This window comes from Adiantum capillus-veneris, chromosome 19 (genome assembly GCF_014529385.1).
Source record: "Adiantum capillus-veneris isolate H3 chromosome 19, ASM1452938v2, whole genome shotgun sequence".
NCBI classification, from domain to species: domain Eukaryota; kingdom Viridiplantae; phylum Streptophyta; class Polypodiopsida; order Polypodiales; family Pteridaceae; genus Adiantum; species Adiantum capillus-veneris.
This window is the reverse complement of record NC_140949.1, coordinates 147,011,051-147,155,229: the sequence shown is the minus strand read 5'-3', so window position 1 is coordinate 147,155,229 and position 144,179 is coordinate 147,011,051.

The following is a 144,179-nucleotide window of genomic DNA, read 5'->3' as shown; positions in this document are numbered from 1 at the left end:
TTCCATGAGGCATAGGATTTCCTATGGCCTCTTCTTTTTGATGGTTCAAAAGTTGCACCATCTCTTTCTTCAGAAGATAGAAGAGGGTGACCTCTTTCTCGCCTTTTTCTTGCCTTGGTTCTCTTTGTCCGCACCATCACTAGATGGAAAAGAGGGTGACCTCTTTCTTGCCTTTTTCTTCTCTTGATTTTTGTCGTCCCTCTTTGAATTATGGTGTGGAGAAGTGTGTGATGGTCTTCTCCGTTTAGGAGGTGATGGAGAGCGTTTTTCCCACCGTCTTCGTGGAGCCATCTCCGTCGAGGTGGGTGGAGACTCACTTCTTTCGCGTTCCTTCGGTGGGGGCTCTCCTTTGTGAAGGAGATGCGTCATCAAGAAGAAAATTTTTGAGCCCTTTGTATGGATCCTCTTCTTCTTCCCGTTGGGTTCATGCTTTTTGGGGTGACCCGGTTTAGCTTGAGTATGGTTGGGCTTGATAGGACCTTTCCCTCTGTCATTAGAAGGAGGGGTTTCTTCCTGTGCCTTGGGGCCGGGTTGAGTGGGCTGTGTAGAGTGCGCAGGTGATGGAGAAGGTAGAAAAGAAGACTACGCACACACACCAACACACATCGAGACACACACACACACACACACACACACACACACACACACACACACACACACACACACACACACACACACACACACACACACACACACACACACAATCGCTACCCTGCAGCAGCCATTCAACATGCTGCTCTTCTCTCTTTATCTTTTTGAACTATTATCCAAAGTATATTTACAACATAGTTTAGTCAGTGTCCAGCCGCCCATAGCACAATGGACATATTCTTTAACATCATGTTATTTAACACTCCCCCTCAAGCTGAGAGTGAGCTTGCATATGATGGATTCCCAATGCTTCACGAAAGTAGCAAAACTTCTCCTTTCCAAGAGATTTTGTGAATATATCCTTAACTTGATCATTTGTCTTCACATACACCAAATCAATCTCATTTGCCAAAACTTTTTCTCTAATGAAGTGATAATGTACCTCAATGTGTTTAGTGCGAGCATGGTAGACTGGATTCTTTGCCAACATGATGCTACTAATATTGTCACAATATATAATGACACTATCAAGATAGTCAAAACCAAAGTCTACCATAAGTACTCTCAACCATGACTCTTCACATGCTGCCAAAGCTGCTCCATGATATTCAGCTTCTGTACTTGATAATGCTACAGTTGGTTGCTTCTTGCTACTCCAACTTATCATACCATTGCCAATGGAAAATGAATAACCACTTGTAGATCTTCTATCCATAAAATCTCCTGCCCAATTTGCATCTGTGTAACCATAAAGACAAAGCTTCCCATTCTTTTCATAAAACATTCCATAACTGACAATGGCTTTCACATATCTCATAATCCGTCTCACTGCATCAAGATGACTTTTACATGGCTTTTGCATGAATTGACTCACAACACCCACTGCATAAATCAAATCTGGCCTTGTTATTGTCAAGTAAATAAGGCTTCCAACCATCTTGCGGTACATAGTGACATCCTCAATGTAATGTCCATCATCAAACAATTTCACATTTTGATCAAGAGGTGTATCAACCGGTTTGTACGCTGTCATTCCATACTTCTCAAGCATATCCAACGCGTATTGTCTTTGTATCATCCAAATTCCTGATAATGTATTGACAATTTTAATTCCCAAGAAATATCTCAACTCACCAAGGTCCTTCATGTTGAATTCTCTCAACAAACTCTTCTTGACATGCAAAATTTTCTCATCATGACTTCCAGTGAGAATCAAGTCATCAACATAGATAACAATAACGATGATCTCTCCATCAACATGCTTCAAAAACAATGAGTGATCAGCAGTAGACTGTTTAAATCCAATCTTCTTCAAGAATCTTGTTATCTTTTCACACCAAGCTCTAGATTCTTGGTTCAAACCATACAATGCTTTCTTCAACTTACACACATAATATGAAAACTCTGGATGTTGATAACCCTTTGGATGTATCATATAAACTTCTTCTTCCAAGTCACCATTCAAGAATGCATTATCCACATCCATTTGCCGTAACTTCCAACCAAGCATACTTGCCATTGCTATCACCAATCTGACTATTGTCATCTTTGCACAATTGGACTAAATGTCTCATCATAATCAAGACCTTTTGTTTGTGCATAACCTTTAGCAACTGTTGGAATTAGGGTTGCAGAGAAACACACACAGCTTGGAGAAGACGAAGGAAGCTCAAGGCACACAATAGAGAGTGTGTTACTTAGTGTGCAATGGAAAGATAGATAGCCCTAGAGTGATGGGCGTATATACAATGCATGGGGGAAAAAACCTCCTAAAGAGGGAAAAAATGCCTCGGTGGTCCTAGTGTGTTCACACACATCACTACCACATGTGTATGGTAACAAATCCCCCCTGGAGTGATGCGGTGAACGAGAGCTGGCACATGAGTAAAGGAAAGTGCCATGCCCTGAGGACAGAATCAGTCCACAAAGGGGAGTAAGCCCAAAGCTTTGTGGAAAGCTTCAAACTTCTCACGAGACAATGCCTTTGTGAAAAGATCTTCAAGGTTGTCCTGTGTTGGCACATAAGCCAAGATGATCTCTCCTGCTGAGAGCCTCTCCCTGACATAGTGGTAATGCACCTCAATGTGCTTTGTGCGAGCATGAAAAACTGGGTTCCTCGCAACTGCCAATGCGCTCTGACTGTCAGTGTACATAGTGTTGGCAATGTCCTGTCCAACACCCAAATCAGCCATAAGGCGTCTGAGCCATACACACTCAACCGTAGCTGTGAAGACTGCCCTGTACTTAGCCTCACAACTCGAAGTGGCCACAGTAGGTTGCTTCTTGCTCAACCATGATATACATGAATTGCCAAGCATGAAACAAAAACCACTTGTGGACACTCACGTGTCAAAACAACCAACCCAATCTGAGTCTGAAAAAGCATGTAAGTCTAGCGGCAATGATCCCCCCTTGGGATAAAACAAGCCAAGATGTAAAGTGCCACTAAGGTAGCGGAAAATCCTCTTGACTGCATGCCAATGCTTAGACCCTGGGCTATGCATAAATCTGCTGACTTGTGAGATTGCAAACTGAATATCCGACCTCGTGTTGCATACATAAATGAGGCAGCCAACAGCAGTTTGGTAAAGAGTGACATTAGCAGGATCACCAGCATCATGTAGACTCAAATTCAAACCTGTTTCCATGGGAGTGGCAATAGGTTTGCAATCCTCAAGTCCAAACTTACATAGCAAAGTCTCTATGTAACTTTTCTGACACAAGGCAATACCACCATCACACTGCTTAAACTGTATACCCAAGTAATGATGCAACAATCCCAAATCTTTCATCTTGAAAGTAGCATTCAAATCAGTCTTAAATTCAGCAATATGTCTCTCATTTGGTCCAGTGATCAACAAATCATCAACATAAAGAACCACAATGAGAAGTACATCACCCTCACGCTTTACACACAATGTGCTTTCTGTTGGACTGTTACAAAAGCCTTGTTTGACCAAATGAGTGTCAGCTTTCTCATACCAAGCACGAGGAGATTGCTTCAACCCATACAAAGCCTTGTTACATTTGCACACTTTGTCCTCTTGTCCTTTTATGACAAAACCGTGAGGCTGCGTTACATAAACTTCCTCAAATATGTCACCATTCAAGAAAGCAGTAACAATGTCTGATTGATGTACATCCCAACCAAAATGAGCTGCCAATGCAGATAGAAAACGCACAGTAGTCATACGGCAAGTGGGAGCAAAAGTCTCTTCATAATCTATGCCTTTTTGCTTTGCATAACCTTTTGCAACAAGTCGAGCCTTATGGCGATCGATCTCACCATCCGGCTTGCGTTTCAACTTGTAAACCCACTTCGTACCAATGGCCTTTTTGCCATGAGGAAAATCACATAAAGTCCATGTGTCATTTTCTATAAGTGCATCATATTCTGATTGCATGGCAGCCATCCAATTTTCTGAATTCTGTGATTCATCAAAAGACAGAGGCTCCTCAACATCATGTAAACTAGACACAGCCAAAGCATAACAATCTGATGCATAAGATGCATGGCGAGAGCCTGAACGAGTATGACTAGACAAAGATGCATCCAATTTACTGTCACACAAAGTGTGCACCAGCCATTTTGGCATACCTCTAGCCTGCTCATTTTCAGCCCTTTCCTCATCAAGTACATCATGTACATCTGCATCAGTGATAGGCTGATCTAAAACATTTTCAGAAACCCCCATAGGCTGTACATTTGCCTCATTGGAACTTACATTCGTATTTCCACCACTGAAAAGAGGCAACAAAGTGTCATAAATGTCCTGTGAGCTTACATTACTGTCTCTAGTACATGACAGCAAGGGTGTTAAGGCGGTTACGCCGCTAGCGGAAGCTAAATAGCGAGAACTCAACCAACAACAGAATTTGTCAAACGAGGACGAAGCTTGACCCGCAGGCGCATGGAAACAACTAGGTGGGTGTCAAATCACCTACTCGACCTTCTAATGACAATCACTACTAAGGAAATCAAATCTAAGTTCTAAAATACGCAAGTGATTGAAATCCGTACTACGAACGAATGCTATACGAAACAGGATCTAGAATCATTGAATCGATCTCAAACTCAAGGGGAAGTCTATGCACTAGGTAAGAACAACACCCTAAACACTTGAACTGCAAAATCAACCTATAATCACTCCGTGCGGTAAACGCGTATGAAGACAGGCCGAAAAATACAGGTGACCGAAACTTGACCCCGATGGTACTAATGTGTAGCTCTACTCGTTGTGGTTCTATAGATATGCTGCACGCTCTATTCCGACACACGAGTTGGAAGAAAACTCACACCGAAGCTCGTAGGAACTTACCACACATAGAAGCCGATAGCGCGCACTCTTGGTATCAGTGCGTAGCTCTCACCATTGCTAACACAATGGCGGTGTCGCTTCTCCAATGGCGGCTCCGTAGCTCGCGTAGCAAGTAGATAAGACTCTCTCTCTCTCACTCTCTCTCAGACACAGTCACGGCGCTCAAAAACTCACTTTGATTAATAATCTGAATCCCCTTAGGTTACAAAACTTTGGCTTATATACCTCAGCCTTGGAGGTGAGAACATCTCTAACTAATTACATCAGCAAGTGAAATTACTTTGGGATTATAAGCTGGACACTCAATTGAGTCCCGTTACTTAATGAATGGCTCAATTCAAAATCAATGTCGGAAAGACATTTATTACAATCAATGGTTACAAAAATGATGAGTGTGAGCAAAAATGTGGGTGTGATCCTCTGCTGGTTCAACACTCCCCCCCTCCGCGTTCATGTCGTCCCTGACATGACCTTTATGCTTGGTCAATAAAGTCCTGTCGTCTTGAGCATCTGCAAATGTGATTCGTATCGCAGGTTGCCGATGGTCAAGGTTGGGCCGAATATTTTGCTTTCGTGGGTGAAAAAGCCGGTGTAGAAAGCTTCTTCGAATGTTTGTATGTGGAAGCTAGGCAAAAACATAATCCTCTGGTATAGGAGGTGCAACACTTTTGGAGAAGGCTGCAATGAAAGGTCATACATCATATCAGTAACTGTGTCGGCCGTCGATAGTAGACTCGAGGTCGTGGCTTTATCTGGCGCGAACACTTCAATGCAAGCTAAGAGAGTCCTGCAAATTTTCTTGAGCATCTGACACGAAAGGTCAGGAGAGCCAATAAAGAGCTTGATGGTGCCCGTTAGGGTTTTCACCATGTAGGCTTTACCTATTCTCTCTCCTGCCTTTGGTCCTGGAATCCTTGGGTAATTAAGCCAATTTGGCTTCTTTTCTGCAATCCTGCCATGCTCTTTCCAGCTTCTGACTCTTGGCACCGGGCAGAAGGTTGCATCCTCCCGAATCTCCTTTGGTGCCTCTACCAAGTAGATGAGGTAGGCTGGGTATTTGTTCAGCCAACCTTTCCTCCATTTAGGCTGCGAATCTACAATCTTCTTTGATTGTTCCTCTTTTGTGATGTCGCCTTCGTAAAGAGCGACATACTGCTCCTCCCCTATTCTCTTTTTCGTTTTTATCACTTCAAACTTCATCAAAGGGAAAGGCAGGCTGGGTTGCATCCACTCTTCATGGAGCACTTTTGTGTCTAATCCCTGAAGTCTAATGGAGATTAGGAGTCTCCTCTCCCATTCCATTTCCGCCTTGGCACTCTCCTCTGCTGACTTTTCTATTTGGTCATGGAGCCTTTGTTCTTCTTCTTCAGAGATTCCTGAAGTTGAGGTCACCTCGTGAACTGGGGCTGGATCTTCAATTGTGGTTGCCTCTCCAGTTTTGGTAGTTCTATGGCTGCTCCACCTGATTCTTCTTGTGGTGTCTCTGTCTCTCTTCTTTGTTGCTCTTGTAGATCTTGGAGCTGTTTGCGGAGGGTCTCATTCTCTGTTCTTAGTGTTTGATTTTCTAAAGTGAGCCTCTCCTCTGCTGCCAATGATCCCTCCGCAATGTGCAACCTTTGCACTTGCTCTAATCTTAGCTCTCTTTGTAAGCTTCGGACCTGGTCTTCCAGAGCTGGTACAAGAGCTCCCTCTTGTTCGGTTCCTGCTCTGCTAGCTCTAGGGGTAGTCCTGAGTCTAGTGATTGTTCTTTCTTGGAGCTCGACTCTTTCCCTTAGCTCAATGAGCTCATCTTTAGCCGCCTCCAAGTCGTCTTCCATCCGCTCCCTTGCTTCCTGTGCACTTGTTACTTCTCTTGAGGCCTCGGCTAGCTGGAGTATCAAGCCATCTCTCTCGTTTTCCGCATCGTAGAGTGATGCTTTATGACTTTCAGATTCAGTCATAGCATCCTCTAATTTCCTCTGCAACTCGGCTTCCCTTTGTTTGACTGTCTCAATCTCCACTTCCTTTGCCTTGGATCTTTCTTTGATCTTGTTGAGCAGTTCATGCACCATGTGCATGTCTTTTTCATCTTCATCTGTCAACTCTAAAGCTTTTTTGGCCACCACCTCCACTGGCTTCGGCTCTTCTAGTACGTTCTGCTCGTCCAGTTTTTCATCACTTTCTTTTGTACTCTTTGTATTTTCCTCTGTCCCTCTCCGATCATCTCGTTTTTGTAGGGTGATCCCATAAACCGCCTCAAGGGCCTCTTCTTCAGTGTACCCTATCGCTACCAGATCCTCATAATCGTTTTTCTTTTGCTGAATTGGATCTATCTCCTTTTCCTTGGTCCCGGCCTCTGGCTTTTCCATACCAGCCGTGTCCATCTCTACTGTGGTCTCTTCCACAATGATTTCCATCTTCTTCGGGCTGGGTACATCAGTAAAGGAGGGTTGATTGTCCTCAGTCATCTTGGCTTTCCCTTTGTTTGCTTGCCCGTCTTTCTCTTGAGGTTCAGTAGACTCATCTACTTTCTTCTTTCCCTTGTCGTCCTTTTGCAGCTCAGCTTTTAAAAGTTGTACTTCCTCTTCAGTGTATGGCTCGACAGGTTGCTGCTCCAGTATTGCCTCTGACTCCTCATAAGCTCTAATATATTGATCATATTGATCAACATGTGGCCTGGCTGAGCTAGTTCCGACTTTAGTGGGGTCTGGCACCCACTTTTCTTCAAAGTCCCCCTTTAGAGCTCTTTCCGCTCTAAACTGCTCCACTAGTCTTTCCATTCGTGCCGCTTTCTGACTTTTGGTTTGCTTGGGAGCAACCTTCTTCTTTGCTTTCTTCATAATCGGCTCATCCACATTCTCTTCAGGTTCTGAGACTATTTCTAGTTTCCTGCGTGCTCTTGTGGACGCCCTCTTGGATACTTCAGGCTGTTCTTCCTCCTCATCGGCTTCTCTAAGCCACTCATTCTGGGAGGGAACCTTTGGCCATTGATCTCTGGCTCCAATAGCTTCATAAGCTATTCTTGTCAGAACTTCAGCTCCTCCTATATACTCTGGCTTCTCGTTGTGCATGGCAATTACTTGCTCGTGGATGTGTTGAGCGTAATTCACCTCTTTTGGCATATTGCTCTTCAATGCCCATGTGATGGTAGTTGCAATGGCATGGGGCGGTGTCGTATACTTTTGCGGTCTTTTACTGCAAATATGGAGAAATTGGTTGTACAGTCGGCAAAGGGTTGCCGCTCTTTGGTCTGCCATATCTCCATAAGTTGCATTCTGTTTCTTGGACCCATAAACCTCTATAGCCTCCCTTCTTTCCCTGACAGAGCTCCCTTTGTTGTTCAGCTTCAATGCATCTGCAATGAGCTGTGGAGTGATCTGTACCTCTACTTTCTCCCCATCTATTGCTGTCAATGTGGCTTTCCCATCCTTCTGAATGGAGGTTGCTAACTCATACACTCTTCTTGTATCTACACCTGATGGTCTCGAGGTGAAGAATCTGTGCAAGTCTGCCCTTTCCAGGTACCTACTGATGTTCTCTGACCTGCTATAATCCACCAATTCTTGTGGGATCATCGGTATATCCACCGCTTGCCCTTGAGGATCTCTGAAAGTCCCCTGGTAGATCTTTATTCCCTCTTGTTCCAGTACTGCTTCCTCCACCCAAGTTTTGGTTGGCTTGAGGGTTTCTGCTGGAATGTCAAAGGGTTCCGCTTCTGCAAGAGCATCTTTGATTGTCGGTCTTTTTCTCTTCGTTGCCGATAACTTGGCGGAATCCATGGATCTTGTAACTCCAATTTCAGAAGTTAGCGTCTTTTTAGTACTGAAAGCCAAATGAAGCTTTTAACTATTCAAATGACTTGAAAATTGAAACATGAGCTATTCAGGGCCTAAGGATGCAGGGTAGGTGAAAAAATATGCAAACTGGGCTCAAAATCATGCTGGAGACATCATACGCGTATGATGTCTTTTGTGTCAAAATGACTTCATATTGGTTGTGCTTGTAGCTGATAGTGTATACATGAGTATCATATGCTTGGATTTGAGTTTGGATCCCATTTGGTCAAGTTTTGCCAGTTTAGTCCAGTTCAGGCTCTTGGCAAAATTTTGAAAGGGAAATGGATTTTATGATCCAAATTGGATAAAACTTGGTGGTTCACCTTCAAATGGCATGTAGATCACTTCTGTTTGGTGGTTGAAGCCCTGAGGTGCCAAAATCACATAGTGAGACATCATACGCGTATGATGTCTTTTAGTGTATTTTTGGACCAAATTTCTCTATAAGCTTGGATATGGCTTTAGATAGGCTTATTCAGTGGATTTATGAATTTTGGATAGATTTTGGGCTAAAAATGGCTCTAAAGACATCATACGCGTATGATGTCTTTTTCATCAATTTTTCATGGGATTGATTGTGTGGACTCCCCATGTACTAGTGAAGGACTGTCTCTACTCAAATCTTGGTTTGGACTTGAGTATGTTGGATTTGGGCCAAAAATAGGCTTTGGATGAAGGATTTTCCCTCATTGGGCTAATGGGGTGATCCACTTGACCAAATGGTTCCAAACTTCATATGTAGCATGTATTAGATATATATAATGGATGTATGATGACAAATGAGCAATTTTGGCTCTGTAAGTGCAAATAGACATCATACGCGTATGATGTCTTTTGTGTCAAAATGGTGCTTTTTGGTTCCAGATAGCTTGTAGATGTGTTAATCAACAATCCTACAAAGTTTCAATGAGTTTGGAGTTATTTTGACAAAATTAGGACCAAAAATCAATTTTATGGCCTACTTTGCGTCTTTTTGGTTTTCCTTGGGTTTTCTAACTCCAATTCTCATGATACTTGGTTCATAGGATGTGATTAACATGTGGAATGAGGCTATGCACTCAAATGTTGAAATGGATGTGAAAATCATGCTGTGAGACATCATACGCGTATGATGTCTTTTCTTGAAATGTTGGTCTTTTTGTGCAAAGAATGCTTTGTGCTAGTGCCCTAAGCCCTGCTAACTAGTTTTCAACTTAAAAAGTCATTAGTTTAGCTAAAAAGCCCCCTTTAGGCATTTCAGTCTCCGAAGTCGTCTTTTTGCCTTGGAGTTGAATTTCTTCAACTTTTCTTCTCGAGAGTTGCATTTCCAGCTCATTGGATATGTTGTGAAGCCACCTATTTGGTTGAACTTGACTTTGGCTCCCCGTTCTCCATCTTTCTCCATTTGGTTGCCCGAAAGCGTCTTTTTCACCATCGGTAAGTGAATCAGCTTTCTTTTGGGTTTTGCTTGCAAACATAAGTCATCCATGTATATTTGAAGCTGCTTGTGAAGTTTCATGTCATTTGGTCGTCAATTTTAGCCGTTATGCCAAAATGACGCTTTGTGTGTCCGCCGCCGAATCGGTTGTTCCGACCTACTTTTGGTGATCCAAACCCGGAGATACTCCATGGTTGCATTGCCCTCGATGTTGTTAAGCTTCCTGAGAAGTTTTGTGTCGTTTCGACAACTTTTTTTCTGTTTGCCTCTTGCAGGCTCTGTTGACCTAGGGTTTTTCAAGTCGTTCTTTCTCGAGCTTTGAGTGTTAGAAACCCATCTTCTATGTTAGGGTAACCCACCTCTAAGTTCTTGCAAGGTTTGGTTAGGCGGTTGTGCCCCTACCTAGCGTTCCTCCCCATTCCCCGTCTGCTCTTGTTTCTTGGTTTTGGTCAGTTTTCGCGACAAAAGTTAACGATAAGCATCAAAAGCTTATGGCAACGAGTCTACCTCTCATGTCTGGTGTCCTCTGAGCTCTCGTAGCAGCCGTAGAAGGCGGTAGAAGGTCGGATGCTCCTGTGTGCTCTTTGCTCTCTCCAAGAAGGTAATAGTGGAAATGAGCTTGAAAGTGATGTGAAAAATACTTAACTTCGGACTTCCCGGATCACTTGTTACCAAATTTGACATGTGCTCCTATCTCGTCGTGAAATGCACTTTAGGATTTGAAATTTCTCAATTTGGACTCCGTTTGACCTGTTTCTGAGAAATCTGTCCACTTTGCCAAAATTCTGTCATTTCGGGCTTTCCGCAACTTTTTCAGAATTGTACCCAATTTTTACCATGGGTTGCCCTTGTCATTAGGACCATCATCGTCTATTCTTTTCTTTTTTCCGATCTCATTTCACCTGCTTTTTTATTTTTATTTTACTTTTATTAAGAAAATCATAAAAAATAAAGGAAAATAGCAAATTGAAGCCAAAAATTTCCAAACATACACAATAAATAGCTGGTAACCCTGTGTATATGAATATACACTTATTTGTGATTTTTGGACTTGGATTACCACTTTTTAGCTCCAAAAACACTCTTATTTAGTGATATTTATACGTCTAGAGACCCAAATTCATCATTTGATCTCTTCTTGTTGCAAAACAAGGTATATAAGGGCATAAATATTATCAATATCCGCAATCAAACATAAAAATTGCAAAATCATGTAAGACACTGCCCTTGTAATATAATTTTTGTTTTTCTTTGTTTTCGGTGCTTGTAGCTGCTTTGTAACTCCTGTATGCCTGATGCCTGTATACCTCCCCCCCTCTTAGTCTGAGTCCTCCCGGACGACTATGAAGTGTCTGTGGGCGAAGCATTGTAGTTGTTTTGGTCATAAATTCCCAATGCAATTGCAGAGCGATGATACAACAGTCTTTCCAATAAAGATGCTCTTTGTTTGATTGAAGGATTGGTGGTCGGGTTTTGGGTTGGTGATACTTCGGTAGTAGAATCAGTAGATGGATTCATCTTTACCCTGTTGTTCTTTTGCACTATCCAAATCTGCTTCCGCTTCGCTTGTGCTTGCCACAAACTCTTTGCGACCCAAACCTGCTTTGTCCTTTGTGTTGATTTCCTCGCCTTGAAATACCTAGGAGTGTCCGTTGATTGTACTGAAGGGAGTTCCTGTTTACAAATCTTTGGGATCCAAATTTGCTTGCTATAGCTTTGTGCCGTCATGAACTTCTTTGGAATCCAGATCTGTTTCACTGTCCTTGATTGTCTGGAATCACTCTGTTGTCTGGTATTGAAGACTTGCTTTCCACCTTTGTGTTCTCTGGCACAACCTTTTTTGGTCTCCATACCAACTTTGACTTCGTTTTTTCCCAAGGTTGAGCTGTTATATTATTGCTTGTCTTCCTTATCCACTGTTGAGAATTCCTCGTCGAAGAGTAATCCGGTTGTATAGAAACTTTTGGTTGCCATTGCTTCTTCTTTTTCTCTGGTTGTTGTTTACCTTTGTTCTTGGATTCTTCCTTTGGAGTTGTCTCTGATCCTTTGGTGAACTTAACTGATTGACTTTCACCTTCGTATTTGATAAGCACTGATTTAGAACTCCAGTCAATCATTGCATTGTATTGCTTCTGCCATGGTTGTCCTAGCAATAATGGATGTTGTGTAGCTTGGTCTTCAACCACGTAAAACATATGAGGATACACATAATGGTTAATCTGTATATGTAAAACTGTGCATCCGACAGTTTTGATTGAATTCTCAGAGTAACTCTTTAACTCTTGCTTGGCAGTTTGTAGTTTAGTGTCATTTGTCAATTGTCTATACAAACTGAGTGAAAGTAGGTTAGCTTGAGCTCCTGAATCCAATAGTGCTCTGGCTTTGATTTGGTTGGTTCCTACTTTGCATTCAATGATGGGTTCTTCTTTGTCATTATCCATTTCTGTTATACTGACTGCGTTTATTCGTATTGCTCCTTCATTGCGCTGTTTCTGACGCAGTAGTCTTCTTTTCTCCATTCTTTCCTTCGCCTCGGCTTGCGCTTCCTCCTCAATCTTTTTCTTTTTCTGGACACGCAGCTTTTCTTGATGTATTTTGAGAAGCATGTCTTGGGTTAGCGGCAAAAGATACTTTTTCACTCTGCATCCACTAATCCAATTGGGCATTTCTTCTCCGTCTAATGTAGCAAGCTTGACGGCTCCACTTGGTGATAGATCTTTAATCACCAGAGGTCCCATCCCTCGCTTTTTAAGCTTCTTAGCATGCTGTTTCAGAGTGTAAACTAGGACATAGTCCCCAACCTTAAACTCTTTAGTCCGCACATGCTTATCAAAAAATTCTTTTTGTCGCCTTTTTTGAGCGTAGATAGAAGCTACTGCTTTTAGGCGAAGCTCATCTAGCTTTTCCAGGTCATCTATTCTATCAGAAAGCTCGTGCCCTGTCCACTCTAGATCCTTAGCCACCCTTAAGGTTGAAATCAAGAATTCTATTGGTAAGATAGCATTTAGCCCAAAAACCATGTTATATGGGGTCGTTCCTATTGATGTTTTATATGCTACCCTATATGCCCATAATGTTGAATGCAACTTTTGGTCCCAGTCAGTTCTCGACTCAGATACAATCTTCGCGAGGACCGTGCATATGGTTTTGTTTGTTGCTTCAGCTTGTCCGTTTGCTTGTGGATGATACAGGGCTGATTTCCTATGGATTACCATGAATTCATCTAGAAGGATCTTTATCACTTCATTTATAAAATGTGTGCCTCGATCACTCACAATTTCTATTGGCAATCCATATCGTACAAAGACGTATTCATACAAAAATTGTGTCGTGGTCCTGGCATCTGCCTTTTGAGTTGCCTTTGCTTCGACCCACTTTGTTAGATAGTCTGTAGCCACAATGACGTATTGTGCATGAGTCCGACATAATCAATCCCCCATTTTGCAAAAGCTCTTGCCCCCATCATTGGTCTAAGCGGCATATCATCTCTTTTAAGTGGTACTTTGGTCTTCTGACAGTCATCACACCGTTTAACGTATTCCTCAGCGTCCATATGTAATGTTGGCCACCATATTCTTGCGGCTAAGACAAGTTTTGCTGTCTTATCACCTGAGAAATGGCCTCCACCTACTCCTCCATGAGCTTGCTCCAGGATTATCACATACTCAGACTCTGATGCGCAAATCCTAAGCTGGTTGTCTTTACCTCTCTTATAGAGTTGATCTCCTATTAAAGCGTAATCTCTAGCTTCTGTCTCTACAGATTTCTGACGAGCTTTTGACGTTCCTTCTAGGAAAGTTCTATTTGTGAGATATTCAACAATATACTGACTCCATTCTGGAGCGATCATTATCTGATATAATGTCGAATACTCTGCTGGCGGTTTTGATGAACATACAATACATACAGTGACATATTCATGTACGCTTTCTTTCATTCCTGGCCAATAGACTCCCAATTGTAACAAATTCCTATATGTGTTCCTTCTTGAACAATGAAATGCACATTCCTGAACATGTGCTTCGCGCAGATATATATTATATTCCTCAGGATTGATGCATAGTCGTAAAACATGATCATTTCCCAATTGATACAACCTTCCTGCAACCAATTGAAGATTCTTGGATTGCTGAATAGCAATATGTTTCTGGTTGTATTCTCTTCTATCGAACTCTCCTCCATAGGTTAATAGGTTAACGACATTTTGAGACCACTTCGGTATCATTTCTATGTTGAACAAGTACGCGTCTGGCATGTCGTCATCTACTCCTATAGGGTCTTCTCCATTCGTCAATCGCGAAAGATGATCAGCTCTAAGATGTGTTTTTCCTTTCTTTACTACTACCGTGAAGTCGAATTCCAGTAAGATAATGAACCATCTCACTATTCTCCCGGTATTGCATGGTTTATTCACTAGGTAGAGCAAGGCTTGGTGATCCGTAAAAAACACAAACTTGTTGGCTAGAAGATAATGCCGAAATTTCTTCACAGCATATATCATTCCTAATCCCTCTCGCTCTGTTGTGGTGTAATTCTTCTCTGCATTGTTGAGCTGTCGACTGGCGTAACAGATAGGAAAATCCATGTTTCCTTCTTCTGGCTGAGCCAGAATGCATCCTATTGCATATGCCGAAGCATCTATATGCACATGGAATATCTTCTCCCAATCTGGTGATTTCAAGACTGGAGCAGTAATGAGTGCCTCTTTCAATTTCTTGAACGATTCCTCACACTCCTCTGTCCATTCAAAGTTCACTATTAGCCTGTAAAGTGGTTGGCCTATTATAGCGTACATGTAAATGAATCGTCTATAATATCCGCAATGTCCCATAAAGCTCTGTACTTGTTTCGCATTGGTTGGTCTAGGCATATCCACTATAACTTTTATCTTCTCTAAATCCGTGGATATTCCGTTTTGTGAGACAATATGTCCCAGAATTCTGCCCTGTCGGACCATAAACACACATTTCTCAGGATTGAGACAAATGCGATATGTCCTACATTTCTCAAATACTTTTCTTAGGTGTTCTAGATGCTCATCTCTCAGAAGAGAATGTACACACAAGTCATACATGTATATTTCTAGAAACAACCTTAAGTATTCTTTGAAAGCATGCGTCATCAGCCTCTGGAAGGTTGCGGGAGCATTGGTTAGACCAAAAGGCATAACCCGATAAGCATAAATTCCCCACTCCGTTGCAAAAGCTGTTTTATGTTGATCTTCCAGTGCTATGGCTAGCTGGTTATATCCTGAAAAACCATCAAGATAAGAGTATGCTGTTTTCCCTGATACACGCTCTAGAACATGATCATTATCGGCAGGGGATAATTGTCCCTGATTGTTGCAGCATTCACTTTCTTTAAGTTGACACACACTCGGAGTTTTCCGTTCTTCTTGGGTACTACCACAATTGGAGATACCCAATCGGTGTGTTCAATCTCGTATATGAATTCAACTGGTCTCTGTCTGCTAGGCTTTGCGTCTTGTTTCAGTGGGATTGTGTGTTGGCATATCGATGGGTCAACTCCCTTTAAGTCCTTATAAGACCATGCAAACACATCCCTATACTCTCTGAGAAGACTCAAAAGTCTCTCTTCCTCGCCTGGAGACAAATCTGTGGCTATGTACACCGGTCTAGGTGGCTCACCTGGAGCTGCTAAATCAACTTTTTTTGCATCCTCCGGTCCGTCATAAGATTCGTTCTCCTTCCTCTCTCGAATAGGTGGGGTAAATATCACCTTCCTATCCTCTATTGTGAATTTCCTATAGTGAGAGGGAACATCCATGTTTTCCTTGATTTTGGCGTTTTCGTCCTCTCCACTCTCAATTTCTGTCGTCCAAACTTCTTTCAGAGTTTTCTTGAGCTCTCTGTACTTGTTTCTACGTTCTAGCTTGGACTCCGTGTGTTCTCTGTTGCGCTTGTTCTTTTCTGATTTTTCTGTTTCTGTTTTCGTTCCATTCCTTTGAACTTGATTTCTTGAGCCTTTTTTGTCTTTTCGTAAGCTCTTTTGATCATTGCCTCTCATTCTTCCAGAAATCTTGTCCTTAACACAATCTTCCGCCTTTACTAGCATTAGGAATTGATTTTTTCCTCTTATTCTAGGCATCGGATTGGTTCTAACCCCCTTTGTTTTTCTCTTTGCTCTATAGCGTTTCTGGCGTTGTTTAGTTTGGTTCGGAAAATCATAAAATCGGACATCCGTTATAGTTTCTTCGTTTCCGCTTGAATTGTCCGTTGACTCGTTGTCTGCTTCATTTCCCCACTCAGGATGATCGGGAATGTCGTGAAACACCTCCTCTTCATCTTCCTTTTCCAGTGTATCGTTCTTTTCAGTTTCTTTTTCGAGTACAGTTCTCAACATGAAGTACGGAACCACGTCGTACCCGTCCTTGTCGCAAAATTTCGTTGTGGGACCATCCGGAATTGCACAAACATCTAGGGTTGCTAGAATGTGTGTCCATTCTAATGGTTCAAGCGTGTCCTCTGGAAAGGGTTCTCCTATATAAGTTTCGTCTTCGATAGCCCTTTCTAAAACACATTCTTCTCGTTTCAGACTTCCACATTTCGAAGCTCCACACATCCATAACTCCTTGGGTTTACCTAACCAAGCTGGAAATTCGGATCCCGCCAAAGTAGCTGAATCAAACTCCTCCACCGGTGTTCGGTTCACATCTTTGTAGCTATGGTCTTTCAGGTTCACACGTGTAGTGGTTTCCATATTTCTCAGGTATATGTGATCGTAGCCCCAATCCTGGACCATTTTCAACTGTCTCATGAATGGTCTTCCCAGTATGATATCATAGTTATTCTCCTTGCCAAAATCGACAATAGCAAAAGTATGTTCGTATTCAATGCCGCAAGAAGTCACTACAACTTTCTCTAATAACCCCATAGGTTTCTCCATGTGTCCATCTGCTAATTGGAGTTTCAACCTAGTCTTCCTTATTGCTGGTTTCCCCCATTTTTTCCAGATTTCTTTTGTAGCAATGGCTACCCCAGCTCCGCTGTCTAGTATTGCCATCGTGTTTACTCCTTGGAATTCAACTGGTAAGGTTGTATTCCCCTCTTCACCTTCGCAATACTCTCCGACCTTGTTTAAGGGTACAGGCTTAGCGTTCTTTTGTGGTTTACTCAGCTCTTGTATACCCTCTTTCAGTCTCGATGTTGGGTCTTTTATCCCGAATTTCTCCAAGCATTTTCCTACAGTGGTCCACATATGTGGTCTTAGCCTCAAAAGCTCAGCTAGAGTGATAGTGCATGTCACTGGTGTTGACAAGATCTCTATCAATCCTTGCGAGTCCATGACTTTTTCTGATGAGATTCTTCGTGAGGGAAGTGCTCTAGTCTCGGATTTTGCTTCATACTCTCCTAAGTATGAAGGTAAGGTATTCAGTGAGTGAGGTTTGCTCTCCATTGTTCTAACAGAGCCCCCATCTCCCCAGTAAGATTGCAGATCCAAGTCCACTTGAGATCCTGCCTCAAATTCCACTATGGGAGGGTTCCTGATGTCCTTTTCCCAATTTGTCTGATTAGCTTGGCAACTTAGCTCGTTTGCAAAGTTTGCCTCTCTCACTTGTTTCCAAAATTCATTGTAATCCTCATCTCTTCCGTAAGACCTCTGTATGACTGGATGAAAACTCTCTATCTCCTGATCGGTTGTGTTCAACACTATGCGGTCATCCTTGTGTGTATTTTCAGGCTTTTGTGCACTGGGAGTCTTTTCAGCTACCCGTGAAACGATAGTCTCTTGCTGAATTGGGTTTTCCTTTCCACAATTCATTGTTTCTTTTGGTGGTTCTAATAAGGCTTGTGCAGTCTCGATCATTCTCTGGCACATTTCAAGTCTCTGCTTTTCCAATTCCGCGTTTGGGTATGTCATCCACCTCTGTTCTTGTGTTTGGTTGTTCTTTAACCTAGCTTCGTAAGCTCTCATCAGTGCGTCCAATGGTTCGTGTACTTTGTCGACTAGCACTGATCCCCTGAGCTTAAGCTCGTTGTTTCTTTGATACTCTTTTGTTTCGTTCTTTCCGGGCTCATCTCTCGTTTCCCGTTTTGACTCTCAAGTTTTTCTAATCTATCTTTAGTTCGCTTTAGTTCCTCAGCTAGAATAGCGTCTTCACGTTCTTTTCTCAACTTCATGCGTGCTTTTCTAGCTTTCCATGTGTTTTTCTGACTCCGCGGTCCTGGACTAACCATTTCAGTCGCTAACTTTCCATTCTCAGGTTCTCTAGTGGTTTTCTTAGCTTGAGCTCTAGTAACAACTTGCGTTGGTATCAGAGTTTCATTTTCAGACCCACTGCTGGTAGGAATAGTTTCTAGCATATTCAATGTCGTCTTTTGCACTTTGTTTGGATTCTTTGAACAATCCTCAATGAAGTGAGTAACCCCACACTCAGTGCAATAAGCGTTAATTCTAATGATTTCCGTATGTGGGCAAACATTCATCAGATGGTCACCTCCACACTTGTAACAGGGTCCTAGTGCTGGTCCCATTTGATTCGTCCTTTGTGGATAGGATGGTCTTTGTCCTGTTAACCCTCCATGAGCTATGAACATCAATGTTCTTGCGTCCAAATTGTACCTCTCTTCATCAGAAGCACTTGTAACTGTTGGTATTCCAACATTCCCAATCATGCCCCATGGTTCTGGTTGTTTGGGTTCTTCTGGTGGGTAATACACAGTTGGAGACATGTGTGCACCAGATTCTTCATAATAGGCTTGAACAAGCACTAAGGCTTGTTCTTCCTGATTCTCTAAGGTTGGTGTATATCTAATGCCTACTGGTCTTGCTCCTGGTAAAGGTGGTTGTTGTCCCAATACCGATTGCGGTCTTTCTATCCCCATAGGTCCTGGCACATTTCCCGTTGGGTATCGAGGTACTGGATGTACTTGAGGTGGTGCTAATTGAGCAGGAGGTGCATACTGACGCTCCCTTACATACCCTTTGTTGTAATAGCACTCCTCTGTTGGATGGTTTGTCCATTTTTGTTCAATAGCACACCATTTCAGTGTTTTTGGCAATGGTTTTTGGTATGGTGCCATCCTTTTTAGAGCATCTTCTATCATTTGCTCTACATTTGGCATGGTTGTTGTTTGAACATTCTTTTTAGTGGTAGTCTCGCTCGCTACGGAGGAGGAGCTACTGGATGCAAAATCTGTATCCGCTGACACCTCTCCATAAACCGTACAGTTATCCACTAAGTACAATGCCTCTCTCGTTACTTGCTCGAAACTTGTACAAGCTTTCAAGTGCAAGTCCTTCTTGAGAGTGTCGTTTCTCAGTCCCTCAATAAAGAGAACAGATAGTCTGTCATCTTGTGGTCGTTCACGTACTGGACATCTCTCAATGTATTGTTTGAAGCGAAGTGAAGCTTCCTTCACTTTTTCGTGTTCTCTCTGTTTAAAAGCATATATTTGTGAGACCGTATTGTGCTTAATCCCTCGTTTTGAGAATTCCTCAGCAAACTCTCTTAGCAAATGGTCAATATCATGGAATCCCCCTATGTTCAGTGGTTGAAACCGTGTCAATGCCGTACCTTCTAGAGTAAGACCAAATCCCTCGTATTGTGTATGGAAATCTGTTATCTGCTCAGCTCAAGACTTGCTTAAAGAGTGACACATGTGCATACGGATCTCCTGAACCACCATACTTCTTTAGCATACACTTCGCTACTTGAGATGGTCTCATACGTCTATGGTCTGCTACCAATCTCATTGCTCTTGTGTCCCGGCTAAAGCTTTCTCTAGCATCATGGACTTCATGGGTTACCCTTGTCGGTTCCCCTACCTTGAATCTATTACTAGGAGGTAAATGTGATGGTTCCGCTTCGAACCTTGGACCTGGAGTGGTATATGTGTGGATTGGAACTGCACTACCTCGATTCATATCCATTGACTCTCTGGAATGTAATGATCCCATTGGTCCGGGCTTCGAGTACTGAGGTTGACTGAAAGAGTCAGCAGCCTGAGTTCTTTGTCCTCCTGTCGTCATTGGGTTTTGCCCCCCATTTGTTGGTGCTGGTCTTTGTGAGCTAGAAGTAACATAATACTGATGTAGTGGTCCCCCAAAGTATGTATATCCTTCTAATTCTTTCTTGCCCATTGTTGAGTATTGCCTCCCATACTTGTCGTAAGCGGCAATTTTCACTTCCGATCCCTCTGTGTAGGTAAAGACATAAAGTCTTTTTCGGTCTGTCAACTCTCCAGTGTAGGGTTCTTCACATCTATAATAGAGATCCTGCTCCCCATTATTATATTTGTATAGCCCCACATAGATGTTATCAGTGTTGATCCTTGTAGTTTCATTCTCTCTTCTTAACCTCGCATCAGGGAAGTTCATTATTGGTGCCTTCTCCTCAAGTTCTTCATCTACTTTGGCTTTGGTGCCCATCAATCCCCACTTGTCCACAATGTTAGGGTTTAGGACTACCAAGTACATGGTACCCTCGTCATCTAGATATCTATCTCCGCTATAGCTCACAGGCACTAAGTCCTTGAACTCACTAGGTCTCTCTTCTATCTTTACACAATAGCGGTCCATTCCATCTTTGTAGATCTTGGCACCTTGCTCATTGTCGTACTGGTATTTTATGAACAATAGCTTCATTGTGGCGGAAGGGTTTGATGATCCTGCTGCCATATTTTCTCTGTTGTTCAGGTTGAAGTGTTCCAAGTGTTCGGTGAAAATCTCGTAAGATCTCTCCGAAGAAGTATCAGAGACACTTCCTTCAAAGATCGGCTCTAATGGTTGCACCCAACTTTGGTTTACACTTCCGTCGGTTGATATGACACTTGCTGGTTCCCCTTGTTTTGGTTGGTTATTCTGGAGGTTCCTGCCCGATCTCAAATTCATCAATTCCCCTAAAGGACTTTAACTTTTCCGTCTCGGCAATTTGTTTTCCCCAAGTTTTTGTGGTCATAATTGATCCAAACTGATTGATACTTGGTCAATTGTTTAATCTTGTCAGTTGGACAACTTCTGTTTCATCAAGTGAGAATTTTGTTGCAGTTATGCTGAAAAAGACATTATATGCGTATGATGTCTTTTTTCACAGATTTAGACTATTTTGGTTATGCTCACTCTTAGTAGCCCCCTTATGCTCTTTCCACTCACAAAATTCAGTTTGAACTCTGTTTGAGCAAGTTATGGCTAATTTAGGCTTTTCTTGGCAATTTTCCGCTTTTGACTTGTTTTTTGGGTCAATTGTGATCCAAATGGGATGAAACTTGAAATATAACCTCTAGACAGCTATTACAATGGATCTGTGTTAGCAAAGTATCAAAATATGTCCAAAATTAGGTCAAAGACATCATACGCGTATGATGTCTTTTTCATCAATTTGGGTCAAAACTTGATATTTATGCTTCCTACAGTGCTTGTAACAATCTTGTCAGGTCAGATATCAAAAATAAGCAGTGGATGTGCCAAAAGACATTATACGCGTATGATGTCTTTTGTTCCAGATTTTGACTATTCTTGGTTTTAAGCCTTCTCCAATGTTTATAATTGAGTTTCAAGTGTTTTTGTCAGGTTTGTATGTAAAAACAAGATCTGAATCCAAAACTTCCTATTCTTTGCGTTTCTTGGACTCCGACTTGTCTTTTTGGGTTTCTTTGAGTGTTAATGCTCTTGTTTTAAGTTGAAATTAGGGTATAACCCCCCTTTTGAACACTCTGGTAAAGTCAAAATTTCTGTTTTGGTCTCTGTTTGGTCATTTAGACATCATACGCGTATGATGTCTAAAGTTGCAGATTTTCAGTTTTTTGGCACAGAATCCTTCCTAAAGCTTCCTCAAGTGCTCAGCAACTCCCAGATACACAGAAAATTTCTTGGACTTTTGTTTATTGCAAGTTTCACTACTAACTCGACGGTTTAGTGATCTAACATGCAATCAACCATATCAAGCAATTACTCCAATGATTATTAGCTCTAGATCAGGATCAAATGAAGTCCTACCTAAGCTATTCCTAATCATAAAATGGGTTTGGTAATTGTGATTTTAAAGAGATCCACTGCCACTCACGGAATAGCAAATTCTTCTTCTATCAACAACTACTCAACACCAACAAAACAACAAACAAATCTAAGCTAAACTAAATATACTGTCAACACGGAAGACCCAGGAATACCCCACTTCCTAGTATCTCTCGAGATCTTCGGAGTCCACCACTCCTAGATCTTTTCTAACTAAAGTATACAAAGTAGTTTATACGACTCACCTCGTAGGATTAGTCTAAGGTCACCTACTTAGGGCTCTCGTCCCCGGCAACGACGCCAAATGTTAAGGCGGTTACGCCGCTAGCGGAAGCTAAATAGCGAGAACTCAACCAACAACAGAATTTGTCAAATGAGGACGAAGCTTGACCCGCAGGCGCATGGAAACAACTAGGTGGGTGTCAAATCACCTACTCGACCTTCTAATGACAATCACTACTAAGGAAATCAAATCTAAGTTCTAAAATACGCAAGTGATTGAAATCCGTACTACGAACGAATGCTATACGAAACAGGATCTAGAATCATTGAATCGATCTCAAACTCAAGGGGAAGTCTATGCACTAGGTAAGAACAACACCCTAAAGACTTGAACTGCAAAATCAACCTATAATCACTCCGTGCGGTAAACGCGTATGAAGACAGGCCGAAAAATACAGGTGACCGAAACTTGACCCCGATGGTACTAATGTGTAGCTCTACTCGTTGTGGTTCTATAGATATGCTGCACGCTCTATTCCGACACACGAGTTGGAAGAAAACTCACACCGAAGCTCGTAGGAACTTACCACACATAGAAGCCGATAGCGCGCACTCTTGGTATCAGTGCGTAGCTCTCGCCGTTGCTAACACAATGGCGGTGTCGCTTCTCCAATGGCGGCTCCGTAGCTCGCGTAGCAAGTAGATAAGACTCTCTCTCTCTCTCACTCTCTCAGACACAGTCACGGCGCTCAAAAACTCACTTTGATTAATAATCTGAATCCCCTTAGGTTACAAAACTTTGGCTTATATACCTCAGCCTTGGAGGTGAGAACATCTCTAACTAATTACATCAGCAAGTGAAATTACTTCGGGATTACAAGCTGGACACTCAATTGAGTCCCGTTACTTAATGAATGGCTCAATTCAAAATCAATGTCGGAAAGACATTTATTACAATCAATGGTTACAAAAATGATGAGTGTGAGCAAAAATGTGGGTGTGATCCTCTGCTGGTTCAACAAAGGGCTGAACAAAATCTTCCACAAACACTACATCCCGAGAAACCAAAATACGTTTTGTTTGCGGAGGATACAACCTCTAACCTTTGCTTTCAGCACTATAACCAACAAAAATACATTTGACAGCCTTATCATCCAATTTTCTGCGCTGCACTTGTGGCACCAAAGCATATGCCAAACAGCCAAAAACACGCATGTGCTCAATAGAAGACTTTCTATCATGCCATGCTTCATATGGAGTAATAGACTGCAAAGCTTTTGTAGGACACCTGCTAAGTACATAAGTGGCACACATGATGGCCTCAAGCCAAAAAGAATGCTGTAAAGCTTGACTTTTGACCATACATCGTGCCATTTCTATCAGTGACCTGTTTTTCCTCTCAGCAACACCATTTTGTTGAGGTGTATATGGCACTGTACATTGGTGTTTTATCCCACGACTAGCCAGAAATGCATTAAATTCATGAGACATATACTCCCCCCCTCGATCGGAACGGAGGGTGCCCATAGTACATTTCGACACATTTTCAGCCATAGCCAGAAATTGTTTGAAGCACATAAAAACTACGGACTTTGCTTTAAGCGGAAATACCCATGCATGCCTGGAGTAATCATCAATCAAAGTCATGAAGTATAGGTAATTTCCCAAGGACGGAGTTTGCATGGGCCCACAAACATCACTATGCACAAGCTGCAACCTGCATGTGGCCCGAACTGAACCATCCTTTGGAAACTTAGAATGCTGCATCTTACCCAAAATACAGCCTTCACAAACATGTTTGATAGGTGCTTCAAGAGGTGGCAAAGAAGCAACCATATCAGATTTCTGCAAACGCAGCAAACTAGAAAAATTCAAATGACCAAAACGTGCATGCCAAAGTTTTGCATCTGAAATAGCCCTTGAATCTACAACATCATTTGCAAAAAAATTTCCACACTTGTCATACAAAGTGAGCTTATACAGCCCACGACACAAAAGTCCAGATGCAACAATTTCATCACCAAAACTGAGATCATGAACTGTACATCTGTCATCCACAAATTTGACTACAAGTCCAAGTCTAGCAAGTGCAGATACAGACAAGAGATTCTTCTTGATCACAGGTACATAAAGTGCATCAACAAGTGTGAAGGAACTGCCATTAGCAGCAGTGATCACAATCTTTCCAACTCCTTGAACTGGATAAGAGGCGTTGTTGGCACAAGTGACTGAATTCCCATGAGGGACAGACTCAAGAGAGGTAAACAATTCACGATGTGAGGTAATGTGCTTTGTAGCACCACTATCGAAATACCACACATATGAATCTGCAGCAACTGACAAGCATGCATCATGGACAACAGGATTGTAAGTGCACTCTGCGCTAAAATCCCATTCTGCATCAACATCAGCATTACAATCTCCTTTCACAGAAGACTCAACAATGGCTGCATTTGTAGTGGAACCAGCATTTGCAGTGGAACCACCCTCTTTCTTCTTAGCCTCTTTGGCCTTCAACTTAGGACACGACTTGATCAAGTGATCATTGGCTTTACAATAATGGCAACGCATCTTCTTTTTGCCCTTATCACCACAATTGCTAGACGAAGTGCTGCCAGCAGAAGCATTAGGAACATAATTTTTGCCACTCGCAGCAGAACCATAAGAAGTGGCTGCATTACTGTTACCACCCTTTCTTTGAGAAGCAATAAAAGCCTGTTCAACTGCACGCTGCCTAGTCCTGTTTTTTCTAGAAAGTGACTCTTGCAACAGCAATGTGCATAATGCATCAAACTTGACAACTTCAGGATTTCCTTGGGTCATAAGTCTCCAAGTACTAGCAAAATTCTGGTAGGAATCTGGTAAGGCATCAAGAACAGTCTGCACAAGGGAACTGTCTGAAATGAATTCACCTGCAGAAATAAGCTGCTCATTGATATCCTTGACACTAGCAAGGAAAGTGTCCATATCATCTTCCTCATGCATAATCTTCAACTCTGGCTCTTTACGCAGCAAAGCAATTTTAGCCTCATTGCGGCTTGCATAAAGACTTGCTAAAATATCCCAATCCTGTTTTGCAGATTTTGCAGAACGGATGTGAGGAACAATGGTGCGGTTCACAGACAACACAATCAATGCATGAGCCTGCGCATCCTTAACATCCCAACGAGCTTGTTTTTCCGTAGGCAAAACAACTCTAATAGCTGCAATCCTTGCAGCAAGACCTGCAACATCCTCAACATTGCCTACATCCTCAGAACCAGGACGTACATCAATGCCCTGCACGATTTTCCAGACACCCTTTGACACAAGAACATGTTGCATCATATAAGCCCACATAGGGTAGTTGTCCCCATCCAACCTGTCCTCAGCAGCAAACATCTTGAACACATCTGTGTTGTTGTTGTCAGCCATGGTAAATGCTGCACCTGATGTGAAAACTGCCCGAAAATAGGAGAAACGGAGCGGGAACAACCTGTGCTGTATAGCACAAATCGTAGAAGACTATAAGGCACCTGTTATGCAGAAAACGGCACTGACAAAAATTCTGCACAAAATGACGAAATAGCCTGTGCAGTACTGCCTGTAGTGGAAATGGAGGCCGAAATGAGCCCAAATCAAAATTCTGAGCAGACCTGCGAAATGAGCCCAAAATTTTTGTCGACCTGCGAACGCTCGCCAAAGATCACTGAAATTGGAGAAAGTGAGCAGGCGTGTGCTGGAGCAGCTCGCGACTAAGCCCGGGAGGACGTGACCTGCTCTGATACCAATTGTTGGAATTAGGGTTGCAGAGAAACACACACAGCTTGGAGAAGATGAAGGAAGCTCAAGGCACACAATAGAGAGTGTGTTACTTAGTGTGCAATGGAAAGATAGATAGCCCTAGAGTGATGGGCATATATACAATGCACGAGGGAAAAAACCTCCTAAAGAGGGAAAAAATGCCCCGGCGGTCCTAGTGTGTTCACACACATCACTACCACATGTATATGGTAACAGCAACAAGCCTCGCTTTGTATCTTTCCACACTACCATCTGACTTGCACTTGACTTTGTATTCCCATTTTGAACCAATTGCTTTCTTTCCACTTGGCAAGCGAACCAAATCCCAAGTGTCATTCTTCACAAGAGCATCCATCTCATCATCCATAGCTGACTCCCATTCTGATTTTCCAATTGCCTCTTGAAAACATGTAGGCTCTTTATGTTGCACACGTGAAACCATGTATGCATAATGTGCACGCATGTAACCATTGTATGTCAATCTATCAACTGGATAACGTACCCTCTCTGATCTTCTCAACTGTGGTGCGCTCTTCTCTTCAACTCTTACATACGGGGGTACATATTTCTCAATATGCTTACTGCCAGGTGTCCTCAAATGTGGTAAACCATGCTCTTCATCGAAGCTTTCATCTCCAGAACTGTCTTCAACCACTTTCTTCTTGCCTTTCTCGTCTTGCTTCTTATCTCGCAAACGACCACTCCATGGGTTGACACTTCATGTACTCTCCTATGCCATATGTGGTCCTGAAATAGTTCTTGTTGATGGTCCTAGCTTATCAAAAATATGATGCACATTCTCTTGCTCTTCATACTCATCTTCTATCATCACTGGCTTTGGTTTGTACCATGGTTCATGCTCACAAAATCTGACATCTCTACTGACATAAACTTGTCTTGTCGTAGGATCATAGCACTTGTAACCTTTCTTTTCAACTGCGTAGCCCAAGAATATACACTTCACTACCTTTGGCTCCATCTTCTTTCTTGCTTCATTTGGCACATGAACATAGCAAACACATCCAAAAACTTTCATGTAGGAAACTGTTGGCTTGATCCCATAAAGTCTCTCATAAGGTGAAATTTCATGAATGGTAGCTGTTGGTGTTTGATTCATAATGTGTACTGCTGTATGAACTGCTTCAGCCCAATATGTTAATGGAATATTCATCTCATTCATCATCGCTCTTGAAATCTGTGTTATGACTCTATTCTTTCTCTCAGCAACTCCATTTTGTTGTGGTGTGTATCTGCAAGTAATCTGTCTTCTTATGCCTTGTTCACGTAAGTAATCATCAAAACTGTGTGACATGTACTCTCCCCCTCCATCTGTACGTAGGCATTTAATTTGACAACCATTCTCTTTCTCAACCATAACTTTGAACTCCAAGAATACCTCAAATGCCTCTGAATTTGCCTTTAGAAAGTAAACCCATGTCATTCTGCTGTAATCATCCGTAAATGTGATAAAATATCGACAACCATTTGGTGTAGCATGATCACAAGGTCCCCAAATATCTGAATGAACAATTTCCAAAGGACTCTGGCTAATTCTCCCCCTCTTTGGAAATGGTAAACGCGATTGCTTTCCAAATTGACAAGCTTCACAAACATGATCAAAATTCAATCTGCCAAACTTTGGTAATCCACGTACAATTTGATTTGATTGCATATGCTTTAGTCTTCTAAAATTGACATGACCAATCCTCTTATGCCATAACTCTGCCCAATTATCATGAGTGGCTGATTTGTTTGCATACATACCACTATGTAAACATGGATCTCCAGCTTCCAATGAGAACAAGCGACCTTTCTTTCTTCCACGTGCCAATATCTTGCCTGGTCTGCCTTTGTGAAACTCCTCTATGAAGCAGCCATAACGATTAAAATGGACTTGAAACCCTTGATCTGTCATTTGTCCAATTGATGCTAAATTATTTGTGATTGAAGGCACATATAGAACATCTCCCAATGTGTTGTATGTCCCGTCTTTTTCTAGCAATGGAACTGAACCAACATGTGTAATCCGATGCATAGTATCATCACCTGTAGCGACAAACTCATCCTCTTCTAATTTCTCTTTTCTGTCAAACCATTCACCATGATATGTCATATGATTTGTAACACCACTATCTAAATACCAATCATCTGTATGATGTGGCTCCACCATGCTTCCAACAACATGCTCCATAGGAAATAAATGTTCACTCGATCTATTGTCATATATATTTTGATCATGAGGATTGTATCCAGCAAAGTTTCCTCCATGTCTGCCATAACCTCGGCCTCTTCCACCACGATCACGATTTTGATTTAGCCTTGTGTAACATTCTCTTTCAAAGTGACCATAAATGCCACATTTGCTACAATATCCATCTCTTTGAGGATGTACAAATCGTCCACCTCCACGTCCACTAGTTAGGGCTCTCTCCCTGCCTCTTTGGCTATAATCATTGTAACTTTGACTTTGTTGGTTTTGCCATTGACCTCTTCCAGCATTGTTTCCACGACCATATTTTTCCTCTTCCACCTCTATTGTTTCCATGACCTCTAGAGTAAAAAACCCGATCTCTGGAATTTTTATTTGATGTAGAAGGACCTGACTTGCCTAACTTCACCTCTTCTTGCAAACAAAGGTTTACTAACTCTTCAAAATCAGGCATGTGTCCTCGAACAGATATAGATGTATCCAATGACTTGTATTCCGGTCCCAAACCATTCAATGTCACTGAAACTAAGTCATCATCTGGAACTTCAACATTAATGCTCGCAAGATCTTCCGGTATTTGCTTTATCTCTGTCACATAATCTGATATGGATCTATTTCCTCACCATACACAATGTAACCTTTGCTTCAAGTGAACTTTTCGTGGTTCTGTGTTGGAGCTGTTCATTCTTGCTAGTATCTCCCATGCTTCCTTTGGAGATTGAGCCTTCTTCACATGTGGTATAAAGAAGTCACTAATGCATAGTGAAATCAATGGATCACTTTCCTTGAATTCTCGATCCACTTATTGTAAGCTTATACTCCTACTTGCCATGCTTTATGTGCTTCAACATTCTCTCTATTTGGTTCCAAACCAACCTCGGGACACTCTTGTTCACCTGTAATATAATCCCAAAACCTTTTCCCATGATAAAGTTCTCCATCCTGTAAGACCATATGCTGTAGTTCTCTCTGGTCAGCTTCTCTCCAACAATCTGTGTGACTTGAGTTGAACTTTCTGCCATCTTCACTATCTCAATTTCTTCCAAAGGATTTTTGACAAAATTTTGGCAAAGTTTCGTTTGTATTTGGACAATATCTCAAGTGACAATCTCAACCAAAGTGCTCATAAACACTGACAGAAAATCTCTCAATGCCAAGGGAAAATCCACTAACTCACTTTGCCACAGAGTGACTCAGTACTATGCATAAATACTCTAAAACAATGTCCACATGGACGTGTATGCAAATGCAATCCATACGCTGTCCTGTACCACATATCCATACATCCAACTTCTTCCCATAGTCGTAAATGACATATGAGGTCTTTCGCGGGGCCAGTCGGGGGTTCGCTCCAGTACCTAATCCACCTTTCCAAGGTACCAAAGCTCCCAAGGCAAGGCTTCAAAAAACCTCACTCGACCCTCACAAAGGCTGCAGTTTTCCAAAATACATTGACCGCATATCCATACATAACCACAAAGTACTCAATCTAACAATATAACCGCCTCAACTTCTTCCCAAAATTTTTCTTACATAGGCGACTATCCATAATGGACCCACAACAACCAAACATAATCTTCGATAACACAATATCATGATGCAAAAGCTCTATGTCGCTCTCCAAAACCTGTGTAAATGCTGAATTCTTCACCTGTAACCTGTAAATCTACTGCCAAGTACAAAACTGGACATCTCCTATGCTTGTGTGAGCTGGCTGTTTGCTACAGAAAATTGTAGATGTTGGCAAATTTGAGTATGCGAATTCGTCCGAAATGCCCAAAAACATAAAGATAGACTCCTGGATCACTGTATACCGAGTTCGGGTGAGGGAGTTATGACCAAAAAACCTCTCTTTTTTTGCTGTTTTCTAGAGCTGCGGAAATCTTTGTATTGACTGTAGCTCCTTAAACTGAGCTCTGATACCACTTTGTAGAGTGCGCATGTGATGGAGAAGGTAGAAAAGAAGACTACGCACACACACACCAATACACATCGAGACACACACACACACACAATCGCTACCCTGTAGCAGCCATTCAACATGCTTCTCTTCTCTCTTTATCTTTCTGAACTATTATCCAAAGTATATTTACAACATAGTATAGTCAGTGTCCAGCCGCCCATAGCACAATGGACATATTCTTTAACATCATGTTCTTTAACAGGCCGATGGGTTGTTTGAGAATCTTTAGGGGCAGGTTTAAGGGGGCATCCTCTCACATAATGACCTTTCTTTCCACATAAAAAACAAGTATCTGGAAGATACTTGTATTCAATAGCCTGGTTTAAGACTTCTCCATCATTTATATTAATTCCTATGAAGGAGGGAAGGCTATCTCAGTGAGAGATATTCATTTCTACCAACACCTATGGGTGCCAAGTAGGGTTGCAAAAGTCCTGCCTTGATATGCCCCCCAATACCCTACCTAGCTTACCCGCTATAGGCCCCAAGTGTTGATAGAGGTGAAGAGGTAGGTTTGGGAACTCCACCCATACTAGGCATCCTCTGGCCGCAGAGTCTTCTGGGTTAAAATCCTTGCTCCAACGGAATAGACACAGTGGGGAGTTCCTTATGACCCACTATCTTGAGCTCAAAGCTTGGAAAGCCATGGCTAGCTCTCTAAACACAAACAGAAAATGATTATGTGGCAAGCACTGTATTGACTCCACCTCTATACCTCTAGAGGCCCATTGGTGCTTAAGCAAGGTCTCCAAAGTGTCAATCGGAAGGCGAGGCCCAGCAAGCAACCCTATTAATGCCCTACTCTCCAGATCCCTTTCTACCTTTCTGACTTGTTCAGAGGGTAAGATGATCGAAGGCGTACCTTCTGGAGGTTGTCCATCGCTTGCATGAACAGTTTTCGGGCAGTGGCCTTGCTGAAAGTCGGGGACCGGGAGACAAGCTTCCTCTGGTAGCTTCTGCAGCAGCTGCAGGACCTGAGCTTGTCGCTGTTAAGACCAAGCTAGGGCCATGCCGATTCTGAGTGTGGCTGGTTATGAGTTGCTGCCGCGCTGCAATAGCTTGGAGGAGTTTTTCAGCAAGTTCAGGCTTATTCTCCTCAATGGATTTGGAGTAGATGATGATATCATCAAAGAACACTCCAGTAAACATACAATAGGGTCGAAATAATTTCTCCATCAGGAAATTGAACCTGGCTAGAGAATTTGTCAAGCCAAAAGGCATGAAAAGATATTCATAAAGACCAAATGCTGTGCAAAACATGGTCTTTATGATATCTTCGTTCACTATCCTTATTTGATGATAACCATTTTTAAGGTCAATCCGATTGCAGTAGGTCAATCCGATTGAAGTAGGTCGAGCCTTATAGCTTATCAAACAAATCTCCTACCCGTGGTATAGGAAATCTGTTTTTGATAGTGATAAGTTTAGTGCTCGATAGTCCACACACATGCGGTACGTGTCATCTTTATTTTGCACTAGAAGGACTGGTGAACAAAAGGGAGAGGAACTAGGCCTCACCATCCCTTTATCCACGAGTTCATGCACTTGCCTCATAATCTCCTCTTGTTGAGCTTGAGAAACTCTATAAGGAGGCTTATTAGGTGGTGAGCTCCTAGGTAGAAGTTCTATGTTATGGTCATCATCCCCTCATTTTGGAGGTAGCTCTCCAGGGATGTCTTTGATGAAAACATCTTGGAATCCATTTAAGAAATTAGAAAACTCTAATTCCTCTTGATTTCGATCATCTTTACCTAAAACATTAGGGTCATTAGTGGATTCTTTGACAAAAATCATGTACGCAAAAACCAAGCTTTTCATTGACTTATCAAAAGCAGTTGAATTTACAAGTGGCATAGTACAACCAGACTTATTAGCATCTATATACATTCTCTTTTCCTTGTAGGTGAAGTAGATTCTCCTTTTAGGAAAATTTATGTTGGCAGCCATGCGGTTGAACCATGGTATCCCTAGGATAACATCCTCATGTTGGAGAGGGGAGATGAAGAAATCTTCTTTGTCGGCATAGCTTTGGAAATGAAGCCTCAAGGCATGACGGAGGCTTGTTGTCTCTTGAAAGCTCCATTAGTAGAGTGACCGTATCTCCCATCTCGAGAGCTTGTATGCCCAGCTTGGTGGCCAACTCCTTTGATATAAAGTTGTGAGTAGAGCCAGGGTCAAAGAGAATAAGGGCATCATCCTCCCTCACCGTTCCCCAAGCATAGGAAAGGGATGAGCCTTTGCAATGAGTATCCTCTTTTGGAGCTTCAACCATGGAAGCTCTAGTAGTGTCATTGTGTACATTTCTTTTGGGGCAAGAACGATAATCATGTCCTTGCTCCCCACACTTAAAGCATTTATGGTCTTTACGAAAGGCCTCACTGACATGTGCCTTTTATGCTTCTTAAGAGATCATGTTTGTATTGAACACTTCAAGAACCTTAGTCATTTAAGCATTACAATATTTTATGCCTCTTGAGAGACCATGTTTGAATTGAACACTTCAAGCACCTTAGTCATTTAAGCCTGACAAACACCTCAAGCTTGGGCAAGGTTCCCACAAACACCTTAAGCGCCTTAGTCAACAAGCACAACGCTTGGGTAGGGTTCCCACCTCAAGGTCAGCCCCACCTTGCTTAAGGTCCTAGGCCTAAGGACTTTTAACACTAACCTTTGTACGTCTTTAATGAAGCTAACCCTAAGGTCTTCTAAGCTCCATTACATGCACATATCTATATTATACCTCTTGTTACCATTCACCTCCCCCATATTAAATGATCAATTCAACATGAGAGAATCTTTTTGGAATAGGTAGATATTAGATTTTATGACACCTTTCTCTATCCAGAGACCGCTAATCAAGCACATCCTTTTAGGGCGTTGAAAATCAAGAAGAGGCGGGGATCCATCCACTCACTGATAGATGAGAATGGGAATGCTACATAGGACCAAGATGGAATGGCTAGGATGATGCTTGATCATCTAAGACAAATCATTGGTCAACTAGAGCCTCTCAAGAAGTAGAGAGAAAAGAGGAATTATCAAGCCTATCCCAAAATAGGTTTGTTGCTTGCATCTTAAGCACTAGCGTCCCATAACTATGATGTTTGTGGCATACAAAATCATTGCCAAGTCAACCACCCTTAGAATTTCTCCCCTCTCTCCCCTCATCTGAGCATGGGTTTATCAAAGGAAGGTCAATATATGACAATATCTTGATAGAAATGGTGGGCATTGAGTACGCAACCATCACAAAGTAGGAGTGCATATTGATTCAACTAGACTTGGACAAGGCCTCTGATAGGATTATGTGGTCCTTCATTGAAGAGGTCATGAAATTACAGGGCTTTGGTTCTTGCCTTTGTAGACTTATACACACACTGGGTGCAAACAGTCAATCTAAGCTCTTATTCAATGATAGAATTGTGGGCTCCTTTGAATCCAAAAGATCTATCAAGAAAGGATGCTCCGAGGACCCTCTTATATTTGCTATTGGACCGCCTCCTCTAATAGTGATGCTTGAAGCTGCTGCTACAAAGGGAGAAATTCAAGGTTTAACTTTTCCTAGTAACGACCAGCTTCTAGCCAAGATGTTTGTAGACAACTCCCTCCTCTTTTTGAAAGTTTTCCCTTAGGTACTCAGGAAGGCCCTAGAGATTGTGCAGACATTTTCTATGGTTTTGGGGTCAAAGTGAGTCTTGAGAATTCTAGATTGATTTCTTTGATAAAAAACGACTCATTTGACCCATCGGTTTGGTCACGGGAGATTATATCTAAAGGAAGCATTTTTTGACATCTGGTCACCCCCTTAGGGGTGGACATTACACACAAGCAAAGGTTTCCGTTGGTCATGGAGAAGATTTTAAAAAAAAGAGAAGGTGATAGTATGTGTTGCTTCCCTTCCATAGTTGAGTCAGAGTGATCAACTATGCTTCCTTATATTACCTTCACCAACTTGCTCCTCAAAAAAGACAAATGTAACTGGAAGGAGTTTTTGAAACCTATTAAAAGATTCTTATGGAGGAGCAAAACTAAAGTCTTTTCAACGTGGCAATGGGAAAAGTGGGAAGGTATCACTCCATCGTCGGTACAAGGTGGCCTTGGAATTCTCAACCCTGCAATTCATGTTGAGGCCATGTGCGCCAAGTTTGTGGTCTCAATCAAAAAACAAGATGATTCATGGACAGTCATGACCAAGGATATGATAGACAAGGAAAAACTTTGCTTTGAAGGTGGTCAGTGGAGAGGGCTTGAGGTGCACGACAAACTATTAGGCCCGAGGTGATCTAGCCTGAGATTGGGTGGCAGCACGAGAGAGCTGGTGTGAAAGTGCAATAGAGCAATAGGGATATTGAAATGGGACGATTTAACCAGATACTTCTAGAAATCCATCTCTCACTTGTCCCCTTGGTTGTCTAAAGTTGTTGGAGGGAAACTGCAAGAAGGATCAACAATAAAGGACTCCAGTGGTTGAGCCACTTTTGGTATAGAAATAGCAAGTGCTAGAAATCCTCTAACCAAGTGGAATCCCAGTTTCAACTGAACGACACTAAGAAGTTACTTGTTAACAGAGTTGTAGAAGGTGTCAAAAAATCTAATATCTAACCAACCCAAATGATTTTCTCATATTAAACTGATCATTTAATGTGGGAGAATAAACGGGAACAAGGGTTACAATATAGCCATGTGCTTATGGATCTATGTCAACACGGGCCCAAGGTCAAAGGGGTCCAAATGAGAAATGGTCTGTCAAAGAGAAATGCTAGCTAATGGAGCTTAAAGACATTATGGTTAGCTTCATTAAAGACCTCCAAACGTTAGTGTTAAAAGTCCTTAGACCGTAGGCAAGCTAGGACTGTGCTTGAGGTGGGAACCCCGCCCAAGCTTGAGGTGCTTGTCGTGCTTGCTGACTAAGGTGCTTGAGGTTCTTAATGACTAATTTGCTAAGGTGCTCCATGACTAAGGTGCTTGAGGGTTCCCAAAGTCAAACACAACCACAATCCCTACTCATGGGCGGGGGGGGGGGGGGGGGCGAGCCCTTATTGTAGGGGCATGAGAGAGAACACACACACCCTCACACAATTCAAGCCTTGTCTAAAGAAGCAACAAGGACACATATCAAGTTCCTCTCCATGTACCCTCATAAGGTGCCTAAAGCCTATTGGTTGGCCTCTCAAGGGGTCCAATGATAATTTAGCTAATTTAATTAATTTTTTATGCATTTACCAGGTCCTCTCTCTCAAAGGGGAAAGGGGGACACTTGTTCCAAGGCTAGCATGGTTGTTTGATATACACTATGCATGTGATTGACTAGGCTTGTAGGAATCCAAACAACTTCCAACATGAGCTACAAGGGGGGGTTCACCAAAGCAAGCTGGGGGTGTGCTTGGGGGGTATACTCTGTCTCACACACACTCACAAGCTCATTCTCACTTGGGCAAAGTGCAAACACTCCATATCCTTCTCCAAGCTTGTTGAGAAGTTGAGAGCCTACACCAACACTCTTGGCTATGGAATGCAAATCCAACCAAGAGCCATACTTCAATGCTTAAGTTGTCACCTTCTTCATCATCATTTTTATGCTGTTATGATATGCTATGCAAGAAGAGTGATGATCAGTGAGGAAATATTTCATTCTTACATAAATGTTTCTTTGTGGTAACGAGAAGCCCCAAAGACATGGAAAACTCTAGGAGTTTCCATCATGAAGCAATTCCTTGCAAGCGATGCAAAGAACAAAGTGCTTATCGAATGGTGGAGTTTGAAGCTGCTCTCCAACAAGTCTATCCACAAATATTGGACAAGTTTTGGGATTTACATCTCAAGGCTTTCAAAAGATAGAATTCGAAAAGAAAAAGAAACAATTCTGTGTGGGATTACCTAAAGAAATGGCCGAGTATGTCAACTCCCAATTGCCTGGTTCTATCACCAAAGTAAATCCACCACAGTATGGTTGCTTAACACATCAATTTCCAAAAAGGGGCTAAAAGGAATGCCCAAGCCCATGGAAAACAAAGATCAAAGTGATGCAAAGGGGAAGAACAATGCCCAAAACTCTTCCCAAGGCAAAGGTAATTATAAACTCTCTCATGAAGATCTAGAAGCCTTTCGTAAAAAGGACCACAAATGCTTCAGGTGTGGGGTGGCAAGGACATGGCTACCGTTCTTGCCTTAAAAGAAATGCCCGCAATGAGACTCCTAGAGCTTCCACGATTGAAGCTCCAAAAGAGGATGCTCATTGCAAAGGATCACCTCTCTCCTATGATCGGGAAAGGTAAGGGAGCATGATGCCTTCATCTTGTTTGACCCTGGCTCTAGTCACAAATTCATATCAATGGAGTTGGCCTGGGCATTCAAGATTTTGAGATGGGAGATAATGTAACTACCGATGGATCTTTCAAGGGACAACAAGCCTCCGTTAATCCCTTGATTGGTAAGTTGAGGCTTCACGTCCAAAGCTACAACGACAAAGAAGAATTTTTCATCTCTCCTCTCCAACATGAGGATGTTATCCTAGGGGCACCATAGTTCAACCACATGGCTGCCAACATGAAGTTCCCTGAAAGGAAAATCTACTTCACCTATGGGGAAAAGAGCATGTGTATAGATGCTAATGAGTTCGATCGTATTATACCACCTATAAATTCACCTGCTTTTGATAAGTCAATGAAAAGCTCAGTTTTTGCGTACATGATTTTTGTCAATGAGTCTCTAAATGATGCTATGTTTTAATAAAACAAAATGGTAGGAATCAAGAAGAATTAGACTTGTCTAATTTTCTAAATGGATTCTAAGACGTTCTTATCGATGATATCCCTATGGACGTACCTCCAAAACAAGGCGATGATGACCATCAAATTGAACTCCTACCAAGAATCTCACAACCTAACAAGCCTCCTTATTGATTTTCCCAAGCTCAACAAGAGGAGATCATGAGGCAAGTACAAGAATCGGTAGACAAAGGGATGTTGAGGCCTAGCTCCTCTCCCTTTTGTTCTTGAGTCCTTTTAGTGCAAAATTTTTCAAGCCTTGAGGGAGAAGAAGCTTTTTATCAACCAAAAGAAGAGTGAATTTTTCCTCCAAGAGATTCAATACTTAGGTCATATTATCTCTCAAGATGGTATCTTTATGGATCCATCTAAGTTGGAGGTAATAAAAGCATGGCCTTATCCAAGGAATCTACATGAGCTACGAAGCTTTATTGGTATGTGTGCATATTATAGATGCTTCATAGCAAAATTCTCTCAAATAATAGGACCATTACATGACTTAACAAAGAAGAACGTTAAGTACTCATGGACTGCCAAAGAGAAAACTGCTTTTGACAAGCTCACAGAGAAGATTATCTCCCAACTAGTCCTTATGCTTTTGGATCTCTCAAAGCCATTTGAGGTCCAATGTGATGCTTGTGGTGATTGCCTTGGACCAGTCGTGCTTCAAGAAGGGCATGCCATAGCATATGAGAGCCAAAGGCCCAATGCCGATGAACGGGTCTTGGGTATATATAAAAAAGAGCTTTTAGCTGTTCTACATTCCCTCGACACATGGAAGCACTATCTGTTGGGGACTCCATTTATTTTGTGAATGGACCACCAAAGGCTCAATTACTTCATGACACAAACCAAGCTTTCTGACAAACAAATGAGGTGGGAAAATTTTCTTTCACAATTTTATTTTCATATTGCTCACATTGCTGGTAAGCACACTTCAAGTGGTCGATGCACTTTCATGATGACCAAGTGTCAATGCGGTGTCTATAGCAACTCACAATTATCTATCTTCTATGATAGATGAGGATGCTACTGGCCCTGACTTTAAAGACATAATGTCAACCCTTGCATTGGGGAAGAAAGAAGTATACAAGAGTATGTTTCAAAATGTGTGGTATGCCAAAAGACCAAATATGATAGAGGGAAGCAACCTGGGTTACTCCAGCCATTGCCAATCCGTAATTCACCATGGGAGAGTACATCCATGGATTTTATCTTTGGATTACCCAAGTTTATCCATGGAAACACGGGAATATGGACAATAGTTGCATTAGGAAGATAATGGGGTCTAGGAGGGCCTCTTTATTTGGTAGTTTAAGGAAATCAAACCTTTAGTACTAAGAAAGTAATCAAAGGAAAGTTTTTGAATTCAAACAGGCAAAATGGCTAGTTTATTTGAATTCAAGTTTCCCCCCAAAATAGAATTTTTAAAATCTATCGAGTAAAACCATATCATGTAGCATATCTATGGAAAGAGTTCGATGCGTAGATTCTAGATCTATGATCTCCTCTCAAATTGGAGGTCATGTGTGGGAGTTATGAAAGGCCAAAAATCATAAAATGTTCCGCCTCCTTTTTTGGGGGAAAAGTGCATTCTTTGACCACTCTTACACATCTCTTACACACCCACCATTCTTGCACACATGGTGTACACCTATTTGTCAAAATGTTAATCACCTCCATAAGCTCATGGAGTATAAAGAGGCCCTCCTAGACCCCATCCTCTTCCTAATGTGACAGGTTTAGCAAGCAAGCACACTTTATTCTTGTCAAAAAAGACTATTAAGGAACACCAAATGGAAACTCTCTTCATATCTCATATTTTCAAAACCCATGGATTGCCAACATCCATCATGTCAGATAGAGATCCTAGAATGACCAATAATTTTTGAAAAGGTCTCTTTGAAAATCTAGGTACAAGATTGAATTTCTCTTTGGCCTATCACCCACAAACGGATGGCCAAAGTGAGATAGTCAATCTTATGCTTCTCGATCTACTAAAGACTTATGTTACAGAAGTAGATAGAGGGAAGACCTAAAAATCCCTTGCTACTTAAAGTACATGGGAAAATTTTCACTACCGATGAGTATAGCCGTGACCTACAAGACTCTTTCCAAAAGGTTAGGGAGGCTATATCCATCTCTCAACAAAGGCAAAAGGCTACTGCTGATAATCACAGAAGGGCCTTAACATTCAAGAAAAATGACTGGGTCTTATTCAAGTTTCCTAAGGCTTGATTGAGGCAAACAATATACAAAAATCCTATGGGCCATCAAAAGTATTAGGGGAATCCTAAAATCTTTCTATATCAGGTCTCATTTCTAGATGGTAGAGGACAACCATAGGCCATGAGGTTCTGTGTGTGTGTGTGTGTGTACTATTGTCTTGGTTTGGTTGTTTGACAATAGAGGACACGTGGAGCCCACGAGGCTCTCTTGTGCTTCATGAGGCGATGCACATCATTAGACGTTGTCAGTCTACAAAGATAGCGATGGAAAGCAGTTAGGGTTGTGGATAATCGATGATGGTGACAAATTAATGATGTCATGATGTCATGAGTCTTTCACACATGGCGTACACCTATTCCTCAAAAAGTTAATCACCTTCATAAGCTCATGGAAGATAAAGAGGCCCTCCTACACACCGTCCTCTTCCTAATGATGAGCATAAGTAAAAAAAATCTCAAACAAAAAAGCTAAATGCACAAAGCTAGAAGCTGTAGGAGATCTCTCCTTGGTAAGATTGCTCAGATAGTATAGCTAAAGAAAGCTTAAAAATAACAAAAAAGATATTTGTGTGTAGTTTTGCGAACAAATACAACGATTAGGGTGTAAGGTTGAGCATCTATAAAGACATAGACAACTTGTGCATCATACACTTGGGGGGCCACACATAGGTATGTTGATATAGCCTGTGAGCTCAACATAAGGGGTTTTCTAATAGGCAAAATAAACAAAAATACATATATAAAAGGGGTTTTTATTTCATTCTAGTAAAAAAACGATAAGTCTCTTTAAAAAAAAGGAATTGTTTTATTGTCTTAGATCATGTAAGTATAGGGTTTCTCTTAGTACCCTTTGAACACATCTAATATAGGTGAATTCTTGTAAGTGACCCCCCCCTCCCCCCCCCCCCCCCCCCCACCTTCCCCAAACCACATCATATATTGAATACCATGAAGGAAGAAATCAAGGAGCACATATCCGTTCTAATGATACTAGCCATAAGGAAATTAGGAATGGTAAGGCACCAAGAATTCTCAAGGAGGTCCCATCAAAAGTTCCCTATATTGTGTGCATTCAAGAGCATACTAGAATATTCTCATACATGTAGTTCATTAGGGGGAATCTAAAGAGATCCTCATTTGTATGAAGAGGCAAAAGAACGGGAATTGCAAAAGGCAAGGCACAAAGTAGCTAGCAATTCTCAAAACAAACAATGCGGGCCAAGTGTGGACATAGGGGACAGGTGGCGAAGAAGGCAGGAAGGGCCATGCACCCATGTGTTGTGGAGAGCGAGTGAGAAGGGTAGAGATGTTTGCCCTTTTCAGGGTTCAATAGACAGAGCATGGCAGTGCTGGTGATAAATCTCTCTCTCTCTCTCTCTCTCTCTCTCTCTCTCTCTCTCTCTCAAGTTTATGTCATGAAGCTATGTGCTTCTAATAGAGCTGCCATGATGCAAGGCTTGCATCTTGGGGGGCTTTTCTTGCTTCTCCTACTGATGGCAATGGCTATGTGTAGCCACCTAGACCATAAAAAAGAATAAGGCTAACTTGATGCAAAGAGAGCTTGAGAGTACAGACACCATTTTGCAAGGAGGAAAAACCAGTAGCTTTTGAGGGTTTGGGTGGATAACAGAGTGATGAGAGTTGGGGAGGTGCAGAGGGGTTGTCTAAAGCAACAAAGGCAACTGAGGGAGCGGAAGAGGTAATGGAGGTAAAGGCAAAGGCAAGGATGGAGAGGTAGAATTTTTTTTTATACATTTATTGTGTAATGTATTCCCCTTTCATTAGCTTACGTGGTATTGGATGTTTTTTAATAGTGACTTCCCCAAAAGGTAAGTGCACTTGAGTGTAAAACCAAAATAAGTTGGAAACTTGTATTGAGACTCATTATGCAAGTCACATCAACATACTAAGAATTTTCTTGGTATCACCAACATGGAGGAGACTCCAACACAAATCAAAATGGCTAACCATAGAGGAGTACAACTTGTGATGTTAGTCAAGAATGTCGCTCCCCTATGAGTGCTAGCTCATGTTCATTGTTACACTTTCATGGAAGATTTGTTTCCAGACTAGGACATTGAATGATTGATGTGTGTGAACACACTTAGGATCGTTTGCATATTTTTTTTTGAAGAAAGGATGTTTGGAACAGACTAATTGGATAAGAAATATTGTATGACCAAACCATTTAGTAGTGTTTCTGTTAAAGACCCTTTACTCACCTACTATTGCTAAAACCAAGTAATGGTTGTTAACAGTCAAGCTAGACGAGCACCCTTCAGGTAGACCCCTTCTTCCATAAGCCTAAAATTTTGATATATTCCCATTCTTTTTTCGAAATCCTTGTGATTATTTTGATCATCTCTCATTAAAAGATGGACAAGCTCTGAGAAATTGAGTTCTAAAGTCTATTATGAGTCCGAGTCTTGTACGGTTGGCCACTATTTAAGAGAGCCCTAGGTATAAAACCCAAGTTGTAAAGTGGGAAAAGACATTATTATCATTATCAAGTTTTGAAGAGTCTGATGCGTACCGCTAAAAGTGACTTTTTGCCTACTTTGTAATCCTCATATCTTGAGCTCTAGTAATGACATTTCAATTTTGAAACTTGTAATGTGTTCCTTGTTCAATGCTCTTTCATTCAAGTATGATCATTGTTGATTCTATTGTGATTTTTGACTAGGCATAAGTAGGATAAATCTGTTGATTTGAGTGAATTAGTGAGTGTTTTTAAACATTCCGACTATAGGATAGTGTCCCTAGAGAGGTTCCTAGACCCTAGGGTGACCATTCTGATGTGTTATGTTGTAGTTTCTAAGATCTAAATAATGATTGATCATGATTTTGGTACTTCCTCAAAATGCAACCGAACTTGGTAGGTTAGTGTCCCTAAGTGTCCTTGACCTCCTCCTAAAGTTGTGTAGCCTTTGGAGTCCATTTGAGTACCAAAACGGGCTGATGACTGAGTGCGGTGACTTAAGACATAGATAAATTTCCAGATCTAAGAGTGAGAGATTTGCATGTGTTAGAGTTAGAGTTATTTTTTTGGTTCACTTCTCAAGTCTGACACCCTTGAAGAGTCTCCGTGCCCCATCTCAGTCGCTTCCCTAAGTATTGACATTTTGTTAGTGCCAAAAAGTTATGCTATAGATGTCCGTCGTGGCAACCTGCTAACATTGGCACTGCTGTCGGGGATAGTGATCCTTAGGTGGTGAGTGACCGAGTCATAGCTTTACTTAGAAACTTTGATTTTGATTTCCACCACATTTACACTTTGCTTGGTAGAGTCTAGGACTCGTTATATCTATTCTCAAGAGGTAAAAGGGTTGTGAGTAAGATAGCCAAAAGCATTCATTCTTCAATTTTCTCATTACTTTCAAAGTGTTGTACCGTTTTTTGTTTCAGCCATCAAATTTGGGTTGAAAGATCATGGCAAAAACTGTCCAAATTCATATTTTGATCGAAACGACCATAAACTTTGAAATATAGAAAATTTGATGGTCAAAACTCCAAAGTTGATCAAAACTCAAAAACAAGTGCAAAAAGGCATAACTAAACCATAGAGAGTGAATCTAGGAAGTTCCATGCAGATTGGTGGAGGAACATGGATCGCGATCCATGACCCCTATAACATTCTTGGCAGGAAATTGATGCCACTTGGTCCAGAGTGATTCCAAAGCTCCAGCAATACACTTTTGATGAAAACACTTGACACAAAAACTCAACCAAATCAAAGAAATTGGGCAAAAATAGAAAGAAACTTGGAAATAGACTAAAATTGGGGATTTTTGACTTTTTGGTATCCAAATTCAAAAAGAAGTGAACATCTAACTTATACATGGTCTGTATATACATTTAACAAAATTTCATGTCCAAATGCAGTGAAACATGGATCGCGATCCATGACCCCTTGAGACATCTGACATTGAGATTTGACTAGTGAGAAGCTAATACCATTTTGGAGCAACTTTTGTGAAGACCTTCATAGCAAAAAACCACCAAAAATTTACCAAAACACCCAAAAACAAGCTGTAAGTGAAAAACCACAATCATACACAATACTGAAAGAAGGCTCAAAACAAGCCAAGGACAATCAAGACTAAAATAGACTAAAACCTACAAAATAGACTGATCAAGTGAATTTTGGGGAAGCTAAAGGTCATCAAACCATCTAAAAGATAATGTGGAAACCCTATTTATCAAAATTCAAGAAGTTTTGTTGGGGTACATGGATCGCAATCCATGACCCCTTGACACAGAAAGTTCTCAGATTGATACCAGAGCTGAACCTAATTCTGGTGAGCACAATGGTCTTTTCAAAATTCAATTTGGAAATGTATTGTGTAAATTGCAAGCAAAATAGGACTTGTGTCAAAAGTTCAACAAAATTTTGAGTTTTTTAGATTTTGACTAACCCAACAGCTGTAAGGTTATAGCCACCAAGTGAATTTTGAATAGGTTCAATGGATCAGAGTTGGGGGGAGTTGTCTTTGGTCAATGGACTGAATACACCATAAAAGGTAAAAGGTCAGGGTTTTGTAAGCTTCATTATTTTGATGTATTTGCAGTCAAGAAAATTGTATCGGAATAGAAGCCCTAGCAACCCATATTTCCACCGAGGGAAGTGTCAACCAAAGGACCATACCCACCTTAGATCCAATCTTAAAAGAGAGTCTTTCTGACACTTCGTCGGAGAGATCACATCACTATATGGTTGAGGGAACCAAAACTATGAGTTTTAAAGAGGAGACCAAAATGGGAGCGGAACCATCTCATCTTGCACCAATCCACAAAAGCTTTTGTACTTGCAATATTGTTTTGAGAATGAGCAAGGTGCTCAAATCTATCAAGACAATATGGATTGATACTGTGTGAAAATTGAGGAGAGGCCAAGTGAGCTTAAGTTCGTAGTGCCAATAGATTACAATGGCGATTGATACTTCAACAAAGAGGAAAACATGTATATTTTGGTGCTTAATCCTTTCCTTGTGGACAAATTGGGTTTAATAGACAACAAAGAGAAATTTGACGCAGATCCTGAAGAGAAGCCACTAACGCTGGACATTCCAAATGCCAAGCTTAGGCAAGTATATGTGGCTACACATGTCAACACTGATAACACCCACGTGGGCTTATACAAGTATGACAATGGAGATAAAAGGCTCTACTATAGATGTGAAGAGCCCAATGTGAGGGAGTTAATTGAGCAAAAATGCTTGTACGTGTTCATATTTGAAATCAAGAGACACACAAGTTATGATGTTGGACAAGTATGGTCGGAAGTATTCTTAAGAGAGTCGTAATGAGCTCGAGGGCTATACATAGTTTGAAGGACTATTCCATCAATACTACTTCACCTCTAGTTTTCACAAACTTACTATTTCAAAAACCACAAAACTAGAAACTACGAGAGTGAGTCTCTTGAAATCTCATGTGGAAGACTCATTCAATCGACCTCACTTGTCTTCACCCAAACCAATGGGATCCTTGGGTTTTTGGGTTCCTATGTCAACACATCGAGGTACAAGAGTACAAGAGTGCCAGATATCAGAGTGAAAAGTAGAGACATAAGACATGAGGGAAGGGTGCCTGAATGAGTTCCTTCTAGAACACCTGTCAGTGGGTTATGAAATGAGAGATGCTATGGGTAGAGAACCTAGAGCGATGAGGATGGTTGCAAACAATTACATGATGTTGCCCTCTCATGTGGCTAAATGCGTACCAAAGAATACAGTCGATCAGGAGATCCATATGCGCAAATTTCCATCTTTAAGCAAGTCTTAAGAGCGGAACAAGTAGTGGATTTCCATACACAATATGAGGGATTAGGGTTAACATTGGAGGGAACTGAGCTAACTTGGTTCCAACCACTCAATAGTAGAGGTTTCCTCAACATTGATAACCTCTTACAAGAGTTTGCTGAGGAATTCTCCAAAATAGGAATCAAGCATAACACTGTCTCTCAGATCTATGCTTTCAGATAGAAAGAAAAACAAAAGGTGAAGGAAGCTTCACAACACTTCAAGAAGTACATCAAAAGATTTACACTGCAAGAGTTACCGTAGGATGGTCGCTTATTGATTCTCTTTATTGAAGGCTTGAGAAAAAAAACTCTCAAAAAGGACTTACACCTAAAAGCGTGTACCACATTTGAACAAGTCACCAAGAAAGCCTTGTACTTGGTTGACAATTTCAAGACTTATGGTGTTGAGGTAACAAAAGACGTAGAGACCAATCCTAGCACTACATCTTCTACATCTAGTTTGATTACTGTAAAGCAGAGTGCTCCTACTGCAATCACACCAATAGTGGAATAGTTAGTCAAGGAAGTGGTCTACAGGATGAACCAAAACTACATGCAAAATCCTAACCTGAGATCGGAGCAACCACAAGAAATTAATTCTCCAGAATGTTGAAGTGGTGTGCCATAGAGAAAAAATACATAAACCATGATACTAATGAGTGTTTCTTTAACCGTAACTACATGAGGGAAAGGCCGTATGGTCTGCTTGGAGTGTAGTAATTGTTGTCGCCTCCAAGGTACCATCTCGGGGTGATCACTCAGTAATTATGTGACTATCACAGGTGAGTGTAGTAGAAGGGGTTATTAAATTCCATTTTTTCTCACATTTTCAGATACAAAAGGGTACAGTAAAATGAAAGCGGACATTTTTTTTACAGATTGATAGGAAAAGGATATATTTCATATGTCAATAATTCACAGATAATGAGTTTTAGAAATAGTCCTTGAACTTACGCGATATACATAATTTATATATACAAGGAGGGAACAAACCACAACTAGTATTGGGGAAACAAACACCTTTACTAAAGGATAATTGAGTCATTGTGCGTTATGCACAGCCTGTCAAGTCATTTGTAACTCAACCAATGATGCCACCAATTTTCTATTATGAAGAACCAGTCGAAATTCATGTGAGAGAGACAGGGGAAGTAGCTTATGATCCAGAAGAAAGATCATATTGGGCTAGTGCTGAGATAACTCCTGAACCTTCGTATGTGGCTCAAAAATCTAGAAACCAATTCACAATGGATGAAAACACACTCATGTTCATAGCGAACTAGGACTACAAGCATGGATTATTTGTCTAGTGCAGGCCAGCCACGGGAGCAAGGGCTCATGCTATGAATGTGGAGGTGACCATTAGGCAAGGGGATACCCCTTTAAAGGTCAATGGAAAAAAATCTTTCGATTTTGTGATGGGTGTGGGAGAGACCATTTTATTTTGCTAAGAAATCGGACAATCTTTAGGAAGCAACTATTAATGTCATTGGGATATTACCATGCATAAGCGGATCAAAGTCTAAGCCAACAATTTCTGTCAAAGTGGTGACTAGAGCTGAAGCTGTAAAAAGTCAACCGATAGCAGATGATCTAAAACTTCAACAATGAGGCAAATTTGAGAATTGATCAATCAAAAGTGAAAGAAAATCTTGGAAAGCCAAACAAGATAAAATGAAAGCAAAGAGTATGTAGGAGAAAACTGCTTTGGAAAATGAACTAAACCAAACCAAAGAGCAACTTAAACATGAGCAAGAAAGTAAGAAAGACACAAAGGAAGCGGAAGAGTCAAATATTGACTCGGGTGGTGCGATCTTGGTGGAGAAAGTTAACGAGCACTTGGACGGAATATTGCAAGAATATGTTGCAAAGCTCAATAACAACCAAAATCTGGAGCAAAGACTGTTGACCTATTGTTAGAAGCTGGACACACTTTCTGACCTTAATGAAAAAACCTTTTGTCATTTAAAAAAAGTTTTGAAGTCTGTGAGTGAGCGTACTGTGTACGAGAGAGAGTGTGAGCTTCATCTTGACGCTACGTATGCACCGATGGTCGAAATCGAGTGTGGAGAAATGCAGCGTGTTGCCCCCAACAAGAGCTACGTGCCGATACCTACATTGCGCGTGTACGATCTGGTTTTGCGAGCTCCATCTACGAGCTTCAGCTGGTGATTCGGTGAGCATACGTTGTCCGATTTTGCATTGCAGCATATCCACGCGTTCACATTGAGTAGAGCTACACATTAGGCACTTTAGACTTTGGAACAAAGACCTGCAAATTTCGGCCAGACATCCTACGTGATTTTGCACCGGGTATTTTGGGTTGGTGTTGGTTCATAGACCTTAGGGAGAGCAACCTATTGGTGTTAGTAGGGTCTCCTTCAAGTTCTGTGGTGTTTCGAGATTGTTTGATGGGTGTTCGGCTCTAGAAAGCGTTGTAGGAAGTTTCCTCTTATGCACTCCTGAAGGTTGTGATTTAGACATTGGGTAGAGACCTCTGTAGGAATTAGTTAGGAGTCGGTTGAGTGTAGATTGAAACCCTATTCTTGCTTCCACGCGCCTGCGGGTCGAGCTTTGTCCTTAGTTGAAAAATCTTGTTAGGTGAGTTCTCGCTGTGCTGATGTCTGTCGCGGCGTATCTGTCCAACATTGGTGCCGCTGCCGGGGACGAAAACCTTAGGTAGATGACCGAGACTAGTCCTTGAGGATAGGGATTCTTTGGCTTGCCAAGAGTCTCGTTTTACATTTAGATAGGATTAGAGGGTGGAGGACTCTCTAGGTCTTAGAGGGAGTCTAGGGAGCATGTGTCTGGCCTAGATCCTTTGACTTAGGTAGATTTAGGTAGACTGAGATAGTTTTAGATATTAGTTGAGTTCTTGAGTAGGAGTTGGAGTGGTAGAAGCGGTGAGAGGAGAGCTTGAGAGTCCGGAGAGGCCAGGAAGCAACCAAAACACCATTATCACCATTTCATATGATGAGTAGGAGTAGAGCAAGTAGGACATCATGATTCAGGATCTAGAGCACTTCATGCATGTATACTTTCTTGGTAGATTCATCACAAGGTTGTTAAAGACGCAAAAGTGTGTTTGAAAGCTGAAGTGAAGACCAAAAGTTACTGTGAGTGTTTCTGATAGAGCTGCAGAGCATCAGGAGCATTTCTGTCAAGAAAAAAAATTATTTTTAAGCTAGGAGACATCCTACGCGTAGGATGTCTACAGGCTAATTTGGTGGGAATTTTGGAATTTTGAGTAGACCAGTGTGTTCAGAAGGTGGGTTTACCCTATTTCACCTAGAAAGTGGAAATTTGATCATATCTTGCCAGGATAAGGCCAGATAGACTGAAATTGCCAGACATCCTACCCAAATTGTGCCAAAGCATTATTTTAAGACCAAAACCATAGGATGGCTGCATGAGCATGATCTGCATGATATATTAAGTGATTGAGAGAGGTTTCATCTCATTTGGGTGAGAAAACTGGGTTCTAAGCAGACTTTAGCACTTTTGACTGAAAAAGGCTAGAACAGCTAAAATTGGGGACTTTTGAAATCCAAACCAAAATCTAAGCATACTATTGGGTTGCTGACATGAAGGGGAAGCTGTGGGTCATGTCTGGGGTCAAACAGGCCAAAAAGACATCCTACGCGTAGGATGTCATCTATGTGATTTTGCACTCCAAACTTAATTTAGAGCATACCAAAGTGATCACCACCTCAAGGGGAGCATGGGCTTTGAATTTGAAGCCATTCTGGGCAAAACGACATCCTACGCGTAGTATGTTTAAAGTAAGAAATTGAAGCCAGATACTGACTGTGGACATAGCAAGGTGTTGTATAGCCTGAGGCAAGCCTCCTAGTCAACTTTGGTCCAAATTGGAGTTGATTAGACTGATCAAAACCGGCAGCAGGCTATCCAAACAGATTTCTGATCCATTGACCAGCTTATAGGTGTCCAAATAAAACAGCTGTGGACTCAGCACATCAAGGGGAATCCATAGTGCAAAAATCCAGGCAAAACAGAGCAGGAGACATCCTACGCGTAGGATGTCTACTAGGGCTTAGTGAAGAGAAAATTTGAGTGGGCTTAGACAGTGAGGTTCCATTTGGCTTAAGGGTTCTAGAACTTCTTTCAGAAGTGAATTTGGACCTTATTTGTCCATTTGACAGAGCAAAGACCGAATTCAGAATTTTTTACGTAAATTGACCAGCATCCGAGGGAAGTACAATTCCAGATTAGCAGACCTAATCCAGAACATCAGCAGTGTATAAAATATAGAAGTGGTTGAGATTAACTCTCCAGTCATACCAATCATTACTAAGATAACCTCTAGCAATTAGATGCTTTGATTCGATTGCCGAAATTAAACTCTTGTGTACAAGTATATTCAGCACAAAGCAAGAAGTTGTGCGGAGACTGATCCATTGCCAGGTGAGTGGTTGGATTTGTGAAAAATTGCATTGATAAGTTTGATGAATTTAAGATCAAGAAGATACATTTTTAGAGACCAGAAGGTGGTAGGTGACCAAGGTAGCTTAGTGTCCACCAAGGAGAGTGTAACTCAGGCAAAGATAGATCCACTAGCACCGATTATTGAGGAGGGTAGTGATACTGACACTTCATCAGAAAAATCTTTCTTCATGATGGGTAGTCAACAGCCAGGAGGTTTTACCTATGACGGACCAATGCCAGGAGGAAGCACCTCCCTAAATCCATTGAATGATTCCAAGTTCACTGTGATCTTCTTAGAAGGAACAAACTCGAGGGGAGCCCTAGTTTATTCTGACTATCGAGGACGCAAGTGCATTTGTATTGAAGAAAGACCGGCTCAGAGACTGGAGATAATTCGAGTCTATGATGATGGAGATAGATTCCGAGACGAAAAGGGGAACCACAACAGATATGGAGATAACGTGGCGAAAGGGAAAATGGTTTCAGAAACTCAAGAACCACCACAAAACATTGATCGACCTGGAGCAATTTTTATGTATGATAAGAAAACAACCAGGGTTTCAACTTATAATGAGAACGTGTGAATCTACAAGCATGAGAGGGAGGGAATAGTCTCTTTCGCTACAAAGAACCATACCCAAACAAGTTAAGCAAAGACAAGGTTCTTTACTTATTCTCTTATGAAACTGCTATGGGGAAGGATATAGTTTTTGTTAATAAGTACGGGCAGGAATACCAACGTATTCTCCCAGAGGAGGTAGAAAAGGCAACAGTTCCAGGAGCATCAACATATGCCCCCGATGAAGTGCCAAGAGCCACCAACACCCCTAGCAAGTCGACAAATCCCTTTTCAGAGAAGTATGACGCGACCTCACATTCTACCCGACCGCAGATATTCAACAACCAAAACCAACCAGCAACTCAGCCATCATTGCAGGCATGGCTTCGACAGAGTGCAACATTAGAGCAAGACCAAAACCAAGATGGTTATCAAGCCGCACGAGGCCTAAGGGATTTGCAAGAACCACCACTCTATTCAAGGTATCAAGGAGAGAGTAAGCCAAAGACTCAAGGGACAACAGAGCCTGGGAGACCACCCATAGAACGAGTTCGAAGAGATGAACCATCTCTTGCAAGAACTATTAGAAATTATGGCTTAGGAGCACCACTAGGAGAGGAACCAGCCTACTACAGAAGACCAGAGGAGGTATATCGATTAGGACGTGGAGATCCAATGATGAGGTTTGTAGACCATCGTAGAATTAGACCTTCTCAAGTGCAAAAATGGGTAAACAAGAAATACACAGGAAACAAAGATCCAAGAGATCATGTAGCAGCCTTTGTGCATGTAATTAGAGCTGAAGAGGTGTTAAACTTCCCTACCCAATTTGCAGGGTTTGGACTTACCCTAGAGGATGACGCTGCTACTTGGTTTGACTCTATGGAGCGTAGAGATTTTGAGTCTATGGAGGAAGTGTTTGACGAGTTTATCGAGGAATTCTCACAAAGGGGGCTCATAATACCATCTCACAAATCCATAAATTCAAATAGAAAGACATGGAATCTGTGCGAAAGGCGGCCCTAAGAAAAAGATATGTTAAGTTCTGCCCTGTGGAAGAACTGCCAACTCAGTCCAGACTTATGCTTATATTTATCCAAGGACTAAGGAATGCAGATCTCGAGAAGGAGTTACATATGAAGAGGAGCACGACGTTGAATGAATTAACCAAGGAGTCTCTTTACCTTGTAGACAATTGTGCGGTCTACAAAGAGGGCGAGTTCAAGGATCTAGACGACGATTCATCTTCACAACAAAGTGGAATCAAGTCTTCTAAGACAACACCAAAAGGAGAAGTAGCTGTAAGTGAGGAGCAGCTTGTAGAGGAAGTGCTAAAAAAGATTAACTTGTACCCCAACAAACCCCAGGCTAAACAGCCCAAGTGGTGTGCTATTGAGCAAAAATGGACAAACCATGGGACGGAGGAATGTTATTATAACAAGGAATATGTTAGAGAGAGACCTTACGCTCCCCAAGCTCATGTAGCTTCTCCTCAAGTTCCACCGATGCCTAGGTATCAAGTAGGAAATCTACCAGGACCTGTAGGTGTAGAAAGACCACAACCAATATTGGGGCAACAACCACCCCTACCAGGATTACGACCAGTCGGCATAAGATTCACACCAACCGTAACCGAATCAGAAGAGAAGGCTTTGGTGCCTATGCATGCATATTATGAAGATCCCAATGGATATGCGGCAAAACCTGTCTATTATCCACCGGAAGAACCCTTGACACCAGAACCATGGAGCATGATAGGAAATACAGGACCACCAACAGCAGCTGCACAGGCAGCAGGAGAAGGAAGATATAGCTTAGATGAATGAACATTGTTGTTCATAGCCAACGGAGGCATGGGTGGACAGAGACATGCATACCAACAAAGAGGAGCTCAAGGAGCACCTCAACAACCCAAGGGACCCTGCTACAAATGTGGTGGAGACCATTGGCTAAGAGACTGTCCTCATGATGAAATCATTAGAGTCAATGCATATTGCACCAAGTGTGGAGTTACACATTTGATTCTTGATTGCCCTAAGAACCCGAGCAAAGGAGAAAAAACTACCTTGAACATGCTTGAAGCAGTGCCTTCAAATGGAGGGTCAGAAAATGAAAAAATCATACCTATTCAGGCGGTGACACGAGCCCAAGCTCAAAGAATGACAAACGAACCCATAATTGAAGAGCCAAAAACGGATGCCCCAAGTTCAGAAACGAAAAATCAGAGAAGCACTTGGAAAGCTAGAAAGGCGCGTATGAAAGCCAAAAAAGAACGAGAGCATGTTTTTGACCTTCTATGCAAAGAATGACATCATGGGAGCCATTACCATGGTGCAAGGGGCCCATATATCAATTTTCAACCCATTTGGATATCATTTGTCACCTGTTGTGGAGATTCTACCCAATTTGTGATCCTAAAGCCTAATTCTACCCAAAAATCCACTTTTTGATGCCCAAATCCAATTCCAAGCTATGATGTACAGGCCAAGGACCACCAGCATGTCAAGTATCACCAAAATCTGATGAAAAAGACATCCTACGTGTAGGATGTCTAAATGAAAATTTTTGGCCAGAATTGCACTGTGAGCACATGCACAGTTGCCCAAGTTCCTTTTAAGTTTTATTTTCAATTTTCAAGTCATTTGGATAGTTAAAACTCACTTTCTCAGCTGCTGCTGATATGGAAAAAATGCTAACTTCGGACTACTGAGTGCAACAGGATCTATGGCAGCCGCAAAGTCACCGGAAAAGAAGAGGAGGATGACCATAAAAGATTATTTGAAAGAAGTAGAGCCCTTCGTAATACCAGAAGGAACTCTAAAGCGAACCAGCACATGGATCCAAGAAGATCTGCTAGAGTCAAATGATCTAAAGATTTACCAAGGCGTGTTCAAAGACACCGAAGGAAATGTGATAGAGCTACCAATGCTACCGCGAGAGCTCAATGAGTTCGTTAGAAGCAAGATGGCAAAGTATATGGAGAAGATTGATCTCCACAATTATTTTGAAGCTGTGCCGGCAGGTATTGACATAAAAAGAGTATGGGAATTTGTGACGACAATTAAAGAAAATGGAGTGGCCCGAGTTACGGATCTGCAAGGTAAGCCAGGCACGGAGATTCTAATCACAGAGAGAGTAGTGGCAGCTACACTAGACCTCTCCAACAAAGGGGATAGTATAACCAAAAGAAGAGACGAAGTAAATGTGTACACAGAAAAGAAAGGCAACTATACCTTTGAAGACATTGCCAACCCCAAAGTGGCAATCATGAGTCAGTTGTACAATCAATACTTCCATATGTGTACCAAGCAGCCACAAAAGTACAGAATGCCGCCTCTTCACCTGGGCAATGCAAAAAAGCAATCCAAAGGTACTCAATTATGCAGCTTATATACATGATAATCTGGTGAAGATGGGCAACGAGAACCCCACATACATCATGCCGGGTGAGCTAATCACGAAGGTGATTTATGGGGCATTGCACGCCAAGGGAAGATGGTGCGACCCTCCATCGCAAAACGACTGGCTAAGTCTCAAGGAAGATAAGGAAGAGGAACAACCCAAAGCACCAAGGGTTGCCACTAGGTTGAAACGCCGGTTAGAAACCATGCAAGAAGAGCAGCCAAAGCTGAAGAAGGGAAAGAAGGAATCTGCGGAAGTGCCAGTAAAAGAGACGAAATCACAGAAAGCGGCATGACTAGAGCGGCTGATGGAAAGTTTCAGGGCCGAAAGAGCCCTCAAAGGAGATTTGAATGAGCTATGGAAGCCGTCTCTAGAAGCAATGTCGGGATCATCCCGAAGGGTACACAGAGATAGATTTGACGATTATATTAAGAATTTTGAGATTCTGGATGCCATAGCAGAAAATATCCCACATGTACCATTTACAGAAGCAGAAGTGGAGCAAGTCTGACGGCAAATGCTAGAGGAGCAGGAAGGCCAAGAGAGAGAGAGAGAAAGACAAAGGCGGACAGGGATCTCAAGAAAAATCCAACAACTCCACCGTCCATCCCTGAGTCAAGCCCACCGCCCTCACCACCTCCTCGTAGCCCTCCACAGACTCAAGAGGAAGAGGAGCAAGACAAACCTGAAGATCAGGAAGAGTCAAAGCAAGAACAAAGCCAAGAGCAAGAACCAAAAGAAGAGGCTAAGCCTAAAAGTGAGAAGCCAGAGCCAAATGAAGCAAGGTATAACACATTTCTAGACCTACTGGTTGCCGTATATTCAAAGGAAGAGGCTGCCATAGTCGCATTTGACTTGGAAAGCACGGGGCCCAAAGAGAAAATGTAGAGCCTGCGGTTAGTGGAGCTAAAGGAGATGGCCACTGATACAATGGACCTGCACCCACCCACCAATGATTGGGATGTGGTGATGACCAAGCTAACCGGGCTAAGAGCACAATCAATGGCCTCAAAAGTGAGATGGCAACTCTCAAAGCCACTGAAGTGCAGATAAATTGAAGTCGACACGTTACAAAAACAAAGCCAAAGGCAGATAGAGAGAGAGACAGAGCTGCAAGCCAGTCTGGCAAAGGCATTGCAAAGATGCCACGAAATGGAAAGAGAAAATCAGGAAGCAGCTCAAAGACTGCAAGGAGCCGAAGAGGAATATAGAAAACTCAACAAGTCATTGACAGATGCAGAGAGGGAAAGGGATAACCTAACCCTACAACTTGCTGAGGAGTCTAAGGAAGTTGAGGCCATGCGAAATGCCAAAGAGAAGGCAAAAATAGAGCAGGAGGCTAGCCATGATGAGGTCCTTGAGCTCAAGGACCAGCTTAAAGTTAAAGATCAAACCATCCAACGGCTACGGGCATCTCCTGCTAGAGTCAGAGCTACTAGCTCGACTCACACCACTTCAGAGATCCAGATTTTGTTACGGCATTAGCCGCACATGCGGTCCTGCGGAGGTCTGGACACTGCAGATCAGGAGTCATGCGGTATGCGACGGTCGTAGCGGTAGTTCTTCACGGGATATCATGGGACAGGAGTGTGTGCACCATTCCCGATCTGCGCTGGAGCAGCGGTTGTATATGGAGGGACATACCTGTCTTTTGATGTAACTTAACCAATCTCTATGATATTCATGGCATCTACTGTTGTAACTCTGAGTCTAGAATATACATGAATGAAGCAAGAGGTGTTCTGTGCCTGTGTACTGTGTACTTCCTTCTCTCGTCATTCTATATGTTGATGTTCATATAATGTAGTTGCGGGTAATCATTCCCATAATGCCTATTGCTCCAGTGTGGGCAATAGCCATTACATCTGGCGACCACGATGCGTGATGGACAGCCTGCGATGAATATGCATGCGCACTAGGTCGCAGGGTCCGCCTGACCCTGTGGTTCCAATTGTAGGAAGACGACGGAGGAGAGGCGGTTTAGATGAATTTGTTTTTTATTCGTCGCAGATTGAGGAATCTGTATCTCCATCACCAAGCCCGGTGCGTGGTAGGCGGTTGTGGCGAGCGAGACGTACTCCGCGCAGTCAGTCATGTCCTCATGTTGTACGTTCACCCTCACCCACACAGGTTGCTCCACCACCGTCTCCGGTAAGCAGTCCGGGGGTATCTCCGCCACTGTCTCCACCTCCTAGTGCTCGTCAGCTTTTCCCGGGAGGAGGAGGAACAGTTGGGCAAGGGGTGATGGCTCATCCTCAGATTAAGTATAGTCGATTTCGAGGTCTTTTGAGTGAAGACCCTGATGCACATTTTGCCAATTCAATAAAGCTTATGGATTGAATCATCCTGGGGTGGTGATTCCTCTCCATCAACAATCAGTGTTTGAATCTACACTCTCAGGGAAAGCTGCGAAATGTTTGTCCGAATACCTTGATGACCATTTCCAGACGTATGCCGATGGATCCATAGCATTTCTACGAAGGTTTCGAATGGAAAAGAAAGTCCCTCAACATTTGGAGAACCTTCGAACGCTCCGGCAGAAGTCATTGCCAGTGGAGGATTACGCTGCAAAATTTTGGATGCTTTTGCAGACGGTACCTCAGGCACAAAGGCCGGCAGCAGAAGTGCTGAATGATTATTTTTTTGCGGGGGCTCAACAAGGATCTTAGAACGGCTATGGCAACAGTGGATAAGGTAACTACTCCACTGGATACTGTAATTGCTAGGGCTATAGTAGCAGGAGAGGCTTTAGAGGATACGGAATATCCAAAGAAGTCAAAGAAGAAAGACAGGAAGAAATCTCATCGGAAGTCACAGGACAGTGGTAGTGATAGTTCGGAGTCGGAATCCGCAGTATCTGATTCCTCGAACTCAGGCAACAGCGATTCGGGGAAAGAATCGGAGGAGACACCGCGGAAAAAATCCCAACGTCACGGGAAAGGTGTATCATCCGGATCGACGGAATTGGCTGTAGTGGCTAAAAGTCTGAAGGAAATATGGTGTACCCAATGTCGGAATCCGGGCCATGCTGCTCAGGAATGTGCAATGAATCAAAAGTGGTGTGTGATTTGCACGACCAATACTCATAATACAGTGGAATGTTATTTCAATGGCCGCGGTCGTCGAAGTCGAGGGGACTCTTCTACCTGGCAACAACCACAGATAAGGCAGGGACAAGAGCCTGTTGTGGCAATGGCTCATGCTCATACATCGGAGATGCCTGTGAATGGTCAAGCAGGAGGACGGGGTCAAGGGGGAGGACGAGGTTGCGAAAGAGGTGGCCGAGATCCTAATCGCCCCAAAACATGCCTTTTCAGTTTGGGGGATGGACATTGGTGATCTGAGTGTACTGAAGCTATGGAATACGATCGGAAAAAGCAGGAATGCATTGCAGGGAAACAGCCTAGTGTGGCTATGGTTTAGATTGAAGGACTGGAGGAGTCTGACCCAGTGGTTTCATTAATCACGCAATCGGGTAAAAGTGTGGTTCCAACTCCCGATGTGAAAATTCCGGATTGGACGGTTCAGGAAGAAGTGTGGAAAAAGACTGTGTCCTGGTTGCCACAATCCGCACCATCAGTGAAGACAGCAGGACCATCGACATCGACTATGCCATCGACTGTGGGTCTGGAAATAAAGGAAGGGAAAGATGGAAATAAGGATGATATTAAAGAACAGGAAAGTGGAATTCCGTTTGGAAAGAGGTTCTCATGTCACCAATTCAAGTACCTTTGGGTTCATTGCTGAAATTAGTCCCGAATTATTCCCGCATGGGGAGTATTTTCTTGTACAGTAATGTGGTTTGGATTGCGGAATGCACCTTCCACTTTTCAAAGGGATATGTTCCAAATCTTTGGGCCTTATTTGACGGATTTTATGAGGATTTTTCTGGATGATCTCAGTGTTTTTGGAGCACAATTGGAGCATTTGAAACAATTACGGTTATGCTTTATGAAATGCAGAGAGGTGAAATTCAGTTTGAATCCTTTAAAATGTGCATTTGCTATCCGTTGTGGAAGGTTACTGGGGCATATCATTTCTGCCGATGGTATTTCTGTGGATCCGGATAAAATTGCCGCAATTATGGAAGCGCCTGCACCGCGGAACCAGAAGCAATGTCAGATTTTCCTGGGTCAAGCCCGATGGCATGGGAGGCATTTGCGGTTTGTCGCGCATTTGGCAATCCCGATTACTCTGGCAGCTCATGCTATAGATTTTGAATGGACACAGGAATGTGATTTGGCATTTTGGAGATTAAAACTGCAGCTATCCAAAGCTCCGATTATGCTGGCACCAAATTGGGGTGAGGATTTTCATGTGTTCGTGGATGCTTCGGATCGAGCTATTGGCAGTGTGCTGATGCAGGAACAAAGTCAAGGATGGTTCCGACCTGTCTATTATGCCAGTAGACGATTATCATCCGCAGAAAGAATTTATTCCGTAACTGAAAGGGAATGTTTAGGGATGATTTATTCAGTGAAGAAATTCCGACACTATCTGTTGGGCCGACGTTTTTTCTTCCATGTGGACCATTCGTCTCTTTTATACCTGGTAAGGCAACAGAATTTGACGGGAAGATTGGCCAGATGGGTGCTTTTGCTGCAAGAATTTGACTTTGAGGTCATACATCGGCCAGGGGCCTAGCATGCGGTGGCTGACTACCTATCTAGGTTAGATTCCAGAGAGCCGCCGACGGGTGTAGCTTATGAATTTCCGGATACGTCTCTGTTTCTAACAGGAGTAGCTGCAGAGGATAGCACAGTCCCACAACATGCAAGGGTTATTCCTAGCATTCCATGGACATGGTATGAGGAGATGTTTCACTTTCTCGATAGCAGCAAAATGCCTTCTTTCTTGTCCAGCCATTAGAGGAAATGTATGGCTATCAGAAGCCGGAATTCTGAGGTTATTATGGGGAAGCTCTATTATCGTACAGTGGCAGAGGTGGTACTCTGATGTGTGCTACCACAAGAGCAAGAAGCAGTATTAGAGGAAGTCCATACTGGTATTGTGGGAGGTCACTTTGCAACATTAATCACAGCTCGAAAGGTTCTCCAATCTGGATTATGGTGGCCCACATTTTTTCAGGATGCGAGAAATTATGTGCAACAGTGTGATGTGTGTCAGCGGTTGGGGCAACCTACCAAATGGTCCAGAATGCCTTTTCAGCCAGTTTTGCCTTTGGAGCCTTTTCAAAAGTGGGGTTTGGATTTTATTGGTCCTTTTAAACCAGTGGCAGTCAAACAGGAAATAAGTATATCTTGACAGCCACGGATTACGCTACCAAATGGGTGGAGGCATGGCCTTTGAAAGACAACAATGCAGTTTCTGTGGCGGGATGCTTATATAAGGATATCTTTTCTAGATATGGCTGCCCTATTGAGTTGGTTAGTGACAAGGGAAGTCATTTTTTGAATAAGGTGATGGAGAGAATGCTACGGTTTTATTTTGTATTACACAGGAAATCTTCTCCATATTATCCTCAGGCGAATGGGCAAGCAGAATCAACTAATAAGCAATTGATTCGGATTTTAACAAAGCTGGTGAATATGTATCGGACGGACTGGGATGTGAAACTTCCTTCCGCCTTATGGGCCTATCGGACAGCTTATAAAGTGGCAACAGGATTGACCCCTTTTAAGTTGGCATTTGGCATGGAGGCAATCACTCCGGTGGAGCATGTGATTCCGAGTATGCGGATGTTGATTGTGGATCGGCTTCTTCCGGAGGATTCTGTGATTTATCGATTGGATGTTTTGCAGGAATTGGATGAAGAGCGGTTGAATAGTTTTGCGGTGCTGCAGGATCTGCAGTCTAGGCGAAAAAAATGGCTGGATCGCCCAAAAGCACGGCAATTTGTTCGGGGACAGCTGGTCCTTGTCTTCAATTCCCGTCTCGGGAAGATGCCGGGGAAGATTAAATTACGGTGGTCAGGACCATTCTGGATTTTTCAAGCGTGCGGACCTATCTCTTTTTATTTGGTGGATTTGAGGGGGGAGGTTATTTCTGTGCCGATCAATGGTTTCAGACTGCGCCATTATGTTTCACCTACCACGATTCAGTGCCCCTTTGCTATGGTACAAGAGCCGAAAGCTGCCCTAATCATGATTGGGGATTCTTTTGCATGCAATCTTGGAAAGCGGGGAAGGATCTATGATGGTTGTGACACCGTGGATCGCCCTATTTTGGGAACTCATTGTGGAAAGGTTACTACTGCGGTTCTCTTGTTTCGTGTGTCGTGCGCTCTTAGTGCTCTACTCTCTCCTCCTTCATCTCATCGCCACCATGACAGCTTCCCTTCTGCAATGTGTCCCTTTCACCCCCATGCAGCAGCTTGCGCTTCAACGAGTGGACGCATGGCTGCAAGACTTGCGGCTGCGTGTGTTCGCCAACCTCGATTGGCAAGGGATCCCAGTTCACCTGCAGGCAGCAGGTTTGATTGAGCAACTCGCTGCTGGCGATATGGTGGTGCTGAATAATCAGCATATTTAGTTGACAGCAGAAAGGATTTTAAGGTGTTGTTGTTTGCCCAACGATGGCGTGGTGCGCGCCTCTCATGTGATCCCTGCTACAGATGTAGAACAAGAATTTGGTTTGAAGGTCAAAGGGGAGTATAAACTGTCAGTGTTGTCAGATGTAGCAACCAGGGATGCATATAGGTGGTTTCTCGAGGCCATTTTCCTGTAGGCCAAAACTTATACCATTTCGACCCGAGCAAGAAATGTGTTGCATTCAGCCAACTTTGGGCCAGTAGCTTGGGCAGCGGTGGTCAAAGAACGACTATTGGCGGAGTGCCAACGAGTGATGGCACAGTTGGGGAGGAATACCCCAACCAATACAAAGGTGGGCCAACTGCTCACATTGATTTTTCCGTTGAGAGAAGTTTTTCCTCTCGCCCTGCGTCCTCTCTGCCACTTTGAAGATGATCTCTTGATGGTCCAAGGCACTAATGCTCCGCTGTCGCAAACACAAAGCGTGGTAGTGCCGGCTGAGAGGAAAATACAGCAGCAGCAGGTGGGCGTTGGGGATTTGCCTGGTCCATCGACAACAATGGTATCCTCTGGAGCCCAAGAGATGGCCACTGCAGGTGCAGGATCAGCAAGCCATAAGTGCGGCAGGGAGGAACAGCAATTTTTGACACCACCTCCGGCAACTACATCTCTTGTTTTGGAAGATTCTGCGATGGCTTACCGGCGTCACCGAATGCAGGAGAGAGTGAGCAATGCTACTCCTTTGCGGACACGCTCTTCTCCGGTTGCGAATGTCCCCGCTCAACCAGAAACTTCGGGTACTACTAATGCGGCTGCCTCGACGGGAGGTACTCTCCCCGCAGCACTACCGTGGGAGGCTACGGCAGCAACGACCCCTGCTGACCAATTACAGGCATGCGACACATTTTTTAGCAGACTTGCAGAGTCTATTTGTGTGGCCTGGCCAGCTCTAGCCACAGAGGGACGAGTCAATGAGTTGGAAGCACAGGTTGCAACTCTGCAGACTCGCATTGCCGAGTTAACCACTCAGAATGAAGAGCTGACTGCCACAACTCGCCATCGAGCGGCAGAAATACAAATGTTAAGAGAGGCTAATGCTGAGTTTGTGGCCTCTATCCAACAGGAACTTCTTCAGTTGAGAACACAGCATAGCCTAGCCTCTTACTTAACCTCGCACCCTGGCGATGTAATGATCAACATGACTGATTTGGACGCATTGGCAGTGGAGATGCAAGAAGATCTCCGAATTTTTTTAGATAATCAATTACAAAGCTGGAGCACACGCTTGGCTGCTTAGGTGAGAGCACAGCCACCCACTCAGCAGGTTGTGGTGCACCAACCTGAGTCATCCAACACTGACAGAGGTAAGAGTGTTGTTCTCGAGGGTTTTGATGTTGCTGATTGGGCACAAGCTACAGAGGATTGTGCTGAATCCCAGGCTCATGTATCTCGTTTGCAGAAAATGATTCGTCGATTTCATAAGGAGCGGCGCAAGGTCTGTTTTTGGGTGGAGACCTTAGCTCATTCTTTTTCTCTCAGTCTACCACCTTGCCCTCCATTTTGGTCTTCTCTTAATAGATACCGTTCTCGCTATTATCCGTTACATACACCTCTTGCTCCTCTGCCACAGCCGCCTCAATCTATCTCTTTGCCAATGCAGTTTATTCCTCGGGCTGCCTGGCCGGAACAAATTGAGATAGATCCACATCTTCTGGATGAGGTCTATCGGGCACATACTGCAGATTTTAGAGGCTTTGGCTATATTGATATTTCCTCTTCACCAGAGCAGGGTGCAGAGCAACCACCGGAACCTTCCAACCAAAGGCGCTGAGTGTGGGTTCGCGCAATCCACCGTGCGTGCCAGATGTTACGGCATTAGCCGCACATGTGGTCCTACGGAGGTCTGGACACTGCGGATCAGGAGTCATGCGGTATACAGCGGCCGTAGCGGCCACGGGATATCATGGGACAGGAGTGTGTGCACCGTTCCTGATCTGCGCTGGAGCAGCGGTTGTATATGGAGGGGCATACCTGTCTTTTGATGTAACTTAACCAATCTCTATGATATTCATGGCATCTACTGTTGTAACTCTGAGTCTGGAATATACATGAATGAAGCAAGAGGTGTTATGTGCCTATGTACTGTGTACTTCCTTTTCTTGTCATTCTATATGTTGATGTTCATATAATGTAGTTGTGGGTAATGATTCCCGTAATGCCTATTGCTCCAGTGCGGGCAATAGCCATTACAGATTTATGAAGAACAAATGAAAGAGCTCCAGAAAGAGTTGACCTTAGAGAAGAAACAAAGGTTGATGATGGCAGAAGGGTCGGTGGTTATGCAAACACGCATGGAAGAAGAGCAGAAGGCAATGCAAGATGAGCTAGAAAATATCAAGAGAAAGCTCGAGGAGGCGGAGAAGATAAACGCTGATTTGAACAACCTCCTCGTGAACATGGGAGAACAAGCAGAAATCAGAGAAACGGCCAAAGAAGCTTTGGAATGGGAGCAGAGGGTTTTTAAATCCATGACCATTCAGAAGATAGACACCAGCAACCTCCGGTGTGAATGGCTACAGCCCTCTCTCCCATACCCTTTGCTAAAGTATGAAGCCACCACAATCAACAAGAGAATCAGAGAAGAGCCAATAGTGCCACTCTACACAGCAGATATCTCCAAGCCTGAAGGGGCAAAGTTGATAGTCGCCCAACCCAGGTGGAGAAAGGCATGGCTGACGAAGTATCCACAGTACCTAATCCCTTTGGTAGAGGCACCCAAAATCATCAGAGATAACCTAAGCTTCTGTCCTCTACCAAGGACGCGGACGTGGAAGGCCCAGGAGCTACTACAAAGAAGCCAACCCACTTGGCTAAACTATCCAAAGCTACCAGGCTTGAAGGAATGCGAGAGAATAAGTGTTCAATACATCATGAAAAACCTAACGGGCGCCATCAAATTGTTTCACTGGCTCGCCTGACCTTTCTTGCATTATGATGAGGAAGATTTGCAAAATCCTTTTGGCAGTCCTTCGTTCAAACCGGGCCAAGCGCGATAGACAGTATCTTCTTCTTTCAAGATACTTACAGATGTGCATACGATCTGTCTGGTCAACCTTCCAAGGAGATGATACATGCATTGTATCAAAGGATCATGTTTTTGCCATTGTATCACCTCCAGCCTTTGAAGAAGCTTTCTACACCGGCTTCTTCACCATTAACACTGATATATTCGGCCCAACACTACTGGATTTACATGCAAGATATGAGTCGCTGCTCAAGATGCAAGAAACCATAAGATGAAGAAGCATCTCAACAGCCATGTCGGGGATGACATGAGCAAGGAGGGGGGGAGTCTTAGAAGCTAGACACACCCTACGGAAAATGACGGTTCGGCAAATTATCATTTTTTGTAATTATTCATTCATTGAGAAAACCCGACATTTCACCTTGGGAATATTGGGGCTTACAGAAGTTTCCAGATTGTATCCCAGTTTTGACATTTAGATTGAGTAGATGGTTAATTTGGAACTTTAGGGTTTGAGAAGTGTAAGGTATTCATACCACTTTTTTACCTTAATGAAAAAACCTTTTGTCATTTTAAAATTTTTTTGAAGTCTGTGAGTGAGCGTATTGTGTAAGAGAGAGAATGTGAGCTTCATCTTGATGCTACGTGTGGACCGGCGGTTGTTGTAATCGAGTGCAGAGAAGTGCAGCGTGTTGCCCCCGACAAGAGCTATACGCTGATACCTACATTGCACGCGTATGGTCCGATTTTGCGAGCTCCATCTACGAGCTTCATTTGGTGATTCGGTGAGCATACGTTGTCCGATTTTGCATTGCAGCATATCCATGCGTTCACATTGAGTAAAGCTACACATTAGGCACTTTAGACTTCGAAAACAAAGACCTGTAAATTTCGGCCAGACATCCTATGTGATTTTGCACCGGGTGTTTTGGGTTGGGGATTTGGTTCATAGACCTTAGGGAGAGCGACCTATTGGTGTTAGTAGGGTCTCCTTCAAAATCTGTGGTGTTTCGAGATTGTTTGATGGGTGTTCAGCTCTAGAAAGCGTTGTAGGAAGTTTCCTCTTATGCACTCCTGAAGGCTGTGACTTAGACATTGGGTAGAGACCTCTGTAGGAATTAGTTAGGAGTCAGTCGAGTGTAGGTTGACACCCTATTCTTGCTTCCACGCGCCTGATGGTTGAGCTTCGTCCTTAGCTGAAAAATCTTGTTAGGTGATTTCTCGCTGTGCTGACGTCCGTCGCATCGTATCCGTCCAACACCTACCCGCATCTAGAAGATGAAACCAAGAGAATGTAAGTATGCAAGAGACTTGTTAATTGGGAAATGACAGAAAACAAAAAAGACAAGAGATGTAGTCCATTTGTGCGAATGGCGTGACATGAGACTAAGCCTTGAGATCATAATGAAGTGCATCATCCTTCCAATTTGGTACAACTTTGTAAGTTCGCATCCATGAAACTCCCAAAATGATCCTCTTGTTGAGATCTATAGTATTAACCATAATATGGAATCTATGTGGGCAGTGGTTTTCGTCAATGTTAATTGAGACACTGGCTTGTCCCAAACTAGCCATGGTTTCCTTGTTGGATGCTTTTAGTTCAAGATTAGTTGTTTCAATCATGGACTTGGATAGTTTGAGGCATGTCAAATATTTCATAACATTGACATGTGCTGCGGTATCCACAAGCACTCTTTTTGTCATGCCTTCAGCTAGCGTGACATTAAGTCAAACATCCATTCCACCAATCCAAGTTTGTTCGACTTGAACTACTATGATAGGAGGTGGTGGTTGCTAAGTTATTCTTTCTCTTCAAAGCTCGTAATGTTGCTTCCTCTTTTGTGCCTGATCTTTAACATCTTGAACTTTCTTCTGTCACTTCTTTGCTAAATGTATCCTTTCCAGCATGTCCGTTGTGAGAGGTTGGTGATAGTTTAATCATTTATCCAGTTAGACATCACCTCTCTCTCTAATGTTGCGAGTTGGACGGATCCACTTGGTGATATGTCATTGATAACGAAGGGGTTGTTACCCCGCTTTTCGAGTTTCTTGGAATGTTGCTTAAGGGTATAGACTAACACATAGTCACCTTTTTGAAATTCCATTGTGTTTTCGGGAAACATCCTTGTGGTTAAGAAATCAATGATCTATTGACTCCATGCAGGTGCAATGTTTACCTAAAACAATGTTGCGTGGTCCACTGGTCGTGTGGCACTACATATAGTACAATTGTTAACATAAGCATGTGTGTCCGTGTACATAGTTGGCCAATAAACCCCTAACTGTTTCAGTCTCTGGTGTGTTTTCACTGTTGAACAATGAAATGCACAATCTTGGGCATGTGCTTCTGCAAGATAACACTCGAATTCTTTCGAATTTATACATAATCGTAGAATTTGGTCCGATCCTAGATGATATAGTCTTCCTGCAATCAACTGGAAGTTTTTTTCTTGTTGAATTATTTGTTGTTTGGATCCGTCTTCTGTGCTATCAAACCTACCTCCAAACGAAAGAATGCTAACAATTTCCTGAGACCATTTGGGTATCATTTCAATATTGAAAAGATAAGCATCTGGTATGTCATCATCTACTCCTTCAGGAGCTTCCCCGTTGTGTAGCCTTGAAAGATGATCCGCCCGTAGATGGGTTTTACCCTTTTTGACCACCACTATGAAATCAAACTCTAGCAATATAATAAACCAGCGTATGATTCTCCCTGTATTACATGGTTTATTCACCAGATACAAAAGAGCTTGATGATCTGTGAAGAACACAAATTTGTTTGCAAGCAAACAATGCCGAATTTGTTTGACATTGTTTGCAAGCAAATAATGCCAAAATTTCTTTACAGCATAAATCATTCCTAACCCCTCTCTTTTGGTGGTTGTGTAGTTCTTTTCTGCACTGTTTAATTGTTGGTTGGCATAACAAACTGGAAAATCCATTGTTCCATCTCCAGGTTGAGCCAGAATACTCCCGATTGCATATGCAGAAGCATCAATGTGAACATGGAATATTTTTTCCCAATCCGGTGCTTTAAGTACAGGTGCTGATACAAGGTGTTCCTTCAGCTTTTGGAATGAAGTTTCACACTCCTCAGTCCAATCGAAATTGACTAGCAAACGATACAGAGGTTATGCGATGACTGCATACATATATATGAATCTTCGATAATTCCCACAGTGACCCATGAAGGATTACACTTGTTTCTCATTAGTAGGCGTGGGTAGGTCTACTATGACTTTGACTTTGTCTAGGTCCATGGTTATGCCATTTCTTGAGACAATGTGTCCTAAGATGCGGCCTTGCCTAACCATAAAAATACACTTTTCCGGGTTAAGACAGATTCGATATGTCCTGCATTTTTCAAATACGTTTTGCAAATGGTCAATATGTTCCTCTCGTAGAAGAGAGTGTACACAAAGATCATCCATGTATATTTCTAAGAATATTCTCAGGTATTCTTTGAACGCGTGCGTCATTAACCTTTGGAAGGTAGCTGGGGCATTAGTTAAGCCAAACGGCGTAACTCGATACGCATATATTCCCCATTCTGTGGCAAACGCTGTTTTGTGTTGATCCTCCATTGCAATTTCCAGTTGGTTGTATCCTGAAAACCCATCTAGAAAGGAATAAGCCCGTTTCCCGGCCACCCTCTCAAGTACATGTTCAGTGATCGGGAAGGGATAATTATCCCTTATGGTGCCTGCATTTACCTTTTTGAGGTTTACACACACTCGCAGTTTTTCGTTCTTTTTGGGGACTACCACATTGGGTGACACCCAATCTGTATGTTCAATTTCATAGATGAATTCAGCATCCATCAGCTTGTCAATCTCCTCTTTGATTCGTTTAGCAAATGTATCATTATATGTATACGGACGCTGTTTGCTCGGTTTTGCATCTGATTTCAAAGGAATTGTATGTTGGCATATCGATGGATCAACTCCTTTGAGGTCTTTATAGGACCATGCAAACACATCTTTATACTTCTTGAGAAGTTGTGTTAGCCGTTCTTCTTCGTCAGGCTCTAAATCTGTTGCGATATAGACTGGCTGAGGCTTCTCACTTGGTTCCACGAGGTCTATCATTTTTGCATTTTCCGGCCCATCATAAGATTCTTGGTTAGTTCTTTCCGTGACTGGTGGTGTCATTATGATTTTCCTGTCCTGTATGGTGAATTTCCGATAGTGTGATGGTACATTCATGTTTCCTTTTTCTGTCTCCCCTTTACCATCACTATCATACCTCTCGTAAAGATCGTTTCAGTTCTTGGTATTTTGTATGCGCTCCAGTTTGGTCCATTCTTGGCCTTTCGTTGTTTCTTTCTTTGATTTTTGAGATTTTTGTGATTTTGTTTTTGTTTTAGCTTTCCGTACTTGTCTTATTTCCTCTCGCGTTCCTTTCCCTCGAACTTTTGAGAATCTTCCTGATATTTGATCTTTTACACAATCCTCTGCTTTTACAAGCATCAGATAGTGAGTTTTATCTTTCATCCTGGGTATCAGATTCTCTCTCTCTCTTTGTTTCCTGCTCGTTTTCTCCTATAACGTTCCTGGCGTTTAGGGTGTTGATTAACAAAATCATAAAACTTGACATTATTTGATTTCTCTCCACACTCACTTGAGTTGTCTGAACACTCATTATCTGCATCGTTGTTTACCTCCAGTTGTTCAGAGGAGTTATAGAACTCTTCTTGTTCTGGTGGTTCTACCATCTCACCTCCTCCTGGTATAATGCTTACCATGTAATAGGGTAGCACATCATAGCCATCCTTATCACAAAATTTTGTTGTTGGACTATCTGTAATGGTACAGACATCCAATGTTGCTAGTATGTGTTCCCATTCTAGAGGTTCCAAGGCATCTTCAGGAAAAGGCTCCGGAATATACTCCTTGTCCTCAATAGCTCTTTCTAAGACACATTCCTCTCTTTTTAGGCTCCCACAATGTGAAGCTCCGCACATCCATAGCTCTTTTTGTTGCCCTAACCATGCTAGGAGTTCCGATCCTGCGACGACTGTAGCTAAATCAAACTCTTCCACTGGTGTCTGGTTCACATCCTTGTAACTATGGTCTTTCACGTGTATTTTGGTTGTTGTCTCGCCATGTCTGAGGTAAGAGCAATCCCATCTCAAAGAATTTCTTCTAACAAAGTGATGGATTCACAAGGGTTGATTGAGTTATTGTCCACCCCGGTGGCATGCACAATCACATTAGCCGAACTCCTAAGGTTACGACCAAACATATGGACCACAGTAGGCAAATGCCTAAAATTTTTTGGAGTGAAATACCCCACCTTGAAGCTTTAGGAAGGGATCAGAGAATTGGACAGGCCTCAACTAAACACTAGGCCAGTACTTTTAAACAAACTTGGAGAGTATTGTGAGGGAGAAGATGGAAACACCACGCTACCAGTAGAATTCCACGGAGTAGTTTCCAAATCCATTCTTGACAGTGGAGCAGGGGTTGCTATAGCCACCAAGGAAATCTGGAAAAATGGGAAAAACCAGTTTTAAGAGCTACCAGAATGAAATTGCAATTGGCAGATGGGTTCATGGAGAAGCCTCTAGGACTCTTAGAAAAAGTGATTGTCACTTCGTGCGGAAGCGAGTATGAGCATACATTTGCAATAGTCGATTTTGACAAAAAGAACAATTATGAGATCATCTTGGAAAGACCGTTCATGCGACAATTGAAGATGTTCCAGGATTGGGGTTATGACCACATATACCTTAGACATTGGGTAGAGACCTCTATAGGAATTAGTTAGGAGTCGTTCGAGTGTATGTTGACACCCTATGCTTGCTTCCACACGCCTACGGGTCGAGATTTGTCTTTAGCTGACAAGTCTTGTTAGGTGAGTTCTCGCTGTGCTGACGTCCGTCGTGGCGTATCTGTCCAACACCTACCCGCATCTAGAAGATGAAACCAAGAGAATGTAAGTATGCAAGAGACTTGTCAATTGGGAAATGATAGAAAACAAAAAAGACAAAAGTGCCACTCAGCTATCAACACCAATCCCTAAAATAAATATGGATCATGAAATCTATCCAAGAGATATCCAGTCATTATACGGAGACGCAAGAATGAAGGTCTCGGAAGAGAGCAAACCGACATCCATAAGAACCTTACCGCCATTCGTAGGGGAATATGATACTAAGTCCAAGATTAAGGTTGTGCCATCCAAGTGGAATTTGATTCCACAAGTGTCGGATACAAAGAGCTTGCATGATCTTTTGTCTTCTCTATCACGTACACTATCACTCTCACAAAACTGCTGAAAATCAAACCATATTTGTGGAGGCAAATACTTAGAGAAAATGGGGGTAAAAGTCTAGCCTTTCCCAATAGACAAACTCATGGAAGAAACCAAGAAAAAAACCATCCTGAAAAACCAAAAGCGAAACCTATACCGGTTAATAAGGTAGGTGATTATTGTGAAGGTGAAGACAAAAACATCACCTTACCTATGGAATATAAGGGAGTGACCACCGTTGTGATACTCAACAATGGGGCGGAAATAGCCATCACTACAAAAAGAATTTGGGAGAAATGGGAAAGTCCAGCTCTCAAAAAAACGTGCATGAAATTGCAAATAGCTTACGGTTATGTGGAGTGACCCTTGGGAATGTTGAAACAAGTGATAGTATCCTCGTGCGGAATAGCATACGAACACATCTTTGCAGTGGTAGATTTTGGAAAAGGCAATAACTTTGAAGTTATTTTGGAGCGACTGTTTATGCGTCAACTCAAAATGATTTAAGATTGGGGCTATGACCGTCTCTATTTGTGGCACAAAGGGGTCATAACCAAAGTAAACACCAAGGACCATAGTTATAGGGATGCTAACCAAACTCCAATAGAAGACTTTCGTGTAACTACGGATGACAAAACACAATTACCTGCTTGGCTAGTGAAGGATTCTCACGTTTGGATGTGTGGAGCATCAAAATGTGGGAGTCTTAAGAAGGAGAATCGTATCCTAGAGCGTGCAGTAGAAGACGAGCACTACATGAAGGAACCATTCCCAGAGGAGTTATTTAAAACACTTTTGGATGGGATCAAATATTGGTGACTCTTGATATATGCGTAAATGAGGTAACCAACACCACATTTTGCGACATATATGGTTATGATATAGGGCCACTTCTAATGGTTTTAGTGGTCCAAGAAACTAAAAGCCTTTCAAAAGCTACCAGAATAGAACTCGTAAGCGATTGTAAACAGATAGTGGACAAGGCTATACGCGACATTTCACATGATGATGAACACAAATACCATGATTCAAGGAGTAAGGAATCCGAGGGGATTCACTCTATATACAAAATGGGATGCCACCTGCTAGCGGACAACTTTGATAAACGCCCCCCTATATACGACTCATATTAGGGAATATGACCGCCTTTTCTATGCTTATACGACAATCAATGCAGAAAACTATTGTACCCCTATCTTACATATAAAATTTAGGTCAACATGATCTAATTCAGTAAAACTAGTCAAAGAGCGTGTAGTATAGTGACTAACAACGTTCAACCTACACTCTAGCTACTCGTCCTAATTACTCAAAAAACATGGTTATAAAGTTGTGTTAGGTTCTCTGTGTAAATTTGCATCTATATAAACTCTTTATAGCTTTCATCCCTCAACAAAATAACTATAATCACAAAACAAGAAATTGATACAAAGTAGTGTTAGTTCTTGCATGTATCTTTGTAGCTATTGACTCACAAGTTTGAGGGAAGACTCTTTTGGGAAGCCATAATTTTGAAACACTAAAACTTCCTCTCATTTTTCCCTTTTCTCACTTCTTCCCCCCTCCCCCATAAATATGATACCCCCTCGATTATTTTTAGGCTTGCGAGATAAATTATTGGGGGCATGCTCTATACGCTTATGTAACTTGTAAGAAAAAAACCCTCCCCTACACTTACGTGGTGCGGTAAGTTTTCCATGGTGAATCCCTCGGGCAAGGAATTAAGAAACGATGCAAAAAATGAGCTCTTAGGTGATTCTGAATACGAAATTGCAAAAAACGGGGATGAGCCAATTTTCTACGTGTTTACTAACCAAAAAACGCAGAGACAAAATAGATATTAGAGAAAACGAACGAAGAAACAACAAAACAAAATTGAGAAAAAAATGCCAAAGTCAATGACCAAATCATAATATCTTATGCTCTTTGAAGCAAATGATTGTGTTCAAGACAAAATAATGCAAAAACCATTGAAATTGATAAGTTTTTGCACAAACTAAAAAAAACAGAGCAAGAAACAACCAAAAAACAAAATCAAAAAGTCACCAAAAATGTCCAAAACAGAATGCAAGAGTGACTACCAAAATTTAAAACGAACATTGAAGGAGGTTTAGACTACAAAATGAACACTCAAGGGGACTCTAACTCAAAAAAAATTGACGCACCCTCTCATTACAAGAGATATACAATTCAAGATTAAAGAATTATGGTAGAACAATTAATGAGGGAGTCGAAAGAACCAGTGAGATCGTATGATGGACTTGAGAACGCAAAGAAGATAGATTTGGAAAAACCATGAGAAGAATCAAAACCGGCTTACATAGCTACAGATCTTACTGAGGAAGAGGAATAATTATTGTTATCTACCCTCAAACAATACAAAGATGTATTTGTCTGGTCCTACAAGGATCTTAAAGGGATAGATCCTAGTATTTTCCAGTACATGATACCTCTGAAAATCAAGGCAAAACCGCGCTGACAACATCCATACACTTATAATGAAACTTTTGCAAAGACAATTAAAGGAAGAGATAGACAAACTAAAAGAGGTAGAGTTCATCTATGAGATCAAACACACGGAGTGGGTGTCACCAATTGTCGTGGTGCCTAAAAAGAACGGTAAATTACAAGTGTGTGTAAATCTCAAGAAAGTCAACCCTACTACAATCAGAGGCAGCTATCCCCTTACCCATAACAGATCATGTGATTGAATGAGTTGCTAGAAAGGAAGCCTATAGCTTTCTAGATGGCTTTTTAGGCTATAATCAATTCACAATCAAATGAGAGTATCAACACAAAACTGCCTTTTCTATAGAGTGGGACATATTTTCATATAGAGTAATGCCATTTGGTTTGACCAATGCGCCTTCCACATTCCAAAGGCTGATCAGTCATGCATTCAAGGAATATCTAAGACAAGTCTTAGAGATTTATATGGATGACCTGTGTGTGCATTCTCTTCAAAGAAGTGAGCATGTCGAGCACCTAAGGAAAGCCTTTGAGAAATATAGAACATATCGTATCAGCCTAAACCCTAAAAAGTGTTTTTTCATGGTAAGACAAGGCAAGATTTTGGGATATATTGTGTCTAAAAATGGAATTTCTACAGATCTTGAAAAGATACAAACGATTGTTGCTCTGCCATTCCGACAAAATTTAGAGAGGTACAAGCCTTCATGGGTATTATTGCAGATTCATTTACATTTACGGGGGTTGAAGATGATTTGCCAGATTCTTATCTCTTCAACATCTAGATGTTACCAAGATGGAGCAAACAAGACATACCTTTACTCACCATATGTTCATTGCAAATTGAGAAACATCCATCAATCATTGAGAAATCTTGCGACTTGGTTATGATTACAGGACAATTACATAAACGAGGACAAGATGTCATACTCAGGTTATGTATCGAGCCGTGCAAAAAAGAGCTATATCTACAACAAGCTCATGTGCAAATTACAAACATACATAATGCCAACAAGCAAACATATCAGAAACTGATGCTACTCTGGGTATATTGGCCCAACATGTAAAAAAATGTATATGAATATGTTTGCTCATGTAATGGTTGTGCAATGAAAAATCCAATCAGGCATACTACATTGTTCAGGATAGTAATAGCACCCAAATGGGCGAAGTACCTATTGAAGTACTCTGAACAAGGAAATCTACTAAAAAGCCTGAACAAATTCAAAGTCGATCAATTCAGCATGATGCCAAAAATTATGCTATAATTTGAAACCAAATTTATTGGAGAGAGATGGATGACAACTTGAGGATTTGTGCTAAAGAAAGTGAGTACTTGCCCATACTTGAGCAAGCTCATGTTTGTCCAACAAGAGGACACTTTTCGGCTGAAAAATAGTAAAAACGATACTGGCTAGCAGGAATTTGGTTGCCTAATCTATTTATTGATGCGGAACATTATGTGAAACATTGTGACCCATGCCAACATACTGAAGTACTAGCATGAAGAGATGAAATGCCTCTAAGACCGACGATGAGAGCATGCACTTTTGCCAAGTTGGTATTAGACTTTGGAGTGCCTATCTCTCCACCAGCATGTAGAAAACATGCTTAATACATTATAGTGGCAATGAATTATCTGACCAAGTGGATCGAGGTTAAGGCAAACCAAAGGAATGATGCTCATACCACATCACAAATCTTGTAGGAGAACATTTCACGTGCTATGTGCATGAATTTATGATCATTCATTCTAAATCATCTTCATATCACCCTCAGGCTAATGGATAGGCTAAGAGTACCAACAACACTCACAAAGATTGTCAATGACTCTAGGATGTATTGGGAATTGAAGCTACATTATGCCATATGGGCATATTGAGCAGCATATAAAACATCACAAAATACAACTCCTTTCAACTTAGTGTTTGGAATAAATGCTATAATGTTGTTAGAGTTCTTGATTCCTACACTATGCGTGGCTCAAAACTTAGAGTGGACAAGACATGAGTTGTCTAGCAGATTGGAACAAGTAATCCAATTCATTAGGAAGAGAATGGGTCTAGGAGGGCCTCTTTATTTGGCAGTTTAAGGAAGTCAAACCTTTTGTATTAAGAAAGTAATCAAAGGAAAACTTTTGAATTCAAATAGGGACAACGACTAGATTATTTGAATTCAAAGTTTCCCCCCAAAATGGAACTTAAAATCTAGCAGGTAAAACTATATCAAGTAGCATATCTATGGAAGATCTTGACGCATAGATTGTAGATCTATGATCTATGCTCAAATCAAAGATTATATAAGGGAGTTATGGAAGGCCATAAATCATAAAATTGTCCACCTCCTTTTTGGAGGGAAAAGTGCATCCTTTGACCACTCTTACACATCTCTTACACACCCACCATTCTTGCACACATGGCGTATACCTATTTGTCAAAATGTTAATCACCTCCATAAGCTCATGGCACACCCCATCCTCTTCCTAATGTAGATGAGACCAGACTTCAATACGTTACATAGCTATGTATGCGCACAAATGACAATTGAAACAGTTCCATGACCAACATGTAAAAAACAAGGAATTTCAAAAAGGTGACTACATGTTAGTCTATACCCTTAAGCAACATTCCAAGAAACTCAAAAAGCGGGGTAACAACCCCTTCGTTATCAATGACATATCACCAAGTGGATCCATCCAACTCGCAACATTACAGAGAGAGGTGATGTCTAACTGGATAAATGATTAAAGTATCACCAACCTCTCACATCGGACATGTTGGAAAGGATACATTTAGCAAAGAAGTGACAGAAGAAAGTTCAAGATGTTCAAGATCACGCTAGCTGAAGTAATTACAAAAAGAGTGCTTGTGGATACCGGAGCACGTGTCAATGTTATGCAATATTTGACATGCCTCAAACTATCCAAGTCCATGATTGAAACAACCAAGCTTGAACTAAAAGCATCCAACAAGGAAACCATGGCTAGTTTGGGACAAGCCAATGTCTCAATTAACATTGATGGAAACCACTGCCCACATAGGTTCCATATTATGGTTGATACTATAGATCTCAACAAGAGGATCATTTTGGGAGTTTCATGGATGCGAACTTACAAAGTTGTTCCAAATTGGAAGGATGATGCACTTCATCATGATCTCAAGGCTTAGTCTCATGTTACGCCATTCGCACAAATGGACTACATCTGGGATGAACAAAAAAATTCAAGTGATGATGAAACAAAGCAAGAAGAACTTGCTTCTATAACAAATCTACATGCCAATAAATGCCAAGGATGGGTACGTAAAGTTTGGATCCGAAATCAGTCTTGGAATCAAAACCAGAATAGATATGGATTCCAAAAACAATGCTGGCTAAGCAATCTTTCAACATGAAGTACATAGAATTCCCAAGTGACAAAGCCAGCAAAGCTTCACCATTGGAAGCACTTCAATCAACCAATCAACACTATAGATGGACCGCTAGATTACAAATGGCTTCAAAAAGACAACATCCACGACAAAAATAGACCAAAGAATGTCACATGGGAATGGTGACCAAAATGACCAAATACACAAACCATGCCATAGTCTCCAAAATAAAAACTTAAGTGGATCCCTAAAATCCGACCAACTCAAAAAGTAAAGAGCACGCCCATAAAAAAACAACCAAACAGGCCAACCATTTTGGAATGAAAAGCTCATCTTCAACTACTATTGTTCAGACAATGTAAAAAGCAATAAACCTTGGCAGCAAAAGCCACTAAACAATTGGTTCGGAACCCATATATTGCACAACACGGTGTTTCCTAATGCATCTCTTTTCTAAGCATGGTATGGCCACATTACATGGCCATGCATAGACACAGTGTTGTCACCCATGCACATCGCACAAACCTTCATCCGGGACGACTCAAAATGGAAAGGGGGGGAGTAACAACAGTGGCTACAATAGCCGATGTAGCACATTGCTAGATAACATGCTACAAAATGATGAGAGACTATGTGTACAATATATAAAGTGTTTGATGCTTTTTTTTAACAGTTTTTAGCAAAATTTTACTCTTATTTCACAAAGTATTAGGCCATATTGACAAATTTTTACGGGTCAATTTTCTAGAGTGAAAGTGTGTATACACAAGTGCGAGGAATAATTTTGGTCGATTTTTTGGTCAGATAATCATAATTTTTGATAATTTTCTTTACTTTTTAACCTAATAATGATAAAAATTTAGTAAACAAAGCCAAGAATCTTGGAGACAAGTTTTGAAAGCAACCACCAAATCTACAAAGCAAGAGCTTTGAGCATGAAAAATATGGAAGGATTTGACACAAATCAAATTTTGGGCTAACTTCAAACTGATCAGAATTGCAAAACCGGGACCAAATGATGACCAAATGTCCAATTAATGAGCCATCAAAGTTGCAAGAGATATGACATGAAAAATGTGGACAAGTAAGGTAAGTAGGAAAATTGCATTCATGACAAATAGGGCAAGGTAAACCTCATTTCTAGCCAGACATTGCACAGAGAGAGAGAGAGAGAGAGAGAGAGAGAGAAAGAGAGAGAGATAGATAGATAGATAGATAAATAGATAGTTCTATTATCGTCCTCGGAGGTCAAATATGACCTATGGGACCAAATGAACATGTCACGTGGTGTGAGTGGAGGTCATAAGTGACTCTCGATGCTCAAAAATGGCTGAAATGAGCGTCGCAATAGAGAGTCCACATCGTGGTTGGGAGAGTAATGTATGTAGAGAGAGCTCATCGCTGAATATATGGGGAAAAGAGAACCTAATGTGGTCAAAAGCTGATCACTCAAGTAGTGTGTGGTACTCACTCTCTCGCACTTGACGAGGGCATAAGGTGCAAAGTTCATGACACTCCTCGTCAGTGCCCCAACGTCCTATCTTGCAGCGTAGAGAATGGGAGCTAAGACGAATGGAGGAAATGGTGCGGATCACACTCAACAGGATGGGCTCAAGGATGTAGGGATGGGTTCGGTTACCTCGTTCTAAGAAGAAGAGAGATTTGTAGTTTGGGGCAACGTGTGTGGTGTAATGGCTGAAGCGAGAACCTCCGGATTTCTCCCAAGCCGTGATACATTGGCGTTGTAAGAAGGCCTCATCAACTTGGGAGTCGAGCGATGCATCCTTGACCAAGTGATATGCATCCCATCTTCCAAACCATTTCTTGATGTCAAGCATCCACCTCGAACTCAGTATTTGCTCTTGCATGTCTTTTGGACCTTTTGACTTGCTTCATATGCGATTCTAGGAAGTCGATGCAAAGGGTTACGTTGTGTCTTAAGCATGTACTCCACAACCAGTTGCATGCCCAAGACCTCAATGGGAAGCGATCCGGACTCAAGAAGTAAGAGCATGTGGGGTGTTTGTGTCTTGACTTGGAGAAAGTTGGTGAAAAAACTCTTTTGGACATTCTCAAACTCTTTCCAAGTAGACTTCCCGATGCTTCCACCCCACACCTCCACCCCATAAATAAGTACCGGTATCACCAATGTGTCAAAGAGGTACTTTTTGAGAGCCCAATACTTGATCTCTCCAGCATTGCACATGTTCTCAAATGCATAATAAGCCCTCTTTCCGGCTTCCAAGCGACGCATTGCATAATCCTTCCATTTATGATTGTATGGAACCTCAAGGCCAAGATACTTGAAGTGATCTACCACCTCAAGTTGCTCATTGTTGTATACAATGCATGGATTTTTGTCATTGAGGGTCTTTACAAGCATAACCTTGGTTTTGGATCCATTCACGATCAGCCCACTATGTAGGCAAAAGCGTTTCAAGACACTCATAAGCTTTTTTGCATTTTCTAAGGTATGTGCCAAGAGCACTACATCATCGGCATAAAGCAAAAGCATGAGCACCGTATTTCCGATCTTAACCTCTTCTATGCCTTCTTGCTGCATAAAATCAAAAACCATGCATTCCAATTCATCAATGCGTAGCCCAAAGAGATTTGGGGAAAGTGGGCATCCTTGTTTGACACCGATGGTGCTTGCAAAAAATTCTAAAATTCCATCTCCCATACGTAATCGACATATGACTTTTTGGTAGATGCGAAATACTGCATGCATAAATTCTCTTGGCACTGGAAGGCTTTGCATACGTCTCCAAAGATTTCCTCGTGGTACCATGTCAAAAGATTTCTTGAAATCCACAAAGAAACAATACAACTTTTTTCCTTTCAAGTGAAACGCTTCCATAAGAACTCGAAGAGTGACAAGGTGATCAATAGTGCTATGATGCTTTCAAAAACCTGCTTGGCCAAGTGTACGTTTGCCATTCTTTTCAGCCCATTCACTTATTTTCATCTCCATGATACATCCAAATAACTTTGCCATCAAAGAACCAACCATTATGGTGCGATAGTTGTTCACATTGTTTACATCTCCTCCTTTGTGCAAAGGTTTGATCCAATTTGCACTCCAATCATGAGGCATGCTATGCTAAAGTGCAAGGTTAAACATATCGCATATCCAATATCATGTTTTCTTGCTTGTCCATTTATAATTTCAGCCTTGACACTTTGAAGGTCCTTGCCTTGCGAGTAGCAAGTTTCTCAAGCGCGCGGAATACATCTTCAATGATAAAGAAGGGAGACATAAACAAAAGGGAGCTACAACACTCTATCTTATCAACATTGGGTTGCTCATAGAGGTTCTTGCAATGCATATACATATCCTCAAGAGTCAAGTCACCAAAGCTCTCAACGCGCTTGCCTTTTAGATTTTGCCAAAACTTGCCAAATGCATGTGCTTTCTCTTGCGCTAAAAGAAGTTGTTTTTGGACTTCCCACCTTCTCCTCTTATTTTGAACAAGTGATTTGTATATGTGTGAACATTCCAAGTAAAGTTCCTTGTCTTTGCTTGCATCCAATCTTAGCAAGTGTTTTCGGGCTTGACTACATTCCATGTCAAACCATTTCTTCTTGGTGCTACCCTTCTTAGAACTTTTGCAAGACATGTGTTTCACCGAAAAGCATTCCTTCGCACAAGAGCAAATTACTTCTTTGAAAAATTTCCACTCACATTCTAATGTTGGGCTCTCTTGATGCTCTATCATGCTTAACATTTGGTCCACCATATCAGTATATATAAGTGCTCTTTTGAGATCTAGAAGTAGGTACAAATGATTCACATCATGATTGGAGGCTACATGCTCGGGCCGCTTACCACACGTGAGGTCAATACATAACATCCTATGATCCAATTCTGGACTCCATGACTTTCGAGGACAACATATAGTCAATCACGCTATCAACATTGTGCTTTCTACATGTAAAGTCATTGGTGACTTGCCATAGAGATACATTAATTGCAATGAGCATTGTGGTACTATTGCACATATGTAGAAGTGACTTTCCATAGTGATCCAGTTCTTGCGCATCATTAGAGCTTTGGTTATACATGTATGAGTCATCCATTCTTCTAATTGAGACATGCGGCATGTCGACTTGTTGTGTGTCGTGTTGTAACGTATTTGTGTGAGCATTCATGTCTCCCAAAACAATGACTTCACCTTGATCCTTGTAATGATCAATGTCTTCCTCTAGTTCAAAAAAGGACTGATTTCTATCCATATCCAAGCGAGCATAAAAGTTGGAGTCATAGTGAGGAATGTAGCAACCAGCCACAAACATGACTTGACCATTTGGTGGGCTGATTTTCAGCCATAAGTAGTGTTTATACTTATCTTTTTGACAATGGAAACATCTTTCAAACCCTTTTTGGTCATACATGCTACGCCTCCTTGGCCTCTTTGTTGCTTTGCATTTTTGGCCCACATCAAAGATTTCACATCGTATTTGTCAAATCCAAGAATTCATTGTGCATCATGCTCCCATGTTTCGACAAAAAGTATCACATCGAAGTCATTGGTAAGCTCATCAATGCCAATTCCCGCATTCCATGGATACGCATTACAATTCCAAAAGCTTATTCGCAAGCGTGAGTTGGTCTCATAGATCATGTGTCCCTATTTGTTGGGTGGACTTGCATCCTCGTCAAGTGGCTTTTCTTCTTGAGATGACACCTTAACCTTCTTGCTTCTTTCCTCATATGCTTTGCGACATACATTTTGTTGCATAAGAGTGCGATCCTCATATACATTACAAACCGTTCCTTTGAGGTAGATCCAACTATTGTCAAGGATGATCTTTCTCTTTACCTCATTAGCCATGGTACATACAATAGGTCTTTCTTTTGAGCGAGGGACTCCTTGTTTTCCAACTCGATGTGCACCATAAGCCATGATTCCTGGCATGCCAAAGTGTGTAGCAAAAAACTCTTTAGTAGCAACCGCAAGAGATTAGCGTGTTTCCATGCTTTCCTCCTTGATTCCACGAATGAAGATGTTCTTTGAGAGGGGGAGAGAGAGAGAGAGAGAGTGAGAGCTTTGTGACCTAGATCTCCCTACCGGAGTTTTGCTTGCTACAGCCACTCAAGACACTCATACTACACAGGATTTCACAGGTATGCTTCTCGTCAGTACAAGAACAATTGTGTATGATCCAAAATGCACAAAAATAATCACAAAAACAAAATCAATCAAAATCAGGTAAAAAATGGAGGCAAGTGTCAAGGGACTTTTGGAAAGTCAAATGACGTCTATATTCAATAAAGTTTTCATCCAGGGAATCCACTTAATGGGAAGATTCAAGCTATGCAATCACAATTGAAAAGAGTGGTGGAATATGGATCGTAATCCATGAGGCCCACCCCAGTTTTGCAAAAATAAGTGATGCCAAAGATTGCTAGTGAAAGTGCCTAAACGTTGCTGTGATTACAAATATTTTTTTTAAAAAAAAAAATCATGGATCACGATCCATGACCCCAACATGCCCTAAACCTAGAAATTTCAAAGCCAAAAGTTTGACCATGCCTTGGGGAGTGTACCATGCAAATTTAGGATAAAATGGTCATGGAAATCACCAAAATCCAAGCAAAATTGGGATTTCATCTCCAAAGGGTCATGTTCACCCACAATTGGGAAATTTGACCTAAATTCAATGAAAAGTAAACCATGAGCTTATGAAACATGTCAAGAAGCTAATGTAAACAGTGGTCAATGATTGTGAAATGCGACAACTTTTCAGTGTTTGGACATGTCAATTGGTTTGGTTGTTAGAATTAGTAATTTCAGAGTTTCAAGTGCAAAAATGGTGGTCTTGAACAGAGTCTTGTGGAATAATGAACTTGTTGTCACTCAAGGAATGCTAAGGAATACCAAAATCAATCAAAATTATCAAAAGGTCTGGAGGGACCACACATGCTTCAGTTCATATGAAATTCAATAGATAGATTGGATTTTAGAACTTCTTTAACCCCAAATCATCACATGGAAAAAAAATGTCAAACAGATTGATCATCCTCAGAGATCAAAGATGCCAAAGAAAAAGACTTATGGAAAAGTTGGACCAAATCAGGCCATAACTTGGGAAACTAGAGAAACAAGAGATAAACTTGTCCAAATTTGAAAAGAACTTCACCAGTGTGTTATGATAGACTATAGGAACAAATTCCCAAAGTTTCATCACATAATGCTACCCAACATGGATTGCAATCTATGACCCCTTGAAGGTTGACCAAGCACAAACCACATCACCTAATCCCATACATCAAGGATAACCTAACCCTAGAGTTTCAAGTCATTTGGATTTCAAAATCCTTGCAGAAATGCCAAAAATCTCTAAGTCTGAGAAAAATTCCAAAATTTGGCATAAAATTCCATCCAGTGATCCAAAATCCAAAAAGAAGTGAACCATAGCATCCCCAATTCATGCTCAAGCAGAGGGTATTACCAAAATTCAAAAATGTTGTTGAACATGGATCGCGATCCATGACCCCTTGAGACAGATTTTACTTGTAGCAATTTTCCCTAGTGCATGTAGCTAGCCTAGATGCACTAGTGAATTGGGCTTGTTTTGATCAAGTTATACTCATTTTTCAGTTTATGGTCAAACTTTGTGGTTTTTGAGTTTTCTTGACAACTTGTTGGCTAGCTTCTGGAGCTAATTTCTGGATTGTGTTATCACAGAATGCCTTGCAAAAGACCCAAGAAACAGTGGGAAGGCCCACCCTACCAAGTCATGGAGATTGCATCAAATGAGAATGCACACGTATCAAATGAGGAATTGGCACAAATCCCAGTAGTAATCTTCATTGGAAGGTTTGAAACTGATGATAGTACTAAGGTAAAGACAACCATATTCCCTAAGGAGCTCTAGAATATACATAGATAGCAAGAAGTGATTGAGGGATAAAGATGCCTCCAGATGGACACATTTTTCCGACTACAGCCATGGGAAACACAAGCAGGCCCATGAGCTGATGTCCTCAATCTAGTACAACGGGGAGGCAATACTGACTGACAAATATGGAGCCAAAGTCAAGGTCCAAATCACTTTGGATATGATAAATCATGCATTTCACTTGCCACCAAGAAACCATAATTTACTCCTAAAGACAAAGGCTGTTGATAATGTCAAAGATTTTGTGAAGTTGTAGGGGCACAAGTTCACCTATAAAGACCTGGTGTATTTAGAGACAGAGATGGCATTGTGGCTGATTTCTCAGCACCTCAAAGTACAGAAGCCACCAAGATACAAAGAGCCCACCAACTTGCACATTGGGCTGGTAATGGGAATAGGGCTATTAGAGCAAAGGACCATAAAGTGTGATCTAGGCACATATATTCTACAAAATATGGTAGAGGCAAATCTAAAGAACAGTGACAAGAACAAGACGTACATGAATGGTAGTCTAGTGGACAAGGATTTCCTATCAAGCATTAGGCATGATTGATGAACTACCACACCTACAGAGACGCAACTGGAGCTGATCCATAAATCCAAACGAGCAATTGAACCAGTGGAGAGAACCTCTACAGTACAACCTAGAAAGAAGAAATCAATTGGGCAAAGCTCAAGGAAAACAAAGTCCAACAACAAAGAAACTGATTCAAATGTAAAGTTGAGTGAGGATACACCTTTCAAATACAATTCGTCAGACGACAAGGAAAAGAAGGAGGAAGAGAAACAAGATTATACAATCCACAAGGTTCCACTAAAAAGAAGATAAAGTGAGCATGGAGATCCCATTCTGATCTCTCAAGCGTGAATGTCCATGAAAGAAGCTCAAGAAATAAGAGAGGAGCTCCGCAAAAAGAAAGCGGAAGAAAAGAGGGAGCTAGGAATTGATGCGTATGATGAAGGAGAAAGTGACCAAGATAAGCCGATGGATCAAAGAAAAGCAGAACCACTAGAGCAAATCAAGCAATACAAAAGACGAGTGGATAAAGCAGATTTAGAAGCTGCGGCAAAATTTGGAAAATGATTAGAGAGGAGCTCAAACATAAAGCAGAGCAAAGGGAACATCAAGTGTCCAAGCAACAACACGTTGATGATCTCAAATCATCCGACGAATCTACCAAGTCCAAAGAGGCCGACAAGACTCACACTGAAGAGAAAGAGACAAAAGAATATGGTGGTGTGCATCCTTTGGAATTCCATACCAAAAACATCCCATGAACATCCAATTGACCGACCACGCCTCCTCCTACTCAAAGAATCAACTGACCAGGAAGTTGAGAGAGAGAGAGAGAGAGAGAGAGAGAGAGAGAGAGAGAGAGAGAGAGAGAGAGAGAGAGAGAGAGAGAGAGAGAGAGAGAGAGAGAGTTGAGTAGACAACAGAGGTGCCAAAACAACAACGGAGCAAGTGTTGCCAACACCACTCAAGAATCAAGTGGCAGATGAAGCAAAATCAAAATAGAAGGAGCAAGCCCAACCGAAACCTCAAGAGCAAAGTGATAAGGACAAGGAAGCCGCGGCCAAAGAAACAGTAGAAGCCGACACCTCTAGCCAACCTCAAAGGACACAACCAAAGCCAAGGTTGCCCTGCTCATAAGCCATAATAAAAAAAGGAAGGTAGTTGATAAACTCTTTTGACATTGAAGACCATGTGGAACAAATCAAGCTACAGTTCCAATGTCAAAGAGAGCTCCACAACCTACGAGGAGGAGACCTAGAGGATACAAAGGGAGAAGTAGCTAAAGCACTTAAATTCAACCAAGAGCTACAACAAAAGATTGAAGATTTAGAAGGAAGACAACAAGAGCTTCAATCTGAGCTACAAAGGGAGCAAAAAAATGATGCTCATTTCTACCAAGAAGATCAAGCCTTTAACGAGGCTAACACAAATTTATTGGTCAAGCAACAATGCTTAGAAGAAGAATTGGAAAAACAAAGGCAAAAGAACTCAAAACTAGGGGAATCCTATGGGGTTGGCAGCAAAACATTTACAAAACTCTTAGCAATGCAAGACAGCCTAGCCCCTGCTTTTACTTCAGCAATGCCAGCCTGAGCAATACAAGAGTTTAAGGATCTCAAGGTAGCCCTAGCTCAAGAACAATATGACAGGCAAATCATGACAGCTTGGCATAAGGCCCATTCAAAAACAAAAAGAGGACGAAATTGCAATGCTACAAGGACAACTAGAAAAATTGGCAAAAGAAGAGTTGGTTGCTCAAAGCACCGCACATGCCATGGCTTTACAACAAAAATATATGGCGATTAGTGCCATAAAATCCCAGTAAACCACAAAAGAAGTTCATCAAAAAACCGAGAAAAAATTGAGGACCATGGATATTCCTTGTGTAGAACTGCCTAGCACTTCTATACAGGCAGGACTACATGAATTTGAAGATACGATGATAAAAAAGATAAAGAAGATTCTCGAGAGGAAATTCAGTGGTGGATCTCAGAAGTGCGTGATACCTCTCACAAAGAATTTATGATCACAAATGACGAAGTGGTCAAGAATCATGGGCACAATATGAGTGCGATGCCGTTGATGAGACAAGAGGCTCTCATTATAACTGCTACACAAATTCAAACAATAATCAACAAACCAACCCCTTTTGGAGAAAGAAATGGTTTGCAAAGTGTTAGCAGTAGGACACACCCTATGGAGCTCGGCGGAATATTATTTTTTTGTAATTATTCATTTATTGAGAAAAACCGACATTTCACCTTTGTAAATAGTGGGGCTTACAGAAGTTTCCGGATTGTATCCCATTTTTGACATTTAGATTGAGTAGATGGTTAAATTGGAACATTAGGGTTTGAGATTGTAAGGTACGAGTTATGTCTGTGAGTGAGTGTATTGTGTACGAGAGAGAGTGAGAGTTTCATCTTGACGCTACGCGAGCACCGGTGGTCGGAATCGAGTGCGGAGAAGTGCAACGTGTTGCCCCCAACGAGAGCTACTTGCCAATACCTACATTGCGGGCGTACGGTCTGGTTTTGCGAGCTCGACCCGCGAACTTCATCTAGTGATTCAGTGAGCATACGTTATCCGTTTTCGCATTTCAGCATATCCACGTGTTCGCATTGAGTAGAGCTACACATTAGGCACTTTAGTTTTTGGAAACGACGACTTGCAAATTTTGGCCAGACATCCTATGTGATTTTGTACCAGGTGTTTAGGGTTGGGATTTTGGTTCATGGACCTTAGGGAGAGCGACCTATTGGTGTTAGTGGGGTCTCCTTCAAGTTCTATGGCGTTTCGAGACCGTTTGATGGGTATTTGGCTCTTCGAAGCGTTGTAGGAAATCTCCTCTTATGCACTCCTAAAGGCTGTAGCTTAGACATTGGGTAGAAACCTCTGTAGGAATTAGTCGAGAGTCGGTCGAGTGTAGGTTGACACCCTATGCTTGCTTCCACACGCCTGCGGGTCGAACTTCATCCTTAGCTGACAAATCTTGTTAGGTGAGTTCTCGTTGTGCTGACGTTCATCGTGGCGTATCCGCCAACATTGGCGCCACTGCCGGGGACAAAAACCCTAGGGAGGTGACGAGACTAGTCCTTGAGGATAGGGATTCGATGGCTTGCTAGAGTCTCGTTTTACATTTAAATAGGATCAGAGGGTGGGAGACTCTCTAGGTCTTAGGAGGAGTCTAGGGAGCGTGTGTCTGGCCTAGATCCTTCGACTTAGGTAGACTTAGGTATTAGTTGAGTTGTGGTGTAGAGAGTAGGAGTTTGAGTGGTAGAAGCGGTGAAAGGAGAGCTTGAGAGTCCGGAGAGGCCAGGAAGCAACCAAGACACCAATATCACCATTTCACATGATGAGTAGGAGTAGGGTAAGTAGGACATCATGATTTATGATCTAGAGTACTTAATGCATGTTATACTTTCTTATTAGGTCCATCACAAGGTTGTAAAAGACGCAAAAGAGTGTTTGAAAGCTGAAGTGAAGTTCAAAAGTTGCTGAGAGTGTTTTTGAGAGAGCTGCAGAGCATCAGGAGCATTTCTATCAGGAAAAATTTACATTTTAAGCCAGGAGACATCCTACGCGTAGGATGTCTACGGGTTGATCTGGTGGAAATTTTGAAATTTTGAGTTGACCAGTGTGTTCAGAGGTAGGTTTTACTCTATTTTCACCTGGAAAGTGGAAGTTTGACCACATCTTGACAGGATAAGGCCACATAGACAGAAATTGCCAGACATCCTACCCAAATAGTGCCAAGGCATTATTTTAAGACCAAAACCATAGGATGGCTGCATGAGCATGATCTGCATGATTTATTGAGTGTCTGAGAAAGGTTTCATCTCAATTAGGTGAGAAAATTGGGTTCTAAGCAGACTTTAGTATTTTTTACTAAAAAAGGCTAGAACAGCTAAAATTGGGGTCTTTTGAAATCCAAATCAAAATCTAAGCATAGCACTGGGTACTGACATCAAGGGGAATCTATGGCTCAAGTCTAGGGTCAAACAGGCCAAATAGACATCCTACGCGTAGGATGTGTTCTGTGCGATTTGGCACTCCAAACCCTGATTTGAGCATACCAAAGTGATCAGCACCTTAAGAGGAGTCTGTGCTTTGCAATTGAAGCTATTTTGAGCAGTTAGACATCCTACGCATAGAATGTCTAATGCATGAAAGTGAAGCCATAAGCTGACTGTGGGCATAGTAGGGTGTTGTATAGATTGAGGCAAGCCTCCTAGTCAATTTTGGTCCAAATTGAAGTTGATTTGACTGGTCAGACCAACATCAGGCTGCTGAAACAGATTTCTCATCCATTGACCAGCTTATAGGTGTCCAAATCAAAAAGTAAAAACAGTTGTGGACTCAACACATCAAGGGGACTCTATAGTGAAAAAACCAGGCAAAACAGAGCAGGAGACATCCTACGTGTAGGATGTCTACAGAGGCTTAGTGAAGAGAAAATTTGACTGAGGACATACAGTGATGTTCCAATTGACTTAAGAGTTCCAGAACTTCTTTCAGAAGTGAATTTGGACCTTGTTTGACCTTCTGACAGAGCAAAGATGAAATTAAGACTTTTCATGTAAATTTACGAACATTCGAGGGAAGTACAGTTCTAGATTAACAGACCTAATCCAGAACATCAAAAGTGTATAAATACAGTAGTGGTTGAGGTTAACTCTCCAGTTATACCAATCATTACTAAAATCACATCTAGCAGTTAAATACTTTGATTCGAGCCGAAATTAAACGCTTGTGTACAAGTATATTCAGCGGCAAAGCAAGAAGTTGTGCAAAAAATGATCCTTTGCTAGGTGAGTGGTTGGATTTGTGTTAAGTTCATTGCTAAGTTTGATGAATTTAAGATCAGGAAGACACATTTTTAGAGACCGAAAGGTGGCAGGTGATAAGGGTAGCTTAGTGTCCACCGAGGAGAGTGTAACTCAGGCAAGGCTAGATCCACTAGCACCAATTATTGAGGAGGGTAGTGATACTGACACTTCATCAGACAAATCCTTCTTCATGATGGGTAGTCAACAACCAGGAGGGTTCTCCAATGAAGGACCAATGCTAGGAGGAAGCACCTCCCAAAATCCTTTGAACGATTCCAAGTTCACTATAATCTTCTTAGAAGGAACAAACTCGAGAGGAGCCCTAGTTTATTCTGACTATTGAGGACGCAAGTGTATTTGTATTGAAGAAAGATCCGCTCAGAGACAGGAGATAATTCAAGTCTATGATAATGGGGATAGATTCCGAGACGAAAAGGGGAACCACTATCTGATAGTTAGTAACCCTGAGGATTACAATAGATATGAAGATAACGTGGCAAAAAGAAAAATGGTTTTAGAAACTCAACAACCGCCTCCAAACATTGATCGACCTGGAGCTCTTTTTATGTATGATAAGAAAACAACCAGGGTCTCAACCTATAATGAGAATATGGGAATGTACAAGCATGAGAGCGAGGGAATAGTCTCTTACTTCCATTGCAAAGAACCCTACCCAAACGAATTAAGCAAAGACAAGGTTCTTTACTTATTCTCTTATGAAATTGCTATGGGAAAGGATATCGTTTTTTTTTATAGGTACGAGCGAGAATACAAACGTATTCTCCCAGAGGAGGTAGAAAAGGCAACAATTCCAGAAGCATCAACATATGCCCCCGAAGAAATGCCAAGAGCCACCTACACCCCTAGCAAGTCGACAAATCCATTTTCAGAAGAGTACGAGGCGACCTCACATTCTACACGACAACAGACATTCAACTACCAAAACCAACCAGCAACCCAACCATCATTGCAGGCATGGATTTGACAGAGTGCAACATTAGAACAAGACCAAAACCAAGATGGTTATCTAACCGCATGAGGGCTAAGGGATTTACAAGAACCACCACTCTATTCACGGTATCAGGTGAGAGTAAGCCAAAAACTCAAGGTTCAACAGAGCCTGGAAGACCACCCATAGAACGAGTTTGAAGAGATGAACCATCTCTTGCAAGAACCGTTAGAAATTACGGCTTAGGAGCACCACTGGGAGAGGAACCCGCCCACTACAGAAGGCCAGACGAGGTATATAGATTGGGACGAGGAAATCCAATGATGATATTTGTAGACCATCGTAGAATTAGACCTTCTCAAGTGCAAAAATGGGTAAACAAGAGATACACGGGAAACAGAGATCCTAGGGATCATGTAGCAGCCTTTGTGCATGTAATTAGAGCTAAAGAGGTGTTAGACTTCCCTACCCAATTTGCAGGGTTTGGACTAACCCTAGAGGAGGATGCTGCTACTTGGTTTGACTCTAGGGAGCGTAGAGACTTTGATTCTATGGAGGAGGTGTTTGACGAGTTTATTGAGGAATTCTCACAAAGGGGGATAGCTCATAATACAGTCTCACAAATCCATAAATTCAAACAAAAAGATGGGGAATCTATGCAAAAGGCAGCCCTACGACTAAAAAGATATGTTAAGTTCTACCCTGTGGAAGAATTGCCAACTCAATCCAGACTTATGCTTATATTTATCCAAGGACTGAGGAATGCAGATCTCTAGAAAGACTTACATATGAAAAGGAGCACGACGTTAAATGAGTTAACTAAGGAGTCTCTTTACCTTGTAGACAATTGTGCGGTCTACAAGGAGGGTGAATTCAAGGATCTTGACGACGATTCATCCTCAACAAAGTGGAAGCAAGTCCGCTAAGACGGCACCGAAAGGAGAAGTAGCTGTAAGCCAGGAGCAGCTTGTAGAGGAAGTGCTAAAAAGATTAACCTGTACGCCAAACCTCAGGCTAAACAGCCCAAGTGGTGTGCTATTGAACAAAAATGGACAAACCATGGGACGGAGGAATGTTATTAATAACAAGGGGTATGTGAGAGAACGACCTTATGCTCCCCAGGCTCAGGTAGCATCTCCTCAACTTCCACCGATGCCTAGGTATCAAGCAGGCAACCTACCAGGACCTGTAGGTGTAGAAAGACCACAACCAGTGTTGGGGCAGCAACCACCCTTCCCAGGATTACGACCAGTCGGCATAAGATACAAACCAATAGTAATCGAACAAGAAGAGAAGTCTTTGGTACCTATGCATGCATATTACGAAGATCCCAATGGATATGCTACAAATCCTACCTATTATCCACCGAAAGAACCCTCAACGCCAGAACCATGGAGCATGATAGGAAGTGTAGGACCACCAACAGCTGCACAAGCAGCAGGAGAAGGAAGATATAGCTTGGATGAACGAACATTATGTTCATAGCCAACGGAGGCATGGGAGGGCAGAGACATGCATACCAACAAACAGGAGCTCAAGGAGCACCTCAACAACCTAAGGGACCCTGCTACAAGTGTGGTGGAGACCAATGGCTAAGAGACTATCCTCATGATGAAATCATTAGAGTCAACGCATATTGCATCGAGTGTGGAATTACTCATTTAATTCTTGATTGCCCTAAGAACCCAAGCAAAGGAGCAAAAACTACCTTGAACATGCTGGAAGCAGTGCCTTCCAGTGGAGGGTCAGAAAACGAGACAATAATACCTATTCAGGCAGTGACACGAGCCCAAGCTCAAAGAATGACGAACAAACCCATGATTGAAGAGCCAAAAACCGATGCCCCAAGTTCAGAAGTAAAGAATTATAGAAGCACTTGGAAAGCTAGAAAGGCACGTATGAAAGCCAGGAGAGAACGAGAGAAAACGGCTGTATCCGAGAAGTTAAAACACATAAAGGATAGAGTAGAGCGGTTAGAGGATCTAGCTAGTCTAAGCTCACACACTGCGGCAACCATAGTACCCAAGGAAATAGCAGAACCCAGAAGTGCATGATCAGGAGGATCAGTGTTGGCAGAAAAGGTAAATGAGCAGTTAGACGCACTTTTAAAAGCCTACGAAGCCAGACTCAAAAACAACCAAACCCAAGAGCAAAGATGGATGACTTATCCATATGCCAAAATAGAAAAACAAAGGTTGGAAATGTGTCGAAAGATGATTGAAACAGCTCAATCCCTGATAGAAAACCCGCTTGGTAAATCTGTAAGTTGCCATGAAGTACCAACTCCAACCCCTATCAAACTAGCTTTAGAGAAACAAGTAGAAACGAAGGAGAGACTCACGAATGCCTCTCAGTCTAGGAGACAGCCAATCATAGTGCCAAATACAACAGAAGAGACAAGTGATGGTTTTCAACCTAAAACATTGGTAGAAATGGGTAAGGATTGTAACGGTCTAGATGATCTATGGAAGCAAATCCGTGATGCCAACGAAGCTAACCGGGTGAGTTACCAAATGAATAGCACGAGAAATGAGAAAAATGAGATCTTGCCTCCGATTGAAGAATTTGAGGCAAGATCACAAATGAACTTTGATATGCATTCACAAGGGGGAGACCAGGGATCAATTAGTTCGGGGCACAGCCAACCAGACTCGCTAAAAAATCTACCCTCTTACCTAAAAGAGTATGAAGCCAAGTCTGAGGTGAGAGAAATCCCATCTCAAAGACTTTCTTCTAACAGAGTGATGGATTCACAAGGGTTGATTGAGTTATTGTACACCCTTGTGGCATGCACAATCACATTAGCTGAACTCCTAAGGCTACGACCAAACATGTGGACCACCATAGGCAAATGCTTAGAAAAATTTGGAGTAAAAGACCCCACCTCGAAGCTTCAAGAAGGGATCAGAGAATTGGACAAGCCTCAACTAAACACTAGGCTAGTACCTTTAAACAAGGTTGGAGAATATTACGAGGGAGAAGATGAAAACACCACGCTAGCAGTAGAATTCCAAGGAGTAGTTTCCAAAGCTATTCTTGACAATGGAGCAGGAGTCGCTATTGCCACCAAGGAAATCTGGAAAAAATGGGGAAAATCGGCTTTGAGAGCTACCAGAATGAAATTGCAATTGGCAGATGGGTTCATGGAAAAGCCTATAGGACTCTTAGAAAAAGTGATTGTCACCTCGTGCGGAATCGAGTATGAGCATACGTTTGCAATAGTCGATTTCGACAAAAAGAACAATTACAAGATCACCTTGGGAAGACCATTCATGAGACAATTAAAGATGGTCCAGGATTGGGGTTACGACCACTTATACCTCAGACATTGCAAGACTACAACCAAAATACACATAAAAGACCATAGTTACAAAGATGTGAACCAAACACCAGTGGAAGAGTTTGATTCAGCTACATTGGCAGGGTCCGAACTCCCAGCATGGTTAGGGCAACAAAAAGAGCTATGGATGTGCGGAGCTTCACATTGTGGGAGCTTAAAAAGAGAGGAATGCATTTTAGAAAGAGCTATTGAGGACAAGGATTATATTCCGGAACCTTTTCCTGAAGATGCCTTGGAACCTCTGGAATGGGAGCACATACTAGCAACGTTGGATGTCTGTACCATTACAGATAGCCCAACGACAAAAGTTTGTGATAATGATGGCTATGATGTGCTACTCTATTACATGGTAAGCCTTATACGAGGAGGAGATGACATTGTAGAACCACCAGAACAAGAAGAGTTTTATAACTCCTCTGAGCATCTAGAGATAAATAACGATGCAGATAATGAGTGTTCAGACAGCTCAAGCGAGCATGGGGAGAAAACAGCAAATATCAAGTTTTATGATTTTGCCAGTTAGCACCCTAGACGCCAGGAACGCTATAAGAAAAAACGAGCAGAAAACAAAATGAGAGAGAATCCTATGCCCAGGATAAAAGATAAAACTCACTATCTGATGCTTGTCAAAGCAGAGGATTGTGTAAAAGACCAAATATCAAGAAAATTCTCAAAAGTTCAAAGGGAAAGAGCGCAAGAGGAAATAAAACAAATACGGAAAGCTAAAACAGAAACAAAATCAAAAAAATCTCAAGAATCAAAACAAGAAAAAACAAAAGACCTAGCGTGGACCAAACTGGAGCGTAAAAAGAAATACCAAGAATTGAAACGGTCATTACGAGAGGTATGGACGACTGCGGGAGAAAGTGATGGTAAGGAGGAGTCAGAAAAAGGAAACATGAATGTACCATCACACTATCGAAAATTCACCATCCAGGACAGAAAAATCATAATGACACCACCAGTCAGGGAAAGAATAAACCAGGAATCTTACGATGGGCCAAAAAATACAAAACGGATAGACCTCGCTGAACCAGGTGAAAAGCCTCAGCCGGTCTATATCACAATTGATTTAGAGCGTGAAGAAGAAGAACAGTTAGCACAACTTCTCAAGAAGTATAAAGATGTGTTTGCATGGTCCTACAAAGACCTCAAAGGAGTTGATCCATCGATATGCCAACATACAATTCCTTTGAAATCAGATGCCAAACCTAGCAAACAGCGTCCTTATACATATAATGACACATTTTCTAAATGAATCAAAGAACAGATTGACAAGCTGATGGATGTTGAATTCATCTATGAAATCAAGCATACAGATTGGGTGTCACCCATTGTGGTTGTCCCCAAAAAGAACGAAAAGCTGCGAGTGTGTGTAAACCTCAAAAAGGTAAATGCAGCCACCATAAGGGATAATTATCCCTTGCCAATCACAGAACATGTACTTGAGAGGGTGGCCGGGAAACGGTCTTATTCCTTTCTAGATGGGTTTTCAGGGTATAACCAACTGGCAATTGCAATAGAGGATCAACACAAAACAGCGTTTGCCACAGAATGGGGAATATATACGTATCGAGTTATGCCTTTTGGCTTAACTAATGCCCCAGCTACCTTTCAAAGGTTAATGAATCATGCGTTCAAAGAATACCTGAGAATATTCTTAGAAATATACATGGATGATCTTTGTGTACACTCTCTTCTACGAGAAGAACATATAGACCATTTACAAAACATATGTGAGAAATGCAAAACATATTGAATCTGTCTTAACCCGAAAAAGTTCATTTTTATGGTTAAGCAAGGCCGCATCTTAGGACATATTGTCTCACAAAATGGAATAACCACCGACCTAGATAAAATAAAAGTCATAGTAAACTTGCCTAGGCCTACTAATGCGAAACAAGTGCAATCCTTCATGGTACACTGCGGATATTATCGAAGATTCATATATATGTATGCAGTCATTGCACAACCTCTGTATCGTTTGTTAGTCAGTTTTTTCTGGACTGAGGAGTGTGAAACTTCATTCCAAAAGCTAAAGGAAAACCTTGTATCAGCACCTGTACTTAAAGCACCAGATTGGGAAAAGATATTCCATGTTCACATTGATGCTTTTGCATATACAATCGGGAGTATTCTGGCTCAACCTGGAGATGGAACAATTGATTTTCCAGTTTGTTATGCAAGCCGACAGTTAAATAGTGCAGAAAAGAACTACACAACCACCAAAAGAGAGGGGTTAGGAATGATTTATGCTGTAAAGAAATTTCGGCATTATTTGCTGGTAAACAAATTTGTGTTCTTCGCAGATCATCAAGCTCTTTTGTATCTGGTAAATAAACCATGCAATACTGGGAGAATTGTATGATGGTTTATTATATTGCTAGAGTTTGACTTCACAGTGGTGGTCAAAAAAGGTAAAACTCATCTACGGACGGATCATCTTTCAAGACTGCAAAACGGGGAAGCTCCTGAAGGAGTAGATGATGACATACCTGATGCGTATCTTTTCAATATTGAAATGATACCCAAATGGTCTCAGGAAATTGTTAGCATTCTTTCCTTTGGAGGTAGATTTGATAACAAGGAAGACAGATCCAAACAACAAACAATTCGACAAATAAAAAACTTCCAGTTGATTGCAGGATGACTGTATCACCTAGGCTCGGACCAAATTCTACGATTATGTATAAATCCAGAGGAATTCTAGTGTTATCTTGAAGAAGCACATGTCCAGGATTGTGCATTTCATTGTTCAACAATGAAAACACACCAAAGACTGAAACATTTAGGGGTTTATTGGCCAACTATGTATGCTGACACACATGCTTATGTTAACAATTGTACTATATGTAGTGCCAAACGACCAGTGGATCACGCGACATTGTTTCAAGTACACATTGCACCTGCATGGAGTCAATATATCATTGATTTCTTAACCACAAGGACGTTTCCTGAAAACATAACAAGATCACGGAAAAGGGCTATAGAGCTGGAGGTTCGCGACTATAATTTAATTGGGAACCAACTCTATAAACGAGGAAAGGACAATCAACTTAGAATCTGTGCAAGTGAAAGTGAATACCTACTGATTCTAGAACACGCACATGGAGGCATAAGTGGAGGACATTTTTCAAGCGATAAGACGGCAAAAATTGTCTTAACCGTAGGAATATGGTGGCCTACATTCCATATGGATGCTGAGGAGTTTGTAAAGCATTGTGATGCATGTCAGCGCACCAAGGTGCCGATAAAGAGAGATGAGATGCCACTACGGCCAATGATGGGAGCAAGGGCATTTGCAAAATGCGGCATTGATTCTGTGGGGCCTATTTCACCCCCTGCATATCGCACCCATACTCAATATATCATTGTGGCTATGGACTATCTCACAAAATGGGCGGAAGCCAAGGAAACACAAAAAGCAAACGCAAGAACCACTGCACAATTTTTGTATGAGAATGTCTTTGTACGATACAGATTACCAATAGAAATTGTCAGTGATCGAGGAACACATTTTCTTAATGAAGTCGTTGAATATCTACTAGAGGAATTTATGGTCATACATAGAAAATCTGCTCCATATCATCCATAGGCAAATGGACAAGCTGAGGCCACAAATAAAACTATGCATTGTTTTGACTAAAATTGTATCAGAGTCAAGAATAGATTGGAATCAGCAACTACACTCAACACTATGGGCATACAGGGTAGCTTACAAAACATCAATAGGAACGACACCGTACAACATGGTGTTTGGTCTAAACGCTATATTACCCATAGAGTTTTTAATTCCAACTCTACGAGTAGCGAAACGCTTAGAATGGACAGGGCATGAGCTCTCTTCAAGAATAGATGATCTTGAAAATCTAGATGAACTTCGCTTGAGAGCTGTAGCTTCGATCTATGCTAAAAAGAGAAGACAAAAAGAGTTTTTTGACAAACATGTGCACACGAAAGAGTTCAAAACAAGTGATTATGTACTTATTTATACCTTGAAACAACATGCCAAGAAACTTAAAAAGCGAGGGATGGGACCCTTTGTGATTAGTGACTTATCACAAAGTGGAGTTGTCAAGCTTGTTACATTAGTAGGTGAAGAAATGCCAAATTGGATTAGTGGGTGTCGACGATTAAAAAAATATCATTTACCACTAACACAGGATATGCTTCAACAAATCCATCAAGAAAAACAGCGGATGAAGGAGAAACAGAGGGTACGGGAAGAAGCCCAGCAGAAGCAAAAGAACGCATTGCAAAAAGACAGCTTCTACGACAACAACAACAATGTGGATCACCGTTGCGAATCAATGTCATTCGACTAACGAATTTTGATGAAGACACAGTGGAGCCAATAATTGCAGTGAAAGTGGGTAGCAATCAAGTTGAATCGACGGCATTGCTTGATTCTGGAGCTCAAGCAAATCTAATCTCTTACAGATTATACAAACATCTCAAGCCCAAACATCAACTACATCCTACTCCACAAGTGTTAGAAAGTAGTACATCACATTCGCTAAAAACAGTGGGCTAGACTATATTGCATGTACAAGTACATCAATATATTTACCCACACAAGTTTTATGTGGTTGAGGATGAAAGCATACAACACCCCATGTTGTTGGGACAACCTTGGCAAAAAGAGTATAATGTACAGATAGATTGGAATGCAGATGCAGTCAAAATTCATCATGCACAAGAACAATAGGTGGTAGCCTTTGCTCAGCAACCCCAGAAGAACTAGTTGGGAGCAACACAATCAAGGGAGAAAGAGCCAAAAGGATAGGTGCCACTAAAGAACAACATGGCGAACAAACAGGGAACTGCAAACCATGTTCACTACAAACATCCAACCAAACAGACCGTAGTGCCAAGATCAAGGTTAGCAACACACGACAAACGAGTATGGGTGCAGAAGGATAGAGGTGACATGGCAGACAAACCACAATACAACAGAGGAAGTCAACAGAAGCAGACAATTCAACCAAAAACCAAGGGACTAAAAAAGATATGGATCCCAAAACAAATGCTCAGCAAAAACTTAAGTGCGACTCACCATTTGGATCCCAAAACCGAAGCAAAAGGAACTCCCTTCAGTACAAGCAATATCAGCATACAGACACACACTACATATGAAACCGGAAAACGGATCTATGTGGGTGCCAATCAATAGCCAAACAATGACAATCGCGGAAGTAGCAATAAATCTACAAAAACCTCCAAAAAAAAGCTACAAATGGAAAGCAGCAGAGACAAAGACTATGGCCAATTCAGCCACGAAAAATTCTCTCCAAGGAGACGACTACGGCCATATCGACAATAGCGGCAAACCAAGCGACTTTTGCAAGAAAGAAGATCAAACAAAGAGCGGTAGAGTTACAACTTTTACTTACAAAGAAAATTTGTCGACCAAATCAACAACAAACAGGAAACCTCAACGGTGAATGCCAATAAGCATCTTGCTTATACCCTCCTCTTGCACAGCATTAATTTTTTCCATGCATTGACCGAGTATGCATTATATAGGGCCACATTATACCGTTGAGCATTAGCACGAGTTTTCACCCATACAGGGCACATGCATTGAGGCGATACCTTGTCGTCCAGGAGGACTCCGGCTAGGAGGGGGGGAGGCATTCTCAAATGCGGACCCAATGGAAAAAAGAGCAAAAAAGGGCATGTTTTTCAACTATTTTAAAGGGTTGTCATTTGATTGTGAAATTTTTTGGACTAACCTAAGTACATATGCCCTTATACAACATGAATCTACAAGTATATGGGGCCAAATGCCAAATCAAGCCCCTAGGTGTGTGTATATAAGTAAAAATAGCCATTTTTTGAGCAAAATATTGAAAAAATGGAGAAATTCGGCCATAAAATTTCATGTGAGTGTATATAGTGTTTTGTGGTGATGTTTTTGATTTATTATGATTTTTGGGGATTTTCTGGGTTTAATTTGCTATTTTCCTTTTCATTTTACTAATTTTCGCAGAAAAACTTAAAAAATACAAAAATCAGGTGAAAAACGGTCGTAATGAAAAACAAAAAATATGGGGATGATCAGTGACTATAGAAAAACCTATGGTACAATGGGGGTTCAATTATGTGAATGGAGCGAAAAGCGTGTTTTGGCCAGATTTTGACCGAAACATCAAATTTCTTGTAAACTGGGCAAATCGAGTCCAAATCAAGAAATTTTTGAGCCTAAACCGGATCTCGCAAGAAGTTGGGAGCACATGTCAAATTTCACGGAAAGTGGTTCGGGGACCCCCATTATAAGAAATTTTCACTTCATTTTAAGCTCATTTCTACTATTGCCTTTTGAGAGAGAGCTCCTGCCACTTAGAGCGAACGAGACTTCTAGCAGCTTCTACGACGCACACGACCACCCGACAGGCTCTAAACATGAGAGGTAGGCTCACCACCTTGAGCTTTTCGCGCATGTTTGTTGTTTTGTTGCGAAAACTAGCGTAGGGTTCACACGGGAAGAGGGTAGTAGAGACCTACAGGTAGAAGTGACCACCTAACGGCTAACCCAAAGGCAATGAGACTTCATCGGAAGCTTACCCTAGCATAGGAGATCACTTTTGGATGACCAAAGGCAGTAGAAAACCATCGGGAAAAACCCTAATTCCTAGAGCCCCGCAAAAGGCCACCAAATGGGAAATCGGCGGAAAGGCGCCCAAATGCTACCAAAACTCATGGGTAGGAGCATCTCGACATGCTCGACAAGTCTATATAGCCCACATGGCCATACGGTGACCCGAAGCGGCACTAAACTTCAGAAACAACATCAAACACACAAAGCGTCAAATAGCTCTCGCGGCCAAACCGCATGTCCGTTTGCCACCAAACTTCACGAGCGGCTTTCCTAAACCATCAACAACCAAGTGCTATGGTGGTAGACCACCACAAGTCATCGAAGACATGAAAACGCAACCACGGGTGCTTCCAAAGCAACAAATTTCCAAACGGAGCTCCGGTGAAGCCAAGTCAACGAAAACCATATGGCAAGGATCCTCTAGGGGCCGTGAAGCTATGGAGGCCAACATCAAGAAATTTCATCGCCAAAAAGCACTCCAAGAGTCAGAAAACGGCTCGAAGGCTCTGAAATCCACACAGGGAGTTTCTTTCTATCAATTTGATTTTTCTGTTGAAATAATGCTTAAAAGGGACTCAGGGGGGCTCAGGGCAAGTACCAGTAGCAGTCACCATAGACATCCTACGCGTAGGATGTCTCAAGGACAATTCTAGGCACCAACCCCAGCATCTCTTACCACACACAGCTTCTGAATAGCCTGTACAAGCTAGCCACCAAGTTTCATCATATTTGGAAAAAAATTGACCTCATGTGCATCAAAAAACACAAAGTCAGAGCATAGAGGCAATAATGGGCCATAGACCTACCAAAAGTTGTCCAAATCAAATGAAACTTGCGCAATATACTTATGAGCACATTGCCAAGCTATCTGTGGGGTCACAAATGAAAAACGATGAAATAGACATTCTACGCGTAGGATGTCTAAATGACCAAATTGGCCCTTTATGACACTTTCGTAAGCCCATATATCAAGTTTCAAGCCATTCCCATCACATTTGGCCCCCAACACCTCCAAGATGCACTTTTTGAGCCCAAAAACACTACACATGCTCTTACCAGCACCAATTCTTGTCCAAATCAAAATCCAAGAGCAGGGCCATGTTCCACATGCCAAGAGCTACCCACAGAACCAATTTCAAGCTATTTTGATGAAAAACACATCCTACGTGTAGGATGTCTCCAGCATGATTTTGACCTACTGTGCAAGAATTGACTTCATAGGGGCCATTAACATGGTGCAAGGAGCCTGTATATCAACTTTCAACCCATTTGAATATCATTTGCCACTTGTTGTGGACATCCTACCCAATTTGTGAGCCTAAAGCCTGAATTTGCCCAAAAATGCACCTTTTGATGCCCAAACCCAATTCCAATCACATAGCCATGTTGCACAGGCCAAGGGCCACTAGCCTGCCAAGTTTCACCAAAAAATGATGAAATAGATATCCTACGCGTAGGATGTCTAAATGATAAATTTTGGCTAGAATGATATTGTAAGCACATGCACAGTTTCCCTAGTTCCTTTTAAGTTTTATTTTCGATTTTCAAGTCATTTAGATAGTTAGAACTCAGTTTATCAGCTGATATGGAGAAATCACTAACTTCGGACTACTGAGTGCAACAGGATCCATGGCAGCTGCAAAATCACCGGCAAAGAAGAAGAGGATGACAATAAAAGACTACTTGGAAGAAGTAGAGCCATTTGTGATCCCAGAAGGAACCCTGAAGACAACCAGCACATGGATTCAGGATGTTTGCTAGAGTCCAATGATTTGAAGATCTACCAAGGCGTGTTCAAAGATACTGAAGGAAATGCAGTAGAGCTACCCATGATACCACGGGAGCTCAACGAATTTGTCAGAAGCAATATGGGAGATTATCTAGGAAAGCTGGACCTTCATAACTACTTTGAAGCTTTGCCAGCGGGGATTGACATCAAAAGAGTGTGGGAATTTGTAACCATTATCAAAGAAGATGGAGTGGCCAGAGTCACTGATCTGCAAGGCAAGCCGGATACCATGATTATCATCACAGAGAGGGTGGTGGCAGCCGCTCTTGACATCTCCAACAAGGGAGATAGTGTGACAAAGCGCCGAGATGAAGTCAAGGTGTACTCCAAAAAGAAGAACAACTACACTTTTGAAGACATTGCAAACCCAAAAGTGGCTATCATGAGCCAGCTCTACAACCAATACTTCCATATGTGTACAAAGCGGCCACAAAAGTACAGAATGCCACCTGGCGCCATCGCCACCACCTTCACATGGGCAATGCAGAAGGGCAAGCCAAAAGTGATCAATTATGCTGCCTACATCCATGACAACCTGGTGAAGATGAGGAACAAAAATCCCTCCTACATTGTACCTGGTGAGCTAATAACAAAAGTGGTTTATGGAGCACTGCATGCCAAGGGAAACTGGCCAGAACCTCCTTCATAGAATGATTGGTTAAAGTTGAAAGAAGATAAAGAAGAAGAACCTCCCAGGGCACCTAGAGTTGCCACGCGTTTGAAGCGCCAGTTAGAAACCGTGCTAGAAGAGCCGCCGGAGTCGAAGAAAGGAAAGAAGGAAAGTGTACAAGTGCCGATCAAAGAAACCAAATCACAAAAAGCGGTGTGTCTAGAGCGACTAATGGAAACCTTCAGAGCCAAAAGAGCACTCAAGGGAGATCTAAGCGAGCTGTGGAAGCCCTCCCTGGAAGCCATGTCGGGATCGTCTCGAAGGGTGCACCGAGATCGGTTTGAAGACTACATCAAAAATTTTGAGATCATGGATGCTACGATAGAAAATATCCCTAATGTCCCTTTTATAGAAGAAGAAATGGACGAAGTGCGACGGCAGCTGCTGGAAGAGCAAGAAGGCCAAGAAAGGGAGAGAAAGACCAAGGCGGACCGAGGCTTCAAGAAGAAGCCAACAATTCCACCGTCAAGCAGGGAGTCCAGCCCACCGCCATCACCACCTCCTCTTAGCCCTCCACAAACCCAACAAAAGGAGGATGAACAAGAATATTCAAAGCAAGAGAAGAACCAAGAGAAAGAGTAGAAAGAAGAAGCTGAACCGAAAGAGGAGAAGTTAGATCCAAAAGAAAAGAACTTCATAATATTTCTTGATCTACTAGCTGCGGGTTATTCACGAGAAGAGGCAGCCACTGTGGCCTTTGAGTTGGCAAGCACAAGGCTCAAGGAACAAATGCAGAGCCTGCGGTTAGTGGAACTGAAAGAGATGGCCACTGATACAATGGACCTACAGCCACCTACCAATGTTGGGATGTGGTGATGCAAAAGCTAACCGGGCTCAGGGCAAGATCAATGGCCACGGAGAGTGAGATTGCTAATCTCAAAACCAATGAACTTCAGATCAAGGCTGAAGTCGACACACTACAAAGACAAAGCCAAGAGAATATGGACAAGCAAAAAAAGCTGCAGCTAGTTTGGACGCGGCATTACAAAGATGCCAGGAGATGGAACGAGAAAATTAGGCAGCAGAAAACAATCTTCAAAGAGCTGAAGAAGAATACAAGAAAATCAGCAATTCATTGACAGATTCAGAGAGAGAAAGGGACAACCTAACCCGACAACTTGCTGAAGAATCCAAAGAAGTGGAAACCCTGAGGAATGCCAAAGAAAAGGCAAAGATAGAGCATGAAGCGAGCCAGGATGAAGAAATGACCTGAAATATCAGATTAAAGTCAAAGATCAAACCATCCAAAGGCTGCGAGCATCTCCTGCCAGAGTCAGAGCTACTAACTCGACGGGCACCACTTCAGAGAATGAGCTATATGAAGAACAAATGAAGGAGCTCCAAAAGGAGTTAACACTACAGAAGCGGCAAAGGCTGATGCTGGCCGAGGGGTCTATGGTAATGCATAACCGCCTAGAAGAAGAAAATCAGGCCATGAAGAATGAGCTAGAAGCCATCAAGAGAAAGCTCGAGGAGGCGGAAAAGATAAATGCAGATCTAAACGACCTCCTAGTAAACATGGGAGAGCAAGCAGAAGAGGAAAAGAAGACACTTCAAAAGCAAATAGAAGAGCTGAGAGGCCAGCAGCAAACGGAAGAGCAGTAGTTTAGCACCAAGCCAGCAGCCATGGAGGGTATTGATATAGAGAATGTGTCAAATCCAGTGGACACCACCATGCAAGAGGAAATCTTGGTGGGACCCTCACAAGAGCCACACGATCTGACACAAGAAGAAGAAGAGAAGCTGCAAAAGGCCAAAAAAGCGGCAGTCAAAGACACAGCCAGCAGAGAAGCATTAGAGTGGGAGGAGAGGTTGTTTAAGTCAATGACTATTCAGAAGATAGATGCCAGTAACCTTCGGCGTGAATGGCTACAACCCTCTCTCCCATATCCTCTGCTAAAATATGAAGCTGCCACAATCAACAAACAAATAAAAGAGGAGCCAACAGTGCCATTGTACAAAGCAGATATCTCCAAACCTGAAGGAGTCAAGCTGATAGTGGACTCTCAGTCCAGGTGGAGAAAGGCATGGCTGACAAAGTATCCTCAATATCTAATCCATCTAGTAGAGGTACCTAAAGTGATCAAAGATAACCTCAGTTTCTGCCCTCTACCAAGGATGAGGACACGGAAATCCCACGAGCTATTGCAGAGAAGCCAACCCACTTGGCTAAATTACCCGAAGCTGCCAGGCTTGAAGGCAGGAGAGAGAATAAGTGAGCAATACATGGTGAAAACCCTAACGGGCGCCATCAAATTGTTCATTGGATCGCCTGACCTATCTTGCATCATGATGAGAAAGATATGTAAAACCCTTTTAGCAGTCTTCGAAACATTCAAACCAGGCCAGGCGACAGACAATATCTTTTACTTTCAAGATACATACAGATGTGCATACGATTTGTTAGGTCAGCCTTCTCACGAGGTGATCCATGCATTATATCAAAGGATTATGTTTTTTCCTTCTTATCACCTCTAGGCCTTTGAAGAAGCCTTCTACACCGGCTTCTTCACAATCAGCACAGATATATTCGGCCTGATGCTACTAGCTCAACATGCGAGATATGAGTCCCTTCTCAAGATGAGAGAAAGCCTACACTGAAGATGCAACTAAACTGCCATGTCGGGAAGGACATGAACAAGGAGGAGGGGAGTGTTAGCAGCGGGACACACCCTATGGAGCTCGGCGGAATATTATTTTTTGTAATTATTCATTTATTGAGAAAAACCATCATTTCACCTTTGTAAATAGTGGGGCTTACAGAAGTTTCCAGGTTGTATCCCATTTTTGACATTTAGATTGAGTAGATGGTTAAATTGGAAGATTAGGGTTTGAGATTGTAAGGTATTTATACCACTTTTGACCTTAATGAAAAAACCTTTGTCATTTTAAAAAAGTTATGTCTGTGAGTGAGCATACTGTGTACGAGAGAGAGTGAGATTTTCATCTTGACGCTACGCAAGCATCGGTGGTCGGAATCGAGTGCGGGGAAGTGCAGCGTGTTGCCCCCAATAAGAGCTACGCGCCAATACGTACATTGCGGGCCTACGGTCTGGTTTTGCGAGCTCGACCCGCGAGCTTCATATGGTGATTTGATGAGCATATGTTATCCGTTTTTGCATTTCAGCATATCCACGCGTTCTCATTAAGTAGAGCTACACATTATGCACTTTAGTTTTTGAAAACGACGACCTGCAAATTTTGGCCAGACATCCTACGTGATTTTGCACCAGGTGTTTAGGGTTGGGATTTTGGTTCATGGACCTTAGGGAGAGAAACCTATTGGTGTTAATAGGGTCTCCTTCAAGTTCTATGGCATTTCGAGACCGTTTGATGGGTATTTGGCTCTTGGAAGCGTTGTAGGAAATTTCCTCTTATGCACTCCTGAAGGCTGTAGCTTAGACATTGGGTAGAAACCTCTGTAGGAATTAGTCGAGAGTCGGTCGAGTGTAGGTTGACACCCTATGCGTGCTTCCACGTGCCTGCGGGTCGAGCTTCGTCCTTCGTTGACAAATCTTGTTAGGTGAGTTCTCGTTGTGCTGACGTCCATTGCAGCGTATCCGCCAACACAAAGCATCCATCTGATGAGACATATTACAGAAATTTGCCATAACATTTTCATATTGATTTGACTTATGGCCCAATCAATAGAAGGTTATTCTAGGATAGCTTCTACAATTTGTCAGGTAAAAGATCGATAGTGCTAAACTACCCATCTGTCACAAAGCCAGCAAATAACTTCCCACCAAGTGAGAAATATATGGTCCATAATATAAGAGGCATCATCAATGAGGCGAAGGATGTTTTGGACTTGGCTTGCCAAATGCTGGTTAAAATTTCAAAGATGATTATCACAACGTTGGAAGACATAGAAGAAGTGGAACGTCCTTGGAAAGTATTCCTAGAAGGAAGAGAAGGGCTATGCTGGAATCTAGAGACATAGATTCCAAATCAGAACATCATCATGGGGTTGTACGCCCGCGTCATGTTTTTGCCCTCTCACTACATGCAAACATTTGAAGAGGCGTTCATGACCAGGTTCTTTGAAGTAGATTCATCCATCTTCAACCCCATGATGAAGAATTTTTATGCTTGTCACATTGCATATCAAAGAAATTTGAGCAACAATCCATTCACGGAGCTAGCAAAAGAAGTAGAGATAGAAGTAAAGAATGGAGGAGTTTAGATAGCTCACGCAGATTCTGGAAAAGTAGAAACTAGACTACTAACAAAGATACATCTAGCACTCAAGCAGTTGTCCAAGCAAAGCAAATCAATCCGAAACAAACCAAGGCAATTTGCATGAGGGCGGGCAAAGACTAGGAATGGGGGAATGTTAGCAGTCAAGCCAGGCGAGCACCTTTCAAGTTGAACCCTTCTTCCATGAGCCTAAAATTTTGATGTATTCCCATTCTTTTTTCGAAAGCCTTGTAATTATTTTGATCATCTCTGACTAAAAGATGCACTCTAAGAAGCTGAGCTATAAAGTCTGTAATGAGTCCAAGTCTTGTACGGTCGGCCACTGTCCAAGAGAGCCCTAGGTATAAAGCCTAAGTTGTGAAGTGGGAAAATACATTTTAATCATTATCAAGTTTTGAAGAGTTTGAAGCGTATTGCTAAGAGTGGCTTCTTTCCTACAACTTGTAAGGGCCTCATATCTTGAGCTCTAGTAATGGCATTTCAATTTTGAAACTTGCAATGTGTTCCTTGTTTGATGCTCTTTCATTCAAGTCTGCTCATTGTTGATTCTGCTTTGATTTTTTACTGCACATTAGTAGGCTAATTCTACTAATTTAAGTGCTTTAATGGGTGTTTTTTGACATTCTAACTATAGAAGAGTGTTCTTAGACCCTAGGGCGACCATTTTGATGTGTTTTGTTGCAATTTTTGAGACCTAAATTATGGTGGATTGTGATTTTGGTACCTCCTCAAAATGCGATTGAACTTGGTAGGTTAGTGCCCCTAAGTGTCCTTAACCTCCTCCTAAAGTATCATAGCATTTGGACTCCATTCGAGTGCCAAAATGGGTTGATGACTGAGTGCGGTGACTTAGGACATAGATAAATTGACAAATCAGAGAGTGGGAGATTTATATGTGTTAGAGTTAGAGTTATTCTATCAGTTCACTTCTCAAGGCGGCTGACACGCTTGAAGAGTCTCCATGCCCCATCTGAGTCACTTCCCCAATTATTGAAAAATTTGTGCTAGTGCCAGAAAGCTATGATATAGATGTCCATCGTGGCTCCTGCTAACAATGGTCTAGAGGTATGGGAATCTTGTAGAAAAATGAACTAAAAGATCGTTGAGAAATAATTAGTATCCCATGAATGGAAAAGGTAGCCTCTTGCCAGGTGACTCTACAGACATACATAAGGTAACTGGTTGAAGTTACTCCCTAAGAGTACAATGGTGTTCTTGACTTTGTGATTAAACTAGATGAGTGTGAGCTTATCAAAGAGACTAAAGTTAAGTGAGTCATAATAACACTCATGAATAGAGCATTGGATACCTACCTCTGTCCCTACCCACTAGTGCCATTCTGGTGCCATCCCTGACTAGCCCTAGGAGATGGGTATGACATGTGAAGCGAGTTTGGCATGCCCAGCTCATTCAGAGCTTGTTACTCGAAAGCCCAATATCCATTTTCCAAAAAGTAGGAACAATAGGTGAGAATCCCATTGCCTCTGTACTTTTTGTGTGTGCTTACTTGATAATTGCAGAACCATATTCATTGTTCAATTGTCTTGTCTTTAAAAGTTCTTTCAGACCAAAAAATGGAGCGACCATTCCCACTTGATGGCTCTGTAATTTGTTACCACAACTTCTCTTCCCTTCCATTCCAAAACGTTTCCTCATGCAATTGGCTAGCATCCTTTGTAAAGCCCACTCTTCGCGGGCAACTTTGATCTCTTGAATATGCCTTGCTGAATTCTCCCCTGGATACACTGGAATGCTCTCTCCTGCTTCAGCGTTAGTGAAAACATATACCTCCTCATTATTCTCTCTATCAAAATGTATACTACGTGGTCTCCCTCTAGTTTCGCTTTGCATTGCTTCCATTACATATCCAAGTTTATGTGAGCTTGTACCGACTGCAGTTCTTTTCTTCTTTTGTTGTATAGTCTCTTTGTTACCTTCCATCAAAGGCTCCTCATACAAAGGACTACCAACAACAACCAAGCCTTTCAATGTACGCACAAAATGAGTTGGATTTGGAGATTCTTTTCGTTTAGCATTGGCCATCATTGCTTCTATGGAAGAGTCTGTTCCCATGTATCTACATGTGGTGTATCCCAATCTTTTTGCACATTGAATATATGCATTCAAAACATCACTGACACATGCATCATAAAGTGATATTTTGCGTTTACCACCTTTACCTACCAGAAAACTTGCATGGATGCTCTCTGATAAGTTTACGCTTGGAATTTGATCTTTCTCCCATTGACTCTTGCTGACCTATAAATACAATACGATAAAAACCATATGTATGTTAATCTCTCTTTTCATGTATTTTATGAGTCAAAGAAAAGATTGATATACCATTGTCTTAGAGCTTCCCCAATCGGTAATCCGTTGCTCCCACAAATTAAAACATCTCTCTAAAGCCTTTTTATTATCCATTATCACATTTTTCACCCACCATTCTCGTATTGTGTAAGCTAGAAGGGAGGCCTCATTTGTAGTCTCTGCTAGCACCATGCTTCATACATTTCAATGTGATGTATTTGTCTATTTGTAGCAATATGTTTTTTAGTGTGTTTATGTAGAATCTGCTCTCAGTGGAAAAGACACGAGCACTCCCTCCCCTCAGGCCATTACATTATGTTGTATTCCATTGTATACAACTTGTCTTGCCAACCAATTATCCCCGGGTTCATCAGACAGTAAATTTTGTCGGTTCATGTTCACACCTCTCCATACTATTTTAAATTTCTCCAAAACAATATGTGTGTTTCTTCGTCTTCTTCTTTACATTTACATATTACAATCAGCTACAATGCTTGCATGCTGTACACATAGAACAAATAAGTAATAAAAGGTGTCTTATAACAAAAATTTGATATCTAACATATTTTTATAAATTCACTTACCTAGGATCATAAACCGAGCAAGACATAGTTGGCCATCCTTCAATCCAATGAGTATGATCAAAGTGCACCCAAACAGTACTCAAATCTCATGTCCCTCCTTGCCTCATTCAATTGACTAGTTCAACTCCAGAAGTAGGTTCTCTTGTGGACATTTTGAATACGTAAAATTTATTGTTAGGTCCACCCTGGCCAGGAAAACAACTTCCATGAAAGAATGGAAAAACACACCGTTTCTGTAGCAATAGTATATTGTCATATCCATCACCAACAACCTGACCCTGTTTAGCTTTCTCATTTGATACAATACTTTTAAATCCCCTATTCTAAACAAGGGGCATCATTTCCTCAAGAAAATGGTTAAGCTCTAAATCAGTGGATTCTAAATCATCTTTTTTAGTCAAAGATTGGAATAGCATTTGACGAGCAACTAACATCCGGACCCTTCTCAATTTTTAAAATTGTCTTAACAAGAGTGCACACATTTTCAAGAGCTGCCCTTCTAATACCTGGTTGGGCATTGTGGTCATGCACCCCCAGATGGATCACCAAACATGTTACTATTGTTTCCTTTGGCATCACATAATAGATCATACACTTGCAAATATTTGAACAAGTGATTGTTTTGTCACAGTAGTGGCAAGTTATCTTAGATTCACCTTCACTAGCAAGATAGCCCATGCTGATTTGTGTATCCGGATGTCCATGAAAGAAGGCATCATTGTATCTCCTTTCACCAAGGTTAAAAGGGTATGTCACTCTGCAACATTGAAGACTTCCAAGACAATAACTCAAACAAACAGTGCAATCTATGGCCATGTTTGTCGATGCTAGACAAGACCAAAGGTGACCGTTGTACTTCTGCTCCATAGTGAGAATCCTTTTATTGTGGTGAATTAGAGGAAGCTCAAAACAAACATTTCCATTATAAAAATTTGGAAGTTGATCAACCTTTTTGCGAGATCCACAAATCTCTAAAAGTTTGGACAACCTGCACGATTTACCTTTGTCTTTATCCATAAATGATGGACGTATCATTTTAATACTCCTACCTTGTTTGCTCAAGCCAATCATGTGTGTCTAGAAAGGGTTCTGGTGACCTAGTTAGTTTCACTGTCTCCAAAACAATTGCATCTGTATCTTCATCAATATCAACATTTAAATGTGATGGAGACAAACTTTTGTTACATGGTGTAGCATACATAGAATCATCACCGACTTCTTCACTTTTTTCTAAATTGTTAGCCACATAAACATAGTCATTTGAATGTAGAATGTGGTAAGCTGAGGATAGAGAAAGGTCAAGAAGGTAATGCTTATGATCTTCATGATCCCATCTTGGCAACACATTGAAATTAGACACAGAGATCCTAGTCTGAACGACTACATGCAAGCCTTCAAACTTAATCGAAGGAAGCAATAGGCTTTGAAGAAAATATTCATCACTAAGTAGAAGCTCTCCATTTCATAATGAGACTCTATAATCCACTTTGGTACCATTAATGGTCCATGAAAATGTAGTTGTAGCTGTCATGTTTGATACAGACAAGGAGGAAGAATACTTGAGGGAAAGAAAATGACAAAAATAGAAGGCATAGAAATTTAGAATGTATATAAGGCACAAAGAAAGCGTAAAAGCATGCAGCTACAAAAAGTTAATGCGTTCATTGAAAATTGTTCAAATAGATTTGAAATATTCTCTCTTGAAGATATGCACAGTCATAATCATTAAGATACATTCAAATCAACATTTTGTCAAATCCATCTGTTAACTTACCGAGACTTCAAAATCTCCTCAAATACGCGCATAAAAAAAATATGGACATAGTATATATAGAGTATATGGTATATAACACACACAAACACACACACACACATATATATAGAATATAATTTTATATTATATTATATACTATACAGACTATAATTATACCATTGGTATAATATACATATTATACTCATAATTATAGTTATATTATAATATACTTATATTATACTTATATAGTACATTACATTATATATATATATATATATACTTAGATATAATAAACATATATTAAATTAAATATTTATATAGTATATACTTATATTTTATAGTCATATTATATTGGTATAATATATACTTATTGTTATAGTTATACTATACTTATATTATATACTATGCATGTTATACTTATAGTTATAGTCATGGTTATATAATTATAGTTACATGGTATATAGTTATATTATAAACTTATATAATACAATAGTATGTACATAATATATATATAGAGTTATACTTATAGTTATATTGTACTTATACTTATAGTTATATTATATACTTATATAATATAATAGTATGTATATAATGTAGAGTATATAATATATAATATATATAGATGTATAGTTATATTATACTTATATAATATATACTTGTAGTTATGATTGTAGTTACCGTTATAGTTATACGTATATATATTATATAGTTATATTATATACAGACTATAGCTATACTATACATATATATACTATAAGTGATAATATACTAATATTATATAATTATATATTATAAACTATTTATACTATATACTATATAGTTTTATATATCCTATGCATATTATACTTATACTATTAAATACTTATAGTTATACTATATATAACTTAAATCATAAATAATATATTATATATGCTATGTTATATAGTGTTTATCGTTTATATTATGCAGTATATAATCTACATAATCTAATATAGTAATTATAGTTTGGTTATAGTTAGTCAAACTTTGTCCGCTTGTAATGTGAATATAAGTAGTTAGGTTTTATACTTTGCAGCTTTGGGAGCGACTGCTTGAGCTCAAAACCCTGCACACAGGTATGGCGTTGCGTCCTCTCTCTCTCTCTCTCTCTCTCTCTCTCTCTCTCTCTCTCTCTCTCTCTCTCTCTCTCTCTCTCTCTCTCTCTCTCTCTCTCTCTCTCTCCCCTTCTCCTGTCGTTGCAATGCTGCCCAATCAATATAGATTCTCATGGAAATCCATTGTTTAAACTCTAGAAATGGTAAAAAAATGGAGGGGCAGAGCCCCCCCATCATCTATGCGTGCGGATGATAAAGGGGCTCTCCCTCCCCTTTTTCTTGCCATTTTTGGAGTTTAAGCAATGGATTTCCATACATAATCAAAATTAAACTACATAATTGCCGTTGACAATACCTTCAAAATGCAAAAAAAAGGGGGAGACAGAGCTCTCTCCTTTTTTCTGCATTTTGAAGGTATCGTCAACGGCATTACTCTATAATTTTGATTAATTCTCTTTTTAAAAATATTATCCACTTCATGTGTATGTATAATCGCTCAATATGCTCCTTCAAAACACAAAATGGGGAAGCTTTGCCTCCCCCCTTTTTTTGCTTTTTGAAGGTATTGTCAACAACAATTAGGTAGTCATGCTTTGCATTTTTAAGCTTATTGTTGCGAATGATTTGCATTTGGTATATAGTATATTTTATAATATAGAGAGTGTATAATAAATATAGTATATAGTATATAATATATAATATAAAATAGAACATATAATATATCGTATAATATAAAATATAGTACTATATACAACACACTACATATAATATATAAACTATATACTATATATATTATATATACTATATACTACGTATAGTATAAAAACTACATGCTATAGATAGTAAATATAGTGCATACTACATATAGTGATATATACTACTTACTACATATTAAAGTATACCACATATAGTGTTATATACTATAATCTACATTTTATAGTATGTTATGTAGGTAGTATGTAGTTTAGTTTATGTAATATGTACTAAACTCTATATTATTGGTTCTATATAAAATAAGAACTATATAATATGTGTTTTGTAGATAATGGAACCTAAAAGGGATGGCAAGAAAAGAAAACCTCCAGTCTCTCCTTTCAACAACCTTCAAGTGAGCATGAAGCTTAGGTCCCCAACTATATTCCAAAGGGAACTATCGATCAGAAGGCCTCATCATGAGTCCCACATTTGGACACTACACCCAATAAAAAGAACTGGATTCTCAAAAGGTGTGTTTTGTTGATAATGAGGCTCAAGTTGATGAAGACTCCAACAACGTCAAAGATGATGTAGAGATCACAAGTAAATTATTAGTGTATGTTATAAATTTATGTTGGTGTGTAGTTTGTACTATAAATTCTGCAATGGCTGATGGTTAAATTTGATGGACAATTTTTTTTTGGTTGAGAAAGTTGGGTAATAAATAACCATACTGAAAATCGTTATATTCCATTTAGGATATTAAGAAAGGGTGGACCTTTTTTCTTAAGTTCATAACATTGATAGATGTTAGTGAACATATTGAGTAGTGTTTATTTTTATGTTGAAGACAAGGTCCTTAAATCTCATGTGAGAGCCCTATATAGGGTGTACGTTTTCTTTTGGAAAAAGTGGTCTTCGTCCAAAGGAGACACTGGCAAAATTTTTGTAAATCGTATACTTGTGGCTATCTAATCCTAATTGCATATGTTTTTGGATTGTGCATGCTTGTCATTTATTTTCTCTATGCAGAGACCAATGTGCACATTGAAGACCCTCATGACAATGAAGAAGATAGTGATCAAGAAGGGATGAGGAGAGTAAGAATTCCAAACACCTAGGCAAGCAACTTTTGCTTGCACTACAACATAACCCAAAGTTATCGACGCCCGTACCTTTCCACGCTCATATCGATGTTCTTACACTCCGTTAATATGCGTGTCGATATGGAGGTGGAAATACGCGTAGAAAGGCAAACTTTTCCACGCGTATATCGACGCGCTTATCGACGCGCATATCGACACTAAAAAATTGGGGGGGAAAAAGGCGAACCCACGCGCAGGGGCCATTTTCGCCCTCAATGCGCGCGCTTAGATCTTTGTTGAAACCTACGCAACACGTATTATGGCACTCTTCCCCCCCCCCCCCCCCCCCCCCCCCCCCCCAACCCCTCTCTCTCTCTCTCCACATCATGTGTGTGTGTGTGTGTGTAGGAAAGAGATAGAGAGAGAGAGAGAGAGAGAGAGAGAGAGAGAGAGAGAGAGAGAGAGAGAGCGGTGTGTGTGTGTGTGTGTGTGTATATGTAGGAAAGAGAGAGAGAGAGAGAGAGAGAGAGAGAGAGAGAGAGAGAGAGAGAGAGAGAGAGAGAGAGAGAGAGAAGTGTGTGTGCGTGTAGGAAATTAAAGAGAGAGATATAGAGAGAAAAATGTGCGTAGGAAATTAAAACTAGAGAGAGAATTATGGTTTGCGTAAAAATTTAAAATTAAAGAAAGAAATAAAATGAAATGTTATATTAACTCTTCAAAAGGCCAAAGTGACCTATGAGACCAGAAAGTTACAATGTGGTAGATCTGATACAAAGTCAGAATAACAAGATGACAAAATGACAAAATAAAATATTATGGAATCCTAAACTGCTGGGTGTGAACTAAGAAGCTAAAACAGCTAGCTGGGATAGGTAGATCATAGGAGATCCAGCATCTATGTCGCTGGAGGACCTCATCAATCTCCTCCATGGTCAGTAGTCTGACTGGGCGTTGTGCATGTCGATCCAAAGTGACCTGGATCATCTGATGTAGCCTCTGTCGATGTTGTGTAGTCTGGCCTCCGCAGTCGTGGGCGTCTGGATCTCCCTAGCTCAGTCGCTCGTTCGATCAGTACGTAGAGAGATAGGGAAGTAGACAGCGAGAGAGAGAGAGAGAGAGAGAGAGAGAGAGAGAGAGAGAGAGAGAGAGAGATAGGGAATTAGAGAGAGAGAGAGATAGATAGATAGATAGATTTTATTATCGTCCTCGGAGGTCAAATATGACCTATGGGACCAAAGTTACATGTGATGTAGTATGTGTATGGCTGATGAGTGACTCTCGATGCTCCAAAATTGTAGTAATGAGAGTCGCAATGGAGAGCCCACACTTTGGCTGGGAGAGGAAAGTGTGTAGGTCTAAGTTATGGCTGAAAAGGTGAGAGAAGCAAGTTCGGATGTGATCAAAAGCTGAGCACTCTAGTAGTGTGTGGTACTCAGACTCTCGAACTTGCAGTGAGCATAATGTGCACAATCGATTTGACTCTTCTCCATTGCCCCAATGCCCTATCTCGCATCGAAGGAAATGGGAGCTAAGCCGAATTGCTGCGATAGTGCGTATCGCGGACAAGGGAATAGGCTCAAGCATGTAAGTGTGAGTACGGTTTCCTCTCTCAGCGAAGAACATGGTTTTGTAGTTGGGGGCAATATAGGTGGTGTAATGTATGAAGCGTGACCCACCGGATTTCTCCCAAGCCGTAATACATTGGCGTTGTAGAAAAGCTTCATTCACTTGAGAGTCAATTGAAGCATCATGTAGCAAGTGTAATGCATCCCATCTCCCAAACCACTTCTTTATGTCTTGCATCCATCCCGTGCTCAAGATCTTGCTTTTATGCGTCTTTTGAACTTTTTTGCTTGCTTCCCATGCAATTGTAGGAAGTCGATGTGAGGGGTTTTGACGCATCTTTATCATGTACTCCACAACCCTTTCCATGCCCATAACCTCAATTGGAAGAGATCCCGACTCAAGAAGTAGGAGCATATATGGTGTTTGTGTCTTAACTTGAAGAAAGTTTGTAAGAAAACGCTTTTGTACATTCTCAAACTTTTTCCAAGTAGACTTTGAGATGCTCCCGCCCCACACTTCAACTCCATAAAGAAGAACAGGTGTCACCAATGCATCAAAAAGATACTTCTTGAGAACCCAACACTTGATGTTTCCCGCATTACACATTTCTCAAATGCATAATATGCTCTCTTTCCCGCTTCCAAACGACGCATAGCACATTCATGCCACTTGTGATTGGATGGAACCTCAAGGCCAAGGTACTTAAAGCTCTCAACAACTTTTCAGTATTTGCTTGCTCATATAATTGCCTACAATGTGTGTACATATCCACTAAACTCAAGTTACCAAAATTCTCAACCCGCTTGCCTCTCAAGTTTCTCCAAAATCTTCCACATGCATGTGCCTTTTCTTGGACTTGAAATTCTTGTTGCTTTACTTCCCATCTTCTTCTCTTCTTTTGAATCAATGCCTTGTATGTATGCAAATGACTTTGATAGTTGTCTTTGTCCATAGTTGCATCAAGCTTTATCAAGGACTTTCGAGCATCTTGACATTCTTTATCAAACCACCTTTTGCGTGATCTATCTTTATTGATACCATGGAGATGCTTTATGGCAAAGCATTCTTCCGCACAAGAATACATAGCTTTCTTGAAAGCTTCCCATTTAGTTTCCAATGGTGCATCACATTGAAGCTTTGTCATCCATAATTTTTGCTCAACCATTTCAATGTACATTGGTGCCCGTTTGAAATCCATACATAGTGATAACTTCTCTTTCCTTTGGATGAGATTATCATGCTTAGTTGATTCTCCACATGAAAGGTCAATACATAAGGTGCGATGGTCGGATTCCGGGGTCCATTGACCAAACATAAAACTCTTTATGCGATACATGATGGCTTCAAAGAGTAGCATATAGTCAATCACACTATCCCCATTATGTCTCCTACATGTAAATCCATTGGTTCCACTCCACAAAGATACACCATTGGCAATGAGCATACCCGTGCTATTACACATGTGTAAAAGTAACTTTCCATAGTGATCCGGCTCTTTCTCATCCATTGAAGTACGATCATACAAGTGAACTTCCTCCAACTCCCTTGAAATGTATGGCATATCAAATTGTTGAGTATCATGTTGCAATGTTTTTGTGCGAGCATTCATATCCCCAAATGCAATAACATCACCTTCACCTTTGAAATAAGCAATGTCCTCTTCTAAATCAGAAAATGGTTGATCTCTATCCATGCAAGCATAAAAGGGAGAATCATGATGAGGAATGTAGCAACCGGCTACAAAAATGGGTGCTCTTTTTGGTGTCATAATTTTCAGCCATACATAACGTTTGTACTTGTCATCTTTCACAATTGATACAAAATCTTCCAATCCTTTCTTAACCATACATGCTAACCCTCCTTGTCCTCTTCGTTGCTTGAGATTCTTTGACCACATCAATGAATGTACATTGTAATCCTCCAAGCCGTTAATCCTTTGTGTATCATGCTCCCAAGTTTCAACAAGAAGTACAACATCGGCTTTGCTTGTTAGTTCATCAATGCCAACACCCGCATTCCATGGGTATCCATTACAATTCCAAAAGCATATTTTCAATTGTAACTCGGTCTCATAGGTCACACATCCCTATTTGCTTGAGAGACTTGCCTCCTCCTTGGGCACATTTTCTTCATGAGAGATCTCCTTGTTTTTATTATTATTATCCTCATATGCCTTGCGACGCATATTTTGTTGCTTAATAGTGCGATCTTTACATACAAAACATTTTGTATCCCTCAAATAGATCCAACTATTATCAAGGATAATCTTTCGCTTGGTCTCATCCGGCATGGTGCATACAATTGGCCGTTCTCCCGAGCGAGGAGCTCCTTGCTTCCCCACTCTATGTGCTCCATAGACCATAACTCCGGACATGCCAAAGTGGGTTTTGAAGAAATCTTCAATAACAATGGCAAGAGAAGGAGGTGTCTCTAACTTCTCTTCGGGAATTCCCGTTCCTTCAACTCCTCCACATCCACATTCTCAACATTCTTTTTTTGAACCATAGCTTGCATGAGTGAGGAATTAGAAACCACATTGCTACCACATACATCAGCCCAAGACTTGTTTGTGCATACATTTTTCATGTCGCATACATCCCGGCTCATAGTGTCAAATTTCTCCTCTTTCAATACATGGTCATGCTCTACTTTGCTCATCCACTCCTTCAAAGCATTCAAGTCCACAAGAGAGAGTGTTTACATTCCTTGACTTCCTCTTCAAGTTGCATCAAACGTGTTGTTTGCATCTCAAGTGTCCTCTTGAGATTCTCATTCTCAACCACAAGTACCCTTAGTGTGCCATTCTCCATTGCAAGTGCTCGTAAGTCTTCGCCTTGTTTGTTTACGGTCTCTTGCAATGATACCAAGTACGCCATGATCCTGGTTTCCGATGTCGTTGATTGGGTGGTTGTGTTGCTATCTCCACACTTAGGAGATTTTGGATCATTTTCCACAATGGTTGTGGACCTTGTTGAAGAAGAAGAACCCTTGCGAGTGCCGGAAGACATTGTATGTAAAATAGGAGATGAGAATCAATTTTGTTGAACCTGTTCACTTCGGAAATGATGCTACAGAAATGCCTTCCATAACTCTGAAAATTTTTGTCTTTACATCAATGCGTAGAGGACTTTGTGCTCTTCGATTGAGGCTATAGATCACCCAAATCGGAGTTCGGATGAAGACGTTATGATCAAAAGAGTGGACTGCTGTCTACTAGGTCAAAAAAAACGGCTGCGTTTTTTGAGAGACAGAGAGAGAGAGAGAGAGAGAGAGAGAGAGAGAGAGAGAGAGAGAGAGAGAGAGGGAAGTGGAGAGCGAGATAGAGAGAGAGAGATAGGAAAATAGGGAGAGAGAAAAAGATAGGGAATAGAGAGAGAGAGAGAGAGAAAGAGAAAGAGAGTGATATATATATATATATATATATAGCGAGAGAGAGAGAGAGAGAGAGAGAGAGAGAGAGAGAGAGAGAGAGAGAGAGAGAGAGAAATGGAGAGCGAGACAGAGAGAGAGAGGTAGGGAAATAGAGAGAGAAAGAGAGATAGCGAGAGCGAGAGCGAGAGAGAGAGAAATAGAGATAGCGAGAGCGAGATCGAGAGAGAAAGAATGAGAGATTGGGTACGTAGACAGAGAGAGAGAGAGAGAGAGAGAGAGAGAGAGAGAGAGAGAGAGAGAGAGAGAGAGAGATAGAGAGTGATTTATATATATATAGAGAGAGAGAATTAACTAGAGATAGCTACAAAGATAGAGAGAGAGAGAGATAGATAGATAGTAGATAGGGAAAGAGAGAGAGAAAGAGTTAGGTTGGCTGACCAATTGCATGTGTGAAAAGGACAAAAACTCTCTCTATCTCTCTCCCTCTAGAAGAAACTATGGCACTAAAAGAGGCAAAGGGGTTTTGCCTGCTACATGCATTGCCATGTACACCGGGGAGTGCACGTATGTGTCTACCCATATAGGATTTGACCAATAAAGACGAGATTTTGACCCGGTGGTCCTGATCTCCGTACACCTCTGGACCGAGGTGTACGGAGATTGGGCAAGACTAGAGAATGCGAGGTAGTTTACATTGTGAAGAGTATATATATTAAAACAACATTCATAATCATTGTAGATGGCAACATCATCAACTAACATGGAGGAAAAGATTGCATGCTCGTGCACGCTCTGCAAGTATCAAATCATGCGCAAGCATAGGATATGTAATGAGCATGTGCACAAGTACGGAGAGTTTGCTAAAGCAACCGTACAGAATCTACGATACGACTCCTACGGAACGGGCATTGATTTTCCCGACATAGCACCTACATCTGAGAGAGAGACAAAAAGGATTATGCGTGAAGGTCCGACCAATATAGAGCCAAGGATGGAAGCAGAAAAGGACTTACAGACAGAAGACGACGGCATGGAGGAGATGTTGGATGCCTTCTTCCAGACAAGCGAGGAGAACGCTAACAAAGCAGCACCAGAATCCGTGTGCCTATCTCTTGAAGACATGTTGAGGAAGTTGGCACGTCAACCAATTTATGAAGACGCCAAAATATTGACGCTTCGTACTTGTCTGGCGTTTTTGAATCTTCAGTCAGTGTACGGGTGGTCAGATGAAAGCGTCACTACTTTGTTTAGGTACGTAATTTACAAAAGAGATTTTCCGATTGCAACGGTGATGTGCTTGGAGAGCTTTTTAATTTAATGTGGCTTAAACAGGCTGTTGCGGGAGCAACTTCTCCCGGCTGGCAATGAAATGCCCCCCTCCAGGCTAGACACAAAGCAACTATTGACCTCAGTTGGCTTGGACTACAACAAGATTCATGCATGTCCAAATGATTTCATTCTTTTTCGCAATGAATTCGCAGATTGTCTGCCGTGTCCTAAGTGCGGAGCAATGCGCTACAAACAAGATCTAGTTGGCGAGACGGTGCCAACTAAAGTGTTGCGGAATTTCCCTATTATTCCTACGATAAAAAGCATATTTCGTTGTGGTTCCATTGCAAAGTTGATGCGGTGGCATTCTACCAATAGATCCACTGACACAACATTTAGGGTTCCTGCTGATTCAAAGGCCTGGAGGCACATTGAAGATACCTGGCCACATTTTAAGAGTGAACCATGCAATTTGCGTTTGGGCATGGCAATGGATGGAGTCAATCCATTTGGCTTGAGAAGCTCGTCATGGAGCACTTGGCCTGTGTGCCTTATCAATTACAACCTCCCACCGTGGCTTGCCATCAAGAAGGGTCATTTGATATTAAGCTTGACTGTACCTGGTAAGTTCAAGGCAAAAAACATGGATGTTTATCTAGCTCCACTAGTTGACGAGCTCTAGGAGTTATGGCATGGGATCGACATAGCAGATGCGGTTGAGCCAGTAGGAGAACAGCATGCAAGGATCCATGGACTTCTTATGTGGACTATGCATGATTGGTCAGGATACGGAGAAGCTTCTGGTAATGGTTCTTGATTTACAAAATTCTCGCTATTCGCAAGCACTTTGCCTTGGCCTAATTCATGCTTTCATATATGCAGGGCTAACAACTTCGGGATACAATGCATGTCCAATTTGCGGGCAGTCTTTGGATGTGCGTTATTCTGCCTCTCTTTGAAAGACAATTTATCAAGGCCACCACCGTTATCTTCCAGATGGCCATCACTGTGCGAAGGTCAGCTTGGTCGTGTCAAATGTCATCCTATGCATGTACAAGAGTGGCGTCGCCGATGGGAGCAACATGAGGGGCAACCTATTCCAAGAATGAAACGTTTGTCCATTCTCCATATGTTGCCATATTGGGGTGATCTACTAATTAACCATTTGCTGGATCCAATGCATATATTCAAGAATGTGGGAGAGCTCTCCTGGAAGACAATCATGGGAATGAAAGACAATCGAGATTCACGAGATGATTTGCAGTCAGTTGGAAAGATGCCAGAGCTGTGGCCTTTCACCAATGCAGCTGGCCAAACAAAACTTCCAAGAGCGCCATGGGTATTGCTAAAAAATGTAGAGCAACAAGTTAAAAGGGTGATTTCAGAGTTCAGGACGCCAACAGGATATATGCGATGTCTCAAGACAGCATTCACCCGTGACGATCAACTGTCAGGGCTGAAATCGCATGACTGGCATAAGTTCTTGCAATTCATTCTTCCAATTGCGATCAAGGGGTGTTTAACGGAGGAAGTGCGGACCTGCATATACAAGATTTCAGAGCTAGTGCGGTGGATCTCTTCCAAGGAGATACGGGAGGAATCTATTGCAGTCGCAAGGGCTAAATCCATTGAGGCAGTTTGCATGATTGAGAAGTATCTACCCACGAGCTGCCTAACTATCCAAATGCACTTGCTCGTCCATGTAGTAGATGAGGTTGCAGCGGCAGGTACAGTCCACAGCCGTTGGATGTTCTTTCTAGAGCGGTTCATGAAAACACTTAAGGGTTTTGTTCGCCAAAAAGCACGTCCAGAGGGGAGCATAGCAGAAGGATGGATGGTGCAAGAGTCTCTTGTATTGACGACCGAATTTCTATCCGTTTTTGACCCAAAAATGTATCGACTGTGGAGCGATGAGGAGGATGCAAGACTGGTGGGGACACCTATGGGGGGGGGGGGGAGGGGGGCGCCTATGGGTACGATGCCTGCTTCTCCCATCACGGCCGCTTCGACACCTAGGGGTGGGGCAGTGGTGGGTACGTCCTCATCTCCGCAACATAGGAACACTCGCCGATCTCGGTGATCGTCAGGTGGAGGTGGCGGTTGCTATGGAGGAGGGTCCATAGATGCTTCCACCCCTCCTCGCTCACGACCCCCATCCTACCCAAGCACACCTCTGGACACACCTCTTGGCACACCTCTGACACCTTGGGGGGCACACAATCCTAGTGCCTCCAAGCTCTATACTATACGGGCAGATGGTTCTGTTGACATGGATAGATTCGGGACTGAGATGAGACAGTGGATTCGCCAGCTCGCAGAGCTGCAGTTTTCGACCAGCATTCTGACGCCTTGGCTTGAGCAGGATGAGGACAAAATCAGTTACATAGTGGAGACCATCCTGAGAGAGTACCATCCTGCTCTGGGTTCAAAGGCTGTTCTGAGGAGGTGGATCAAGGGTGTTGCACGGGACACCGTGAAACATCGACGAGATGCAACTCGGAAGGCTTTCAGGACCGGCTCGCCGAAGCCTTCGGGCATCCCACACGAGACGTGGCTACAGATCAGGGAGGATGAGCGGACAGCAGACACGCGGTTCAGACAGCAGCGTGAGGCCGCGCAGATACGACAAGTGACCAGGGGGACATCTCATCTTGGCAGCGGAGGCTTCGACACCTTTCGCTATGAGTTTGTGAGTTTCTAATCCAATCTTAACTATGGCGTTTTTTAAAACGCGATAAATCATGTATTCTTATTACTTTGATTTTTGTATAAACGCAGAATCTTGTGATGCATCGAGCCTCGACATGCCAGGAGGAGTCAGATGGATATCGCAAAGGTATCTATGAAGTATTGAATGATCTTGATGCTTCAGGAGAGCCTGTAGACTAGGAGGCCTTACAGTCTCGCTGATCGCTTGAGGTGAGACGTTAATATGTCTGAGTTGATTTAATTAAGTAAGTATATGTGAAGTAATATCAATACTAATTTTGTGAGTTGTCCTATGTGCAGGTTGTGACGCCTAGTCATTAGTGGACCGGATTTCATATATATGCTTTGTGAGACACAGACACGCTTATGTGTCTCTTTTTTGTATAGGCATATATGGTTATGGTTATTGTTCAAACAGTTATTGTTTTCCTTATGGTTATGGTTATTGTCATTGTCATTGTATAGACATGGTTATTTCTCCTATTCTTGTATAGACATAGTTATGGTTCAGGTTTTGTTTATGGTTATGTTTAACTTTCTTGTTATGCTTATGGTTATTGTTAATTTTGTTTATGGTTATGATTATCTGCATTATGGTTTTGATCAAAGTGGTTATGGCCGGTTATGGTTTTGCACAAATTAAGTTTGTTATGGTTATGCTTTTAAGTTGGTACGGTTATGGTTTTGCACAAAGTTCATTTCATTTCTTTCATTAGCCTTAAATCTCATGTGATATCCTACATGGATAGCATGTAGGAGGTGTATACATGATATGGTTTTTTTTTTAAAGTTTATGTAAAAACGAAGGGAACTCTGCCGAAATTTCTGCTGGGGCACGGTTGATTTTGGTGTTGCTCGCTTTCTTGGACAGAGGATAGGCAGTCTGGCTGTGGCTGTGTCTATCTTTTCATTGGGCACAGGCCAATCTGCCTATCCTCTGCCTAAGAATTTCTTTTTCTGTTATGGTCGTCACTATGCGCGTCGCTATGCGCGTCGCTATGCCCATCGCTAAAGTCATCTCTAAGATCGTCGAAATATGCGTCGATTAAATTACCTTTCGACGCGCATAGTGACGCATATAGCGACGATTTTCTAGGGATGCGTATATCGATGGGCATAGCGACGGAATGCGTCGATATGCACGTCGAAGGTCCCCTTTTTTGTTGTAGTGTTTGCTTGATGAAAGATGTTCTAAGTTAGTTTTATGTCAAGAAGAGGACATTGCCTCCACCTGTTCCACTTTGTCAACTCATGGTGCATGAGGCTGTTAGGTTTGCTAGAGATGATGTAGAATGTCTCATTTCCTCATTCAATTCTACCGTGTATTTAGAAACTATGAGGCATTTTCTTGCATTGGTTGGGGATTCTAGAGAAGATACCATTCCCATGACTACACTGGATTTGGAGGAATGGGGACCAGTTTGGCGGGAAAGAAATGATGAGTTTGAGAGAGCACTTGGTAAAGAGTGGCAAGAGCTGAGAGGAAAAAAGTTTTTGGTATGGGATGGCAACCATAGGCTAGAAACTTGGTGGAACAGAATCAAAGATAGTGAGATCTTTCATCTTTTTCACTCTTTTATTGTAAAGCTTTGTTTTTCCAAACGGTGATTATTTTTTTCTGTGATAGAGTACTCAGACAATGCTCAATACCATGTTAGTGGTCGTTGACAATTCCTTGAGTTTTCCAGAGCAAAAGAAGCAGAGTTTCTTCTTGCACTTGACACTTCCAATGCGTAAGTTTGTTAATCGGATATTAACTCTCATGTTTTTACAAATGATGAGAGAATGGGCTAGGGTGGAGATGACTGTGGAGGCAAGGTATTACCATGGTGCTGCACCATGGTACAACTGACCATGTGGATTGATATCTCAACTTGTGTGGAAGGTGATACCTACACTACATGTTATTAGATTAATGTAAACTTTTATTATGGTTTCAAAAAAGTGTTTTGTTTTAGGATGAGTTCACTGCATTTATGTCCAAAGAAAAATCAAAGCTTGATACACTTGGACTAACTGATGTTGAGAAGAGAAAGAGACTAGACAAGGACACAAAGGTAGAAGAGGAACATTTGAAAGATAGTAGATACAAGTATCTATCAATCACCAATCCTCATAATGTTGATGAGTTCTTCAAGTTGCTATTCAGCATTAAATGCGATGAACCTGGCATGCTAAAGATCACTAGAGATATGCTCTATTGTTTGACAAGCTCAAAAATCACTCCAGAGAGGTAATGAAGCTGTTAGTTTCTCATTTGATAAGTATGTTTGTGCTATTTCATTTTTCTATATGATTAATTTATATGTTATTCTTATTTATTGCAGAAAGAAGATAATTTTGCACCTCATGAGTCTCACTAAGTCTAAGGATCCAAAATATCTTCATTTTGGTGACTACAAGCTTTTTAGAAGTTACATGAAAAAGGAAACTTATTGGGCTCACCTGCATGGGGAGGCTACACTTATGATTGAAAGGTTGCAAGTAGAAGGTCCACAACTTCCAAATTCTTTTGACCTATTCTACAAAATGAGCATGAACAATCATATTTTGCAAGTAGAAATTTGACCATTGCTTTTAATAGAATATAGACATGATTTAATTTACACAAGATAAACTTGAATGTGTTTATCGATTGTTGCTATGTATGTAGGCTTTTATTTACCTAATGGATGCGATGAAGTCTTCTGACTCTAGTGATAAGATGTCAGAGCTTGTGTTGTCGGCTAAGAGAGTGATTTAGAGATTTTCATATTTCACTTGCACTCTTTGAAAAGCAAGAGCATTTAATTTTTTTTCCATGGTTTTGTGATAGTGGGTCATTTTGAGTATGATGACATATCATTTTTTGTTTACAAGATACTAGTGAATATTATAGTATATGTGTGTTTGCATTAGGTTTCTAGTTTACTTTTTATATGGTCGGGTGGTTTTGCTGGCAACATTTACTGAGCCTCATGACTATTTTTTGGACTTTTTTTGTGGGGTGTGGTGGTTTGGGCTGAGCTTGTGTAGAAGATATGAGGCATTGCATGTGTCTAGAGCTAGATGATGTGCTCTATGAAAGATGTTTATTCAACATTGCATATGGACCTGTGAAATGTTGACTGCGGATGCACACTTGGTTTAGGAAACTCTATTCTGAGCACACATCTTGATGTTTTGGTTTATGTTTTTATGTACATGGCAGCTATATGACATGGATATGGCATTTTGACATTTTTTTAGTATGAGATGTATGACATACTAGCACTTGTAGTTTGGTTTGGACGGATCTTAAGCTGATTTTGGATGATCCATACATTTCATTTGGATGTTTCATTTGTGTTTGTTTTGTACATGATGGCCACATGATGTGGAGATGACTTTGATTGGAGGTTTCCTATGTAGCTAGATTATGTTGACACTATTGCGAATGTGTTGAATTTTGTGGGATAACAAAATTGTTAAAGTGATGGAAATAAGAGTTTATGTGAAGGAAATCCCATGTGGCATTAGGAGAAATATGGACCTTGCATGGGCCTTGTAAGGAATCCTAATTTTTAGGGATTAAGGCTAATGTTGTGTAGGATTAAGGGGACAAGGGCATTCAAGAAGCTAGTTTTGAGTAGGCTTTTCTAGCCTTTTTTTTTAGACACATGTAGAATGTGGACCTAGGAGGTCACCTTCTCTCTCTAGCTTTTTGAAAGTGAAGGGAGTAAAGAGGTGTGGCCACATCAACAAAAATGTGGGTCACTAAGAGCCAAAATTTGACTTTTTTTCAAAAAAAATATTTTTACTTCTTTTTTACTTAAAACTTCCCCCCAACATATATGCATATCAAAAAATCATTTTTTGACCTTTTTTAAAACCTACAAGCACTAAAAGTCCAATTTTTCAAAAAAAAAAAGCCCCCCCCAAAAAAAAAACCTTTGTTCTCTCTTCCTCCTCCCTCCTTTCTCCCTCTCCTCTCCCTCCCTGCTCCCTTCTCTCCTTCTCTTCCCCTCTCTCTCCCCCATTGCCCCCTTCTCTCCTCCCATGTTCCTCCCTCTCCCTCCCTGTCCCCTTCTCTCCTTCTCCTCCCCTCTCTCTCCCTCTTCCCCACTGCCCCCTTCTCTCCTCCCATGTTCTTTCCTCTCCCTCCCCCCTCTCTCTTTTCATGTTTTGCTTCCTCACGCAACAGCTGCCATGGTGCTCACGGACATTAAAAATCGTATGCATACATGTTTTCTTGTCCGTGGCGTTTGCACCGAAGGCCACACTTAAGGGTGAGCAGAGGTCATCCCAAAAACTTCGTACCATCGGTGAGATGAATGTTGATGGTTCTTCAATATCTTGCCAATACCATCACATATTTGAATAAAACACCCCTTTGTGCAAGGTAACAATATACTTCTTTCTTTTGGTTATGTTCTTCTTATCATAAACTTTGAAGTATAATGTGTTGCCTCTACTTGTTTTGTAGTGCTTGGCACAAAGGTTGCTTTTGTTCACAAATAGTGAAAAGTTGCAGGTTAGAGAGGCCAAGTGTCACCACTTTTCCTCTAAAACAGTTTTCTTTATTACATCTTGCAGGTAGGTGCTTCAAATCCATGATTATTAGAGGTGGGTAATCTCATCATAATGTATATTTTAGGATTGTTTATTCCCAGTTGGATGAAAATACTTGCACATTTGTACAACTTATACTTAACAAGTGTCTTTAGTATACAGCTTGCAAATGTTGAATTCATACATGTTTTTGTTACAAGGTGACCTCTTAATATGCTAGTTGAGTGGTGTTGTTTGCAAGAATGGCTCAAGGAATTGGCATAATATGAAGCTTTTACGGTGGCACAAAGCTCTCCTCAACGGCAATGTGGCTCCCACTACACCAAAAATCATTATGCTAACATGGAGAGATCCCTAGTAGGACAATGCAACATCTTTTCATCAGCAGCAACACACCCTTTTCTAACATGATGGCACTCCTACCAAAGATATTTTTATGTGATAGGTCACCCCATACCATGCCATATCATGGAATGGATGTAAGAACTATGACCGCACTACTCCTTGGAAGTTGTTCACAAATGTATGTTTATCAAAGTTAATGAGAAGAAATTTGGACTTTTTTGTTTGTTAATGTGAAAGAGCACTCTAGGTCTACCATATTTTAGATTGTTTGATAAGTTAAATAAGATTTGTAGTCATTTAAAGTGTAAATTTGTTTTTGTTTGGTAAGATTGTACATGAGAAGACATGATAAAGTAGAAGAGATCTTGACGGAATAAACCTCAATGCCACATCTCTCCTTAAACCCTTTGATTTCTATCATTGTGGGAAGTTCAAGGGAAGTCTATTTTCAATTTTTTATTAATAACTTTTTTTGAAAGAAATTTTGGTTATTTTAAAGTTTGTACAGAGTTTAGGAGTTCATTTCCTTCAGTTTCAAATTTTGACCGAGGGCACTCCTTGGAAGCTACTTTTGAAGGTGTTAGGATGGGATTTTGGGAAAGTTTTGTATGTAGGAAATACAATCCTTAACAAAATAAAAAACATTGGTTCTTTGAGTATTTTCAGATTCCATGGTTTTAATGCTCATTGGAGCCCGCAGATTAAGGAAAAAGTAAGAAATGTCTGTTTTACATTAGTTTTTAAGAGATTGCCAACTTGCACGTTGTTTTTTAGAGAATCCGAGCAAGGTATGTTTTTTTTTTGCATCAAAGTCTACAAGTTCAACACTATAAATTTTATTTAAAAAAAACTGGCCACAAGGGCGCGCGAAATGGCCATCCGAGACTTTTGGATGGCCATTTTGCGCGCCCTTGTGGCCACTCTTGTTGAGGGCCCTGGAAGCTTTTACATGGCAAAAATTTACAAAATTATTGTGTATAAGTATGAGATAAGGCTGTAAATTAGATGTACGGAGAGCAAGAGCTCACCCCCTGAGGCCTTTGAAGGTATTAGAGCAAGATTTTGAGAAAGTATTGTATGTAGGAAATACAGTCCTTAACACAATAAAAAACATTAGTTCTTTGAGTATTTTCAGATTCCATGGTTTTAATGCTCGTTGGAGCCCGCAGATTAAGGAAAAAGTAAGAAATATCTGCTTTACATTAGTTTTTAAGAGATTGTCAAATTGCACGTTGTTTTTTAGAGAATCCAAGCAAGGTATGTTTTTTTTTTTGCATCAAAATCTACAAGTTCAACACTATTATTTATAAAAAAAAAAGTGGCCGCAAGGGCGTGCGAAATGGCCATCCGGGACGTTTGGATGGCCATTTTGTGTGCCCTTGTGGCCACTCTTGTTGAGAGCCCTGGGAGTCTTTACATGAGGAAATTTTGTAACACTATTGTGTATAAGTATGAGAAAAGGATGTAAGATAGATGTACAGAGAGCAAGAGCTCCCCCCTTGGGGTCTTATACTGACAAATAGGAGCTTTTTTAATGCATGGCCATGAGATAGAGGTGTAGCATTTGATGTAATCAGAGCACCCCCCCCCCCGGGTCCCTTTTTCTATGTGTTCAAAGGTCTGGAACATTCACTATGTAAAATTTTCCTATATCATGTGCATTCACCAGAATGGATTAAAAGTATCCCTTATAGACCTTATCTACACATGTTTCTGTAACTTTACAAGAATACAAAATCCCTTATGTTGAACACGTGTGCTATGTTACATATACTTTAGTGAACTCCCCAGGTCAAAGGCCTCACAAATCCTATGCACTAAACATTCACACTAGAAATTGACCAAACAAGGAGCCAATTTTTACTTCCTTGTGTCCACCTCGTGTTCTTGGGAATGTTTTGGTTAAGCCATTTCTTTGGTATTTGAAACCACATGTGACCCCTATTGTTATAGTATCCAACCAAAGGTTTCTTGATTAGCAGATTACATAGGCTCGATTGGTACATATCTTCTATGTTAATAATGCATGTATCTATAATTTATGTTACACTTTCTCTATCCAAATGAGCTACATAGTAAAAATCAAATCCACAATTTAAGAGTTAAGTTCACAAGGTAATAGCTATTGGTATCATCTTTAGCAATACCAAAGAAATAGCTACCAATAGCTCATGAATAGGGATATTTAAGAAGATTTGATACCAAAAACTTGTCAACACTACTCAAAAAGGTGGAAACTCAAAGGCTTTACAATATATGTATGATGAAACATGAGTCAATAATAAGTCACCCTTATACATCGACACCTTCATCTCAAGTTGTCATTTCTCTAAGTCAAGCTTGGCATCGGCATAGTATGGAAACAATAACATGTTGGAAAGCAAGAATTTAGCTTTCTCAACTTGTGAAACGTTGTTAATGATATATATTCAGCATCCCCAAATGAGGACATATTGACAAAGGGTATGATCCACTTTAATAAGAATAACCATTAATGATTAAACTGAAATCAAAATATTGCTTGAATTTTTTATTAAGACTTGAAACTTGAAACATCTTACATGCAAATAAAAATATCCATAAAGTTCAACAATAATTCTCAAATCTGTATGAAACTCCAGTAATCTAAATTAAATACTCTCACTCAATGCGACACCATTTAACAAAAAAACACATTTATATTGCATTTATAGAAGAATCCAGCCTCATGAAAATAATTACAAACGAAGACAATGTTGTTGTTATTAGGCTTCTCTTACAAGTATTTGTCTTCCTCATCTAGAGATTCATATACACTTGAGTATTTGTGTGTCTATGACACTAGGGAAGACAGTAGTACTATATGGATGGATTTTCTAAGAGCTCCTAGAGAGTACCTATTGGTTCAAGATTCTACAAAAATTCTACTATTCTTATCAAATTCCTTTTACATCGTAGTGAAAGGTTCCTCATGGAACAAAAATAGAGTGATTTTCATCTCTGCACATGTTTTCTTGCTCATGTCCTCTGAAAAGAAGTTGACTCTGTAAGTAAACAACAGATTATGTGAGCACAAAGTTATAAAGTAGAAAATGATAATCTAATGACAACTATACAAAGAATAAATTATAAGAAAAATCTTTGATGACTCTCTATAGATAACACATTTTACTTGCATTGTGAGACTCAATCACATGCTACACAACTATAGATGGCGCGCCAAAGCCATCAACAAAATAGCACCACCCAGTGTTATGAGGTATGAAGCCTAAACATTGAAATCCATAAAGAGGTTTATTCTCTCCAGCATGATAAACTTAAAGATGGAGATGATGTTAAGCTCTAAATGTAAGCTACAAGGGTAGTTTTCTTACCATTTTATCTTTATGTTGGAGATCAACCCTTGCAAAGCCCACACACTATTCACAACTCCTATTGTTGTGGTATTCAAGTCATGTGAGCTCATATTTTTTCCATCTTCGGGAGTAGAGGTTTCCATGTAGTGTGAGTGAATAAAATTAGAAGGAGTAGAATCTTGTTTCATGGTGTAATGGAGGTGAGAGAAGGAAGAGGAGCTTGCTTGGTGCTACAATGGAGGTGGGAGAAAGCTAGTAGAGAGATAGGGAGACTCTGGTAAAATTTTTAAGATTCACGTTTTATGTACAAGCTCAAAAATAGATACAAATGGCGCTTTTTAAAAAGTTGCATTTTTCATAAGCATAGATATGCTTCCATATTTCTTAAAATTGTTTGGTAGTTGAAGGATTGTACTATGAGGTTTTAAGTTTTTCCACAACACAATGATACTTAAAGATATCATTAGTGTAGAATCAAGGTTCAAAAGCTCAAAAAAAAAGTTCCAATTGTAAAAGCTCAAAACTGAAAGCTCGCAAAAATAAAATCCCCTTGTGTACTAGCTTTCTATCTCTGGATTTCTTCTTACTATAATGGTCATTGTTGGCATCACAGTTCTCTATTTATTTTTGTGAAACTATGTCTTCTACTATCTTCTTAGCCGGCTTATGCGATGGTCAATGACTTCTGTTTCTTCCTTCACTTTCATTAGTATGATTGTGACTTTTTTGAGACCCATTAGACCTACTCCTTCTCTTAGCCTGTTCAGCCCTCTTTTGCCTTGAATGACTAGAATGCTAGAATCTCATGATTCCTCAGTTGTGTCCTCTCTTGGAGCAACAACAGTCTCATTCCAGGTTGCTCATCAGTGTTAGATCCTGCCTTTGACCCTTCTATAATTGGGTTGACTTGATCTGGGTTCTCTCTGAATTGAGTGGTTGGTCGTTGACCTCGTGTTCTCCTTCTAGGTGCCATCGCAATATGCAATAGCTCTAATACCAGCTGGGAGGTAGTTCATCTGTCTTAGAGCAACTTAGCTCAAACCACCATGATCACCAAAATGGAATGAGCTAGATATGTTTAGACAACCATTCCAAGTTTGTACTTTACGACTTATAGATATCAGACTTGGGAAGTTTAAATTAGACTTCAGAATACTAGAAGACAAAACTGGAAATGAAATGACAGTAGACAGAGAAACTATAATTGAAGTTTTATTCAAAAGAGTAATCAGAGTACAACTGGTAGTGATATTGGAAAGTACAAAGTAGGCTAGTAAATGACTCAAGATAGAGTAATAGGGCTTTGAGATTACAAGAGATCTAGAGATCAAAGTACTCGAGAAGAGAGAGAGAGAGCGCAAGATTACAAGACATTTTACAAGCTTACAAGATCACAAGACCATAAGACGTCCCAAAATAAATAGTGAGTCCTATTTATAGGTCCTCGGACTTGTGTCTGATTGATTGTGCATTGTAATCTACCGTGGTAACTCTCTGGTTACTACTTCTAGAAGCTTCTAGTATCCGCCAACCACCTATTAGAGGTTGTTCCTACCTTCTACATTCTCTTCCATTTTCTTCAATATGCACAATGTTCCAAGAGGATTTTGCATCAACTTGTATTCAGAGTTATCCACTATAGTTGTATTTTGTACACTAAGTCAATCCCTGCCCTTCCAAAACATGAGAACTCCTTATAGAACACATGTTTATTTCTTGATCTTTTAAATTTCCTCTCTGGTGTGCAAAATTCCTCTACAAATAGCTTTCTTGATTCTCAGTATCAAGACCACCTTTCTCTTGAGTCAAGTCAATGCCAACCTTTGCATCCACCACATCATCACCTTCTACAATAAGGTCACAATCAAACTGGTCAAAAGCAATATAAACACCACTATCTCCCACTTTGTCTTCTACATTGATAACTATCAAGCTACACATCAAACTTACCTATCAGTTATTTGAAGCACAACTATGACCTACAACCATCTAGAGTAGGGACTAACACAATGTTGGTACCATGTTGCGTATATATACCTACCCTCTCATTGCATGCATCCCATGGCCCATAGTGAATGCCTTAGTTACCTGCATCCCATAGTTTTTGGGAGGTTCTTTTGGTAAACATATATGAATGAAGTATAGAACCTATGCCAAAACTTTGGCCTCATAGCTCTACATTTGAATTTACAATCCATTCTTGGAATGTCATAAAAACTAATATATAATTCTCCCAAATGATTTTCTCATATTAAACTGATCATTTCATATGGCGAAGTACTAGGGGAGTAAAAGCTAGAATATTGGTAAGGCTGCCAAACCGGTCTTCCGCAGGGATCCAAAGGGGGACAGTCTCCAAAAGATCAATGTGCCTCAATGGGGCTTAAAAGACTTAAGGTTCATCTCCATTAAGACTTCCACAGGCTAAAGTTCCAAAAACTAATTAAAAAGTTCAATGGCCAAAGGTGGCAACACATACCTAAGTGTGCGTCGTACTCCATCCAAATGTGGCTTCCTCGGAAGCTGCATGAGCTGACTCTCCAAGCCTACTGTGTAGCTCAAGTCTGGCCTTGTGATAGTCAAGTAGATTAGACTACCCACAATCTTCCTGTACATGTTGACATCCTCAACAACATCACCCTTCTCTGCACTCAGCTTTGCATTCACATCCAAGGGAATAGAAATTGGCTTACAATCAGCCATACCATACTTTGACAACATGTCCAAAGCATACTGTCTCTGTGATAGCCATACACCCTCTGGAGTCCTGATCACCTCAATGCCAAGAAAGTAGCGCAACTCGCCTAAATCTTTCATTTCAAACTCCTGTTTGAGAAGACCCTTCACATGGTCAATCTCCATAGCATTGTCACCAACAATAATAAGGTCATCTACATATATGGTAATGACCACAATCCCCACATCACTCTCACGTACATAGAGTGAATGATCAGCATGAGCTCTCCTAAAACCAATACTGACAAGATACTTGGCAATCCTGTCATACCATGCTCTAGAGCCCTGCTTCAAACCATACAAAGCTTTGAGAAGTCTGCATACATAATCTGGGTAACCTGGATCGACATAACCAGGTGGCTGATCCATATACACTTCCTCTTGCAACTCACCATTCAAGAAGGCATTCTTTACATCCATTTGATGCATAATCCATCCTCTAGATGCAGCCACTGCTATGACAGCTCTCACTGTCGTCATCTTTGCCACTGGAGCAAAGGTCTCCTCATAGTCTATGCCATACGTCTGTGCATAACCCTTTGCGACCAGCCTTGCCTTGTGACGCTCAATGTTACCATCAGCCTTATGCTTGGTTTTATACACCCATTTACAGCCAATAGCTTTCTTGCCACTTGGCAATGGCACCAACTCCCATGTGTCATTTGCTTCCAATGCAGCCATCTCTTCATTCATTGCATCATCCCAATGCACATTTCCAACTGCATCCTCAAAACATGTGGGCTCCACATCCTGTATCACCTTAGCCATGTAGGCTTGGTGATGCGCTAGATCCCATCATAAGTCAATTTTTGAACTGGATTTCTGACTCTATTAGATCTGCGCGGTCCTGGGTCACTCCTTTGCCCTCTAGCATCTTCTTGTACTTTCCTTACACCAGGTGTCCTGACAGCCGGAATTCCAAATTCCTCATCAAGACTTTGTTCAGAACCATCTGAATCCATGTCTACATGTGAAAAACCTGATGATGCATCAGCCATAAAGGGAGGTTCATCAACCTTTTCCTTTCCTTTTCGTGATACATTCCCTGTACCTGTTGGTGGAGTGACCTGCGTACGTAGTCTACCATTCCATGGTTTCTCAATAGAGCCACGAGAAGAGGACTCTTGTGGTCCACTCAAAACCTGTGACTGTGGCCTCACATTTTGTACAACCACATCATCTTTTACATCAGCCCCAATAGTGCCATGTGCATTACTGTACCAGCTGCTCATCTCATCAAAGACTACATCTCTGCTCACTCGTAATTCTTGTGTAGTAGGATTGTAGCACCTGTACCCCTTTTGTTCAAGGGAATATCCCACAAGAATACATTTCTCTGCTTTAGGATCCAATTTCCTATGCAACTCATCTGGTACATGCACGTAAGCTATGCAGCCAAACACTTTCAAGTGTGCCAAATCAGGCTTTGTACCTGTAAACTTTTCCTCAGGTGTTACATCATGCACCGCAGCTGTAGGTGTCCTGTTCATAATGTACAGAGCTGTATTTACAGCTTTAGCCCAGAAATGATGAGGCATGTTCTTCTCATTCATCAATGCACGTGCAACCTCTGCAATGTGCCTGTTTTTCCTTTCTGCGACCCCATTCTGCTGTGGAGTATATCTGCATGTAAACTGCCTGTGTATACCATGCATTCGCAGAAAATCTGAAAAATCATTGGAGAAGTACTCTCCCCCTCCATCTGACCTCAATGTCTTGACTTGCATATCTGTCTCCTTCTCAATCATGACTTTGAAGTCTTGAAAGTGACCAAACACTTCACTTTTGTTACGCATGAAGTAGACCCATACTTTCCTTGTATGGTCATCAATGAAAAAGACATAATACCTGCAACCATGTATACTTGCAGTATCGGTTGGACCCCAAACATCTGTGTGCACCACCTCAAGTGGCTTTTTACATACATTGCGCTCATGTGGAAATGAGCCCTTTGACTGTTTTCCAAACTGGCATGCTGCACACACTTTATGCATACCATCCACCTTGAATTTGGGCAAACCTTTTACAATCTGTTTTGATTGCATGCTGCGCAATCTCTGCTCATTGACATGGCCAATGCGTTTGTGCCAAATGTCAACATCAGCCACAACACCTGTGCCCTGTGCAAATAATGCAGCTTTTACCTCAGGCATGTCTACATTCAGCGTAAACATTCTGCCCACACATTTGCCCTCTGTGATCAGCTTACAGCCATTCTGGAAATCTTCTACATAACAGCCATTTGGATTGAAGCGAACCTGCAAACCCTGCTCAACCATTTGTCCAACAGAAACAAGATTCTTTGTAATGTTTGGGACATGAAGTACATCTGCTAAGTACTTTGATTTCCCACTCTTCGTATTTAGAGGTATGTCCCCTACATGAGCAATGGGGTGAGATGTGTCATCTCCTGTCTGCACATAGCCTCACACATCTGGTTTGCGCATATCTCTAAACCACTCTCCACGAGACGTCATGTGATTAGAGGCACCTGAATCCACATACCAAACATCATCTTGGGTGGAATTCTCTGCAGTCATTGTATTCATTACATGCTGCATAACAAACATGCGCTCGTTTTTGCTGTCATTTGCATCTCTGCTAGTAGATGCATAGTTGCCCTGTTCTCTCTTTCTACTTGCTTTTCCCTTTGGACAGTCACGTGACATGTGACCTCTTTCACCACAAGTCCAACATTCTCTACTATCTAGAGTATGTTGCTGCCTGCTTGATCCTGCACCACGACCTCTTTGACTCCCCCTACCCTGAGACTGGTTTCCCTTGCCACCTGTATTGTTTTGATTTGATTGACCTTCCAGAAATTGGCCCCTGCAACCCCTTGGGCCTCGACCACGACCTCTACCTCTACCTCTGTTGGAGTTAGAATAGAAGGCCTGTTCAGAATTATTTCTGCCATGAGAAGAAGATGTGTCAAGGTTCTTCTCCTCAAGAATAAGCATAGAAATCAAATCTTGGAACACGGGGATGTCGTCTCTTGTATTCATGGAAGACCTAAAATGTACATACTCATCTCCTAGACCATCCAAGCATGCACGGACAATGTCATCGTCTTCCACTGAGACTTTAATAGATCCAAGAGCCTCAATGATACTCTTGATCTTCAAAGCATAATCATTGATGGAGAGGTTGTTCCTCTTAACCTGATTTAGCTCCGACTTTAGTTGAAGCTTCCTGGCCTTGGTGTTCACCTCGAACACTCTGCCTAAGTTTTTCCATGCAATGGCGGGGGTTTCAGCATCCTGTAGATAGCCCATCATGCCATCTGTGATGCTCATAGAAAGCCAATACATCACTTTGCTCTGGCCTTGTTGCCAGTCCCTCAAAGCTTTCCTTTGTTCTGCTGTAGCATTTGCCTCGGGAATCTTTGGTTCCTTTTCATTGTCTCCTTCTACATAGTCCCAATAACCTTTTCCTTTTAGGAAATTTGTTATTCTGAACTTCCATGCAGGGTAGTTATTTTTCTCAAGCTTCTCAGTAACAATCTGACTGAAACCGTCAGACATCTTGAAGCACCAAGACAAAATAGCTGCAATCTGCAAAAACCTGCAAATCTGTTGAACCTGCTATCGTGGTTCCTGTAACGCTTTCTACACTCAACGAGTGTCCACAATCAAGCGTTTCACAACCGCTGTACTTGTACAGTAAATCTCTGTATACTGCACTTTGGAGACCTGTTCAGAAACTTGTGCGAAAAACTTTGGCATCTAGTCGTGGATTGCGAACGAAGGGATTGTGATGCTCTTGCTCTCTTAGCCTCTCTTGCCTGCACCAGGCTCTGATACCATGTAAAGAATGAGGATGCAAGAGAGCTACACAAGACAAGCACAAAGCACACAGAGATGGAAAGCTTCTTCTTCTTCTTCACAGAAAAGAGAGTACAAAATGACTAAGTGCTAAAGCTGAAAAGTAGCACATATGTACATGCGGTCACTAAGTGTGAACTCGCTAGAAGCGTACTAGGCTGGCACTATAAGTGTAGTCCAGCTCTAGAATCACTGGCAGAGATCCTCCATGTCGGTCACCTAACGCGCCAGTGAGTAAATGCCGTAAGCGGCGAAGACCCGTAGTGGATGCCAGCTCAAGGTGTACAGCTCGACATCTCAACAGAGGTCTTCCAAGCTCAAGAAGTTCAAAGAAGGAGGAAAGGGCATCTCTTTCCTTACCTACTATGGCACCTTTGGTGCTACGGACAAAGTCTTGGCCGTTTTCCAACAATTTGATGCGGCGTTTGGAGATGAGGGCTTCACGGAGTCCTCTAAGCTACACCATGTAGCTATGCACTTTCAAAAGTCCACCAGGCAATGGTGGTCTAGCCTACGGGCTACGGGCCAACAGTGAAGCTCCATAAACATGGAAAGATTCAAGAGCTTCCATCATGAAGCATTATTTGGCCACTGATGCCAAAGACAAAATATTCACCGAATGCCAAATCTTGAAGCTCTCTCTCTACGAAGCCATTCACAAATATGTAGACAAGTTTTTGGATTTACATCTCAAAGCCACTGTCTTCAAAAAGATGGTTTTTGGAGAGCAAAAACAACAATTTTGTGCGGGCTTAACTAAAGAAATGGCAGAGTATGTCAACTCCCAAAGGCCACACACCATATCTGCGGTTATACACCATATTATGGTCGCTTCTCGAATCAATTTCCAAACAGGGGCTAAGAGGAATTCTAAGCCCACGGAAAATGAGGGTTCCAATGAGCATAAGGGGAAGGACAATGTCCAAAAGTCTCCTAAGGGCGATTCCAACAAAGCTAAGGAGAAGGGAGTTTACAAAGACAAAAACAAACTCTCTCCTGAAGAGCTTGAGCGTTATTGCAAGAATAACCAATGTTTCAAGTGCGGCGAGCAAGGGCATGCGTACCATGCTTGTCCCTAAAATAACACCAGTCATGAGCTTCCTAGAGCTACCTTGGTGGAGATCCAAGAAGAGGAAGCTCACCACAAAGGATCTCCTCTATGCCATGCTTGGGGAAAGGTAAGAGAACATGATGCTTTTATTCTCTTTGACCCTGGTTCTACTCACAATTTCATATCCACAGAGTTGGCCACCAAGCTAGGCATACAAGCTTACGAGATGGGAGATGTCCTATCCACAAATGGTGCTTTCAAAGGGCAAGAAGCTTCAGTCACTCCCTTTATCGAGAAATTGAGGCTCCATGTCCAAAGCTAGGTGGACAAAGAGGACTTCTTTATCTCTCCTCTCAAGCACGAGGATGTAATCCTAGGGGCACCATGGTTTGATCGCATGGCTGCCAATGTTAAATTCCTTTGTCAATTCCTAATTCACCATGGGAGAGCATATCCATGGATTTTATCTTTGGATTGCCTAAGTCTATCCATGGGAATACGGGAATATGGACAATAGTAGACAGGTTCAATAAACAAGCTCATTCTATACCTGTCAAAAGGACTATCAAAGCCCATCAAATGGCAACCCTCTTCATTTCACAAATCTTCAAGTACCATGGCTTGCCAATGTCCATAGTGTCGGATAGAGATCCTAGAATGACCAATAGTTTATGGAAGGGTCTCTTTGAGAATTTAAGGGCAAAGCTAAACTTCTCTTTGGCCTATCACCCGCAAATGGATGGCCAAAGTGAAATAGCTAACCTAACAATCCTTGATCTACTAAAAGCCTATGTAACGGAAGTAGATCAAAGGTCCCAACGGGAGAATTACTTACCCTTAGTGGAGTATGCCTACAATAAAATTGTACATACTTCGACGGGAAAAGCACCTTTGGAGGTAATTGAGGGAAGATCAAAAGGTCCCCTGCTACTCAAAGTACACGGGAAGATCTTTGCTGCAAATGAGTATAGCCGAGAGCTACAAGAATATTTCCGAAAGATAAGAATGATATCTCTATCTCACAATAAAGGCAAAAGGCTACTGTTGATAAGCATAAACGAGCCCCAAGCCTTTAAAGAAAATGATTGGGTCTTACTCAAATTTCCCAATGCTCAATTAAGGCATACGACAAGCAAGAATCCTACGAGACACCAAAAGTATTATGCTAAGTTAGCAAAAAGGTACTATGGTCCCTTCCAAATTCTTAGGCCAATCAATGAGATGGCCTATCAACTCAATTTTCCCAGCCATTGGCTCATACAAAATGCTTTCCATGTGAGCCTACTAAAGCCTTACAAAGGAAATCCACCTCAAGAACCAACTATTGAAGACCCACCGGAGATCGAGGACCAAGAAGAGGTGCTACAGCCCGGGTCCATTCTCCGACATGAAGACAAAGTACTAAGAGGTGGTAAGACTATCCGATGTTATCTTAATAAGTTTAAGAATTATCCTTTTTTGAAGATGCTAGATGGATGCAAGGCATACTATTAAAGTATAACCTAAACCTTGTCAATGATTACAATGCTTCCCTAGAGTAAGAAAATGTATAAATGTTTAAAATGAACAAAGTTTTTGTCTTATAAGACTCTCTTTTTCTTTATTGTGCACAAATGTGAATTAGTATGCACGCTTAGATCAAGTTTGCGGAGACGACGTCTTGCAGACACCAAGTAGAGCTTGTCACTCTACTATGGAAGATTGATAGGACTAATGTGAATACATGCTTGCGGTAGCTTAGGCTTTCAAGCGCCAAATGGATTAGTCATCCTTTCTGGAACAATGTCGTAGGGTAACATAGGGATCCTCTACCCACTAGAAAAAGGACCAATGAATAGGCTTTATCTTCTCTACCCCATAGTCTTGATTTCAAGAGAGAGGTAATTTCATAATAACTAATATCTAATTCTCCTAAATGATTTTCTCATGTTAAACTGATCATTTAATATGGGGAAGTGCCAGGGGAGAAAAAGCTAGAATATTGGTTAAGCTGGTAGATTGGCCACAATAGGGATCCAAAGGAGGGAAAATAGGGATTCAAAAGGGGGGCCATCTGCAAAAGAGCAAGGTGCAACAATGGGGTTTAAAGACCCTAAGGTCAGCCCATTAAGACTTCCAAAATGCTAAGGTTCCAAAAATCAAAGGTTGTGTCCAATGGTTAAGCTTGGGAAAATTGGATGCTTTGTATGTGTGTACAAAAGTCTTCATGAATCCTACAAGGGAGAGGGCAAGCCTTGCAAATAGGGGATGAGAGAGAAACTCGCACACACACTCACAAGCCTCCTTTACACAAAGGGAATGAGGAACACATGTTAGCTCCCTAGGCCAGATGCCCACAAGGTGTACTCAAATCCTATTGGATGGCCATGGAGGTGGACCAATGATAATTAGTCTAGAGTAAATCTAGTTTAATTTATTTAAAAACTCTTAATAAAAGAACCAATCACAATTAAGCTCACTAGAAGACTATTGGACAGTCTCCCAAGGGGTCCAATGACCATGTAGCAGCCTAATGGCTTGCCTGATTCATATTGTCCAGGAGACAAAGGGGTCCAGTGAGAGTTTGCATTAATTAATTAATTACCTAAAGCTCTCACAAAAGGGAAAAGGGGGAAACATGTCAAAAGGCTATCACTTACGTTGCTTAAATTTATTGGGCTAAGCCTCGCATGGGCCAATGGGTGCCTGCATGAGTAAAATGGAAGCGGGGTCAACCAAGAGAGAGAGGGGGATGAATTTTCAAAGGCATTATCTCACACACTCACACACAAGCTCATGTGTGAAGCAAGAAGACTCTCTCTCTCTCCTTCTCATGCTTTAATGGAAAGCTTATCACCTACTCCAAGCTTGTGAGAAGGGAGGCCTACACCAACAACTCTTGGCTTTGTGATGCAAATCCAACCAAGAGCCAAGATTCAATGGATGCTCATCTCATCTACCATGCTAATTACTAAGCAATGATATGCTAATATGAGTGATTATGTGATGAGATGTACATCTTTCTTGTAAGACTACTCCTTCTTCCTCTCAATCTACTCTCATACCCCGCTAGCTCTCACCATCTTCAAAGGTGTGTGAGGTCTTGGGTCTGAGACCATGAGGGAATTGATGTTGTGTTTTATAAGTGTTTTGCTTGGTGCTTGAAGCTTTTATCTTCATTGCACTAGCTAGTATTGAAGGAACACAAAGAATTGTATTGTAAAATGTCTCTCTTGATGCAAGAAACCTATAATACAAAGCCTTTTGGAGGGGGGACCGGCTCCATGTAAATCCGGCCCTGAATTGTTGTCAATAGTTTCTCTCTCTTTTGAAGTATTGTTCATGCTATCTAACTAGGTGTTATGCTTTTTGTTTCTCTCTCCACCAAAGCACTCTTGTTATTCTCATTAGGAATCTATTCTAATGAAATGCTCACTATTTTCATGCTATTTTCCACTACACACAAGTTACTAGGCCATTAAATGTTACAAGTCTCCCAACGGCAATGCCAACAACAACAAAGCTAAGGAGAAGGGAGTTTATAAAGGTAAAAATAAAGTCTCTCTTGAAGAGATAGAGCATTATTAAAAAGATAACCGTTGTTTTGAGTGCGGGGAGCAAGGGCATTCCTATCATGCTTGTCCCCACAAGAATACACGTAATGAGCCTCCTAGAGCTACCTTGGTCAAAATTAAAGAAGAGGATGCTAATCAGAAAGGATATCCTCTATGTCTTGCTTGGGGAAAGGTAAGAGAACATGATGCTTTCATTCTCTTTGACCTTGGTTCTACTCACAATTTGATATCCAAAGAGTTGGCCACCAAGCTAGGAATCCAATCCTATGAGATGGGAGATGTCCTACCTGCCGATGGTGCTTTCAAGGGACGAGAAGCCTCAGTCATTCCGTTAATTGGGAAATTGAGGTTCCATGTCCAAAGCTATGTGGACAAGGAGGATTTCTTAATCTCTCCTCTCAAACATGAGGATGTAATCCTAGGAGCACCATGGTTTGATTGCATGAATGCCAATGTTAAATTCCCTGAAAGACAAATCTACTTTAGGTACAGGGAAAAAGATATTTACATAGATGCTAAAGAGTTGGGTAGCACCATACCCATTGTACATAAGCAATCTTTCAATAAGTCATAAAGAGCTCTATTTCCGTGTACATGATTTTTGTTAAAGATTCTCAAAAATGAGCCTAATGTTTTAGTAAAAGAAGATATAAGCAATCAAAAGGAATTAGAGCTATCCAATTTCCTCAAGGGATTCCAAGATGTTTTTATTGACGACATTCCTTGTGAGTTACCTCCCAAACGAGGGGATGACAATCATGCAATTGAACTTCTTCCAAGAAGCTCACTGCCTAATAAACCTCCTGATCGAGTTTCTCAAGCTCAACAAGAGGAAATTATGCGGCAAGTGCACTAGTTGGTTGAGAAAGGCATGGTTAGGCCTAGCTCATCTCCATTTTGTTCACCAGTGTTATTAGTGCAAAAGAAAGATGGCACATATCATATGTGTGTCGACTATAGAGCACTAAGTAGGATCACTATCAAGAATAGGTTTCTAGTTCCATGGGTAGAAGACCTATTTGATAAGCTACAGGGGTCGACCTACCTCGGTAGGATTGACCTAAAACGTGGCTACCATCAAATAAGGATAGTTGATCAAGACATTGTAAAGACCGTGTTTTGCACTATGTTTGGTCTTTACGAGTACATTGTCATGCCTTTTGGCTTGACCAATGAACCAGATACATTTAATAGTCTAATGGAGAAGCTATTCATGCCTCATCGAAGCTTTAGTGGAGTGTTCTTTGATGATTTAATTATCTACTATAATTCATTAGACGAATACAAGCAACACCTCCAGGTAATATTTCAAGTTTTACGAGAGAATAAACTTTATATTAATCGAAAGAAAAGTGAATTTTTCTTCCAAGAGATTCAATATTTAGGTAACATATCTCTCAAGATGGCATCCAAATGGATCCATCAAAGCTAGAGGTAATAAAAGGATGGTCTAATCCAAGGAATCTTAATGAACTAAGAAGCTTTATAGGTATGTGTGCATACTATAGATGCTTTATAGGTATGTATACATACTATAGATGCTTCATAGAAAAGTTCTCACAAATTGTGAGACCATTACATGACCTAACAAAAAAAAATGTTAGGTATATATGGTCCACCAAGGAGAACAATTCTTTTGAAAAGCTTAAAGAGAAGCTTATCTCTCAACTTGTGCTTACATTGTCGGATCTCTCAAAGCCATTTGAGGTCCAATGCAACGCCTGTGGTGATTGCCTTGAGGGCACGCCATAGCCTATGAAAGTCGAAGGCTCGACCCTGTTGAGCAAGCTCTAGGTATATGTGAAAGGGAACTCTTAGCAATTCTACATGCTCTAGACTCGTGGAAGCACTATTTCTTTGACACTCCTTTCATTCTGCAAACGGATCACCAAAGCCTTAACTACTTCATGATGCAGACCAAGCTCTCCGACAAACAAATGAGGTGGGCAAATTTCCTTCCGCAATTTCATTTTCATATTGCTCACATTGCTGGCAAGCATAATGAAGTAGCAAATGCACTCTCAAGACGGCCGAGAGTGAATGCGGTATCCATAGCAACTCATAATGATCTACCTTCAATGATAGATGAGTATGCTATTGATCCCAATTTTAAAGATGTGATTTCAGCCCTTGCACTAGGGAGGAAGGAAGAACCATTTACCTTGCAAGATGGTTATCTTCTCTATGGCAACAGACTATGCATTATTAACTCACTACGTGAGTAGTAATGTATGAATCCCATGCTCCTCCTTATGCGGGGCATAGAGGGATTCAGTCTACCCTAAAAGATATAGAAACATACTTCTATTGGCCTACCATGAAATCAAACATACAAAAGTGTGTTTCAAAATGTGTGGTATGACAAAAGACGAAGTTTGATAGAGGGAAGCAACCTGGATTGCTTCAACCTTTGCCAATCCCTAATTCACCATAAGAGAGCATATCCATGGATTTTATCTTTGGATTGCCCAAGTATATCCATGGGAATAGAGGCATATGGACTATAGTAGACAGGTTTAGCAAACAAGCACATTTCATACATGTCAAAAAGACTATCAAGGCCCATCAAATGGCAACCCTCTTTATATCACAAATCTTCAAGTACCACGGCTTGCCAATGTCGATAGTGTCGGATAGAGATCCTAGAATAACCAATAAACTTTGGAAGGGTCTCTTTGATAATTTAGGTACAAGGCTAAACTTCTCTTTGGCCTATCACCCGCAAACGGATGGTCAAAGTGAAATAGCTAGCCTAACAATTCTTGATCTACTAAAATCTTATGTCACAGAAGTAGATCAAAAGTCCAATGGGAGAAGTGCTTACCTTTAGTGGAGTATGCTCACAATAACAGTGTACATACTGTTGAGATGTCGAGCTCTACATCTTGAGCTGGCATCCACTACGGGTCTTGGCCACTTACGACATTTACTCACTGGCGCGTTAGGTGACCGACACGGAGGATATCTGCCAGTGATTCTACAGCTAGACTACACTTATAGTGCCAGCCTAGTACGCTTCTAGCGAGTTCACACTTAGTGACCGCATGTACATATGTGCTACTTTTTAGTTTTAGCACTTAGTCATTTTGTACTCTCTTTTCTGTGTAAAAGAAGAAGAAGCTTTCCATCTTTGTGTAGTGTGTGCTTGTCTTGTGTAGCTCTCTTGCATCCTCATTCTTTACACATACATCCATGAAAAAAGCATCTTTTGAGGTGACAAAGGAATGATCAAAAAGTCCCCTGCTACTCAAGGTACATGGGAAGATCTTCGCTGCAGATGAATATAGCCAAGACTTGAAAGAATCTTTCCAAAAGATTAAGGATGCTATATCCATCTCTCAACAAAGGCAAAAGGATGTTGCTGATAAGCAGAGAAGAGCTCTAGCATCTTTAAACAAAATGATTGGGTCTTGCTTAAGTTTCCCAAGGCTCAATTAAGGCACACAACGGGCAAGAATCCTACAAGACATCAAAA